Below are 121,896 nucleotides of genomic sequence, written 5' to 3' on the forward strand. Positions count from 1 at the left end.
TATCATCGTCTATGCACCAAGCTAAAGGGTCTACAACACAAACAATGCATCTCACAACATACAATATGAACGAAAAGCAGTCCAGTCAAGAGAGCGCCTGGAATTCCAATCAACACAACGAAGCCTCTAAAATTAAAAATAGAGAATTAAAATTAACATTCACATCTTGAAATTAAGATGGAGCAAACTCAGGGACTCGAAAACAAGATACTTAATTTAAATTTCCACTTATTCCCAAAATTGCGGTGGCAATGTTTGAGTAGTGCCAGCCAGGAAGATTAATAGTACTTGAATAGAACCAATAAACCTTCATTAAGTAAACTTGTTCAGCTGGCTACCTTCTGTGCAAACCAATATACGAAAAGGGAAACTTTACTTATGGAAGGTAAACACAAAAGGCCAAAATAACGAATCACTTGTCTACCGAATGGACGCTAGTGATGAAGAGGTTACACACAGACACCGGTGTAAAAGAATCGCCAATGCCCAAAATAGAATAACTTAACTCGTGGTTGTAAACTGAAAAAGATACTACTATTGGTTTCCCGATCTTATCTCGCAAAAGGGTAATTTTTATTACTATATTCTGTCCCATACACGGAATTCGGTATATGCTGGACATAAGTATTTCTAGGTTGAGATAATCTCTACTTTTACAACGCTTTACCATGTGATGCGCGCATTTCTCTGATATTTCTCATCCTTTAATTAGCGCGGGTGATTTCGGCTTCTCTTTTCAACCCGTGAATTGCGTAAGCAAGTAAGGCGCTATAGTGGTGGATCATGTTATGCAAATTAGGGGTTGGTAAAGATAAGGTTGTTGATCATCTGTTACTTTCCTATCGCGATTCCACGTATTGTTGTACGACCATATATCGTTTGACATCTTTAGGACAACTTATAATGCAACTGCATAACGGAAATTTGGACAATTTAGTTGCAAATTCAATCTATTACAACACTGAATTGCTTTAAACAAATATCATTCATTATATATTGTGTTGGTTTTAAATAGAGTGGGGCGTGCGTGGTGGGGTAAGATAGGTCATTGCAAAATTGTAAGTTAATAATCCAATCCAAAAAGCTAAACCCCAACGAAGATTTGGGGTTAATGAAAGCAGATGACTTGCAGTTTACGCACGAAACACATTTCTTCAAATTCTCTCGCACGAGCCGTTAATTTGCTAACTACAAGTCAACGCTGAAACCTTCAGTTTTTTCCGGGAACTGTGGTTAATAAAAGTTGCGTTGTTGATAAAGATTGAAGATTTTAGACTAATTTAGAGTTGTCAAAAAGGAATCTTTTCCTTTTCATATTTTGTCCTGTTTTTAACGAGGATTATAGGGCTAAAGGAGGGTTTCCGGGTAATTGACTTCTGGGTGGAGATTTCCGGGGGGAGATTTTTGAGTAGGGCTTATTGACAGATTGCGATCAAGATTCTAGATTTTAGATCGTCTAGTGATTTTTTTGTTTGTTTTTTTTTTTTGGAGAACTTTAATGTAACTTTAAGAAGATTAAGAATAACTTTACATTGTATTTTTAATAAACGGTATAGGATCCTGAACGTGTAATGTTCTTTTAATCTGGCGCTTTTAATCTTGAAATCTCTACACGCTTCCATTTAATTGTTTTTAATTTAATTTGTTTTGTTTGTCGCTGCGCTCCTCCTGTCTCTGGTTGCTTTACACTTAAAATTGTCTTGTTTTACTTTAGACAACTGGTAAGCTTGTGAAAGTTACCAAACACTCAAAGAGGGTGTCACACAATTTAAAACTGAGATTGCAATTAACGTGTTCAAAATTTAATGATGTCGATCTTGCTTTAAATTACATTTTATGTTACAACTAGCGACGTTAACTGACAATTTGACTGTCAGAAATTGTTAGATCTGTACTCCATTCGTCCCGACTTACGCTTGTACATACATGATTCCAATTTACATACAGTTAATTTTGTCATACATTAAGTTGATCTTTTATTTCTAGTCCTAGGTCATATCGGCCGGTATGTTTTGTATTTTTGACTGAGTTTTCCCCATGATCAGATAATTCTCACAAAATAGTTTTTAATCAAGATTTTTGAAACGTCTATACTAACGGCCTGACGTACGCTGTGAAGAAAGAAAGACTTTACTAACCCGTTTCTTCATATTTTTCTTTCAACTGTTCCCCTGAACGCAGTTGCTAGCATTCAATGTCTCCTTCTTTCTCGTTCAGGGTTTTTAAAAGTTAAGAGTCTACTTTACTGCTCCATTTCTTCACATGTCTCCATCAATTCCCATTATCGGTGCAATGTCTCATTTCCTTGTTCCACTTCACCCTCTCGGCAAACCCTGTTTTCTCCCTGTTCAGTAGTGGCTACAGCTTGAATTTGTCTTGGTCCAAAAATATTCCTTTCAAGCTGCTCGGCTTGTACAAAAGTTTTCTTCGACAACAACTGAATGAAAGCCACGCGGAAAGATCTTATTCTAACGGCGTAAATCAGTGGATTAAACAACGAGTTCAGTACGGGAAATAAAGAAAGAAGATGAAACATGATTTGTTTTACATTAATAGTGATGCTGTTTTTCATAAAGGATATCAAAATGACAATAATGATAATTGCCGGGAAATAACACAGGAAAATTGTGAGCAGTGCAGTAATTGTACGGTGAAAAGCTTTTTTATTCTTAAGTAATTTCTGCTTTACCTCTAAGGAAACTTGATTAGCAATAATTTGCTTTTCGTTGCGGCGGATCTCCCTGTATACAGAAACGTTCAAATAAACGACTAACGCAAGAAAAATAAACTGCATAACAATAACTACAAATTTTGTGACATTTCTTATGTTTGCCGGCCAGAAGTCTTCCACCGGAGGGATGATCACGGCAGCCCACACCACACCAGAGGCTGCGATGAGACGACCTTCAGTAACAAGGTTTTCGTATGCAAAAGGGTGTTTTATAGCGAGATAACGCTCTGAGCTCAATACAACGAAATGATCAAGCGACGCTATGAGACACCTTAAGTTAATAGCCACCGTTATCTTGGCTAGCGTGCTGCAAAGTATGCCAGTCTCACCTTTGAGCATAAAGCTATGCCGAACGATTTGCAAAGGTTGAACAACAAGTCCAACAATGAGGTCAGTTGTGGCTAAACAAGCGAGTGATACGTTGGATTTGGTGCGAAGTCGACGATTGGTTTTCACTGCCACCATTACCAAGATGTTCAGCAAAATGACGAAAGGACAGCTTACAGCGTTAGCGGCGATTCTGAAGATGAGTACAGCGCGAAGCTCAGGAGAAAGTCTCTCGGCAATCGCCAGAGGAAGATATGGGACTGAACCACAACTGGCTGATGTGGTGTTGATTGTGGTGTTATTCATGTTTTCTGGATTAATTCAAAACGTTTTTCGCTTCCTCGAGTTGCTCCAACAATGGGGAGAAGCTGTTCGTGTATGTGGACAGTTTGAGAGCTCATTTGTTTGTGTTTCAAATAAATTCAATTTACGATTATTTTATCGACTAGAATTTACATCTGGATGGCAGTAAGTAAGCTGTGGTATCATATTTTGAAGTTGGTTGTTAAGTATTAACATTAACTTGAGGTATTGTTGGTCCCCAAAAACCGGAATCCCACTTGAATATACAGCTGAGACCAAGCAATTAACAAAGATGCTTTTCACAAGTTGATCGTATATTGAGAATTCTGCCGTAAGCGCTGAGGCCCAGCGGAAATTTGGATTTAGCTATTGTTTAGAAACAAAAAGCATTTTTCCAGATTTTGTCGGACGAGAGTTTACTAACTAACCACAAGTGAATGCTGAAGCTTTTACATTTTGATGACGAAAGTTATTTTGGTCGCTAAATTCAGTTTCCTTTGTTTGAAGAAAATTAGGCGGTTAGCTGTGGACCAGTTGTGTTCCACGTTAATGAGTTTGTGATTAATTTATCGACCAAAATTAACACTTACTCAAAGCAAATAAGCTTTTGTATCATATTTAGCCAAAAAAATAAATTTTCACTTCTACATTTCGCCTCCATAAACGGAAGTTTGGTAACTTAAGTTGAACATGTATATATCACTGTTTTTTTCAACGGCTTACCATGTGATGTGCGTATTTCACTGTGATATTTCTCATCCTTTTATAAGGGGTGTGATTTCGGCTTCCATTTTTAACCCGTACTTGCGCAAGCAAATTACGGGTTGAAGTGGTGGATCAGGTTATGTAAATTAGGGGTTGGTCTATAATCTGTCAACTTCCCATCGCAATTTTACTGTTTTTCGGGGACATATATTGTTTGACATCTCTAGGACAACGTGTTACGTGAATCTAAGTGTTACATGCTAAAAAATGAAACTGTTAGTTCAAATGATTAACTCAGATTAAATGGTTGTTAAAACTTCTGGTTAATTTGTTGATCAGGGCAAGTGTTAATGGCAGCTTGTAAATGTCGGTTCATTTATTGGTCGGAGAAAGTATGGATCTCAATCTTTCGGACGTACTTCCTTGAGTTCAAGTTAAGGAAAGGTCGGCTTATATCTGTCAAGATTGTCTTACAGCGTTGGTAAACAGTTTCATTTCTGCTCTAAGTATGAAGTCTAGAGAAAAGATCTTTGTGAAAGTTTACTGTCAATTAGAGTATATTTGTGCAAGAAATTTGTCCAAAAAGCTAACGCAGAACGGAAATTTGGAAAATGTAGCTGCAAACTTGAATCTCTAACAACACGGAATGAATTTAAATATCTATTATTTAAGAAACAGAAAACACGTACCGTGTTTCTATGGAGTTTTAGAAACACGAGTGGAAGTTTGGGAGAACGAGAAATGCTGTGGGAACACGAGCCGTAGGCGAGTGTTTCCACAGCATCATCAAGTTGGCCTCTTTAATGAGGAATTCCTCTTGAACATACAACTGAAATCCTTTTAATGAGTAAATTAACATTGTATATTAATAACCCTGTGCAAAAATCCAAACCCCAACGAGACACTTTACGCAGAAACACAATAAGTCACACTTGAAAAAATGAATCACACGTGGAAAAACGGGTCACACTTAGAAAGGTGGGTGACATTTGGAAAAATGCGTCACACTTCGAGAAACGGGTCACACTGGTAGATAAAAGTAGTCACTATGTTAGTCATATATGGCCGCCATCTTGAAACGAACTGTAAGTTTACTGGTCTATTAACTTTTTATGCAATAACTTGGCGGTTTTTGTGTGAAGACCAAGATATAACACTGTTACTTAAAACTTCATCTCTCGATGTTAAAATTCCATATCTTCAAAGGGTGGAAAAGAGGATGATGTCAAACAACAGCCATATCAGTCAAATATGGAAGTCCATCATCTCAGATCTAATGACGTTTTTCTTAGCAGCCTGCCACTCTCTCACTCTATATCAAGACAGTCTACTCTCACCTGGAACTTCATCTCTCGATATTAAAATCCAATCACTTTAAGGGAGGATGACGTCAAACAACAGCCATGTTAGTCCATGTCCATCTTGAAAGAAAGTCCAACTTTTCTGGTCTAATAACTTTTTATGTAGTGGCATGGTAGTTTCTGTGTGGATATCAAGATATAAAACTGTCACCTAAAACTTCGTCTCTCGATGGTAGAATCCCATCTCTTCAGTGGGTGAAAAAAAGAATGATGTCAAACATCGGCTATATTAGTGTAAAATGGCCGCTATCTTGAACCAAAGGAACAGTTTTGAGGTCTCATAACTTTTTATCTAGCAGCCTAGTAGTTTTTGTGTGGATATCAAGATATGAAACTGTCACCTAAAACTTCATCTCTCGATGGGAGAATCCGATTTATTCAGTGGGTAAAAAGGGGAATGATCTCAAACATCGGCCATGTTAGTGTAATATAGCCGCCATTTTGCAACGAAGTCCGTCATCAGAGGTCTAATGACGTTTTTCTTAACAGCCTGCTACTCTTTCTCTCTATATCAAAGCAGTCTACCCTCACCTGGAACTTCATCTCTCGGTAGAAGAATCCCATTTTTTTCAGGGGTTAAAAAGAGGATGATGTCAAAGAACAGTCATGTTAGTGTAATATGGCCGCCATCTTGAAACGGGATGCAACTTTTCTGGTCAAATAACTTTTTAAATAATAGCTTGGTAGTTTTTGTGTGGATATCAAGATATAAACTGTCACCGAAAACTTCATCGCTCGACGGCAGAATCCCATCTCTTCAACGGGTGAAAAAGAGAATGATGTCAAACATCGGCCATCTTAGTGGAATATGGCCACCATCTTGAAACGAAGTGCAACTTTTCTGGTCGCATAACTTTTTATGTAGTAGCGTGGTAGTTTTTGTGTGGAAATCAAGATATAAAACTGTGACCTAAAACTTTATCTCTCGATGGTAGAATCCCATCTCTTCAACTGATGAAAAAAAAAAATGTTGTCAAACATCGGCCATCTTAGTGGAATATGGCCGCCATCTTTAAACGAAGTTTAAATCTTTTGGGCCAATAACCTTTTATGTAATAGCTTGGTAGTTTTTGTTTGAATATTAAGATATAAAATTTTCACCTAAATTTTTATCTCTCGATGTTGGAATCCCATTTTCTTAACGGGTAGAAAAGAGGGTGATGTTAAACATTGGCCATGTCAGTCTAATATAACCGTCATCATGGAACGATTTCCAACATCTCAGGTTTAATAACGTTTTTTCTTAGTACCTTGCTAGTTTTTGTCTTTACATCAAAATAGTCTACTGTCGCCTGGAACTTTATCTCTCAATATTAGAATCCTATCTCTTTCACCTGTCGAAAAGAGGATAAAGTCCAAAAAACGACCATGTTAGTCTACATTACGAGATTTATAGGAGTCTGAAATACACAGCAGTACATGGGGTTCTAATTTCCGGTGGCGTCATGGTGCTTGTGCTAATCTGAATGAATGAATGAATGAATGACAACTTTATTTAAGTCTCAGTCTCAATAGCTGAGCGCAAGTGCTCTACTAATTGGGGAGACTAAAATATAAAATAAAATGTATTCACCTAAGATTTAGTAAAATTAAGAAAATATTAAAATATAAAAATTGAATTTAAAAAAATAATAATTTGTTGATTTGTTTAAAGATGGCGGCCATATTCCACTAAGATGGCCGATGTTTAACACCATTTTCTTTTTCACCAGTTGAAGAGATGGGATTCTACCATTGTTGATAAATCAGATTACAAATCTGTAATTGCTGCACAATTTGTGGGTGTTTGTGGTGTATTAGCCGTTTAGCATTTGACAGAATAATTTAATGCGGTTAACCTGATCACCAACCATATATTGCCTGGTTAAAAAAGTTTAAATAGTTAATATTACAACCAGAGGCTTCGCTGTATATGCATTGCGCGAAATTGGATGAAAGAACGAGTGGCGCGCTGTGGAGCATGGCAACAAATCCTTTGTCTGTTCGCCTCTATTAATCAAATTCGCTCGAACTCGATCCGAGCCAAATTTGATTCGCCGTGTCGAGCGAATGGTTTCATTAATCACGAGAGTTCATGTCGAGTTTCGGTTTCGATGGTCATCGACAAACTGGTTTTCCACTAACCTCAAAAAGATTCAGCGCTATAAAGCTTCATTTGAAGGTTTCCAGGATCTAGCCAATTGCAGCCATACAGCTGTGAGAAGCTCTAAAGGTCGAATGGTGATAGTAATATTCTTCATGTCATCATGATTCTGGATTACTTTCTATCTTTGCGGGTGCCTTTCGCGAAGAATTCTTACCCGCGTAAGTTTCAATAAAAGGAGTCGTTGAGCATGTTTCCAGAAACAGTCACAGAGCGTGCATGTTTCCCCAACGTCTCTCATTTTTGCCATACGGGAAAAAAATTGTTTCCAGCGTCAATTTTTGTTCCCAAGATGCAAATTATGCTTCCTCTATACGACAGAAAATTTTAACGATAATCCAAGCATGCGAGCAGTTGTAAAAATTTTGCGAGCACATGCAAGTGAGCACTTATCTAATTTTTGCGAGCAATTCGAGCAAAGGCCAAATTTTGCGAGCACTTTTAATTTCAATGGCATCATTAGATACCCTTTCTAGTCGATAGAAAAAATTCATAAATTGTATTAAGTTAAAACATAAATAAATTAGCTGTCAAACTGTCCACACGAAATGCTTCTTATTCGCGGTGTAACAAGACCAAGCGAAAAAAAAAAAGTTGAGTTGATCCACAAAAACATGAATTACACCACAATCAATCAATCAATCGGGATTCTTAACTTACGATTTATTCCTAAATTGATGGGTGTAGCTGTAAGAACATCACATCAAAATAATCAGGAATTCTCGAAATTTTTCTTTTCATGGACAAACTCACAGCAATAACAAAATATAATTTCATCTTGAATTTCATTTTCCATGACTGCTTCGTCTTCGTTGCCCGACAAAAAATTTGCAAACAATTGACCTCTGCAGTTATACATTTAAATGGAATTGCGGTTTTTTAAGCAAATAATATTGGAAGTTAACTTTAATGTACGGTATTTCTTACCATAAACTTCAAAATGTGTAACAATAGGCACGCTTAAATATCGTTATACAGGTGCAGATTCTAATACATAAAGTAATCATTAATTTTGTTAAGTTGAAACACTAGCAAACTAGCTGTCAAACTGTACAAGAACAGCTTTTTATTTCGTGGAGCAACACGAGGAACGAAAAACGTTTGAGTTAATCCAGAAAACATGAATTACAATTAAACAATTTCGGAACTGTACGCAGTAAAATGAATCACTCTTCAGGAGTTTGGCTCGGCAAACCCAGCAATAAAACTTAACCGTCCAAGAAAGCCTTCAATAGGTAAGCACCGTGTTAGATCTGAGGACGTTGGAGATCAAGCTGCCATTAATACTGTCCCAGTTCAAAAAATTAGCCAGAAGTTTTAACAACATTTAATAATTTCAATTATTTGAACTAAAAGTTCCACTTTTAACACAACACTCGCAAATGTGTTACACGTTGTCCTAAAGACATGCCAAAAAATATGTGTCCCTGCAAAACAGTGGAACCGCGATAGGAAGTTAACAGATGATCGACCAATCCTAATTTCATAATCTGATCCACCGCCACAACTCGTAACGTGCTTGCGCAATTCACGGGTTAAAAAGAGAAGGGGAAATCACAGGCGTTAAAAGATGAGAACTATCAGATAAATATACCAACGTCAAAAAGTTAGGCATGGCGAAAACAGTGATATATACATGCTCGACATACCACTTTTCCGTTTATGGAGACAAAATATAGAAATGAAAATTACCTTATTTATTTTCAAAATATGATACTAAAGCTTATTTGCTTTGATATAAATGTTAATTTTAGTCGATAAATTAATCACAAACACATTAACGTGATACCCAGCTGGTCCGCCGCTAACCGCCATATTTTCTTCAAACAAAGGAAGTTGAATTAAGCGACCAAATTAACTTTCGTCATCAAAATCTAAATTGTGATTAGTTAATAAACTCTCGTCCGATAAAATCTGGAGAAATGATTTTTGTGCCTAAACTGTAGCTAAATCCAAATTTCCGTTGGGCCTTAGCGTTTACGACAGAATTCTCAACATACGATTTACTTGTGAAAAGCATCTTTGATAAAATGCTGGGCTTCAACTGTATATTCAAATGGAATTCCGGTTTTTGGAGACCAATAATACTTAAAGTTAACGTTAATACTTACAAACAACTTCAAAATGTGATACAATAGCATGCAGGTGCAAATGCTAGTCGATAAAATAATCATAAATTGAATTTATTTGAAACACAAACAAATGAGCTCTCAAACTGTCCAAACGAACAGCTTCTCATTTTTGGAGCAACTAGAGCAAGCGAAAAACGTTTTGAATTAATCCAGAAAACATGAATTACACCACAATCAACACCACATCAGCCAGTTGTGGTTCAGTCCCATATCTTTCTCTGCCGATTGCCGAGAGACTTTCTCCCGAGCTTCGCGCTGTGTTCATCTTCAGAATCGCCATTAACGCTGTAAGCTGTCCTTTTGTCATTTTGCTGAACATCTTGGTGATGGTGGCAGTGAAAACCAATCGTCGACTTCGCACCAAATCTAACGTATCACTTGCCTGTTTAGCCACAACTGACCTTGTTGTGGGACTTGTTGTTCAACCTTTGCAAATCATTTACCATAGCTTTATGCTCAAAGGTGAGACTGACATAATTTGCAGCAGGGTGGACAAAATAACAGTTGCTATTACCTTAAGGTGTGTCATAGCGTCGCTTAATCATTTCGTTGTATTGAGTGCAGAACGTTATCTGGCTATAAAACACTCTTTCGCATACGAAAACCTTGTTACTGGAGGTCGTATCATCGTAGCCTCTGGTCTGGTGTGGGTTGCCGCGATCACCCCTCCGATGGAAGACTTCTGGCCAGCGAACATAAGAAATGTCTCAAAATTTGCAGTTCTTGTTACGCAGTTTATCTTTCTTGCGTTACTCGTTTATTTTAACATTTCTGTATACAGGGAGATCCGCCGCAACGAAAAACAAATTATTGCTAATCAAGTTTCTGTAGAAGTGAAGGAGAAGTTACTCAAGAATAAGAAAGCTTTTTACTGCACAATTATTGTTCTGCTCACAATTTTCCTGTGTTATTTCCCGGCAAATATCATTATTGTGATTTTGATATCCATTACGAAAGACCGTGACAGCATCACTATTAATGTAAAACATATCATGTTTCATTTTATTACTTTATTGCCCGTACTGAACTCGTTGTTTAATCCACTGATTTACGCTGTTAGAATAAGATCTTTCCGCGTGGCTTTCATTCAGTTGTTGTCGAAGAAAACTTTTGCACAAGCCGAGCAGCTGGAAAGGAATGCTTTTGGACCCAAACAAATTCAAGCTGTAGCCACTATTGAACAAGGAGAAAACCGGGTTAGCTGAGAGGGTGAAGTGGAACAAGGAAATGAGACATTGAACCGATAATGGAAACTTATGGAGACACAGTCAGAAGTGAAATATGAAGAAACTGTTCAGTAAAGCCGACTTCACAGTCATTCTCAGTTATCGGCGTATTTCATGTCGTAGACGTTACAAAAATTTTGGGTAAAAACTCTTTTTTGAAGATTATCTGACCATGTGAAAACTCAGACAAAAAAATACAAAAATCATATACCAGTTACTATGACCTTGTCAGAATGAGATACGACTAGAAATCAAAGATCGACTTGATGAATGACGTAATTAGCTGTAAGTAAATTGAAATCATGTGCACAAGAGTAAAGCGGAAAGAATGGGGAACAGATCTAACAATTTCTGAAAGTTCTAAGTCAAATTGTCAGTTAACGTCGCGAGTTGTAACGTAAAAGAAGATCGAAGGCATCATTAAATTCTAAACACGTTAATTTTCATCATAATCTGGAAATAAGCCCCACTCAGAAGTGTCCCCCCTGGATATCCCCATCCAGAATGGCTATTAACACGGAAGCCTTCCTTTAATTGCTGTTTAACCCTCGTTAAAAACAGGGCAAAACAACAAAAGGAAAATGATTCTTTATTTGGTAATTGTAAATCCGTCCAAACTCTACAACCTTTATCGCCAACTTTGATTAATTCCTTTTCCGGGAAAAAAAAGGAAAGGCTTCAGCATTGACTTGTAGTTAGTAAACTAACCCTCGTGCGAGAGAATATGAAGAAATGTGTTTCGTGCGTAAACTGTAAGTCATCTGTTTTTACTCGGTCCAAATCCCGTCGTTGCGGTTTAGCTTTTTGGATAGGATTAGTAACGTACAATTTACTCGATAAAAGCATCTTTGTTAAATTGCTGGATTTCAGCGGTATATTCGAGAGCAATTCCTGATTTTTAAAAGAGGTAAAGATCTTTTTTTTCTTTTTTGGCAAGTTTATGGACCGAATCGCAGGCGCGCTCGATAAAATTGACAAAAATAAAAAGGAGACAAATAGATCTCCACAAGCGAGTTCAATAAACGTTTCTCGGGTCGCTCTTGTGAACATTTACCTAAAATTGTCCTCAAAACGTACATGAAGGTAAACCGATTTCTGGTTAATCAAAAACTGTCTATTTTGCGAAATGAATTTAAAAAGCAATTCGCCGAAATTGATTCGTGAGCGGTCCATCTTAGCGGTCCGTATTGCAAAATTCAGACCGTTAAGGAAGCTAATCAGAATTGTCCTTTTCCTCCTCGCCGACCAGTTCAGTCATACAACAAAAAAGTTTATTTGCTTTTAATTAAACGTTAATTTTAGTCGATAAATTAATTAATCACAAACTCATTAACGTGAAACACAACTGGTCCGCTGCTAACCGCCTAATTTTATTCAAACAAATGATGCTGAAGCGACCAAATTAACTTTCGTCAACAAAATATGAAGGCTGCAGCATTTACTTGTTACTCGTTAATATACTCTCGTCTGAAAGAATCTGAATGCTTTTCGAGCCTAAACTAGAGCTTAATCCAAATTTCCCTTGGACCTAAGCGCTTGCGACAGAAATCTCAATATACGATTTACTCGTAGCATCTTCTTAAATTGCTTTGCTGCAGCTGTATATTCAAGTGGAATTCATCTTTATGGAAACCAATAATACTTGAAGTTACGTTAATACTAACAACTAACTATAAAATATGATACAATAGCTTACTTACAATACTGTCATGCAGATGCAAATGCTAGTCGATAAGATAATCATAAATTGAATTTATTTGAAACACAAATCAATTAGCTGTCAAATTGTCTAGACGAACAGCTTTTCATTTTTGAGCAACATGAGGAACGGAAATCGTTTGAGTTAATCCAGGAAGCATGAATTACACCACAATCAATACCAGATCAGACAGTTGTGGTTCAGTCCCATATTTTCCTTTATCGGTTCCCGAGAGACTTTCTCCCGAGCTTCGCGCTGTATTCATCATTTTTCAGAATCGCCGTGAACGCTATAAGCAGTCCTTTCGTCATTTTGCTGAACATCTTGGTGATGGTGGCAATGAAAACCAACCGTCAACTTTGTACCAAATCTAACGTATCACTCGCCTGTTTAGCCACAACTGACCTTGTTGTGGGACTTGTTGATCAACCTTTGCAAATCAATTTGCACCTATATTTTACGAGTAAATTGTCTGTTAACAATTCTATCCAATAAGCTAATTCACATTTTCTCGGACGAGAGTTAATTTAGTAACTATAAGTCAATGCTGAAGCCTTCAGCTTTTTTTTCCCGGGAAGGGCGGTTAATGCGAGTTGGCGATAAAGACTGTATATTTTAGACTGACTTACAGTTATCGACAAGAATAATTTTCCTTTACATGGTTTGTTCGTTTTTTTTTTTTTTAACAAGGGTTCAACAGCGACTTAACAGTGAAGAACATCCGGGAAGGTCGCTTCTGGGTGGTGATTTACCGAGGAATGAAAGACTTCTGAGTGAGGCTTACTGACAGATTGCGATTAAGATTCTAGGCTTTAGATCGTATTGTGATTTTTGTTTTTCTGAGAACTTTGATGCAATATGAAAAAGGTTAAGAGTAACTTTATATTGCATTCTTAATGTACGGTATAGAACCCTGAACGTGAAATATCTTTTAATCTCGTGCTTTCATTTAACTGTCTTGTTTTACTTTAGATAATTTGGTAAGCTTGTGAAATTACTTAATATTCAGGCTTGAACGGGATTCGAACCCATGACCTCCGCGATACCGGTGCAGTGTTCTACCTGCACCAGTTTTTATTTCACAACTGCTTAAGTTGTTTTTATCGACTGCGATGATCAATCATGTCTTCATATCTTTCTCCGCAGTTCAAATATATGACATTTCAAATATTCACTTGCAGTTACCAAACACTCAAATAGGGTGTCACACAATTTAAAGGTCAGATTAAAACAGTAACTTGTTTAATATTTAATAGCGTCCTCTTCGATCTTGGTCTAAATTACATTTTATGTTACAACTTGCGACGTCAACTGACACTTCGACTTAACTATAGATCTGTTTTCTATACGATACGATTTACGCCACAAGGCGGCTTGTGTACATGATGTCAATTGCATACAGTTAATTTTTTCATACGTCACAATGATCTTTGATTTCTAGTCCAATTTCTTTCTTACTAAGTCATTTCTGCTGGTAGGTTTTTTTTATGTTTTGTGTTTTTTCACGAGTTTTCCACTTGACCAGACAATCTTCAGTTTTTACTCAAGATTTTTGAAACATCTACGACCTGATCCACGTCGTAAAGTAAGCATGGCTGAGAGAATCGACTGTGTCTCCATAAGTTGCCATTATCGGTTCAATGTTTCATTTCCTTGTTCCACTTCACCTTCTCAGCGGCTAACCCTGTTTTCCTCCTGTCCAGCGGCAGCTACAACTCTAACTTGTTTTGGTCCAAAAATATTCCTTTCAAGCTGCTCGGCTTGTGCGATAGTTTTCCTAAACAACAACTGAATGAAAGCTACGCGGAAATATCTTATTCTAACAGCGTAAATCAGTGGATTAAACAACGAATTCAGTACGGGCGATAAAGTAAGAAGATGATACATTGTATTTTTTACATTAAGAGCGATGCTGTCTTTCAAAAACGATATCATAATGACAACAATGATATTTGCCGGGAAATAACATAAGAAAATTGCGAGTAGTACCATAATTGTGCAGTAAAAAGCTTTCTTATTCTTGAGTAACTTCTCCTTCGCTTCTAAGGAAACTTGATTAGCAATAATTTGTTTCTCGTTGCGGCGGACCTCCCTGAATATAGAAACGTTCAAATAACCGACTAACGCAATAGAGATTAACTGCATAGTAACCATTAATAATATTCCCACATATTGAATATTAGGTGGCCAGAAGTCTTCAGTCGGAATGGCGATCGCTACAGCCCACGCCAGACCAGTGGCTACGATGATACGAACTTCACTAACAAGGTTTTCATATGCGAAAGGGTGTTTTATAGCCAGATAACGCTCTGCACTCAATAAAACGAAAATATTAAGCGAAGTTATGATACACCTTGTGGTAATGGCTACTCTTATTGCGGCAAGCGTGCTGCAAAATATGCCAGTCTCACCTTTGAGCATAAAGCTATGGTGAACGATTTGCAAAGGTTGAACAACAAGTCCGACAACAAGGTCAGTTGTGGCTAAACAGGCAAGTGATACGTTAGATTTGGTGCGAAGTTGACGTTTGGTTTTCACTGCCACCATCACCAAGATGTTCAGCAAAATGACGAAAGGACAGCTTACAGCGTTAGCGGCGATTCTGAAGATGAGTACAGCGCGAAGCTCAGGAGAAAGTCTCTCGGCAATCGGTAAAGGAAAATATGGGACTGAACCACAACTGGCTGATGTGGTGTTGATTGTGGTGTAATTCATGTTTTCTGGATCAACTCAAACGTTTTTGGTGTTGCTCCAAAAATGGGAAACCGTTGGTGTGGACAGTTTGGCGGCTAATTTGTTGTGTTTTAAATAAATTCAATTTATGATTTATCTACTAGAATTTACATCTGCATGACGATAAGTAAACTATTGTAGCGTATTTTGAAGTTGCTTGTAAGTATTAACATTAACTTCAAGTATTACTGGTCTCCAAAAACCGGAATAATTCCAATTGAATATACAAGTGAAGCCAGGCAATTTAACAAAGATATTCTTTTCACGTGTAAATCTTATGTTGGTGAGATCCTGTCATAAGCATTATGGCTCAACGGAAATTCGGCTCAAACGGAAATTTCCATGGGTTTTCATAGGACCAGTCATATAGTAAGGATGATATTTGTATGTAATTTCGTGCCGAGAGATTTAATTTGCACCTACATTTTCCAATTTCTCTTATCTTTTTGAACAAATGTCTGGCAAACAATTATTCTTTGTTGTATGTTATTGGTTCCCACGGTGTGTCCATGCCCAACATATGCAATTCCGTTAACCAAGGCTTCTTTAACTGAAAATCAATTATTTATACAGTAAAATTTCACAAGGATCTTTTCTTTAGACCCACAGTAATTACCAACGCTGTAACACCGAAATTTGATTTAAATGTAACCTTGCGCGGCATTTACGTCACTGTTTCATGACGGACGCCTGAACTATTGAGATGAACACTTTCCCCGACAAACAAATGAACCGTCAGTTACAAGCAGCCATTAACTCTAGTCTTTCGCTGATCGACAAATTAACCAGAAGTTTTAACCACCATTTGTTTGAAATAATAGTTTTATTTTTGAACTAACAGTTTCATTTTAGTACAACACTGACATTTGTATGACACTTTTTCCTATAGGGATGTCAAACAATATATGTCCCTGCAAAACAGTGGAATTGCGATGGGAAGTTAACATATGATCAACCAACTCCTAATCTGCATAATCTGGTCCACCACTATAACGCGTAACTTGCTTACGCAATTCACGGGTTAAAAAAGGAAGCCGAAATGACACGCTTTAAAGGATGAGAAACATCAGATGAATAAACGAACTTCAAAAGGTAACGTGTTGCAAAAACTGTGATATATACATGTTCAACATACAAAATTCTCTTTTATAGAGAAAGAATATAGAAGTGAAAATTACCTTTTTCCAAATATGTTACAAAAGCTTATTTGCTTTTATATAAATGTTAATTCTAGTCGATTAATTAATCACAAACTCATTAACGTGAAATACAGCTATTCCGCTGCTAACCGCTCAATTAATGCTTTTCAAACAAAGGAAGCTGAAGCGAGCAAATTTATTTTCGTCATCAAAAACTGAAAGCTTCGGCATTCACTTGTAGTTAGTTGATAGAGTCTGGTCCGAGAGAATCTGGAGAAATGCTTTTCGTGCCTAAACCATAGCTAACTCCAAATTAACATTTAACCTCGAAAATGCTCTAAATAACCATCTTGATTGAATTCATGGGATCGAGACAGATAAAAAATATAAAATAAAAAATAAACCAACTAGTTGAATGTAGCTGAAAATACTGCTTCCAGTGTTCGATCGATGATTGATATTTTTAAAGCTTTTGTGTAATCCTCTCTGTTGCTTTTTGACTGAATTTCCGGTGACCTCTGTTCACCTGCATCAGAGTTCTTCAAGCAGTATCAAAGTTGAATATATTTGCCCAATATTTCGGTTAGCGAAACAACAACAACAACAACTTTTATTACTACTATGACTCACATGTTTACAATTTTTACAGAAATAGATAAACAGATTAAGTTAAAAATGCTTGATAATAGCAACAGCGCGAACCCGCAGGTAGCCTGGGCTAATCTAGGCCAAAGACCTTTTATTTCGATCCTGTCACTAAATAGAAATAAAATTACAACTCTAATTAGACTAAGTAAGAAACAATATTTTCATAACTATTTTCAATGGAATATTTTCAGCATGAAGAAGACCTGGGCAGGTATGAATGAACTCATTAATCGCGGAAGGAAAAAATATGAAAAAAATCCCTGCCTTAAAGGATGAAAGCAGCGGTCGTTTAATCTACGATCAGCAGGAAACATATCCTCTAAAAGAGCTAATATAAAAGGAAATGCCGACCCCAAATGACCGGTTACTTTTAAAAGTTTTTGAATTATAACAAAATAGGAAACGATAGCCTCCCCTTTGTTGCCACGCTCGAAACAAAGCTTCAAATTTTTCAATATAAAATTATCCACAACATACTTCCAACTAGGTGTTCCCTTTTCCGTATGAAGTTATGTGATTCTCAAATCTGTCAGCTATGCAAAATGCAACCGCAAACATTGCCTCACTTATTTTACCTTTGTTCTGTAATTTCCAATTTCTGGTCTGCATTTCAAAATTGGTGGTTTGAAAACATAAAAACATAATAACTCTCATCGAACGTAATATCCTTTTGGTTGGCATGATAACACCACAGAATCAAAAGACATTTTAAACTATGTCACCTTGGTGGCCAAGTATTATATCTTTTGCACTATCCAAGACAGCGATGATGTACCCTTTGACGGCTTTCCTTCTTTACTTAAGAACAAATTAAACACTTCACAACAAATAGCAGTTAAAAATGAAACCTCTGACAATTTCAACAAAAAGTGGAAAGACTTTATTTGAGTTTTTCTCATTTTACTTTCTTCGTTAAGTTATTAATTTATTTAATTAATTCTTAATTTAGTAATTGTTTCTTTTTTTTTTTTGCAACGTACCCACTCAAAATGCTGTACTTTGTAAAAGTTTGTAATTCTTTTTTTGTTTGTATTTTTGTAACACACACTATTGCCTTCTGTATTATCTTTTGTATCTCCTTTTATTGTCCTATTGTAGTTCATGTTGTAATAATAATAATAATAATGACTTTAAGGACTTATAATAATAATAGTAATAATAATAATAATAATAATAATAATAATAATAATAGTAATAATAATAATAAAATCAGGAAACCATAGACGAGAATAAAGCTAAATATCAGTAACAACGTTCATAGGTTCGACCGTGAGCCTATCACCCTTGAAATCCTGATGTCGATCGATATCTTCGGACAACAAGAACCAAAAGCTGGTTCCTTTGGATTTGTTTCGCTTTAATTATTACCCCGATATTTCGATCTCGCGATATTTTGAAGCTATTTTCGTTTTCCACGAACGTTTTACCCCGTCTGTACCTGAAAAACCGATTTGGAGCTACCAGAGCCCGCAAAATTATGGAAGGTGAGCAGCGGTTGTTTCGGTGCCATAGTCGCAAAGCACCACGGTATCTTCCTCTCTCTTTCTCCTCGATTCAAAGATGGTGGGTTTCTGATTTCATGACAACAATCCGGTGCCATCGTCACTAAAGTTACCTCTTTTCCACGTATCTTCTGAATTTCACGAAGATCAATGATCTATCTATTTTATGACAGAATGTCGCTGTACCATAATTTCGCAGTGTGGTCAAAATATCGTTTTTGAGTTTTCGTATAATTTCATGTCAAGATAGCTCTTTCTGGGATCCCTAGTTTCTGTTGTATTGTTGCAGACATATTAAATCAGACTAGTTTTGGGCTGTAGATAATGAAAGTATTATCGTGATGTCGTTTTAATGTAGCTCTGTAGATGATGTGTTTCGAGAATTTTCGTCTTGCACGGCTTTCGAATGTTCAAAACTTCGCTAATACTGGCCATGGTAGTTCATATGCGATGAAGACACTAGAACTATAATTTGGCACATAATTTTACTCACTGGCTTTATGTTTATAGCTTATCCAAACTTTTTTCCGTAGTGCCTTGAGTCAAACTGTATTTTAAGACTAGTTTGTCGAAGAACCTGAAGTTGAAAGACTTGGTATTTGGGGTTTTCTACACTTACATGTAGTAAAACGAACTGTTTACATTGTAACCGATATCACAGACATTTTAAGGCATTTGTATACAATAATAATTATTTTGTGAATATTTTTGTTTTTTACTACTTGAAAATGTTGTGGTTAGCAGTTAAGCTGGAGAAACTTTTACAATTAACGATTTGATTTCTGAAATATAGCAAAATAATGGCTTCAACAGTCTATTTATTGTGACTATTGTCTTGCCTGCAGGGTCGTGTTAGGACCAAGACTGTGAAAAAGGCCTCAAGAGTCATTATCGAGAAATATTATCCACGTCTGACCCTTGACTTCCATACCAACAAGCGTGTCTGTGATGACATTGCCATCATCCCAAGCAAGAAACTAAGAAACAAAATTGCTGGGTAAGAGCTTACCAAATACTTATAATTTCTCACTTCTGATTTTTGTTTAAGAAATAGAAAACATGTTCTGTGGTTCTATCGAGTTTTAGTATAAATCTACTAGCATTCTATCACAAATGCCATTCTCTGATTGGCTACGATACTCACTATCTATCCTGTTGTAGTTAGTGAGTAGCAAAACAGTGAGCGCTTATTAACAAAATGATGGCCACTTCTTTGCATTTTCAAGGTGACTGTGAAAAGGTTTTAGATGAAGTTTTGAACGACTAGTAGATATACACTAAGACAATTAGGTTACTCGCTCTCGATTTCTATGCATGATAGTTGACTATGGCTGTGCCCTCATCGTCTATCATGCGATAGAAATTGAGAGCGAGTAATCTAATAATTAGTTCAAAAGTGAGCGTTCAAAAAGTTTGGCTGTGTCCATTTCACTGCAAACCAAGGCCCTCAGGAGTTAGTTTAGAGTCCCCGGGACTGGAAAATATCCCCCAAGTTCCAGAAAATCGAGCCAAAGTTGGTGAAAATCACGACGCGCAAGGTGGTCTCGGCTACTCTGTGAGTCTTAAAGTGAAGTGGGGCTATATTTCGGCCCAGAAGCTCAAAAGTGAGCATTCAAAAAGTTTTGCTGTGTCCATTTCACTGCAAACCAAGGCCATCAGAAGTTAGTTTAGAGTCCCCGGGACTGGAAAATATCCCCCAAGTTCCGGAAAATCGAGCCAATGTTGGTCAAAATCACGATGCGCGTAAGGCGGTCTCGGCTAGTCTTTCAGTCTTAAAGTGAAGGGGGGCTATATTTCGGCCTAGAAGCTGGAAAGTGAGTGTTCAAAAAGTTTTGCTGTGACCATTTCACTGCAAACTAAGACCATCAGGATGGGATGGGATGGGAGAATGCAAAAAAGCTGTGGAAACACTTGCTTCTCAGCTCGTGTTCCCACAGCATTTCTGAGGGAACACGAGCATAGCATTTGTTTAATAGAAACACAAGTGGAAGTTTTGGAGAACAAGAAATGCTGTGGGAACACGAGCTGAGAGGTGAGTTTTTCCACAGCTTTTTCGAGTTCCCCCCAAACTCTCATGAGTGTTTCTAGAACTCAATAGAAACTCTGAGAACTTGTTTTTGTTTTCTTTTAGAAAATACCAAGACAAAACAAGAAAACAACTTGTTTGCTCCAGGCCTAGTCAATTAATAGAAATTGATATCAATCAGTGTCAATCACTGATTGCTATCGCTTGATATCTGCAATCAATAACAATCAAACTCACAGAGAAAATTATTCATCTACTGCTGTTGATTGGCAATAATCGACAACAATCGATAATTCCTGTCTTCAGAAATATCATCTGTTACTGATTGAAAAAAAAGAAAACAAAAACGATAATAACTACAAAGAGCAACAAAATCAGCACTAGCTCTATGTAATACTAGAAGAAGAAGAAGTTGTGTGCATCGTATCAGGCTTTAAATGCCTGCAGGCTAAATCCCAAATTTCTTTAACACCTTCCAAACTCCAAATACATTTGAAAACAGGAATGTCATATGTTGCATTTGTAATCTAACAGTATTCACAAGAATATTTTCAGCTTAAAATTGGCAGAAAAATAAGAATATTCAGCCTCGTCCAGAAAAGCAATATTCTTGTAAAAAAGAGTGTATGTTACTAGATTATATTTTTCTTTTGGTCTACTCTGAGATCTATTCTTACATTTTTATCCTAATGCTAATAACGGAAATCACTAGAACACTGACATCTGTTGTATATTTTGCTTTATCTTAATGCCAATGCTACAATAAGACTGGAATGTTTTACACTGCTACTCTGGCCTTAACTTGCTGTGGTGTCTTAAACTAGCAAACAAAGATGTAAATTTATCCCAAAATGTTTCTGTTAGTTTTTGCTGTTCTTGTTATTTTGTTGATGATTGTACATGTAAAAGATTCCCAGGCTATGATAAAATGACTCAATAAAACCATTGCAGACAAATTTTGTCAAACATTTTATCAGTGTAACTTGTAAAAGGACAAAATTAATTTCTGATATCAATCAATAACAATCGATGAATCAGTCATTATTGATTACTATCAGCAATCAATATCAATCTTTGAATGTTATCTATGATATAGATTATTGGTTTATCAATTGACCAAGCCTGGTTTACTTTGATCATAAAAATGTAAATTCCCTTTTCTCGCATCATCATTACATGTACGTCAACAGCTCCTGCTAGTTCTGTGTTTCACAATTTTAAACCAATAAGCACACATTTTCTTTGGGCTATTTTCTTATTTGTATTAGCGCTGAAAACAGCACTATTATTCTTACATTAGAATGATGCCCAGATTCTGGATATTTCACGAGCAATCTATAGTGATTTTATGTTAAAAATTCAGTTTCACTTTGCATTCTGTCCATTTTACTTTCTAGATAAAATATTGAATTCTAGCTTGCCCTTCGGACTCGCAGCTCTCAAATTTTGCTTGCCTTTGGCAAGGCTTAGTTATTTTTTTTGATTATTTAGTTGGCAGACAACTAGCTTGGGCTCTTGTTCATTGGGCAAGTGACAATGAAAAGTTACTTGCCCAGCAGGAAAATCTCCTTGTCTTACATGTAGACTACTAAATGGCACTTTTTTTGAGCCCTATTTTTTGTGTGTAACTGAGCTCCTTTAACACTAGGGCAGCGGGACAAAGACAGTAATGTTTTTACATGTTATAGGTAGCTTGGTCTGTATGATTGTTTAAAAAAATCAACAGCTCACTTGATTGTTGTATTATTTTATTCTTTTACATAGGTTTGTCACCCATCTGATGAAGCGTATCCAGAAGGGTGCTGTGCGTGGAATTTCCATCAAATTGCAGGAGGAGGAACGTGAACGAAGGGACAACTATGTACCAGAGGTGAGCAGGATTAGATTGTAGGGTGAGACTGATATTGAATGGGACATAATTATAGCCAAATCTCATTTTTGCACTTGTAAACAAAATTATCTATTCGCCTGCCCAACAATACCCCTGCATGAAAGATACCTATGATTTGACTCAAAAAATAGCCTTTTGTATATTTCATGAGTCATGGTTTTAAATAGTGACCTTACACAAAATGCAATGGCAACTACAGAAAGCTTAATAAGCAGAACAATGGGTCTCTGTGTGTATTATTTACATTGGTACTTTTCAAGTTTGTTACCAAGACCAAGGTCTCCGGTGACTCAAAACTTAACGAGAGTCCTGGCTACCAGAAGCACTCTTGATGTTGTTTTACTGGTTTTGTTCATGCTCATGGGTGCTTTCCTCATGCAGGTGTCTGCCATTGAGCAAGATATCATTGAGGTTGACCCAGACACCAAAGAAATGTTGAAAGTCTTGGTAAGTGACTGTTCTGATATTATGTATGTACATTGTCTTCCTTCAAAGACCGCTTGTAAGGGTTATCATCCATAATTTCCAGGGATATCTGTAGTGTCTCCATTGTCTTCATCTATTCCTGGGACAACTTTGATATCTGCATTTTCTATGCATATTTCCCACCATATCGTAAACAATATTTTATTTTCTGATGTTGAAAATAGCAGGGGTCCCCCGGTCAAGGAAAGCAATATTTGTGACATGTACATGTATATTTCAAGGATTGGGGAATTCTAAATTCAGGCAGCAATTTACATTTTTCAGTTTTCAGGGAATTCTAACTTCAGTCAAGAAAGTCTTTTTGAGATTAACATAATGTTCCCAACAACCCCTTTCTTGTTCTCCCAAAATAAGATAGTGGAATGGACAATAAATACAAGCAAACCAAAGACATTCCAAAAATGTTATGCTGGAACATTTGATCACAGTCTTCATCACTAAAAATTGTAAATCTGGTTGTGAAGTCATAATTCCAGACACTTTCTGTCTGAAGACTCATTCTCAACCTTGAGTATACTTTCACTCAATTTTTGGACTTTTTGTTTGAAGATTTTTGTTGTGTTTTTTTTTTTTCACATAGTCTTGAAAGTAAATGAAATTTGCACTTAAGGTTACTGTACATGTATGCCTCTAGAGGTGTCTCATGTCCAAGTGAGAGGTGCATTCAGTTTTTAAAAACTGTAGATACCTACACCCCTATATTATATTAAAGATCATTGAATTTTGAAAGAAAATGAATTGTTGAATTTTTGACAACCTCTACATGTACATGTAAATTTGAGCGTGCAAATCACCCTTTGGAAACTACAAGTCAAAGAGAATTTCTTCATTTGCCCTCAAATTTGGGTGGTAGCTACAATTGTAGTTTAACATATAAACTACAAAAAGTTGTCTGTGAATTTTTTATTTCAAAATATTTTTTTCTCTGAGAGCAATTTTTGTATGATAACTCCTTACTTTTTTAAAATCCTTTTTCAAAAATGTTCACTGCAATTAAATGTAGCAAAACACAGACACATTTCTTAAGCGCTTTGGGTCCAGAAGCTGAGGAACAAATTACATTGGCAAAAAACAAAATTTCCCTTGACTTGCAGCTTTCAAAAGGTGATTTGGATGCTGGCATTTAGAGGTCATGGAAAATTCAACAATTACTTTTATTTCAAAATTCTTGGTATACTTTAAAAGCCAGCTCTATAAACTTTAATATGATATGAGGATTTAGTACTGGATGCATTACATTGCTTGGACACGAGACAGCTCTAAAGGTATACAGAAACCTTAACAACAAGCAGCAAAAGTAACCTGCTAGTTCCTTACTTTCATTATTTCAGGATTTTGGAAACATTTCTAACCTGCAAGTGACTCAGCCAATCAACGCTACTCAGAGTTTCCGCCCTGGTGGAGGCAGTGGTGGCATGAGATCTTAAAGGGCCACTTTGTTGTGCAAAAAATAATAAACATGTACAAATAGAGAACTGTGCCTTGTGCTTTGTGGCTGGAAATTCTGTCCCTTCGAAAAATAGCTCCAGAATCTTCTTGCAGATTTGTGTTTCTTTTTGCAAGATGGCAGGAATGTATAATTGGAGCCTTTTTCTAAATCCTGAAATTTTTGGGGTAGGGTCCTTCAGGTGGTCCTTGTGAAAACATCTTAAAAACTACTAGTGCCTAGTCCTCCCTGAAAAACGTTCAACGGACCAGACTTATAACATCATCGACTGACGAACACTATTCACTTGACTCTGAAGATGACTTCCGCTCAGATTTTGGCTCTCTGCTTGTTCAAGTGTGGCTTTAATTAGAGAAAAAAAACTATGGGCACTTACTTGTTCAAGTGTGACATCAATTAGAGAAAGGAAAAACAAAAACATCTTGGAACAGATTGCTAGCTATGTAGCGCTTGTCTTGATTAAGAGAACTTTCCTAGAAGGAAGTCTGTCCCAGAAGCAGTGCTGTCATTGGCAGTTGAGGGGTTGGGGTAGTGTGCATAAAGTTTCCCAATTCTGCCTTATTAGTATGCCGCAGTCTCCTCACTTGTGATCGCGAAACATTGCGCAATTCTACTTTCCATTTCTCCCCTCCCTTGTGTGACTCAATCCCCGTTTAATACAGGGTCGCCACCTCCTGTCCTCCCCCCCCCCCCTCTCCCCCGAACCATTGTGCCGACGGCATGATGTAACACAATTAAGTCCAATTATCACTGAATAGATAGAACTTATCTCTAGCCACGCTACATACCGCTGGTTATATTTACAGGATTAAATTTCCGTCTGCAACGAAGGCGACTATAGTTACACGTGTTATAAAACAAATCTTATTCATGATTGACAGAAACGTTTTTTTTTTGTTTTGTTTTGTGTTTTTTTGTGAATCGGTTGAATAAGCTCTGTTCAGCATACCTTCGCATCCAAGTTTACGTTAACAAAACATGCGATTCGGTAAGTTCTTTTCCGGTTTCAGCCGCCAGCGAAACGTCATTCAAGAATAGTGTTCTGGTCTAGTGATCGAATTTCTTTGTAATTTGAAACGTGCGTTTTACGGGTCAGAAATCGACACATGATTCAGATGTGACTGTTGCCATGCATAAGGCATTTGTTGTCTGCTTGATCGAGTGGAAAAACTAACGTCCTCAAACGATTTCAAACAGCAGGATCAAAGACAGTGTTAAAATATTTACTGAGGGCTCAGTGATACCGAGGCGACAGTCCTTAGATGTGTCGCAAGTGTTGAAGAAAGTCAGGAAGTGGAAGGGACACAGTGATGGTAACTTTAAGACGACCTCGCTACGAGGAACACAGACCATTTATGCGACGAACGCACGTTCCAAATACATCTAGTTCAACTGAATTTCAAGTGATAACTCTACACGATCCAGTCGTGGATCCTGAGTGGATGTTTCATCATCCTCGCTTTCGACGCGACACAAAAACATCAGGGACCTTACCTCAAAATGAAAGAGGGTTTTATGCCAAGAAAATTTACAGCCGCGTCCCTAGTGCGACCGGAAACTCACGTAGTAAGCTTCTCTGTGAACGAAGGGAGCGAAGTGGTCAAGGAAATACGGCGTGTCGACATTTTTGCGAATTGCTAGGCCCTAACTTGTGTAAGGAATGCTGGAAACTTCTTCAAAGGGCAGACGCGTTGAAAGAGCATCGTGCAAGTGACGCACGCGAATTGAAGAGCGGCAAGGACTCATTTAGCGCGATGATTGCCGCGCGTGAAAAAAGAATCGAAGATAACGACAGCGAGGAAGACATTCTCGATGAAACAGAAGATGAAGAGTTTATTTTTCAGTCGATCAGTTCAAGAAAAACAAGCTCGATGACACCGCCTCAAGATAGTGGCTATTCAAGTCGGATGAGTTACATCCGAAGCCTCAGTACGACTCCCTCGGGTGATTTTTGTCCTCGCGTGACTTCACGTTCCAAGTTCACGCGTGGTAACGTAAGAAACTCCGGTGATGAAAGACGAGTTTCCGCGAAGGAAGCAACTCCACCGATCTGGAAGAACGCGTACTTAGCAAAACTCCGTGAAAAAGAACCTTTCAGAGACATTTTGACAAACAGTCTTCATTATCCAAGGAAGTTGAGGCACGCTTGGCGAGATTTGCCAGTAGAACCGGTCGTAATGGATTTGAAATTTATTAATTTTACTATTTATGACGACACAAGACTCAACGAAAGAGCAGTTAACAAGAATGCTAAGGCATAAAAGATAATATAAAATCTGGATGAAAAGTAATTATTATAAATTAATCTATAGCGCGAATTTCAATGTTAAAAAATTTGAACTGATTCGAGTAAAAATGGATTGAAAGATATCTTTTTCTTTAGCCAATTAAAGGTAAAAAGAAAACCAATCACAATCGGCCGCGGGCAACGCGTGGATTTTCCCGCGCTTGGCGTCGCGATCGGTTGCACGCTTCTTGCTTCCAGTTGATTGGTCGATTTATTGCGTGATTTGCGTTTGCCGTGACTGGCCAAATTTCGTTCCTGATGGCAGTCAAGAAAGGCTCCAATAGTCTTGTAAAGTACAGAAAAAAGTAGCAAGTAACGCGATAAAATAAGAGGACTTTTTCTTGCCATTTTGTTTTTGTGGCTTACTCTCGCAGCCTAGATTCCAACGGCATCCAAATAACGTCCAATATAGATTTACAGTTTGATTTTCTGGAAAGAATCTGGTATAAAAATAATTTCTAGTTCGTTTCGGATCTAACTGGTAATCCTCTTTTAATTGGATACTGCATGTTAACTGCCGTGTAGGGCATTTGTTTGATAGAACTTGACATGTGCCTAAGTAAGTGAGTAAAAGTGGACACACCCCTCTTATTACATCCCTCTTATTACATCCAACCCAAACAAGCATAGCTCATAGGAGGTCCTCATAAGAACGGCAGTAAAAGAGGACTGAATTGACGGATAAGTTAATATTGCTACTTCGAAAAATTGGATAAGAACAGCACGAAATGAAAGGTCTTTTCGATAGTTTTTGCGAAGCTCTAGAGTTTCATCCAGAGTTTTTAAAACTTTCAACCCCCTTGTGCAGCAAAATTACCTTGATTACAGTGAAGGCCCCGTTTACACTACGCCGAAGAAATTTGAAAACCGTGTACACTAGTCCGTCACGAAAAGGGAGCTTTTCGAAAGCGCTCTTCAAACCGGCGAAATTTGAAAACGCTGGCTTTGCGTTTTAGTGCGGACGGAAAACATTTTGATTCATTTTGAAAACAGAGCTTTTGAAAATGATGACGTCACGCTAATCACGTGATTTCCCTGCCCGAGTCTTCCTCAAACACAAATCCAAAATGACCGGTGATTGTTGCGTTTTCAAATTCCTCCGGCATAGTGTGGACGGAAAACATTTGATGCGTTTGGAGAGTGAAACCTCCGTTTTCAAATTGCTGCGGCGTAGTGTGGAAGAGACCCTACCTTAATGAGCATACTACTCAATCATTATTAGAGGTTCCACCATTATTGTGGCCACACACTAAGAGCGTTGAACGAACTCTAGATCACACTTACAAAACCAAGCTTTTTTCATTTTTGTTGCTTTTATTTGTATAAGTGTACATATACACAATCCTTCATTATCGACGCAGTTATAAAAATATTGACACAGGATCGATGCATTCAGTATATATTAAAAAACACCATGGTGTTTGAACAAATTAACAAAGTAAAAGTGAAGGAACCTTTCATATTAAAAACGTACAGTCTTGAAACAATATTTTCATCGCGGTTACAAGTAATATTTTTCTTTTTTTTTTTTTTTCTTTTTTGAATTTCCTATCTTTGCTAACATACTACACGATACACTAGCTATCGAAGCACAGTAAATGGTGGGCAATTCAAACAAAGTCAACTCCGGCATTGCAGAATCGTTCCTTCTACAGACAAACTGAATTCAAGAAGAGTTGCAGAAACAAAAATATCTGCACGCTATTGAAGACTCTCTCTTCTTGTTACGGATACCAATCGCGGCTCCTGTTAGTTAAAATGGGAGCTGACTGTGTTTACGAATCCCACTTGGACTGTACCATTACTTCATCAACACTATGTAGGGGAAACGAGCCTAACTCTATGAAGGAAAAAATTGGATTACGTAGCTTCCTCTAGAGCACCTTAAAACCTAAGATTACAATTACATGGGTTGACCATGATAATATGACGACAATCTAAGTTCATTTGTTAATCTAGGCACGCAACGCGTGCAAATTTCTTTTAACTGAATGTGAACCAGAGACTACCTTGTTATGTGTACTCAATATAGCGTATCTTTTAGATTCGTACTGAAGACAGTCGTGTGAGTAGTTCAGGGGCATTCCATTTCATTCTTAGGAGAAGGCGGGGGGGGGGGTATTTGACGAAAAACAACCTACGTAGGGAAAGTGATGCAAATTTCTTTTAACTGAATGTTAACCAGGGACTACCTTGTTATGTGTACTCAAATATAGCGTATCTTTTAGATTCGTACTGAAGACAGTCATGTGAGTAGTTCAGGGGCATTCCATTTCGTTCTTGGGAGGAGGCGGGGGGGGCGGTGGGGCGGATTTGACGAAAAACCACCTACGTAGGGAAAGTGGTGTAAAAGATCCTAAACAACCCGACGATTAAAGAAAATCAGAGCTTCTTTTGGGATCTTTTGCTGGTCTAAAACGTTTTAACAGCACGTTAAGTGGAAAAAAAGTATTGCCAAACATTAATGTGAACAAAAAATGGTATTAGTGAGAATAACTGCACAACCTTCCCTCACCCCTAAGGACATAAAATGGTCCGCCACCGATTCTATGGATAAATTACTACACAGTCGAGGGTGCTAAGACTGTAATTAAAAAGATAAATACATATCAAAGAGCTTAACATGAAAAAAAAATAGTGAAATACAAGAAGCAATTTTTCGATATAACCCAATCACGCAGCAGGACAAAATGCTAGGGTAGAGCTGATGACATAGCAACCGCACTGACTGAAAATAAACGCGGGCTCGATCTCTTGTAGAAATAATTATTTATCTGAAGAAAATGTCGCGGCAAACAATACAGATGTCATAACACCCTCAACGCAACAGTTATGGAGATTATCCTCTTAAAAGAAAGGCATTTAAATAAGAATGTTTGATTACCTTCGTTAAAAAAGTTTCACAATACGTTCCCGAAACGATTTGACCAGGTTTAAAAAACGCTTTTTAAGGGCATCGTTTAAGTAATCAAGGAAAATATTATCATCGTAATTCAGATTTCTTTACTTATTTACAATGGTGAATGGATTGTTTTTTTATAATAGAAACAACGAGTTGGCCTTCTTAGCAACCCTGATTAGAAGATTCAACAACAGTACGAAGTATAATATTTTCATTGACGAGGAATTTTCCTCGACTTTTAACAGTACAAAAAAGTCAAAATATGACGAACTTTTCTGATTTATGTGAAATCAAATTCTGAGCTTCCGTAATCAACTGGACAGGAAAAATAATCTGAAACCAGATACCACAATCACACGTTTTGTCTCAAAACACTCGAACATTCTTGTCCTTGCATCGTACTTGCAAGGCTAGGATACAAAAACGCTACAGTGACACTACACTATAAAGTTAAATCTTACATAAATTCTTGCTTTGTCGTGAATATAAGGAACAGTGAAAATTTTCTTCGAAATTAGGAGTATGAAGATCGATAAATAGTATATTGAATAAAAGATATCACGAAAGAACTTAATTATGTGATTTAAAACGTGTTACTTCAGCAACGAATCATGTTCAACTTGTTTCTAAATAGAGCTTGGCTTGAAAACACCAGCAACAAGTTTGGACCTCTCCCAGTAATTTTCTCTTGACCAACTAAGGGGAGGTTGACCAGGAAAATCAAATTCCGGAGGGGGCGAGGGTATGTAACTAAAATATAAGTTAATTTGACAAAGCAAATGGTAGCTCAAATTTAACGAACGAATATGCTAAAATAATTCTGATTAAACTGTCAATGAAGCAACTTACATGGTCATGTGGTCTTGCAGAAATAAAATTGCAGTACTTTACGAAATATTACTTTTCTAAACTCTACTTTCTAACAGGATTTAAAAGCGGTTTTCAACTGGCTCTCGAGAATGAAGCTCTGTGATTGGTTCAGTAGAAGAGCTGTTCTAATTGGTTCATAATTTATCAAACCAATCAAAGCCAACATACGGGATGTTTGATATTCGACCATAATTGAAACCGACCTCGGTTTTGTCCGCCTTATCTTCATTTTACGAGAGCCACCAGAAAAACACTTCGTAAGCCTATACGCTGTATTATAATCGACGAATAAAAATAACATAGTTAAGTTAGTAATCTTCGTTACTTTTTGGAGAATCCGGTCGATTTTGCCGCGCAAACAAAACTCCTTGATACACGACGCCATTAAGTTCTACAGACACCAATAACGAGTTGTCGCTCACTTGGTCTAGCAAGGTCAGCGGCAACCGCCGCGGCTCCCGGCCGCGTGATCTTTCTGGATCGGGAAACTGGAACTGACCGCTCTGAGCCATACCTGGTTGACACAAAGAAAATTCGAATATTAGTCCACAGCCAAAGGCCATTTACGAGATAGAGTTTTTCTCTGTATGAAAATTAGTCTTCGAGCGAAAGAATTCATCTGAAAATGTGTATCACTTTCCATATACATAAACTCCGTTTTTTTTTTAAAGTTAAATATTACATACCTTTAGGCTGAGTTTGTATTTTAATATGTGTCCAAGGCAGCTGAGTCGGTGTTGGTTTATTGTTTCGCTCATTCACAGCAGCAAATTTCTTGACTGGTGAACCACAAGGAGATGTATCGGACGGGGAGGAGGACACGCCCCGTGACGTCACTTCCGTCACGCTAGAGGAACGTTTTGGGCTGTACTGAACTACGCCTGGAGAATGCAGCATAGCAACGCCGTTGTTGCCATGGACTGACGGAGGCACGTGCACCTTTAAAAGGAATGATTAACATGATTTAAAATTGAGGTTCTACATTATTTAATTTTTACCATGATTTCATCACTATCATCGCTCAGAGCGCTGGACTTACAAGTCTACGACTGGGAAATGAAAGTAAAGTGCATTGTTGTCCTCTCTGAAACAAACTTACATCATGGTTTGATGCAGAGGGGCCTGGACTCGACCGGTGAGAGATTCCAGGAGAGCTGCTATTTCCTGTAAAAGCAGGCGGCGTTGTTGTAGGACTGGGGCTGTTATAGACATGTGTACCATCTGAAGGCACAGCTTGAGACAGGAATGAACCAAACGATCTGCGACTGTCTCGCCGGTTTCCGTCAATTGCGGCTTGAAGTTCGGCTGGAGAGGACAGTTTCTTCTTTGAGCATTCATAAGGATAAAGATATTTCATGTATCTGTGGTTGAAAACGGAAAAGTGTAAAGATTTTTAGTTAACTTTACACACAGTGTTCGTTTTGAACTTAACGGTAATGGTACAAATCCGGACTATTACATCAAGCTATTGTATTTGAGTGGACTGGGCTTTCAATTCGAAATCACAAGTCGTAATCAAAAGAATACTGGCGTGACCTCAACATATCACGCAAGCATCAGCATCAGATATTCTGTTGTTTACTTTGGTTGAAAGAAGTAAATGTGCAAAGTATTTACAGCAAGCCTCCAAAATATATTACCACTCTTTGCAATGATTACGCTCCCCACAGATCTTGTTGTACATCTCCCAACTCGTGCACTTCGGGAGAGCGTGGCGACCCGAAGATATTTGAAATTCAGTACGGAATTCAGCAATCGGCATTTTTAAACAACCTTTTTCTACTCACTGAGTTCGAAGAGTAAACGCCGCACTTGTTACTGATGCCGGCAGACTAAGGCCTTTAATAATCTCTCGCCATATTTTCTTGTTTATAACCTGAGAGAAAAAATTAAAAACACCATGACGTATTTCGTACCCCAATGGGCCGGAGAACACAAAAAATTCTGAAACTAATTTTCCACCTCTCACCTCAACAAGTCCTCCTTTTTCAACGACCAGCTTGAACAGTTTGAATAAATCTAATGTTTGTTTTGCCATTATAGGAACTCTGTTAACTGGAGTGCCTGAAAACAAAACAGAAAAAACATCATAAGGAATTTACAAACCGCTGAAACCACCAGAAGACATTCTCAACACGGGTTGCACAAAAAGGCGCGAAATTCTGCAAGCGCAGTTGCGACACGTGATTTTACAATAAGAAATCAACCAATCGTAAGAGGTGCTTCTCGACGCGGGCTGCCGGAAAAGGCGGGAAGTTGACTGTATAAAATCTAAACTTGCGACTACTTTTTTGTCGGCGGATTGAAAATCAGAAAAATATGCGTTCACAACACTCTTTCGCTTTGAAAACTGCTGCAATTTAGTACGAAGGAAAAATATGGAAAACCTTGTGGCCTTAAGACGCGTCTTAGTGGCAAGTAAGTACAGGTTTTAACCATTTGACTTCACGATGTCTTACGACGTGACCTCTGAGCACATTCAACCGCATGGGAACTTGATAGTACAAAATCTTAGTGTTTGACAGACTAAAGCTTATATACTTAAGCAGGGTTTGTGTTTTAATCCCGGGTTTTAGTCCTGATGCTTGAAAAACCGTCACTTGTAAAGAGAAACTAAACTAATTTTGTAAACCCGGCAGGTCTTGTTTACAGCTGGGAATTCATCGCTCGCGGGGAAATTCGATAATTGGAAATGGAAAAATCGCTGCTCACGTTTTCAAAATGATTGATTTTTATATCCATGTTAATCTTTGTCATTTTGAGATATCCTTTCTCTCTCACAAGTTCCTGTTATGTTTCAGTGCTTTTCTGTCATACCAAACAATTGTTGTCTGATATCCTTCGCTGTTCTGGACTTAATGCCATAAAAATGGTAAATTATTACTAAAATTTTACAGAATAACTCACCTCTTTTCTGCATAAAGGAAAATAAATCATCCAGGAATTCTTTCCTCTCTGGTTCAGTACCCAATTCATACAACTGACAACAAAAAGCAGTAAAAAGAACACGATTATATGAGACATAATCAGGAAATCCATTTCTCTCTGAGTGTTTACTTATTTGCTTCACTCAGAAAGTTCACATGAATTGAAATTAAGCAAAACACAATTGTAAAGGCATTTGATACCACTAAAAGAGATGCTTATTATTCGGTTTATAATAATACACATAGTTTGATTTAAGTAAATGGGTTTTCAGTGGTAAGAATTACATGTACATGTAAGTAAATTACATGTACATGTAAGTAAATGGCATTCAGTCTTAAATGGCATTCAGTCTTCTTCCAAACCAGTGCTCTCCGGGGTCCCGCAAGGCTCAATTTTGGGCCCTGTATTATTTTTACTGTGTATAAATGACATCTCTTCTTCTGTAAAGTCACGTCTACGCCTCTTTGCAGATGATTGCATCCTCTATAGTGAAATCCGTGAAGTACAGGACTGTTGGGCTCTGCAGGATGATCTTGAACAATTGTCACTCTGGTCAAACACCTGGCAACTTAACTTTAACGTCAAGAAGTGTTATCAACTTGGTATAACGCGTAAGAAAATTCCAACTATGTTCCAATATTCATTGACTGGCCAGCCCATTTCTAGAGTTTCCTCAGCCCAGTACCTTGGAGTCACCGTGACAGACAATCTGTCCTGGAACGAGCACATCAATCAGATCTGTAAAAAGGCAAATTCTACTCTTGGGCTACTGCGTCGTATTCTAAGTGGTTGTGATACTAAAGTCAAAGGTACGGCGTATCGCACGCTAGTCCGCCCAAAACTCGAATATGCGTGTTGCGCTTGGAACCCTTTCACCAAACAGAACATCACTCAAATAGAGATGGTTCAACGCCGAGCAGCAAGATTTGTATTAAATGACTATTCAAGATTTAGTCATGTTACTCCAATGATCGAACATCTTGGTTGGGACTACCTGGAAGATCGACGACTCCTCTTTCAAACTACTATGTTCTACAAGATCTTGATGGGACATGTTGGTATTAGCTTTCCTCCTGAAGTCCGCGAAATAACAAGGGCCACCAGATTACTGAACAGTCGTCCTTTCCAACAAATCCGTGTATCAAATGATGTCTATAAGTTTTCCTTTTATCCAAGGACAATAGTAGCATGGAACAATTTACCTATTTATGAAGATGTTGATATAAATAATTTTAAGACTATTGCTCTTGCAGCCATTAAATCTTTTGTATAATGTATATCCAGACGTCCCAACTTGTCTCGACGAGATTATACTTAATCTATTTTATCTTATCTTTTACTAACTTATAATTTTTATTGTATATATACATATTGTAATTATTTATTACGTGCTTTTATTATGTTATTTTAAACTCCTAGTATAGTTCCACTGTTTAAGGAGTATACTTATTAAAGTTTTTTAAAAAGTTTAAAGTCAAACAAAGCTATTTTCTTTAACATCTACATATAGACCTGTCTAGGTAAAACTGCTACTAATACCTTGGACCTATTTTGGCAAATTTTCCCCCAAGGAGGTGAGTAAGTAAAGATAACTTCAACACAAATTAACCTCCTCTAGGCTTACAAAAAAAGATTTAACACAGAGATGGAAGAGAATGAGTACGCAAGGAAATGATGGCAGCGCTGATATTGTTTCACATATCAGCCATCGCTTTTGTATTTACCTTTTCTTAATCTATATTATCTGGCATAGATTTGTCAGAGATGCAAAGCAACAAATGACACTTAAGGTTCATCCTTTTCAAATTTTTTAAGGTCTGCCAGTAAAGTTAAACTCAAGGTAATTAAAAATACCAAAAAGAGTTTAATATAAAAGCACTGTAGTAGCTAGATAGCATTTAAATTCATTTCCATTTTAAAAAAATCTACTAATAAAATTTAAAATTCACACAGTAAACTGGAAGATAAACACAATCAAGTTGAGAAACTCAGCAATATCACATACCAAGAACTGTAAAATAATGTTTCCCAAAATGCTGTTTTTATCAAATTCATTAACAAGTGTGGGAAAATAACAAGTCTTTAATATTTTTGTTACCTATTAACCCTAAGTTGTAATAAAAATTTATTATTATCTTGTTGTGTTTGTTGTTTATTTTCACTTCAAATGTAATTAACCATGAAATCTGAATAAAAATGTCACTTTATTGATTTGGAAGTTTTCAAGCACTTTATTATTTTAGGGCATACTCGGTTATATTTAAATAGAGTGGCACCTTGAAGCCGAAATGATAATATTGTGCAGCAATATTTTAATCGTTCTTCCAACAAGCTTTATTATTATCACACAATGAGATACTTGTAAACATACACTGTACATGTGTAGTTCAAAGCTCAAGTTCCATGAGCAAGTTAAAAATAGAAGCTGTTATATTGAAATATACAAGGAGCAATTAATCCTTATACAAGATTCACAATTTGGACTTTGTAAAACAAGGGTATCAGCACCTTTTATACTTGTAGAAAACAGACTGGTTTAAAATTCAGTTAAAGTTGAGATCAGTTTAGCATGATTCTGTAAGTTGGGAAACACTGCTTTCCTTTTCAATTCTTGCCACTTGAGGGTCAGTCATAACTATGGGAAAGTTTCAAACAACTTTGCAAATAGTGAAACATATAATTTTTGAATGTCTGACAAATCTACAGTGTGCATACGCCGTATCTGTACAGGATGCATGGTTTTGTATCATCAGTACTTTGGGTACCTACTCTGTAACAAAATCTCCTTCCCTGCTGTGAAATGCATTTTTTTTCTTTCTCTCACATACACTACATAGTGATATTGACAGTTCGGCATTATAATGAAAATAAACTAATGTTATGGTTGGTTTTTGGTTCACTGTAAGTCAACTTGGCCTGTGTTGAAATCCAAGCCGAGTTATTAATGACATCCACTAAGGCACTCAGGGGTGATAAGTATGTTAGCAATATTTTTGCTGATGACATAAAATTAGATCAAATTTCAAAGATCTTTGCAAACAGATACATGAACTTTAAGTCTGTCAGTGAATAAAACAAGTTGCTGGTGAGCAAGGAATATTTAACAAAAATAAATTCAGACCAGCCAAATCACACACTTTTTAAGTGACTCAGGATTTTTAATCTTTTCTCATAAATCTCACGAGGAAGGCTCTTTATCTCATGCTTTTTAGCAAAGACTTAGTATGAAATTTGTATTTTTAGTGATGTCAAGTCATATTTCCTATGCTCAGGGGTTGGCAGGTCTGTAAACATTTGGAAGAAAATTGGAAAACTGTGCACTATTTTGATTGCACCCTTTAATTTATCGTCTCGAGTGATTCAGTCTGATTGTGATAAAACTTGAAAACATGCATGGTTAACTCAAGCATGTACATGTTTTAATATCCAAACAGGTTATCTCTACAATTCAAGTTAGACTAATTTGATTTGAAATATTGTGTTTTCTTAAGTTCTGACTTAATCCTCTACGGTAAATTAATCTCATTATTCATTTTATCTGTTTGGTTCCTTAGCTTTGAAGGTTATCATAGTTTGAAGGGGACTCAAGGTTTTCCTTTGATCGGCATCTATGAAAACACGACTATTTTGCCTAGATGGAACATTGACTGGTAACTTGACTACAGGTATGTTATTTGTGATCACACCATTAATTTAAAGAATGGGTCTTCCAAGGCAAGTAATTACAGTCTACCACAGAAAGACTTCCTTTGATGTTCAGTTAATCACAACATTGGTCAGATTCAAAACATAGTTATTCAGAGAATCCCTCTAATGACCCAAATGTCTTGGACGTATCACTAAACAGACAAGTGTAGTCAAATGGCTAATAAGACAAACATACATATAAATGTACTTGTAATGTATATACTTGCATGCATGTTCTTAATTCTTTAAATACACTGTACAGAAAAACAGTCACTCTTTCTCAGAGTTAAAACTTTTTGACTTCCACAACAGAAACTGAAAGCCAAATATGATGATATTGGATTTAAAAATATATGTGATGCCCTTCACTCAAATCACAGCTTTTTATAAGCCGTAAATAAGATGGCAAAAATATTCTAACACGTATGTGGGTGATACAATTAATTTCCTACGAGATTGTTATCAGTTCCAAAGGAAGTATGCAGCAAACTCTAGTGAAGTAGCATGAAATAACTTGAAGTAGGCTGTAAATTTGTCTTGCCAAAAATCCTAATGAACTGGCGGATATTTTTAACTGCTCCTTATAAAGATATGCATGTCTGCTAATTTGAGTGCTAATTTGTTCAATTTGTCTGGCTGTCAGCACAAAAATGAACAAAATTTTGTATCAAGTGATCTTTCATAAGACACAAATATTTTTCCAACTAAATTTATATAAGCAATTTGTGATTGAAGAGATGAACATCACAACACATAATCATTTTGAAAGTTGATGAAATTGTTTGACTTACACCACTTAAAGAATTGTTTTCAAGTATGCCAAAAATTATTAATAATCTTTTTAACGCATTGAAAACCTTACCTAGTTTCTTTCTGCTGTGAAACAAACTGAGATTTTTTTTTATCATCGGTAGTTTCTTACAATATTAAACTTATATCATCCTCATTTGCTGCAATTTATGATATTGAGTTAAACAGTTCAAAATAGAAATCCATATATTATATACTTGTGGTTTGCAAGCACAGATATATTACTGGGTATTCTTTGTTATCACACCAATCTCTGTGAAAGTATAAAAGACCACATACAACAGAAACATGACTTCAATGAATGAACGTGTTCCATTGAGTCCAATCCTTGATGTTCTTGGCCTAAAGGACTTGGAACAAGGACTACCAGAAAAATCATACAAAAATTACTCAAGTTAAAATTAGGACAGAACTGAATGTCAATGACAAACCAACATTTTCTTGACATAAGTATCATTATCTTAATCAAGATTCTGGAGTTCTTAGCATTCCTAACATGATATTGATTGTTAAATTGGGTTTGGTATAAATTGATTGTATTTTTAGCCAGCTTACCGCCATTTTTTTTTTTCTAGAAGAACAACAGTTTAATATAACTATGCCTCAAGGGATTAATGCATAGCTAAACCTAAGGATAAAAACATGAAGTTAAAATAATATATCGGTTCAATAAACTGATATCAAAGTAATCTGCACTGGAATTTTAGCATTTTGTATGTGGATTAAAAGACATATTCAATTTAGGCACCACTTGTTTTGTTTTTATTAGTAACAGATTCCTCAGTGAAAACCTTATAACACCATTTTCTGATCTTGTCGAAGATGAACTGTGATATTGTTTACATGTAGTTATTGCGTGTTTAGATCATTTGCCTTTTTCTAACACATATTAGCAAACATTCACACATAAAAGCTACCTATCAAATTCTGCTTTTGTATGTCAAATAATTTGGGAGCAACTCTGCTGTACTTGACATATGCCATACTGAATAGGCTGTAATTAAAAGCTGATTTTTTTTTTGTAGTCTCAACTAAATTAAATATGCAAGATGGATGAAAAATATATGAATGATTTCCAGCTACATGTAGAAATATATCTTTACAAAGACAACATACGCTATAGTAATAATAACAACTCATAGCTAGATTTAATAGATTTAAAGTACATTTGATAAACAAGAGTGGAAAACGCAAGAATAAGTTTAACCCAAACAAAAAGCTGCATTAAAAAAACTGAGCACATCCTACTCAAACTTCAGCCTTCAATAACACCTTAATAAGTTTTGAGAACTCTACACTCATCCAGTTTTTTTTTCCCACAAGAATCATTAATTCATATGGATGAAGGATACAGGATTCAAAAATAAATTTCTAGAACTTTTGGGTAATGTCAATAAATTTCCAAAAAAATTAACTATGTTAATAATTGGAATATAACCATCTTTTCTTCTGACTTTGTTTTTTTCACAAAGCATGGTTGCCTTAAGTTTCTTACATATGTAACAACAGAAAAAAAGTAACAATTTTACTCAGATTTGAAGACAATGCTTTTATTAAAAGGGAAGCTACGACGAATATGTTACAAATATGTAAGAAGATTAAAGGCTTAATTAAATGGAGCCAAGGATTATGTTGAAATAAAAAAATATAATGTGAGCATACGTGTGTATCTCAAATATCACTGGATGCTAAATTACAATCATTTAACAAAAAAGGAAAAACAGCGGGGGTATCACCTCCAGTAAATCCAACAGAAGACTTCTTCCTCTCTATGCAACTTTAGACTTTTAATTACAAAGTAGAATTGAATGTGGGGCTTGTTTGTCCATGAAAAGACACAGGATGTTGCATCTGGCAACACTTAACAATTATCTACCAAAGTGGGGTAAATATCCTGGGCTGTTCATAGAAACCAAGTTTAATAACTGGCAATATAATTTATGCCATGCTGGTCAGTGAATAGCCAGCTTGCTAGACTTCTGTCTCCAAATAGAATGTTTAAAGGAGTCAGCAAAGGTCATATGTGGTTTTTCAAACCTGGTAAATACTGCACAATATCTCAAGTCTACTAGCCAATCACAATGCGCCAAAAACTACATTAGAGCTTAAAATGACAGGCTGTATGAGTGACAGGTGGCAGGTCAACCTGCCACCCAAAAAGAGCTGTAATCTTACTTCCCAATTGCCAAAGGCCTATATTAACTCTGGGTTGTTATTAAATATTAATTGAAGGCAGTATTGTTGAGTAGCTCATATGTATCTTCGTAGGTTACAGATAATAACAAGTCATTGCATAACCCTTGGCCAGAAGTCAAGCAAAAAATTCACTTATGTCACCGTTTACTCTTCGTTATAACTAAACTTCTCATTTAATAATTGACTTTTCCATCTTTGACTGAATTTCCCCCTGGTCTCGATTTCTTATGACAAATACGATATTTCATTTGGCCCAGGTGATAAGCCCGGTATGCAAATTTGTATCATAGGTTAATTAAAACTACACATTCTATGACCCACTAATTCAATAAAGCCGATATTCGCGCGGCAAACTCCCAAATCACCGTTTTATCAAGGCCAGTATCATAACTTCTACACACCCTTATAATCCTACAATCGCAATTTACAATTTATTCAAAGTTCCCAGATTATTTTCTTCACCAAGAACGGCAAAGATCGCGCTTGGGAGCGGCCTCCGAAATGAAGAAAATTAAAAACGATCGTTGTCAAAATGTCACAAAGAAACAAAATAGTCGTGTCAAATACGCCGGCAAAATATGCACCGCTACTCATAACTCAGTTTCTATTAAAGAGCGATTTAGAAAGAGAGATTAGCGTCGAACGACAAAGACGCTAAAAATATAAGCTTTATTGGAACTCGGAGCGCCATTGAACGAAGGAATTCAGTTCAATACAGCACGGGAATGAATAAATCGATTAAAGCCGCGAAAGCTGAATTTGTTTGGAACAATAATTATTAATATTCGCTTGAGATGTGTCACTTTTTTACGAAGCAAAGTTGATTAATGACGGTCCTCAAGATGTAAAAAATGCTTTGGGCTTAGCATTTCTGCTTGAAAAATCAAACACTTGAAGGGTTTAGAAAGGTAAATGCAGCACTTACTTGCTTGAATTGCTCCTCGAACGTCCATTCGTGAGTAGGAATTCTGTCTATCCCGCTGACACTGTTGTTGATGTAAGTTTCCACCGGGGAAGGGGGCTGTTGATTCTGCACGCGAGCTCCTTGTTGATACGGTGCGGCCTCACGTCCACTAGAAACACTATCAGAGTCCGTATCGTAATGTTCTCTCGACTTGAACCTGTCCTCTTCAAAGCTTTCCTCCTCCGTTTCCTCTACTTCCATCGACCGTTGAATATCATCAAGTTCCGCCATCCGGCTCTCCACGGAACCGCTCGACAGCGACGAGCGATGCTGCTTGAATGTGTGCGGCGATGATGGTTCCCGCCTGCTCTCACGGTCCGTCCGCAGTCCATCTCGATCGGCGGCCGACTGCAAGAGCATTTTACAACTTTACAAACACAGGAAGAGATGAATGAGAGAAACGCGACCTCGGGCTACGACATCATAAACACTTTCCATTTTAATTAATCAATAGATTAGCTATCAAATGAAAATGCAAATCAGCCGACGACAAAACACGGACTTACAACGCTACGCTGCTGCTGTTGTGGTTGAGATGACCCCTTTTCCATTGCTCCACCGTTCCGCTCTACAGAAATTTAATTTTAATAATCACGGGGGTTTCATAAAAAGCCTATTTCCTGGAAGTGATACGTATTGGCCGACAAAATTTGCGAAGACATAACTCGACCAGTTGGAGTTCAAACATCGAATGACACATCTTTGATGGGGCATTCCATTGAAATCAACAATTACGACATGCGCACTACCCGCCAAAGAGATTCGATTTCTTATTGTAATTAATTATCACCAATTAAGTAAGACCACGTGACTCGAACTCGACGCGCCAGTGGAATTAATCATCGCATTTATTAATGTTTTTCTGGAGATTACAATTAATTCTTTCCCAAACTAATAAAGGAACGTCTTTCAATCAGCCATCCCCGAGCATTTTTATTTGTTATGCATTCAAAAATTGTCAACAAAAGAAATTGAAAAGGTTTGTCTCGCTTGGATCTCGTTTTATTTTTACCTGAAATCAAGAAATTGTTGTTGTTCTTACCGTATTATTATTCTTCAGCTTTTTACCCTTAATAAAAGAAACAGAAAAATTAATCATCTCTGTTTTCATGTTTTGAGCAGCTTTGATATTTAAAAAGTCGAATTTGTCTCTCCAATTTTCGCGTTCTTCGAAACATTGATTTTTTTCAATGAAAACATATTTTACTTCTCCATTCTTCACAAGCTCAAAGGTTCGATTAATTCAAAAAGCGTAACTGTGTGATATTTTTTTTCGATCGTCAAACAAGAATAGAATTATTGAACGCAGCTGCGAATTTTAAATGCAAGAGCTTGGCGATAATTAATCAAGTAATATCTCTCTTTCCTTATCTGTGACTGTTTTCACGCGCTAATAATAATGAAAGCTTCCACCCGTGCGATAAGAAAACTTCTTTCCTATTAATACTTGTTACGCCAGAATGCTCCAATTAGAATACAAAGCTAGACCTTGTATCTATTTTGGTGAAACGATCTTTTATTTGTCTTGTTTTTTCCTGTCAGATAAACAGCAACAAAAATGTTAATCTCTCGGCTATGAAGATTAGTCAAGATCTTTTCAATGCTCGAATCTATATAACCCTTTATATTTGTCAATACGCTAACAAAAGAGTCGGATTTGTAAAGGTTTTGACATTTTCGGCGTTACATTGCGATCAGCGAATTTATTGTTACCAGGGAAATGTACATATTAAATGCAACAATTTTGAAAAATAAAAAAGTATGATTTTCGTTTGTAAACATCGGAAGCACTTATGTTTGTCAGCCTAAAACTGATATTAAAAAAGCCACAGGGAAAGGAAATGCCAAATATTAGGGTGTATTTTACCTCAACTTGCGTCCAATCAGATTGATAACTTTCCATGGCATGCTCCGCGGCGTAAAATCCATATAAGATACATTTCAATTTGCGCCGTCAAAACAATTTAGTTTGATGAGCTCCTTACTGACGCAACTTGGATAAGCAAACTTAATAGCGATGGCCAACATTTTCCTAATGATCGCAGCTTTTTATTAATCACAGGCAGTTTGCCTTAATTCTCCCCACTTTTTTTTTTAAAAAAATATCGGATGCAGCTCAGAAATCGGCTTTGAGAAATACTTTAGCAGCAGAGCAACTTCCTTCGATGATCTCAGTGGAGGCCATTTAATATGATAACAGTTGAACCTGCTTACACCAGTTAAAAACTTTCAAAAATAAAAGTTACAATGAACCGACAAATGGAATCGGTCTGAACTCTTCCACGGTCCACCACCACGCTAGCTCCGGTCGGGCCGTGCGCGAGTAGCACATGACAAAGAGGAACTTGGAGGTATAAAATGGCACAATTTGACATCTCTAATCGCCATACAATACCAACACCGTGTGTGCATTCAATAGTGTTTACATAGGCGCAGTGAAATAAAATTGCGGCTCTCTCCCTCGGTAAACTCACCGTTGACTCCGGGCCGTTGCGTGAAGGCTTCGTGTGATGAATCCGTCCGCGATAGGCTGACAGAATTCCAATGTAACTATCGGCGGCTGAATATTTCGGGCCACCGAAGTCATCTTTCGAGCCGAACATCTCGGTCATAATTCGATGACTAAAAAGAAAGATCAAAATTAATTTGTCAAGCGGTACATGCGCGCGGCTTTATATATATAAATTTTTTTATATCAATTCTCGCCGCAAATTAAAAACAGGCCAGGTGTGGCATTATTTACAAAAGGACTGAGAATATATCTTTAAATCAAATCGGGCCATTACCTGTTACGATATTTGGGCTTCAAAAAAAACCGGGCCGGAGAAGATCGGTTGTATTGTATTAAACACTGCGCCAATGGCGAATCGCCATGTGCACAAAGCATGGTCTTTGAAAGGTGTTAAATACGTTGATTGTAGCCTGTGGGTTTCAGGATCAAATGCCCTATCTATTTAGCATTGTAATTTATAAAATAATGAATTTATTTTATTCGCAAAATGGAAGGTTTCGTAAATATGTCCCCCGTCTCGATAGCAAATATGCGCGCGGAGAAGAGATTAAAAAAGTAATAATCATCAGAGAAGAAAGATGTTCATACGAGAGGAAACGAATACAAGACCTTTAACATTTACAAAAGCTACGATATTGGTAAATGTAGATAATGCGATTTTCCAAGGGAAAAATAACGTGGTGACGTCATTTAAGCGGCGCGAAAATTAATATAGCTTATATTCCTTTAAGATTCTCGCTATTTGCTGATGAATTCGTAATAAGTTGACCTGCTTGAAAGAGTTATTTAATTCGACAAATGAGAATATGCGGGTAAACGTACCGGATAAATGGCGAAATTAAACGTGAGTTTTTTGACATGCTCTTCTCTCTGATTTCGAACCTGTGCACAGGTTCTGTTTTTTTTTTGGTTTTTTTTAACAGTTTATTGTGTAAAATAAACGGTAAGAGGCTATTAACTGCTTTTTTTAGACCATGGATTCATAGCCAGGTTTGCTATCAATCTTAGCCATCTCCACATTTATATACGCTACTGGAGTTTATAATCCTATCTGTGTTGCTGCCGCTACTCAGTCAAAACTCGGATTAAACCGCAGCCGCTCGGCTTAATTGGCTTTGTGAGTACCAGGATAGGGCCGCGTAGAGGACATTACCGACCGACGCGACTTCTACCTGGGGGCATGACGCGTGCGGACTAATGTAAAGGAGGTCAAGTCTACTGGGTCAAGTTATCTAAAAAAAACCATGTGACTTAAACTTACCGCCTAAAGCGAGAGAGGTCAACTGTTCTGCGCCAGAATAAGAAGTGTGTCCTACTTGGAACAATGTCAGTTTACTTTATGTCTCTGAGTAAAGTTATTAATTAATTCTCCACTGTTCAGTAGCCATGAATAACCTATACAATTAAGCCTTATCGACAGATGCTGTTGCTAACATCCCTAAAGAACGCGCTCTCGCTACGAATTACCGTAACAAACTTACACTGTACTGATTTAACTGTTGTCATCGATTTATCGCGTTACCTCAATACAATCAGTGTGTCAGAAGAGCCGTTAACTGCATCAGTGCAAACCAGGCCAAAAGATAAACTGGTGAACGTGCCCCGCTAGCTGGCGCGCGCCTCGAGCAGAGCAGATTGATTGCAAAGTGTGGCACGGGCAAGTGGCTCTTTTGTGGCACGTGGACGTAGGAGAATAGCCAAAATAATGTCGCTGGACAGGTAGCCGCCGAGGTCCCGTATCAATATCGTTTTTTTCAAAAAGGCACCAGCCGTAATAGATATCTACACCTGTTATTGCCATTAGATAACTTTCATTATTAATCAAGACGTAGACAAAATAGCAGAATATAATACCAGAGGCAAGTTTATTTCAACATTATCCAATAGGAGCTCTTTCTCCCGTGCTTTGTCTTAATTCAATTTATTATTTTTGTACAAGACTGACACAGTATATTTTCTTTCAGACCAAACCTATAATTTTTTTTCCTTTCTAACAGGATTAGGACTCTGTCCATCCATTTTCATGCGTACGGTCAACGAGAAATGTGACGTTCTTGGTTGCATGTTTTATGAAAAACTAAAAAAAAATATCCATTTACCGTAACCTAATTTTGATATGAAGAATTCTTTGTCGGTAACAGGTTGTTAAAAGCGGTTAAAATAAGGTCAGGATGCACCTGAAAAAAAAAATTGGTTTGAAAGTAAGGGGCTCAGTCGAAAGAGCCTTGAATAAGGATCGGATAATATAGAAGAGTCTTATAAACAAACAGCTGATGTTTTTAATTTTATGAAGAAAACTGATCATGACATAATGCATTGAGGTTATTGAGAATCAATATTGAGTGCCAATTTTCCTTGTTACCTGTTCATTTTTCTTGCTTTTACGCCAGTTTTGTACTTTATTAAGCCTGTGAATTTAGCATTTGAACTGCTGTTTGTATCAAGCAGCTTTTCTTTGAATAAAAGTTGGAAAATCTAAAAAGAACCGAGCTTACATTCTTCCACGCGCTATTTACGGGTGGCGTGAACATAATTTTGCATGGAGAGTTCTCATATTTCTTTAATTCCGATATAGGCCCTGAGGGGAATTGGAGACCACTGCAAGAACACCAACTTGAGCACTGTTGAGCGTAATTTGCCAAGATTTCTACGAATTTCAATCATAAAGATACGAATGATACTTTGCGACCGCAACTTATTAACCGTATCCTGCATTTTGAATTTTCGAAGATGCCTCTTTGCTCTAAGCAAATTCGACGATGATGTCGCAGCCGGTCAGTTTACCTATTTTGAAGTCAGTGTTTTGGCTGCACTTGTGCTGGGCTCATGGAGCACTTGCAATAGCTGACAATGGAACAATCACGAATAAATGCATGAGGTATGACTGAACGCATTTGCCAACCTAAAGCAAAATATATAACGGATTGTCCTAACATTTCACTGGATATCTTTCAGTAGTAATGAGTAAACTAACTTAAAACAGGTTCTATTCTCGTTGATTTTCGAAGGTCCCGGGACCGGTAGCGCGATAAATTAGGCGTACGCGTCCGATAACTAGGTGTTACTCGTCTAATGTTGGTAGGAAAGTTACCTGAAATTGCTTTGTTAAGTTGGCACCTAAACATCTACAATATCGGGGCTTAATGATGGTGCACTAAAAGAAATAACGGGCAGGTTTTTTGAGTGGTGAAGTAGCACATTGAAAATGTTTCACTACACTGACTTCAAGCTGACGCCGGGGGTGAATTCAGATAGCATTTGCTATTGGCTATGTAAGTGGGAGTGATTGCATGAACGTGATTGCATGGGTGAATATGGTGAAGAGAGCGGTCCTTTGCGTTCCAGCTATCAGCTCTGCAATTTTCCCTTAAGGGCCACCTGTTCGCCATTTTAGAGGCTTTTAGCGCTCACAATAATGCTTATTACATGTAACTTTCAACGAACGAGATATGAAGGAAAATAAAGATTTTGAACACAGACAACCACACAATACAAAATTTAGAGAAACCGTTGACCCATACATTTTTCAATTCAGAAACCTCGCTCAAGAGAAATGTACGTACCACACGTCACTTGAAGTCAGCTAAACCAAATGAGCTAGTCCTCCTCAGGGCCAGGGCTGATATAGCTAGGGCCCTGAAGTGAGTCGTCTGTGAGTAGTTGACATTGGCAAGGTCTGGCAAAAATTTCCACTGTGCCGTTTTGCCATATTATAACCTTTCAGTTGGTCTAGGTTATCTTTACATAGTGTGGCAAACTTAACAGGAAAATCTTGTTGTTCATTGGTCGTGGAATCGGGACAGAAACTTCTGAGAGGATACACTTAATACTTTGATGTAAACTGAGAAGAATGGCCGTTTTATTTTTTACAAGTCTTCTTTCAAAAATTGCATCTTTACAAGGCTAGTGTCGTACAAGACGTCTCAACCTTTTTGGGTAATACTTTGTCTTTAGGTCAGTTTAAAACGGTCAATATAAATTAGTATGTAATTTAGCAAAACAGTACACGCATTGGCATTCGATTAGACGTCTTATATTATCTGTCTTTCAGCTGGATTAAGGACCCGTTTTGAACCTCCGCAAGAAAAGCATTCACTGAATGAGATTTGCGCGGCTTTCAAACAGAGGACAACGGTTCCAGCCCTCAATCTTCTTTTCGTCCACCTTCAACGTTCTAAACCACCTGATTGCTTAAATTAGAACATCTTTTTGCCTCTGATTATTTCATATTGGTAACACTTTGGCAACTTCTAAAAGCGTTGGCAACTTTTGCTCGGCAACATTATAATAAAGGACAACTTTTGGTGTTTGTTTTGGGCAAGTTTAGTCAGACGACCTTGACGCAATGGGTCTGCCGGGACGACACATAAAACAGCGCAGTGTAGTACATCTACTGTAGTAAGACAGGCGAACCAAGCTTAACTTTGTAAAATTCGTGGCTCTGCACGTGGCCTATAAGGTCCTATAAGCACTCGTACATTTGTTAGCCTAAACAACGAAAAATGACTAAACTCGTCAATCACATATATACCTAGGCGCGACTGGACGTATTACACCTGTTCAAGGTAAATATGACCCTATTTGATCTGTCAACGTACCTGACAAGCCCAGACAAAACTGAACATGTGTCAGTCTTAAGGGTCTTACTCCTTCCCAGTCGTCTGAGAGGTCCATTGAATGGGCGACAGTAAAGGAGTCACGAAGACACGAAATAGCTCATGGGAAGGAAGAAGAGGAGGGAAGGAGACCTCCCATCACCCCTCGTGCTCACACTCTCTCTTCCATCGATTTAATATTCAACGGAACTTTGAAACGACCAGAGACGAGTCAGTTTTAGGATATAGAAATTATTATTATTATTATCATTATCATCCTGTGTGTGCTGTACCTAGCAAGGTTATCTTTTGTAGTTCACTGATGCTTATTTGGCCGGGAATTTATTATTATTATTATTATTATTATTATTATTATTATTATTATTGTTATTGCCAATGAATATATGAAAGATAACTGTGATGATCATGTCTTTGTATTATTAATATTATTATTAATATTATTATTAATATTAATATTATTATTATTATACTTTAATATTAATGTTACAGGCTTCTTAATGTATATGCGAACTCCAGCGTGACTATTCTGTTAAAAACACAAATATTTACCGAAAGGTTATATAAATGGATTTTAAAAGAATATTAAGGTCCCATGCCCTCATCAGTTGTTAGTAAGCCGGACTACAAAATGTCGTTAGTTAGATTAAGGTCGATTTGTCAGTTGCCAGTTAAAATTTTCGTCTTTTGTCAGTTGTCAGTTAACCACATTCAGACCCTCTTTAACCTTCCCACTGGATGGAAAGCTAGTCCTCAGCATTGATCATTTACCTTTGCCGATTATTTATAATCCTGGGTGGGGTGAAGCACTGTAGTCTTACTGTAAGCCTGAAATTCTTGTACATTCAGTCGGCGACGGCTTTCGTCAACTCTGGTGCACTCTCGAGAGTTTCCAAGAGTTTTCTCTCGTTTGCCCGCTGGCTATCGTTCGCTAACAGTTGATAAACTCTCGCTTAATTTTCATCTCTCGTTTAATGCCTATCGAAAACTGCTCATACGAGCTCACGTTCATTATCGTAGACGGGGTCTAGTCTGGTCGCCATTCTACGAACATCATTCGAAAAACGTAAACTGAATTTAGAGATCAAATATATGTCAACTGAATAGTTTCAGTGAAAGGTTGTTTCCACCTTCAACTATTAAGGAAACGAGAGTATTTCAATAGGCTATAGCACCAGGGGTCTAGATCGTCAATGCATTAACTTTTTTTTAAAAAAATGCCAAAATAATTATTATAAAAAATAATTCATTTCGACAGTCTAAGTCACCCACGCTCGCTCTAAAAACATTATTAATCTAAGTTAGTCTGTGAAAATGCTCGATTCCTCTCATCCAGCGACACTTACCTAACCCTTCTCTTCTGTAGAGGGAGCATCTTCTCCCAGTGACCAGGCTGGCGACAAGTTGCGCGTATAATCTTTGAGTTCAGTGAAAACAATCAGGGCAAACAATGTTTCCTCGTGTGCGGGGGCTTTGGTCACTTTGGTCACCGGCGAGGTTGCAGCTGTTTCAATGTATGCTAAATAAAGCAGGTTATCACAATAAATTGGCAAATTGTCGCTCTTTTGAATGATACTTGGAGCTGAACGGTTTCTTCGGTACCACATTTTTAACAATAGCCCCCTAAGTATGACACAAAGTACTTTGAGAGGGACCTTCTCCCAGCATTACGATGGGGATAAAATTACTTGAGTGTCCTAATAATTTTTAAGACTCATTTGAATACTTGCGCTGTCAACTGTGCTCAGCCTAATTCATATTCAATAGGGGTTTTAGTGACAAAGAGAGTTTTCCTTTAAACTGTGTTCATCCGGAACTGTTGAAAAAAATGATTATTCTAACGAAAAAAATTGTTGAAGACGGTGACCAAGATCTATGAAAATGCGACCAAACATGGAAGATTGTCGATAAACATATACAAAGTGCACCTGTTGTCCTTAATTTGTAAAATTTGTACATTAATTAGCATTTTTTTTTCAGCCTTATGAGTGTTTGTAATTTTATTATTTAGAGTCGTATACCGATAATTTTGAATGAGAGCGTAAAAAGAGACCTTTCTCTGACTAAGTTTCTTGATCTTACTGGATATAAATCGTCTCTTCTGCATGACTGAAGACGACAGATATTTTACGTATACCAACAGAACTAAATATGTGTGAAGTAAACATTGAATTTTTTTTCGGCTTAGTCACAGAGCCAGTCTTTTGTTTGCGGATTGATTAACCCGAAAGCTGCTCTGTAACGGTATAACGTTTCCGCAGCAATGCCAATCGCTATTTATTCGCAAGGATGTGAACTTGTAGCTGTTTGTATGACAGATATGATAGAGTGTGCGCAAAATTTTTAAAATTGAAATTGTTCTATTACTTGGGCCTCTAAAAAGGCTTGACTTGTGGCACATTCATAACATCTTTTCAGGTCACCCATGGTTACAGATTCAAGTAAATTTCTCTATCATTTTTTTAAGAAAGGTAATTTATCTCTGAAAACTGGGTATTCATGGAATTTTTATAGTAAAAATATTGTTAAATTTCAAAACGTATATTTTCAGATTATTTCATCTGACCGATATCATATATTCTCGTCACTGTAGCTGGGCATAAAAAATGTTATTTATGTCGTCGAGTAAAAGAGCTGAGTTGATTGTAAACCTGAACTTCCTCTAATGCCGTGAACAAAGATATTCTGAACACTGGGTGTTTATGGAACTTTTACGGTAAAAATAAAGTGAAATTTAAAATGTGTATTTAGCCTTTTCAGATTATTTCACTTTCCGATATCATATGTTAATGTTATGTATTCTCTTTACAGTAGCTATGCAATAGAGTTATATTTATGCCATCGAATAAAGCCCGTAAACCTTGAACTTCCGCTAAAAGGAAACGAAGAGAAAATAAAAGATAAAATATCTCCAAACCTCGCTATCATCTACATTTTTATAAATATCAATTTGTTATCATAAATAATTCATCTTTAATCGTACCTAATACCTATCGATGTTGGTTTGAACTGAAATTAACCATGCAGTGCGCATTATCACTGAGAATTTTTTTACAATGGTATTTTATTTTTTGCTGGTGTCCAAATTAAATAGGTGACTTGCTCTGGATCTCTCTGTAATTCAAACCTTCAGCATCAAAGTTCACAGGTTAAACCAGCTACTAATATAAACATTTTTTAAGCGACTTCATGGCACGTTTTCAGTCATGTTTCTTGAGTATTCTTTGCGTTGTTACAGCGTGAAATGACAAGCTATATCTCTGCTGTCCTCAACTCGCAACTGAGATTGAATTAATTTTAAACAACGAAATATACTCACCCAGTCATAGAACCTGAAAGCAGAGTTTACAGCTACGACTGGCTGTAGGGCTTGAGGAAGCTCTGTAAAAAAACCCTATTAGGTGTATCAAGCCGCTATAAATTTATGCTCGCGCAATAACTAATCAATCCTGCGCTTCTCCTTAAATTATTAATTAGCCTTCTGGGGAACAACACGACAGTACAACTGCATAATTAAATTTGCATTCGTGATTCTTGACTTCTTTCGCTTGCTGTTATTCTTCTAATGACTTAGTTTATACGAGAGAGCTGTTGTACACGATTAGTTAGCAGGCGTTACAAGTTACACAGCTGGAGACTAGCGATTATATCAAACAAAAGGAAACTTTTTAACAATGGAAAACAACTGTACGATACGTGGGGTTGACAACAACAATAAAAAAGACGATCGAACAGAACGGAGGAATAATAAATCATTTTGTTTACCCATATCATGCAACTTCTGGATATCGGGTAACTTTTTGCAGACAGGGTTGTTAAAAGTACTTCCAACTTACTACTTTCCATTGGTAATTTCGAGTTACTTAATGCAAATTAAATAGCGTACTGTTTTCGAATTTCAAATAGCGGTTAGCTAACATTTTCGTCAGTAATTGCACACAAGGCAATTTGCCGTCATGCAGAACCAACCCAAAAAACAGTGCTTGAGACGTTTTCGAATGAAGACGTCCTTAGAGCGATCGAGAGTGAGCTTGAAATAAAAATTGTTAAATTGTGAATGGCCACACCATAGATACCTATTGTTCTTACATCGTTTTAAACGACCTCACATTGTGCTCATTAGTGATGGCTGCGGGATATTTTTTATTTTGAGATGAAATTTGGCGCGATCACGGGCTCCTGGTGGGATTCTCGATCCTTGTGTGTCCGTGTTCACGCCAAATTCCATCTGTACACAACGCCACTTTAGTTTCACAATTCACGTATCCTGAATTGCGTTTGTTGTCCCCTTGCAGAAATTCCATTCAATCCGTTAAAACTAACGACATGGATACGAGCACAGTCCTCTGTTGGCAGCGCCCCGGGTTGTTAATCTATCGAGCAATCGAAGGACTTAAAAGAGGGCTTTTTGCAGCCTGGAACAACTGTTTGTAATATCTTTTTTATCTATATCATGAAAGCCATGTGGTATAATATAAATCATGATTTTATTTCGCTCCCATGACTTTTCGGCCATTATGATTGAATCTGGGAGGAAATTGGGTGATAAAACCCGCTGTCAAATTAGGCAACCCCAATATTTGGCTCTGATACAGTATGTTTCTAAGCCTAGTAATTTTAAACAATGAAGTACTTCTATCACCACATGTGCATTGAGCCATAGTAGTCGGAAAGGAAACGCGTGAAATGAAGCCCGGCGAGCCCGGCAAACTTCTAAAGAGCAAGGTTTATATTGGAATAAGCACGATCAAGCGCAATCTTTTGCTTTGAGCTCTCACGTGAATTATTGAACAAAACCACAACTAGTGAAAGACACAAACAAAGAAATTTCAAATGAGTGACAGAAAAAAAAAATGTGTTTTTGGTTCCATGAAATGTCAAGATTTTTTTATTGTACCCGTCAGAAATCTGGCTCAGAGAAATTCAAAATTTCTTTACGGAACTGTGTTTAAAGACTGCTGTAGGTTTTGTGAGAGCTACTGATACAAACTGTTTTATTATCACGATATATAGAATTTTGCAAAAAAACTTTAAACAAATTTAACTGATGTTAATGTTTCACTAGTCTTTTTCATGGGTGTCGTCATATGTAGACATTACCCATCGACTTTGATGAAACTAGCATGCTCGTCCACTTACGGAAAACTAGGTGGTGAGTTTCTAAAAATGCGTTCATGTTGACGTTATCAATGATTTTTAAAAGCGCATAGCCTTTGCCATTTTTTACACAACGAGGAAACAAGCGGGTTTTTCAGTTTCAGTTCCAGAAAATCTTGGTCAGTCTTTCGATAAACGGAGATGAGACGACTGTATTGAGGGCAAAAGAATCTGGTTAACAAACCCGCTGGGTTCTTTAGGTGTCTTATGATTCCTGACCACCTTTCTTTTAGCGAATTATTTCTAAAGGCCAAGGTTACCACAAGTTCCTTCCTATGCGTCATGACGCAAAGAATCTTGCTGGGTTCTTGTGATATATGGGAGGAAAATTGTTGGCAACACCATTTAGTGTCCACATTTTGTTGAGACATGTTTCTTTTTGCGATTTTTGTCTGTTGTGTGAGTTAAATAACTTTATAAGGGCTGTATAGTCGTTTGTAAGAGGCAGAGTAATGAAACGGAGAAGAACAAAGAAACAAAGAAATTCATTTTTGCCTGTCATCATGTTTTTCTTTTTGACCGAGTAAGGTCACCTTGATTCAGTAAAAAGAACCTTTTTATTTCCATTTCGAAGCTTATAATCACTGCATGTGAGCCTGAGACCTCCTTCTCTGTAGGAAATCAGCAAAAAAAAAGTACGCTGCAGTCTTTGAGACACTGGGCGCGTGTTTGGGGGCAGGGAGACGGGAGCTGAGAAAGTGGGCCGTGCTGTAATCCTTTCAGGCTGTTTTAACAATCTCCGCTAAATCAGTGACTGAGTACATGTAAATACCTTAGAATTTTTGAGAATACTCTGTTATCAGAAGAATAACGTTGCTTGCTTTCTAACACATAGGCTGTTCTTTCATGATGGACCCAGGAGTTTACTATCCGACATTGTTAAACATCGAGGTGGGAATCACAGGTGTAAAAAGGTTTGTGCTCCGTTGTTTGCTCTCCATGACATGCGCATTTGTAACGCACGCACACTGAGTTCTACCAGGAATGTATCTATAAGAGTGCTAATTCATGAATACCAGACCCCTTGTAAATCGACATGTAACATTCGTTTTGCTGATGATAGCTAATAGTGAAAAACGAAATTTTAACTGGTAACGTTGCTCACAAATTAAGACATGCGAATTGATGTTCATTTTCAGAGTTATGGCAATTAGAAAGATCTGTCGTTAGCATGCGAGCAGAGGTGTCTATTCGGGGAGCAGATGGGAGGCGCATACCACATATATTCCCTATACCCGTGCGGAGAGCCACGTGCCGGCTTATCTGTCTAAAGAGTTGCTTTTTAACCGGTTAGTGACGATGGTCTCAGTACCTGCGGCATGCAGTCCTCAAATATTGACTAAAGGAAAAGAACTGAGCCAGCCCGAATCAAAACTGAGTGCTTAGTGAAAAGATCTTCAAAATAATTGCAAATGATTTGATTTTATAGAATATCAAATTAAGGAAACTCGAAGAAGACAGATCTTTCCGCCGGGGCACGCGTCAACGTATAGTGCTAGACACTTCTGTGGCGCATCATGCCTCCGATTTCCTGAAATGTGTTTGGACTATTTCGGGAAAAAGACAAAAGGAAAAAGACGTACAAATGGTAAGGAAATGTGCTAACTCATTATTCAAACGCCCACGGTAGTTTTCAAGGAACTTTATATCACTTGTATTGTACCCGATATATACGTGTCTCGACAAGTCGTTCGCAGGTGAAACTGTAGAAAGATGCACTACTAAAAACTATTGCTGTTTTCATTTTTTCTGGAGATAAGGAATAGAAGTGCTTGCCAACGACAAGCTGATTAGTCTCTAACAGTACCAGGTGCTGTTTTTTATCACTTTTGACTGGTTGCCTTGATTTAAAGCGATTTTCCTTCTGTAAGAATAGGATGAGTCTATTATCGTGTCTTCTCTCATCAGTGTACGATAAATCTTTCACCAAGTTTATCCAGTGTCTTATATTAGGAATATTCTCACAGCTTCTTCAGGAGACGATCACCGACCCCGTTGAAACTTTTAACACGTACGAACGGGGAAAGTTAATAGAGGCGTTGCTATGAATGTGGTGGTTGGTCGAGCTAGAGGAAGGTAGTTTGTATCGTTGAGTGAAACGTTACGGTATGTACGTCCAAACGTAAAGAAAAAAACATTCAGGTGTCGACCTTCACATGACGGCCTATACCTTGGCAAAAACACGTGTTACATTCACAAAGGAAAAGTTAACAGCGTACTTTCAGTTGCTGAGTTGCTGGAAAATCATTTCTGTACTCACGTTAAGTTTTTAATTTCTAACCAATCAGTATTTTCAGAACAGAATTGGACTCTATCCAGTAAGAAGGAATGTCTTGTATTAAACACTGGCAGATGACTTTAGTAAAGGGCCTTTGCTCTCAGTACATGCCCTTTGCGATATAACGAAGTCATAATCTCTATATCATTCAACCGTCCATAAAACTGGTGACGGATATTTTAATAAAAGGCATCCTTGTTAACAAGAGAGACGACTGACCAGTAATGCCTATGTCACTCCAGTTTAATCGAGAAATGGTGGAAAATTTGTTTCCATGGCTCAACTTGTTTCAGTGCGCCCAAACTGAATAATTAACTCAAGAAAGTAATTTTCCGCATGTGCTACTATACTTGCGTGCTTTTTTCCGGACCGGGCTCCGGCTCCACATGGAACTCGTTATGCACTGTCTTCTTGACGCCAGAATTTGGCGATCATAATGTTTGGCGTACACAACCAAGCCTTGGCTTGGCAAAGTTTGATATGACTAAAATGAAGACTGAGAATTTCAACAGTTAGGGTGTAGAATGCATCTGATATGATCCAAAATTCATTGATAATCCGAAGACTCCTATTTTAATTGCAATGTGAAACTATCAGCAAAACATCTTAATGCCTACAGCTTTTACTGATTTCTAGTTCTAAAGTCTTGTTGACATTAGCGAGACCTAAGGTATAGTTTTGGGTCACTCCGATACTAGTTACTGAAAACTTATTGTTTTGACCGCCCTCAGACAATTGAAGGATTATAACTGAATCAGATAAGAAGAGATCTATTTTCCCTTTCTGTGAGCGGCTGTGTTGTCATCGTTGTTGTTTGTTTTGTTTTCCATTTTTCATCAGTTTCTCTTTCATTCAGACTAAGTCACTGCATCTTTATTCCCCAGGGCCCCTATGGATACCAGCCTCGTTGCTGAATGGGCTACCCTGGTTAAATAAAGGTACTTACTTACTTACTTACTTACTTACTTACTTACTTACTTACTTACTTACTTACTTACTTACTTACTTACTTACTTACTTACTTACTTACTTACTTACTTACTTACTGCAATATTGATCATTTTTACCAAATGGCTTTGTGGGGTATCCAAACCTGAAAAAAATCTTGATTTAAATAGTTTTGATTTTAAAAACATATTTTAACCTTCTTCTGACAATGTGGTTTTTATATTCTTTGCTGTCTGCCAACGTTCTAGAGTTGGTTTCCTGTTTTCTTTTTTCTCCACTTCAGCCAGCTTATTTCATTAAAAATAGCAGTCTACGGGTTTATGCTTCAAATGATGACTATAATTTTTTATCACTAATCAGCGGAAGCTTGCTATATTATATGGATCAAAAAAATTATTTGGATTTGCACGCAAACGTAGTATACTTTAAACCGAATGGCACATCATTTTCCAATTTAATTGTTAAGAATTAAGAAAAGATGCATTTAATTTAGTTTAAATATTTCCTTTCTCACGCAGAAAGACTGATAAAATCAAGGAAATAAACGATAGCGTTTTTTTCTGTCTGATCTTACTTAAATGGAATTATACGGTTTATTTTTGGTATTGTTGTTTATATCATTTTAAATTAGACTTGAGTATTTTTCTTACTGTCCAGGGTGCTCCCACTAATTAAATATGCCCGATTACATACTCCCGCACGTGACTTTGTACTTACTATTTGACTGCTCCCTCGTATATAAAAGTAGTTATCCCATAAAATACCTTTGTATTGAATATATTACTTTCTAAAGTATTTATTCCTCGCTCTTTTCTTATAATTTGCTGCGTGAGTAGCCCTGGTGAGCGCGGAATATCGAGCTTTGTTATTTTTCAATTTCCGGTTCCGGCTGCGGATAGTTGATGATTGGCTTGTCAATCTCACACATCCATGATTAAGAGGCAGAGATCAAATATCGCACTGGTTTACAAATATGTAGCGCGGCCGAACGTGCTCATTATTGCTGAAATATCCACAGAGTGTGAGGTTTCCATATTTTGGTTCGTTCACAGCTGATCTGGAGTTAAAATGGTAAAGGCAGTCGCAAAATCCACTGTGGAGAAACCACCGAACGGGGAAACGACGCAACTCTGTCCAGACAACATGGAGGACGAAACGACGGTCGAAAATACAGAAGAAGTTGTGGTGGAATGCAAAGGCGAAAGACGAAGAAGATCTCCTCGTACGTGTGTTTTCATTTGCCTTCTGATTCTGGTGTTGTTAGTGGGATTTCTAGTCGTCTACGCAATCGAAAAATCAAATAGGTGAGTGTTCATTCTTTAGTAAGCGGTTCTGTAAACATGTCGTACGACGTAAATGGCATGAGAGCCTAGTTTTACGCTGAAGTCAGTGAGTGTTTTAATGAAGTATCCTTGGACTATTCTACCATCTATGTTTGCTTTATTTCGATCCATGTAATGAACTTATTCGGACTGGTTTTAAAGTTACCACAGCTTTCGTTTGTTCGTTGGCTTTCTTGTGTGTGTCATTGGAGGCGACCAACACAAAGACACCGCTTAGGCATTCCAAGCTCATAATTGCACGGTAAAACCCCATGCTTTATTTTCCGGAAGAAATCGTCGTAAAGATAAAAGGTAAATTTAATTTGTCGGCGCTGCGGAGATCGCTGTTTGCGTCTTCGCCACTTCACGGTATCTGATGGAACCCTGCAATTTTCATCGACACTGAACCAATGAATGGTCGCTTTGATGCTTGCCTAATTACTCTTATTGACTACGAAATTAACCTACAAATTGCTCAAGCCCTTTCACTGTTGACGGTGACAATAGACCTGTTGTTATTGTAATGAACATTGTGAGTGCACAAGTAAAAGCCGTGCAAATTTCGAAACAACCCGGCTGAGTACAATTCTTAGTTAGAAGGTTTCTTAATTGACCTCGACACTTACAACCTGGATTGACTTAAACCACTTTAATCACTCGGCGCCAAAATTTGTTCTGGGTGTTCAACTCTGTCATTAACATCGGAAGAAGCTTCCTAATGAACTTTTTTGTGCGTTGTCTTGAACGGCTTTTCAGTCTCAATAAGAAACGCATTTTTTTGTTGTAAATTTTTGTCTTTAAAAGCCCATGCCACCAAAGAAGTGGAATTAGAAGCGGTGATTTACACGTGCATATAAAGCTTTCGGCCTCCTAAAAGAGCTTTAATCTTAATTATATAAGTGGATTTCACTTTGCGGGTTTTTACGGATATTGGGTTAGAATTCCAGAAGTTGGTCAAATGGCTTCAATGCACCTTACATGCACAACCTAGTCAGATTAAGGTTTTAGTATAATCAAACCCATCCCACAAGTTTTTCAGTTCAATAATAACCGTAAAATCCAATGAGATTTTGTAACTGGATTTTCCATGAAGCCCGTTTCTTTGATTGAAATCTTTTTAAGCCAGATTACAGTTTGGCATTTTTAAAGTGCACTCTGAAAGATTTTTTCCCTCTATCAAAAACTATAAGTCAAACTATGGGAAATACTCAGCATACCTTTTTAAGTATGTTATTTACGTTTCCAATTAAGCCCAAACAGGATAAAAACATAAACTTAAGCAATTTTCCTTTGAAGATTAAGTTTCATGTATTGTAAGATGAGTTGGGTTTTGATTTCCCACAAAATGAAATCAACACTCTGTCTTGAGGAAGAGCCATGAGAACCTGTCAAGAATGGTTTGACTGAGTTTTATTAGGGATTAATATTATCTATAAATTGATCAACCCCTTGACCTGAGTTAATCTTGTGGGATCTCTGAATGGTCAGACACATCTAGATCTATATCCCCTGTCTTTTGATATGAAAAAGCTGGGAGATCAAAGGATTCAATGAAAGAGATCTGAAAGAATTAAAGCAGGTCTATTTAGATGATAAACAATAGTGCTGAAAGAAATTATAGGGGAACCTTGTGTGGCTGGCTCATTCACTTTATTTTTGCCCAAACAAATGTTCAGTCTAACTCACAAAGGTCACTTAAAGAGACCAACATGTTTAAGAAAATTTAAATATGCATCAAACCTATGCCTGATCATGACCAAAGCATTTCTAAAAGTTCAGTCCTTTTAATTTTTTTGCAGCCCGGTTTAATAGTTTTAACTGTATAGGATTAAATTGAACTTGTTGCTGATAAAATTCTATTTCTGGACAGCTACCCTGCCACATGTAGCCTACAATGAGCATTTTTCTGTTTTGTCTGTCACTGCTGACTACCTTTGTAACAACAGTGGTTATAACAACAAAAGGCATAGGGGACCCAAACACTATATCAGCAGTAAAAATAAATGTGCTGTTTACCTGTGTTATGGTGTCTTTTTGAGTCGTTCAAAAGGGATTTAAATGAAGCGAAAGCGGTTTATATTTCCGAATATTATCTCGCCTGCCACTTTGTAATTATGACACTCCGATTACGTCTCAAGTTTCTATTATCGTCGTTAACTATTAACTCTCATCGAGGGGAAAGATTCTCAGGTTTCATAACGGCTGCGCATTGAAAGAGAAAAGAGACAAGGGGTGAAACTTATCAATAGCTTTCATCTAGTCTGTGACTACAGCTGAGTGGACCAGCCTGCATGGTTCCTGGCGTGGATATGTGCGAGGAAACACGAGATGATGGACGGAGGCCTTTGACTGCAATTTCCCCGGGCAATTTTTGTGCCGAGCGCAAATCTTTCATCAACAATACCAGGCAATTTCAACGTTGGTTACTGGTGAGCCGACTGATATTCTGTATTTTTTCTATTTTCGTTTTTTGGCTCGGTATTACAACATAAATTATATATTTTAGCCAGAGAATACATATGTTTTCATGGCTCCAGGCTGCGCTTCGATGGAGTGCATGCTCACAAATTTAAAAGCACTTCCGGTCCAGTCAAGTGTAGTCACAGATCTGGCAAAAAGCCACGTCTAAATAGAACTCAGAAATGAGATGAAATACAAATATAAAAGATAATGGATAACAACATATGTACCGGTAAAGGCTGTTTAACATACCATGGCTTCTAAATCATTATGAACTGCGGAATCTAAATTTCCGGAGCTTTCAAATGGTGCATTTAACTTAGAAATCTGTGGAGAGGTAGTGGAGGTAAAGTTGTTTACATTAGTTGTTTAACACTGGTGAATTTGAAAGTGAAGAATGATCATCGTAGTAAATTTTCCAATTTAAGCAATTGGAAAGAAGAAGCCTGAAAAAAATCAAGGCTTCAACGGGATTCGAACCCCTGACCTCTGCGATACCGGTGCGATGCTCTACCAACTGAGCTATGAAGCCACACATTGGGAGCGAGGTCAATTAATTGAGTTAATATCTTCCCGTGAGGAGTGAAATGATATGAAGTATATATGAAATAATTCATATATGAACTGCGGTTGTAGATGAAAGTGAAGAATGATCATCGCAGTAAAATTTCCAATTTAAACAATTGGAAAGAAGAAGCCTGAAAAAAAATCAAGGCTTCAACGGGATTCGAACCCATGACCTCTGTGATACCGGTGCGATGCTCTACCAACTGAGCTATGAAGCCACACATTGGGAGCAAGGTCAATTAATTGGGTTCATATCTTCCCGTGAGGAGTGAAATGATGTGAAGTATATATGAAATAATTCATATATGAACTGCAGTTGTAGATGAAAGTGAAGAATGATCATCGCAGTAACAGAACAGCTATTAGAGAAGAAGCAATGTTTTGGGCACCATGTCAGATGACAATGCATTTTGAGTGTTCCTAAATACTGTTTTGAAAGTATGAAAGTTGTCATTGCAAAAAGGTGTATTTGTTGACATTTATAAAACAGCAACTTTTGAAGAATTACTTGAGTTGTTACAAATAGAGTGTTTTAAAATGATTTCATAAGTACACAAATTTTGTAAATTTTTTTGTAATGTTTAAGCCAGATGCAAATTACCTATAATCAAAAGTCAGGTTGCACAAAGGTCAGTAGTCAAGAATAGCTTACTGATGGTCAGTTAGTTAGTTAATACACCTGTGTGGAGGCTACAATATACCCTCCAGAACATGTGTCATAAGTTCATCAAAAAACAAACATGGATGAACTTACAGCAGTGACTAAATAGCCAGAAAGTAACATCTGAATGAAGGGTACATTCCATATTTCCATACTCCACATTGCATGTTCTTTTGTGGTGGGACTGTTTCGATTAAGGGATTCCCTTCCCCAAACTTCTTCATGCTCAGTTTTTGATGTTGGCAATAGCATAAAATAACACAGGTCCTATTTATAGTACTTATTGTCCTTTATACTTGTATAATCTGGCAAGAATTGTTTACCCGAAAAATCCTGTTTTCCTAAAATTATGAGTGGTATGTAACTGGTGCATCTTAAACATTAATTTTGTAGATTGTTAAGTGCACAAAGTCATAAAATTTGTCTCACTCACACATTTTAACCTAACAATTGCCTCCTTGTTTCATAACGACAACTCACATTTTCCACCTTTCAGTAACAAAAACAGAAACAAGGGCTGGAACTATGGTGATGATTATATCTTGGTTACTCATCCTCCAACTTTATCTAATACATCATGGCACAATAACAATGTATCATGGGAGGCACAGGAGGAAATTTACACCCTATCAGACGCTATAAGTCAGGATGACATAATGGGTTTGAGGCCTATCTTTAGAAAGGATCTACCAGACAAGTATGTTGCTTATTGGGAAGCTAAACTGAATGGCAAAAGTGGTGAAAAATATGTTATCATTTCAGCTGGTAAGTACATGTACAGTGTATATGGTTGATTTAGGTCTGGTTACTATGTATGTATAACCTGTGAACGCACCTGTACAGGATATGGTGACATAATTATTGGCTCACTGGACTCTTCTGGTGGAGGTCTCTTATGTTGTGTTCTCCACCATCAGAGGCTTTCCCAAACAAATCATCTTTGTAATCTGAGTGTAGAAATTGTCCTACTGGAGATGTGCATGGAAATCTTTTTTGCATTCAGACAGGAGTGTTGATTTGCCTAAGTTTATTTCAGATACATTTCAGATAATTTTGGCAGAAAATTACACTTAGATACACTAATGAAGCCAGGTGTTCAAAATCTGATATTTTTGACCTCCAATTTAGATATATGGGTGGTACACAGCCCAAGGCAAGGGTTGGCTATGTTGTGGTTCAGCAGGTACCAGGGCTGTCATTAAGTTTTGAGTCACAAGTAGCCTTGTTCTCCACACCCATAGCAAACTTGTTACTCGGTGGGTGAATTGTATCAACAACAAGCAATTTCTCCCATAGCATCAAGGAAAAATCAAGCATAAGTACAGATGTTACATGTTAGGACCCTTAATGACAGCCCTTAGCACCATTGGCACAATTTTGTATCTTCCTTTGTTTCATATAAATTTGGGTTATTGACCAAGCTTGTTCAGTCAGCTGAAGATGGCTGGATTTTTGCATGTTTATGGACCAAGAAGTAGTTGAGGTCCATAAGCACCCAATATCCAGCCATCTTGATTAAACAAGCTTGGTCAGTAAAGGATTTATTATATGGAAAAGAACAAAATTTTATTGCAGCCCACAGCAGGTACACACACGTGTGATTGAGTGGGCAAGAAAGTGCCATCTTACCTACTCAGGTAGCCATCACAGTGCAGCATATGGGTCATCTTGCCAGCTCATGGAGTTAGCCATATAGTAAATAATTACGTGTTACCATTACACAAAAACAAGGGAAAATACCAATTTGCACCAAGGGTAAAGTTAACCTGCAACAGCTACACTTGAATTTGGACCAACTTCACAAAATTTACTGTGCAGCAAATTTTACTAGTGTGATATCTGTTTGGATTTCTTATCACATGCACATGTATTACCCTGTGTTTGTTGAGATCACATGAAAGCATTAACCGCAGGGAATTTTTAAAAGCCTGAATACAAGGGGGTGTCAATCTCGTGCCCTTGCATCCCTCACGTGCTCAAAATTAAACTTCTGTGCACAGACTATGAAAATCATGATTGATGTGCAAAAAACATACCCAAAAGCTGTTTCTGATCCTGGCAGATGTACCTTTCAAAATAGATAGATTAAAAAAAAATGATCCCAGAAGTGAATATCTTACAATGTACATGAACAGTGGACATGTGCGTTTTGTAGATTAGTAATTGCATGCTTTCACTGAGAAATCTTTCCAATGCAACTTGGGTTCCTGCATTGTAAAATTAAATACCAGTGAAGTAAGGAGAGAGCAAACGACTGGACATGTAACTGTATGTTCGTTGTACTAAAAGTTCTGTTTTCATACAGCGAGGCAAACTGGTGACCACCGTCTTGTTGAAGAAGGAGCTTTACCAAGCCCCTCAGATGTGCTTACTGCACAAGCCAATCAGAATGGCTATGGCTGTCACAAAGTGTATCGACTGCGACCTGATGGGCTTATGGCATGTGAAGACACTGATGTGAACAGAATAGTTGCAGCGACAAGGAGTGTTGATACTGATTCTTGGGTGTGTATCTCTATTAAGGCTGTTTTTAATAATTAAACATGGCAGTTTCAAAAAAAAATCGTGTTTGAAAAGCTTAAATCGGAAACCTTCTACTGACTGCCATAAGTTTAGTGAGTTTCTAGTTACGAGAATTTGTCAGTTCATCCGGACAACATCTTACATGTACATGATCATGTATGTTGTTTGATAGCTTTCATGAAAGTTGACATGAAATTGTCATTGTTAAGAGAACTGATAAATTCAACCAAAACTATATAACCCTCATTCGGGCCTGCAAGATTTCCCAGGTAGACTTAAATGGTAATTTGTTTACTGGTTTATACTAACCATGCCAACTAAACTTACTGAGAGATCAAAGCAATGAGGTGAGACACGCGTGGGCGGATTAATTAGAATAATGGCAGTTAAGCCATACTTGGCGGATTATCCAGTGGATTAGTGAACAAGACAGCACAGGTCAGAACCGATCAACTAAGATCTACAAGCATAATATAAAAGATCAACATATAAACATATGGACTCTGAAGAAGCACGATCCAAAAATAACCTGATAAGCTGCTGCTTATAACGACATCGTCTCTTTAGAATAAAGGATCGCTGTACTGCGGATTAGGACTAACTTAATCATAAAATCCGCTATGAAAAGGGTTGAATTTTCGTGCTGAATTTCACGTAGAAGTCTCGGCATGAGCTGTCCCTTTTCGTAGTTTGAGAAGCGAAGCCTCTTATTGTCACGCCAATTTTATCCCCCAATCCTGTTCTAATAGCAGACGGGACAGCGCTCTTTTCGTTATTCCGTTTGACCTTCCTGTATTGTCACTGTTAATGCTATGTCGCCCTTAGCTACTTCCTGAATTTCTTGTGAGAAGAAGGGAATAACAACAAATTTGTCCAGATTCAAATCTATTTGAAAGGCATACAATACTATTTCACTCTATTCTATTTCACTCTATTCTATTCAACCCAAAGTCGGACTGTGATGACTACTAGCCAACTAATCAGTGGCAAGTCTCGTCTTCAGCGTGAAATATTAATTCTCACTGCTTTTGTTGTTAATTCTGAAAATTTGGTAATACATAATCAAGACCATATCTCTTGGTTAATTATTTTCTGTGTTTACGTCACCCGTCTGCTTGCCAATGACAAGATAAAAAGGTGTTAGGGGTGACTATATATTAATCTTACCATGTAATAAAGATTGTTGGTAACTAGTGTGATGATCTATCACACAGAATATTAACTGGAGGAATTTGGACAAACAAGTTACCCGTGCTTTACCGGGCTTGAAAAAAGAATGGGACGAGTTGGCTGAACGAGTTCAAAAGATGCCAGAGTGGAATAGGTTCCAGTGGCTGTCGATGAAGACAGGTAAATGACGTGTATAAGGGTCCCTAATGGGTTTTAGGACTCCGGGAACAATATTAAACGTGCTTGCAGGCTATATAACATGAGAGCTAAGACTTGGGTTTCGTTATCAAAAGGCTTCTTTCTGACTGTGATGAACGCAACTTGAGTGTTTACTTGATTGTTAAAACGTTTATTGCAGTAACAGACATTGTATTGGTGAATTCATCGTCATCTTCTAATAGTGCGTTTTGAGTCGTATGCGAGGGTGTTTTTCTTTTTGTTTCGCTCGTGCATGCTTCGGACCCTATTGTAATCTAAATACTTGTCACAATTTGTTTAAGGTGTAAGACCGCAACTCACAACACCAGCTAAGCCGTTAGCAACTGAGCCAACGGCAAAACCAACCAGCCTGGAAACGGAATTTAATTTCCAAGTGGAAGAGACTGAAGATGGGTTCAAGGCGGAATTGGGACTCCGTCCGGGCGACTCGGTCCGGATTCCACTCGGACAAGGGTTCCGTGAAGTCCGTATCAAGTTTGTTGGACTTCGGGACGGTGACATGAAGAAGACAAAGAACTGGAAGAAACATTGGCAGAAACGACTTTGCCGGGTGTTGTGTGGCGTTTGTGAAGGAGAAGGTTACCTGGACATGACAATGGTTAGCAAACGTTTCTTCAAACTGACAAAGATGGGTGATCGCTTCATCAAAGTGAAAGTCGATGCAGATGAGAGTTTCGTGCGAAGACATCTTGAAGGAAGAGAAATACGCTTCAAAGTAGAGCTGCGAACCCGCGGGGCTCGAGATATGATCATTAACTACGGCATTATCCTCAGAAGTAGCAGAAATCGGCGCGCTTTGTCTGACGAATATTTCAGGATTCCTCACGAAGAGTTGTTTCCAAGGTACCGCCAGCCCCAAAACGGCCAATGCATGTCGGGCTCGGGTCCAGTGGCCTGGACAAAAATACTCGGTTACTATGACAACATGGCGGCGAGGACTTCCAAATCAAGATACCCGTAAGTATTTGTCGTAATTTAGGGTGGATTTCGAGTGGTGGTCGTTAAACTAAAACTAAAGTTATCTCGGTGTTGTCTCAGAGGTAAGTCATCAAGAACATTAGAACTCCTTGTAAAGCAATAGGCCAATGGCTAGCTCGGGAGAAGTACAATTCACAGTTGATATTGCAGCTGAATGACCCTTTGGCGTGATTGGTAGAAAACAGGTTACAAACGAGTCATTGGTCAATTACACCGCCATCTTTGCTTTAAATCAAGTTTTGATGTGTCAATTTTGGCGAAACTGCGTTATGTTCTGTCTTGTTATGGATTTTCTTACGTGCTGTGACTTATTCTGTGAGCTACTCAGTAAAAATTTTCATTATTTTATTTAACTGAGAATCTTGTGTTGGAAAAGTACTACAATTTAATCGAATTTGAATGTAAATCTTCTCTTTCTTAGATCAATAAGTCATATTGTAGGTTTGCCCACACATCTGCCTTTAACAATGGACACATCGGTGGAGAACGTGACACGCCGAATCTTTCACAAGCTTGGATCACATTGTTCGCCCTACGGTAGAGGAGTAACCTCTCCTGCTCAAATGACGCGAATCAAGACATTCCTGGGGCGAGAGCTCAAGGTTATTCACCGAGGAGATCATAAAGGGAAGAATGGCCCTTGGACAGACTTGATAATTAACCTTCTTCAGAGGGGCTCCCCAGTCATTGTCAGTAAAGAGACAAGTTATCTCGGTGAACACCATTATATGGTTGTGACAAGAATCCGACAGAGCTCTAAGTACTACAGTTTTTGTCATGGCAAAACCGGTGTATGCTCACCCTGGACTTTAAAGGAAGAATCACTCATGTTTGTTCATGAAGAAGACAGCCCTGGAAAATGGGTTAGCGCTGACACTCATTTTCTGGCTGCGATCATTGAGGTATAAAACAATCCCAAGACAGTTCAAGCACTGGTGTCGCTGTCAGACTGAGATCGATCAACTCGGCTGATCGCTGATCATGTCCATAACTTTGTGGAAGTAATGCTCCATTGTACATGGAAATGAAACTGTAGTCTGGAGAAAATCCGTGAAAAATGGATGAGCAATCATGAATGAACCATAAACTCGAGGCCCTGTCTGTGACAGAGATTTACCGAGTCCAGCGACTTTGTAAATATTGTAATGTAGCAAGCTAAGGCTTGATTCTTGAATAAGTTATATTTGTGAAGTCACAATTTATTTTTTAGGTGCAGATTTTGTATTGTACGAACATGATCTTTTTATTCTATATTGTAACCATTTTGTCAACTGTATTGCTTTTCATATTCATGTAGCTTTTCCACGTAGAGGTCTCGCCATTTAATAAACCTTAAGTTTCGTTCGTAGCATTTTCACGGCACGCTTCACCTTACTGCGCGTTGTGTGGTGAACCACAGTGATCAACGTCTTATTTCTCCTTGCAGTTACAACACAATACAGTAGATCAGTAACTAGAGTAAAAAATATTGTCAAGTATTTGGAGACATCATGATGTGCCACTGAATTCTCCGAACTACACCTATAACATTTAAAAGAATGAGTCGGTTTGGAGAATTTTTCATGCTATCATTTTTTGTATGAAACATTATGACAATATTATTTCAGGTACGATTGGTTTGAGTAAGGTTTCATAGACTTACTAACGACGTGGCTTGCGAAAGGACCCAGTTCTTTTTGCCTACTGATTCACTTCAAACAAGTGAAAATAACCGGTTGCTTTCACCTGCTAACAACGACGCTATAAAGAAATATTTTTCTTTTCCAAAAAGATCTTATGTTTACTTTGTGAGCAGTTAAAGCTGTAGACCGTTTGGTCCTTTCTGTAATTGCCTCAAGAAGAGACCACTTAATAAAAATATATTAAAACCAAGCGAATTGTTTTTGTTTCTAAGTGGTTGGTCGCTTTGGTAATACAGCCGGGAAACGTATTTTTGAAACACTGTTGCTTAGTAAGATAAGGTGTGTCTTAGACGCCAACGCCTGGTGTTCTGCAAGTGTTGACCATTTTACAGTCAAAATGACCGAATCACTTCTACAGTATTTTGTATATGGCTTGCGAGGGTCGCAAGTGACAAAACGCTCGATATTCTTCGGTCCAAAGCACAGTATTGCTTTTATATTAGTTAAATAACCACAACATGATTTCCGAGGTCGCTCATAAAACACCTGCATGGCAAATTGGGGCATGTTCCATCTTCTCGAAATAAACGGTATATTTAGTTATGCAAAAAATCGCAAGTGAAGGATTGCCAAAACAGGCCTCTTTGGGTCGTTCCTAGCGGTTAATTTTTTAGGAACCGCAGTGAAGTGTTCCAAAATTTCAACGAGTTTTTCGATAAACCCCTGGCTCTCGTCCAAGACGCTGATAGGGAATACTGGCTTAGTTTAGTGTACATGTTTCAATTTAAATAATACAAAGCAATCCTCCATGACCGTGTCTTTTTCACAGCCCTCGGGTTATCCTCTCTGGGTTACTCTGCTTGCTAATGTAAAGTGCGTGTAGCAGTCTTGTTCCGTCATGGAGATCGAGGAAAATTGGGTTTGAATTAACAAGCATCCTTGTGGCAACTGATTGGGTCAGTGGTTTGGTCCGCCTTAAAATATCGAGAAAAGCTTAATTTTATTTCAACGATTTTTGACTGCATTTTTAGTGGCGATGACTTGGTGAAACGTTTTGTATCCCTGCCAAAACCACTTCCATCTAAATGCAAAACTTTCGAGTCGGAGTGTCAATGCTGAATAGGGCCACCTGTGTCGCGAAGGGGAACCATACGAAACAAATTGACAATCTTAAATAATTGATGCGCGTTCACCCTTGGACAGTACTGCAAGCCTTCGATGCTCAATTAAGCACCACTAAGGTAACTTCCCTGCTCAAACGTGTTTCTTCCCTGACCTAGAAAAAAAGACTTTGCAGTTCAAAGCCCACCATGAAGCAGGTGATAATGATACTGCTGGTATTAGTTATTCCTGTGGCTTTTTCAAGTAAGTATTACTTCATTATATCTGTGTTGTATTTTACGGTTTGATATGCCTAGTTTCATTTACGCGTTGGAAGCCGCATAGAGCTTAGTGTCTTGTTGATCCGCACCGGGGTTCAATAAAAATATCACGCGACACTGCAAGGCCTTCCTTGTAATCTGGCAATGTGTTTATGAGATTTCGAGACAGTTCATGCACAGAAAAGACCAAGGATGCCGTGAGATAGCGAATAAAAATCCTTGAGACGATTGGTCCGGCTGCTAAATTGTATGTCAAGAACGTGTTTTTCATCCTGAGCTGCAATACCTGAACTTTTTTGAAAAAAAAGACGATCTGAACTAAATTTGTGATGGTTTTTGTTTTAATTCAGTAATTTTTTGACTGAAATGGAACTTTTTGTAACATTTTTCTTTTCAATTTCACGTTGGACTTACAAGCTTCAAAAATTTCAGGAGAAGTTGCAGCGGCGAGTCCATTGTTTTTCCAACGCGCATCTATGCTGCCATTCCTGCCCGAAGAAAATTACAATGAATGTTAAACATGCTTCTATCTTGCCAAAGCATTCCGTTTTCTCGCCTGTTATATCACGCCACCAAAAGATCTCTTCTCAGTGTGGTTTGCTATTTTATGGCCACAGGCAACAACAGCTTTAACAAATTGAGACGCTCCACAATGGCGTTGGCGTCTGCCTCTAGATGTAAGCAGATGTACGGATTTCCTTCTTAAAATCGTAAAAAGATTGGACGTCTCCATACAGGCTACGCCAGCGGCACCCGATCGATTTGAAGCGCCAGTCGAGCATGGAATGGATTTTCTCTGTCGTGTTATTTTATGCGTTTTTCCCTGATTGAAGGTTTCTTTACGCTTTCCTTTTTTTACAGGCATAAAATCATGCGACAGTGCAAATCCATCTTGAACAAAATCGAACCCGGTTTGAGAGATATTTAGCATCAGCATCAAAATTCGAACCTGTGTTTCCAGATATTGCTCTTTTTTTTATCAGTTTTTCATTTTTGTTGGCACAAAGTTGGGCCGGATTCCAAGTCATAGGGATTAGGGACTTGAGAACGGGAGGAGAAGTTAAAAGTTGGAAGTGGGAGCTACATTTTCCGAAGGCGGTCATCATATATTTTCAGACTATCTATGGAAACGGAAAATGTCCGAATAACCAAGTGTTTTCTTATTGACGATGAATTGCGTCACAGCATTGGGTTTCCAGAATTTTCTGAATTAAGCAAGTTTTGCTGATTTGTTTATTTCCATGATTCCGTGGTTTAACTCATTAATAAGTCTGTGAACAGTTCTTACTGGGCGATATGTCCCCCAAAAAAGTGGTTCCTAACCAGTTCACCCGTTTGACAACAACTAGCACTCTTTTAACCTTTGTGCAAACCCTTTCCACAGAAATGTTGCCACAGTTCTCAGTTCTTAAAGAGATGTATCTTGGTAACATCGATTATGGCGGACTTTATAGCGACCAGGACGTGAAGCAGTACCTTTTTAAAGACCTTAACAAGCGTAAGTTACCGGACAATGCCACATGCATACTGCGCATGAGTGCCGTGTTAAATGTCACAACCGAGGAGCCTGGGAGCCAGCAAGGCTTGAAAAACTACTTTTACTTTCATGAACGAGATGAACTTTTAAACTATCTGAAGAAAATGTATGGAGAACCCGACCAGTCTAACAAGACGAAAGATTTCAGTGGCAAAGTTGGAATAATGTCCTTCAAAGTCAGTGGCAGCGAGGCAAGTGAAGATTGCGGTGTTCTGCTGTGGAATGGGAACGGGGTTCATCAGGGGAAAGGTCCTAAGTATTTCCAGTCCGCTCATTTGTGGGCCGCTCCTACAGGTATGAATTGCTGAATGAATAATGAGTTATTGTAAGAATTATTGGAGAGAAAAAATTGGAAAGAAAGGAGAATCGAGAGCGAGTAACAGGGTGACGCAAAACAGAGCAGAGAGCTCTCTAAACATCTCTAATCTTCCTGCGCAGATTTGGTGCTATCAGTCATTTTATTTCGTTATTATGACGTCTTACGTTTCTCTTATATGATCCTTGAAGGTTCATATAAAGATCAGTCTTATTAAAGGGTCCGTCAAGATTGAATGAAAAAGTAATATATAGATTTAGGCCAGCCTAAAAGCGTAGCTCCTGGACCACGTTGTTCAGAGCCAAATAACCCAGGAGAAGGTAGAATTTTGATTTCAGTTTTGTAGCTTTGCGGCGCGGTTTTCTGTATATTGTTTGGCCTTCTGTTTTGAGTTTTAATAATCACTATATACACAAACCAAAGCAGCCAAAAAACATTTGTATAGAAAAAAAAGTTATAATTCGGTTAACTTTTAATCCTTGGTTAGCGTTAACCGACTTCCGAACAGTCCTGCCCTGTTTTCAACAAGTTAACCTCAGATGAGCCCGCGATCCAATCGAAAACCAGCACTTGGTCAGCGGTCAACTTTAAAAAAACACGCGACCTCGATAAGCTGTAAACTTGAGCCCGCGATATGGTCACGTGATACTGGTCAGCGGATACCTTTGTTTGACAGGTGTCAATTGATCATAACATGGATGTCCAATATCAAAGAAGTACACGGTAAACCAAGACTGCATGTCTCTGTCAACCTATTATTTGGAGTATGGCGGCCATGTTGCGCGACTCCGTCGTCGTCGTCGTCGTCGTCGTCGCCGTCGTGCGTACGCGCCCACGAGCAATACCGCTAGCCATGATGACCATGAGAAAATCAACTCATGGGTTTCCTTTTCTCTCCTATATGAGTATGGGGCTCCGCTTGGCGGCCCTTCGGGCCGCCGGAGCTCCGCTAAAATTCCAGCACAGTTCGTTCACTGGCTGAATTTGTAGAACGCATGCAAATTTTAGCAAAAAGAATACCGAATTCTTGGTAACACCACCTCGCACCACCATTTAACAGTAACAGTACTTTATTATTACAAAACTTCCTTTACAAGCCTTAGTAGCTCGCAGCTAGCCACGCTATTCTGGGCGAGCTACTATTACTTTAACAGTATCATAAAAAAGAGGTAAAGTCTTCATACAAGCCAAGTGGCCCTTCAGTATTATAACCGTATTATCTAGTTTAGTTAAAAGAGAGAATAAGAGGGAAATATTATACACAACACAGAGTATAGAGATTGGAAATTTCTCGTAACACCACCTACCAACTGATTTTCCGAAGGTACACCAAAAACTTGGACCTCTAACAATAAAATTTCTTTCAAGACCCCTGATGATCAAAGTTATAACTACTTATACAAACATCTGTGTTTTTTCTAACACTTCAGCTGGATGTGTAACCAATGTAAATGTACAGCAGTCTGGTGGATCGACCTGCTTCCCGTCCAAGTCACAAGTTGAACTCAGATCTGGAAAGAAGATTCCCATCAGCGACCTGGCCATCGGTGACACGGTAAAGACAGTCACTAAGAAAGGTCAGATTGTGTTCAGTCCTGTCATTACGTTCCTGGAGCAAGAACCTGACTACAAAGGTAAGATGTTACTGACTTGAATAGACTTCGTTCATTTAGTCCGTAATTGCACCCCAAAATACCTGTCTGAGAAATGTAAACGCCCCCCACCCACCCCCCCCCCCTCCAAAAAGCTAGCTTGATTTTTCCAGGCCCAAGAAGGCGCCAGCTGAGAGGCCTTGTTAAGTATCAACATTGTTCTCTCTCGATGTCAGACACCAGTGCTGTATATAATTCGTTAATTTTAACCCACAAGATAGCCGGTATCTTTTGTAGGAGGAAGGAGAAGGGAACTAGGGAGGAGCTAGTCTTCCTATGCTGACAGTGGAAAAGATGTCAGCCCTAAATTCCGCGATCGCTATTTTGATGTTCAAAAGAAATCCTCCACGCCTCTCTCGCTTTAACCTGAGTACACTTATTTCCCTTCTTATGATTTTACTTTGTCTAATTCTTTTCTTCCTCTAATAATCTCCAGGCCAATTTATTAACATCACGACTGAAAGCAAAACCCAACTCACCATCAGCGAAGCTCATCTCATTTTCAAAATTGAATTTTTGCGAGGTCCCCGTGGAGAACATACCTCCCGCTCAGTGCATGCGTCCCAAATCAAACCCGGGGACCGCATTGTCGTCCAGGCTCCACAGTGCCGGGGGCCCATTCCTGAGATGGTGGTAGCGGTCTCGACAGTTGAAAGGCAGGGGGCCTTTGCGCCAGTTACCCAGGAAGGGACCATGATAGTGGATGGAGTCTTGGTGTCGTGTTATGCTGACATTGCGGACCATGATTTGGCTGACTCTCTTATGGCCCCTCTAAAGAGCTTTTATAACTGGGCCCCTCAGATACTAGGAGCCAGGGGAAAATACGCACATAGTTACCTAAAACGGGTCCTGCGTCCCATTGGTACAAGGGTCTTTGGAGAGGAAATGTTCTATCAGGGGCCAGACAGCGAAGTCATGGGAGGGAAGGAAACGATCACCTCAGTCTTTGACTGGCATGACGAATGATTTCTTTATCATAACAAAGCGCGGAAGAAAGCCAAGCCAAAACGCTGGTATAAATGAAGAATTTCTAATAGTGCCTTCGAAGAGCTACAGAGAAGCTACGCATTTTTTAAATAGGTAGTTAAAGGTGGTCTTATAATCAGACAATAGGTGTAATGCAGTAATGATTATTAACATTGCCCTGGATCACTAAAACGTTGACAAGGTTGTAAGTTGTTTTTTTTTCCCCGAGTACCTTTTTGCAGGTCTTTTTTTAAATATGCAGATGTGAGCTGATGCAAGTAAACATTCGTGAAGCGTCTTAAGTTGGTCAGAAGGAGATAAGAAGCCACTCATCTCAATAGACCGCTTAAAACAGATAATAAAAAAGACCGATGGATTTTTAACTGTATAAGTAACGTGACAGAAAACCGTCATTTCTTCGTTTGATACAAAACAACCAGGGCTTATATACAGCTCTTTAATTTCTAAATAGCACTGTAAATCTTCTCTGAAATTACTAACTATTAAATATGTATTGCCGAAGTCGACTATTTGTTCTTGACAAAACGAGAAAACACTACATCTTTCTTCATATTTTATCTTCAGTAGCTCATAAATAACGCTAACCACTGTTTTGTATAAACTGCTCAGCGAAGGCATAAGCCGCCAAATTCTTACCTTTAAATAACTAACTAGGGTAAATGGTATTTCCACACAAAACTTTACCTTTTAAACCCCGGCCCGGGAAAGTATGATACACAATGCAGCTCACTGGCCTCTACAAATCTCTCATTGTGTAACCTGTGACTACTTGTTCTAATTGTTTTGAAAGAAGCAAGTTCGCTGATATATTTAACATAGAACACCATTCTTTTTGGCAATGATACATAAAAAACCCCCGCGCTCCGGCTCCGAATACCGACTGTCAGTCAGTGCTAGGTGCCTGCGAAGCCAATCAGATTGCAAATTTGCCGGGTTTTGCGCTAACATCACTATTTACAACTTTAAAGCACGAAACGTAAAGAAAACAATTCATTCGACAAAATAATCCTGAATTGGATGCCACTGTTCTATTTCAAGGTGTGGCTTTTCCATTACTTGTTCCCAGTGCTTGTACTCGCTCTCGACATTCACGCAATACCCAAGATGCACCGTGCCTATCGATACGTCACGCATTCTTCCTCGATGCTTAACTTTGAACATGAGCGTGACCTGCGGCAGTTTGTCCGAGTGCATGTCGAACACAAACACTTCGCTGAAGTTTGGTGTCAAAGTGTTATGCGCGGTCTTTGTTGTTCGACTGCTCAGCTTTCTTCCACAGAAGGTAACCTCGAGTTTAACAAAAGGATCTGAAAAAGCGGGTAAATCGATTAATGAACTGCCGCTTATAAGCCCTCCCGCTTATAAGCCCTTGGCCCCCACCCACCCTCCCACCCTCCAAAAGAAAATAGTGACCACAAGAGTAAAACTTTCACCATAATGGCTGTTTTCATTTCTCGACATCCTTTCGCAAAATCAAACTTGATCCCCTGAATTATACTTCATTTCCAGCCTTGTAATCCTCTCCTTTCCTCCAAATACTTGTTCTATTTTGCTTGGTAGAATCATGCATGTTATCCAATTCATTTGTATCTTTGGTGGTATTTCGCAACATAATATGGAATTACGAACTTTCTTTAATCTATAATTTGTGAGAAGTAGGCTACTGATTTTAATGCTTCAGTTGACTCAGCAATGAGATGTCTTTCTCCGAACGCTGGCTGGGGCAAATTGTTGACATTTTACTCTAACGTCTCTCTGCTCGGGAGTAGTGGACTTGTCCTGACAACAGAACAAAATACTGAGGGACAACACGTACAAGACAAATTGGGACTATTCAAAAGATATTTTAGTCTCGAGACCGTGGAAGAACAAAAATAACCCTGAAATGGGTTTATTCGCTTCTCGTAGATCATGTTCTGTTCAAAATGTCTTATTTTAGTTAGAAAGAAAATGACGTTATTGTTTTCCCAGAAAAGTCAAAACATAACTACTCCGGCCTAATTGTCTTACTCTTATGCATTTCCTTTCTCAGATCTGTGGACTCCTTCTTGGTGTAGAAGACACAGAACACGTCACAAAAAAGCACCGCCTCACCAACCTATTGTTTTCATTGTTTCCTTGTTCTTTTGTACTTTTGCTCTCTATTGGTTTACGTCCGCTGTGTCTTTTACACCAAGTAAGAGCCGATCTCATTCAAAGTATACGTTGCATAAAAAATACTTACTTAGTCTCCCATCCTTCGTAATTGGTTGTAAAGCTCTAGCGCAGTTTAGTTTGACTGTAAGTTTTTGATCCGTTGGGTTGTGACACAATGATATCGACAGTTCACCAAGTTCTGAGGGTGAAACTGGAATTGCCTCCTGCAAAACAAGTCGTGTTGAAAATATCATTAGTTACTTTATAGCCCTGTTACACTCTTGTGCCATAAGAATATCGACGCTGAAATTTGCGAAATTTTAAGAATGAGGCTGAGATACAATACAATTATATGTTTTTAACAAACAATATAAAATTCCTCCTTTCTCTAAACGGCAAAACTAGCCCAAAAACAGCCCTGGTGGTCTCTTGCGATGTGTCATAACAGGCTTTTTTGCCTGCAGTCTGGCTGCAAAATTTAACACCATCTAGACACCAAACACTTGTAAATGATACCAAGATACATTCTAAAACGGAAATCTCATAGGCTATAACTAAAGTGAGAGTATTTTCAGCCTAGAATCGGCAGAAAAACAAGAAAATTCACCCTGGTCTGGAAAAACAATGTTCTTATATATATGTATAAAGAAGGAGTGTTTACTAAACTAGCAGCAGATTGTACACGCATGGCACGAAAGGAAGACTCCAGTAAGAAGTTAGCTCAAGGAATCAATTCTCCAAACAGCTGTGTTATGTTTCTATGGCAATCTGTTCTGAGAATTTACAGTGTGTATCAAGCAGAAGCCATTTCCGTCGCGTTTGCTTATGTCTGATTGGCTGATGCCTGGTAACGAATTCTTGCGTTCAAGTATCTACCAATCAGAGATATTATTACATCGATTATACTGAAGACTCTCAGGAGAAGGACGCTATTAGTGTGCAAGTTTTTGGGCTGAATTGTCAAATAATTCTCTTTCGGGATGGGGTTCTTTTTCGTATTAGGTTACTATAGAATTTCGACGTCAAGAGAGTTGTGGACTCCAAACGGTCTGCAAAAAGAAATATTGATTCACTCTATGGTTTAAGTTGGTTAAAGTGTTGCTTTAAAAACGAGTGACACGTGGAAGTCTTTGAGTTTTGAAGTGTCAGTTACAAAGAACAAGTACATTAAACGGCAAAACCCATTTCAGACTGCCAATATTTTCAGTTGTCTAGAAGCCACGATGCAAACCTTGGAACTCTACAGTGACGTAAAACGAAAAAGAGCCCCATCACATGTAATTACACCTAGCCCTTTTGTCTTTAAATAGAGATCATTAGTAATCATTGTGGCTGGAATACTGCTACTTTGACTTCTTTGCTCTTCTGTGCATTAAAAAACGTGTTGGAATTCTGTCTATCAGCAAATGGCTTTCACTTGAACTTTTTGAGTAACCTTACCTCGTCAAAACAATCGAAAATCTCTTTGTTTTTCTTTGTTTGTTTTTTTTTAGTCACTTGGGAACGTGCAGTAACCATGACCATGTCAAACAGTGCAGAATGATGAAACAAAAACCACAAAAAGTGTAAAAATGTAGATAATTAATTACAAACTTACTTACAATGAAACCGAATACCAAATCATAGAATGTTTCTTTGATACACAGGAATTTGCGAGTTACGCCTAGCTAAAAAGCTATGCCCTGAAATGTCAAAAATGATACCCTTCTATCTCAAAGCTCTTAAAGAGCAATAAACTGGCATTTTTATTTTTGTAAACTGAGCGTAAATGAAACATGTTACAGTGATGAGGGTTTTACCGTTTCAATTACACGACTCATGGCCTCATCATGCGTATTTTAGCTGCATGGACTTTGTGAATTGAAGTTAGCCAGTTTCATCGTTCACCACCTTTAGGGCGTTTACAAAAACGCCTTTAGTGCGGTAATCTGGTATTTGACGATGAGAGATCGAGTGCATTCTCGGATAGTTTACAAAAATAACAAATAAATAAAGACGTTTTCAGATTTAAAGTCCCCTCTAGCGGCTCGTTCTGGAATTGTTTGATTTAATTAGGCAAAACTAAGCTCCAAATGTTTCCTAACCCTTATACATGAGATATATGTACACTGATAAACAGATATAAACGAGACGCAAGGATGTGAAACTACGTGCTTGAAACTACGAGCTCTCATCATTTCAGGGTTTACCTAATTTGTCTAATTTTTCGAACTGTAGTGTATTTTTCCAGCAAGCAGGAAAAATAATGTATTTGCGTCACGTTTGTTGACTTTCTGACGTGTTTCATTGTCCTATAGGAACTCGAATTTCCGAATGTCTCTCTATTTTTACCCATGAAATATGTCTTCAGTGATTTTTTTTTCACTCGAAAAAAGTTAAAATTTTATGTTGGTGAAAATGCCTTTTAAAATGATGAATATGAAGTAAAAAAAGGGGCCTTTAAAAGATAAAAAGATAGATTTATATACGATTTATGATCAGGAAAAAAAACCTTTGTGACACTGAAAATATAAAGTGCGCACTGAAGCGAGAAACTTTTTGTGAAGTTTGAATAGATTGGAACGAGGAAAGTTTGACTGTTTTGCATTTGGGTCCGTTAAAACACTTTTACTTCAATTAATTAAGATTCCTCTGAGTTGTTTCTGATATCTGGTTTCCTAAAGCTCATATTCTCTACTTATAGAGATTTTGTAACTTTACCAATCATTTTGATTCGAAGCGACCATGAGAAAAGAAAAGAAATAAACAAAGTGACACGAAATAGTAACGCAATGAAAGAAAATAAGATGTTGTTATTAAGTGCACGTACCTCAATATTGCAGTAAGTTTCATCTATTTCCACTGGAACGAGAGGAAGTATTTGACTTGTTAACTTGTTCGCAGGAAGTTCCTTTAGTGAGTATTCAACTTCCCCAATTATTGTATTGGCGCCATCATTGAAGAGCTGAAAGCGTAACGTACTTTCATGAAGTTTTGCTGAGGTTATCCCGTGCGCTTCCAATTTTTCATTGAATTGCGGATCATTTGAATTCTTCACCATTCGAGTTTTCTGCTCCCAAATTTGATTCTTACTAAAACTCAACGATGCAATTACTAAGACATCGGGTGGGACATTGTCCTCGGAACTCGCGATTTTTATCCCGCGGATAACGTAAATCTGCAACAAACGAAACGATTGATCGTAGTAAAGGGAAAACTCCAATTTTCCCAAATTGCTGTCGGGAAATTTCTTGTAAACCGCGACCTTTCTATGCTGAGGGAGTGAGAGATTTTCTTTCTGGGGCAGTTGCTTTTTCGTCGGCGAAATTTTACGGGGAGGTTTTAGGGATCGTGGAGTGAGCGGCGGACTGAGAGGACCTGTGTTGATAGCGTTCAGTTGAATTCCCGTCCCGCGATCTTCCGCTTTGCCTTTTACATTGACGCTGTGAACTGTCGCCGACAGAAGTGAGTGTCCATTTCGATAGTCATCCTTTGAAATACTTCCCGATCTCTCACTCCTTATCGGTTGCTGGAGTTGTACGGGAACAGACTGTGGAATATAGAACGGTGGAATGTCCTGTTTGATAACTGCTCGAGACCCATAAGCCGGATCAGAAGTCAGCTTTTTATATTTATACTCGTTGTTCACAGAACGGTTGCGAATAAACTGTACCATGAAGTAGATAATTACGACGACAAATCCAGCGACCAGCCCCAAACCAACCGCCAAAACAACTTAAAAAAACAAAACGAAAACATAAGGATTAAAGTGCTGTTACAGCGGACTGTAAATATTGTCAACTGACGAGTAAAACAATACAAAAAGGACTGAAACACTTACCTTGGTTGACCATTTAGGAAACTTGACGGTTTGTCATCGGCCGATTATCAAAACAGAACCAAAAACCTTTTACATTCTTCTGCATGGTTAAAAGAAACAGAAAGATTTTACGATTTGGGCGAAGATAGGTGTCGAAAGTGCGAGGTCACATTTTCGTTGGATATTAGCACGCTCGTATGGCAAAGTGGTAGAGTCAAAAATAAATTATGTTCCCGTTTTTACGTGTTCTGTGGACAGACTGGCTTCCGGTTCACTTCAGTAACCAATCAGGTCTCTTAAAAAACGATTAAATTTGTCACGCTTAAAGCCACCGGAAGTGACTTTGACCGTCTGAAAACGTACCGCGTTCCAATCAGTTTGAACAAAGCCTTTAGTACATTCCTTATAAAGAAAACGAAAGGGAGAAGGTTAGTGGCTTTAAGTATTGAGAATGAGTTTTTAACCTCAATTAACTTTGCCAATCTTCTATAACGAATTACGAACTCTGATTTCGTTTGTTACGGAGGGATCGCGTGACCACCCACACAACGGCGGCTTCACGGGAAAAGAATATCAACTCATATTTCATAAGTAGACGTATATTTAATATTCAATTATTCAGGCGGGAAGTAATGTCAAATTAAAAGTCGACAGCTGCGGGATAAAGCGACAGTTCAATTTTCAAACCCATTGCATAACTGATTGGGGTCGTAGAATTTTGGTCCAGTTTGTTCACGAATCAATATTTTCGCCGTGAGATAAAGAGCTCTACACGTATAAATTGATAGGCTAGAAATGCTTTAAAAGTCAGAGGTCGAAATAACAGGCAATAAATTAAAAAGGTTAATGCGAAAAAATTAGCCCGTCAATCTTCGAGCGGAAGTCATGCTTTGTCCAACAGAGGAGAAACATTTCAATGAAAGTATCCCGGATAAATTTGCACATTCTTAGAGTTTTCTGGTAAATGTAAGCTTTCCTATGCGTTTTTTTTCCGCATAACAGGATGTGAAATTCAGCTCGCACATGATTGACAAGGTCTCTACAATGTAGGGGAGGCGCGGTGGCCTCATGGTTAGTGCGCTCGTCTCCGGATCGAGCGGTCTGGGTTCGAGCCCTGGCCGGGGACATTGTGTTGTGTTCTTGGGCAAGACACTTTACTCTCACAGTGCCTCTCTCCACCCAGGTGTATAAATGGGTACCGGCGAACTTAATGCTGGGGGTAACCCTGCGATGGACTAGCATCCCATCCAGGGGGGAGTAGAAATACTCCTAGTCGCTTCATGCTACAGAAACCGGGATAAGCTCGGCCTGATGGGCCACTTGGCTCGCATGCAGACTTTCCCTACAATGTAGCTGCTAGCGTTTGTGGCTTATTTTTTAATTTCATGGGTAGTAAGCGACGGACTGTTGGTCTCATAGGGGCATTAGGGAAACTGTGATAAAAATAGAAGAGAGTTGTAATACCGTTGCTACCCTAAAAAGCTTGTGATTATTAGTCTTACTAAAGACTTTTTTATAATGTTTTTTTTAACTCTTTGTCTTCTGTATGTAGTGATACCAAATCAAATCATATTTTATGTTGGAGGTCACCACAATCACTGCACTGATACTTCACGAAAGTTTTTGGAACAATCTTGTGGCTTATGTAAATGAAGAGTTGAAACAATCTAGCCGGTGAGGTCACACCAAAAGTGTCCTTACCGTATTCTGGTTTAAGAGTGTAGTGTAAACAAAGAGAGAAACTGGCTTTGACTTCTTTCGAGACGGGAATTTCTCAGTAATTTGTGCAGAATATTATAACCCGTTCGTAAACAAATTTCGGAAGAAGTGACACAATGACACTGGGATTGAAAACGTTAGTTTTGACCACTAAAAAGCCACGATAAAAATTTCAATTCTCGAGGACTGGCACTCAGGCTCATTACAAATTATTGAATAATTTATGACGATGTTTCCATCTCTGCCCACGTCTTTTCGTTACCGCAATAATGATTGTATCTGGAAGATTAAAAACGGGATTATAATTCCATAAAATCAAACAAGACAACTCGTTGCAATTACTTTTGTTTTATTTGACTTTTATTTGCTGTCAGCTAATTAACAAAACCCAAATTGTGAGCCACAATATATAACAATATATGCAAGTTAGAAAGATACAAATATTTCTTTGCAAAGGATTGTACCCGTGTATTGTGGAAAACAAAGTTTTCAAGAAATGTTAAGGCAAAATTCTCACTTTTTAACAGCAGATAGTTGGATGATGAAATGCGTGACAAAACTACAACATAGAAGTTTCGCTTGACTAAACCAGGTGAAGATCTAAATAATATTTACACAGCAAATTCTTATTCAGATATTATAAAAACCCCTTGAAAGAATGTAACACATGAAATAAAGAGAAACTTTGTCCAAATTGTAACTGTTACATTGCTAACATTAAATTTTTAAGTCTTGTTCCGTAAATAAATACAACGTTGAGATTATTTCAACGACTTTGATTTGCCTCGCACGCATTTTAAATTGCTAATGAGCTATGAAATTTAAAGGAATTTTTTCCTGTTTGCCTTATGTGTGTTTATTTAGCATATTGGCCTTGTTCTGAAAACTCCACTCTGTTGCGGAATTAGGACAGAGTTGTTATTAAACATTTTTAGAAGGAAAGTGGGTTCACCCTTTTGATAATTTTCTCCAGCCTGTTCGCTCTTAGTTCAGATAACGGCATGAAAACTTCTCCAATCACATAAACATTGTCTTGTACATGATCAAAATCCAACACCACAAAGTGCACGGTACATTCTCGCAGCTTATTGTGAACAAAACCAGGCACAATAAAGGTTTCGTTGAAAGCGGGGCTTGTTGTTCGAGAAATTTTCCTCGTCCACTGCCAGGACAACATCTCGGGCAAGATGCGCATTTTCACACTGCAGTTTGGCGGGCGGAGGAAACTCTCGTCTGGTGTAGAAATCCCAACAACTTGAATTACAGTGATGTGTAGTTCACGACTTGCCGTGTCGTAAAAACACGAGAACTCAAGCCGACATTCCTCCTCGCCGGTCGAACTTTTCTTTCGAAAGAATTCCTCTGGGTTTGGGTGAACTAATCCATCTGATTTTAAGGTAGTAGGCAAACTCATTCGCTTTGTTAGCTTGGGTTTGTGGCCACCGGTCATGGCCTCGCTCTCAAGACTTTGCGGCCTTTCGCTCCCGTCTTGGACATCCTCGCCGTCTTCGTCGATTGTGGTAATAGCGCCAGTTTGATACGGCCTGGTTATTCGAATTCTCTGTTGTTCACCATCATCTAGCTCGGTAATTTCAGGGTATGATTCCGCCGAGGACTTGGCCAACGTGTACACATTTGGCTGTACTTGAACTGGTCGTGTTTGCGCGACGAGAAAAGCACCTTCAGGACTACTCGCCGAGTAATAATCAATTTTCGCGCGCACATCGCGCGACTGTGGATTGTATGTCTTGGATCGTCTGGCGTAAACGAAATATCCAACACACACCACTATTGCGCCGGCCAGAAAACCAAGCACTGAGCCAAGAATCACGCCAAGAACACTCGAGTCCTGAAAACACAATGACGAATAGTGATTAGTTTAAAACTTTGAACAAGAGTAACTCAAGACTTTAAAAAACGCGAAAGTTTAAAAAGCCATTGTTTTAGAGTGCCTACCGTCATTTAAACTTTCTAAGTCATGTTTCGTTTTTCGCGCTGAAAAACGTTGATCTGTCGCGGAAGATTGAGCCGCCAAACGGGAACTTGAGAAATGAAGACGTGTCGACAACTCTTCTGACCTGGACTTTTCGCGGGGTCGAGGATTTTGATATGCTGAAGGAGTTTTGAATTTAAATAAAGCTAATTATAAAGCCTTTTGTGTCTGTCTGTCATTCACATCGTACATTCATCCGTGCGTAAAGCTCTGCTTGTTTGCTTCAACAGTGACAGTACAGTGGTTGTTATGCAAAACAAGCCCACTCGATTCGTGACACTTTGCGTCACAGAGCAATGGATATTTCATCCCGGAATAAATCGTATTTCTCTTTACGTAAATTAAACTATCATTCAATCAATGTCAAATTATGTTTTGGTCCCAATCTGTCTTTTCAACACCCTTTCCTTCTGTATTCTCATCATAAAATTTTGATCGAGTTTTAAAAGGTCGATGTCGTGTAAATAAAACTTCACTCCCGCTCATTTTAAAGTTGGTTTGTAATCCTTGAGTTTGCTTTTTCATCGAGTTTCGACGTCTTGCAGTGAATTGCTTTGTTAATTTATTTTCGGGTTTAGAAAACATTCCAAGCGAAATAGCAATTATCGTCGCAAAGCACCTGCCGGTAAAGTGCCTCTTTTAAAGTAAGAAACAGATAATAGGCGGTTATGTCATTGTTGTTGTCGTGGGAATGATGTATTCTTCTAAGCAACAAAGAAATTCAGGCCAAAAGTAAATGAACGAACATTTCTCGCGGGTCAATTGATCAAACGAATACACCTTTCTCGCAGTTCATTCAAAACAACAAACGCATCGCTCAATCTTATTTTTTCCGCGATGGCGTAAAGAGAACGCTCGGTAAAAGCATACAGAAGGCAGTGTTCGTTACTTACGTTCAAAATTTCTGATTTGTAGTAAATAAATTCAAGTTTCAATTTAGCAAACTCAATTAGTCCTGTCTTAATTAATTCCTTATTGAAAGGTATACAACTTTTTGCTGATGTGGTGTGAAAATTCTGTAAGTGCACAATACAAAGAACGTCTACACTAATTCCATTTGACGCAAACTGAAGATATTAAATGAATTCTTTTAAAAGGCACACTAAGTACGTAATATTGTTTGTCATATCAAGTTTTATTACTTTGCTATAAAGGTGAAAATCATGCTTAATTTAACGTACAGCTCGAACGGTTTACTGTTTTTGAAGCCCTTTTAGAGTTTTTCGGGATACGGGTTAATAGGTAAAAAATTAACAGGATACAGGATATTTGGGGGAAATTATTAACGAGAGATCTAGACCAGATAAAACAGGATATCGAGTAGCGAATCCTTAGTTTTTGCTACTTGAACTCATGGTACGGGATATTTAAGTCAAAAATTAACCGAATGTGGGATACTCAGACCACCCCACCCTCACCCCCTAATGGAGCCTCTTTTTCAAAGTTACTCATTCATTATTCAAGTTCAGTAATCCCATCATTCCTTGCGCAATAAGGTACATGAAGCGCGCAAGTCCTTTTAAACTTGTCACGCGACTTGAGCTCATCAAGAGGCACGTCAAGTTGACCAATGACTTTTTCATCTTCTCCGACACAAACAACGACAAATCGAAGGATAGCTCCCTCCAAGTCAACTGGCTTCACCCCTGATATAATAAAATGGTCTTTAAAATCCAGCTTCTCTGAAACATTCAGAGCTCTTGTTCGTCTCCATGTTGTGAATTTAGGAGATAAACAAACTTTTATATAAACCGTACTGTCTGTCGTAACTGTTTCAGTTGTCACACCTTCGAGACCTAGAACAGTGACGTAAAGCAAAGGCGTCCCAGAATCAGCTCCCTTATACAAAACTGAAAATTTAAGACTCCCGACTGAAGTTTCCTTGCCATTCGTAACGTTTTCTTCGTCAATACGATGAATAACATTGTGCTTGGAAGTTTCAGTGTCTTTTCGTTGTTGTTTTCCATTTCGCCGAAGTGCATTTAACAGTGTACACATCATTGTTGTGTCTTTACCCACTTTAAGAATGCGCTCGTCAAACCGTTTGAAGTGTTGCTTTTGTTCATCGCTAAAATCCATCTTTTCTGCACGAGCAATTGTTCCAATTTTACAACCTTTGTCGCGACTAATGAACAAGTTGTTTTTTGGTTCAACAAGGTTTTCCATGTCTTCAGTTTTCCACGTGGTCGTTTGATAGTTCTGTTTCTCTGTGGGGCTCACAGGTGCTTTGGCTGTGTTTTTGGAGCCACGCTTTCGATCAGGGGCTCTGCCGCTTTCAACAGATGTCTCTACACTTATAGCCCTTTTTCTCTCCATCAAAGACTTATCAGTGCTCAAACCTTCGACGTCAGATTCCACTGCAAAACTTAACGTTACACTCGATGTGCCCGCAATACTTTCATCCAGCGATGCGAAACCACTGGCGCCCCTAATTTCGCCCAAAGATGATTGGATACTGTTCATTTCAAGACTGTAGTTAGCATGCAACTGTTTCAGAGGCTGTTCTGCAAAACTGCTAGCACCTCTAGTGTTTAGATCATTGATCTCTTGAGTTTTTGATGAGCGTGAATTTCCAAAGGAGCTCGCTCCACGCTGTTCATTTTCACTGCACTCCGTTATCATAGAGACGCTTTCTTCTTGTGCGCAATCGCCAATTCCTTGATTATTCAATGTGTTGTAAGTGAGTGAAACTTGCGATTCACCAAACACGCTGGCTCCTCTCAATTCTTTTAATTCGGAATGTGTATCTTGCTTTTGAGTAAGCACTTGACTTCTCCTACTCTCAATCCCAGATTCTGGTATCGATGACTCAGCATTTCCCATTTTGTGGCAATGAACCGTGCATGTAGGGCCATGAATACACATTCCACTTGACGCGCGAAGAAGATTCAAAGTACTCTGTCTTCCGCCTTTTGTGATACGTTCTGTTCTTGTTGAATTAAGCTGATGGCTGCCTTTCGCAACTTCAGTACTCTCATCAGTTTCAGTGTCATCTTCAATTACATTCACTGGCGCACTACACTGGTCAGAGGTTATCTCATTCTGACCATACACGCTGCATTGGCCTCCACAAAGGCATAGTGAGCTTGGTGCTCTCACAGTGTCCAAGCAGCTTGCGCGGCCGCCGAGGTGGACTGGATTCTGCGCTGGAGCCAAATCATTGTCTGCAACAAGCTGCAACTTTTTCAACAGCTGTAAACTTTCTTGAAGTGGTGCTCGCATTTTCCTTCGACTAGGCACAAACTCTTTCCTTTGTGTGATTAAGTAATCTCTGCGACGCTTTTCTGTTTTCGCATCTGGGAATTCTAACGTTTGATCGTAAGCTTCCTCGCCCGTTTTGCGGGACTTCTCCACATCATGAAGCCACTTCTCCAAATCCATTCGCCGCAACGGACTTTGATTCATCTCTCGCATGTTCTCTGCAGTCAGCGGACCTGATATTTCTGCTGATGGAGTAGCGAGCCTTAACATATCACCACACGCTTTGCTAACGTCACTTTCGTTCTCCAAGGTCAAATTACCATTTACATTTAGTGCAATATCACCCCAAGTGAGTCGCTCATCGCTAATTCGAGCACCCTTCAGTTTGGTGTTCATTCTCCCACCCTCTGTTCTATGCATGGGACAGCTACAACCCCTTAAACACATGGAGCTAGGCGCTCTCTCCATCTCCAGCACACTTAATCGCCCCCCACCGTACACCCCACGGTCATAAGCATGTACAGACAGGCGGGTGCCGTCATTTAAAGGAGCTCCGCCTCGTAACCCAGGAAACTCTGCTTCAGCAAGGTCGAGAGAATCGTTGTTACTAGCAGGAAATTCTTCTAAGCTATCAATTTCGTAACTGTCTGGTGAGTTTGTACCAATGCCACTAGATGCAGCGCTATTTCGTTGCGTAAAATCATCTTCAACGACAATATCCTTGTTTTGAAGCGTAATAGTAAGCGAGCTTTTCTTGTTTACATCATCTTCATGTTCCGCCTCACTGTCCTTATCTTTATACGACGGATTGTCGTAATCTGAAGTGTATTCTCTTGCCGTCAAATGGATCGGACTTACTCCTCTCTCTGTCACTTCTGGTCGAATAAGATTTACTGCGCAAGTTTGCCCGCGTAATCCAGCCATATTGCCAGCTAATCCGCTGAGCGGTTGGTGCTGCGGTAAATCTTGATATTCTTTCATCACAGCATCAACAACGTCATTATTTTCTTGTTGTAGAACAGACGACGGCTCTGTCGCAATCTTGTCTGGTATGTTATGAAAACGTATTGTCCTTCGTCCATACTGCTGTTCAAATTTTCGTTTGAACCTGTTGTCGGACATTGTTTTAGATTTACTGAAGGATGTTCCGCTTGAAAACAATAATCCACCAAACATGAGCATAAGCACAGCGCCAATGGCAGGAAAAAGAAATGCTGTGACGTCAGTCGAGTTTTCCTGTGCTATGACGTCAGCTTCGTCAGGGGACTGGTCCGAGAGATCTGTAAAAAAAAGTTCGGTGAAATACTTTATTAGAGGAAACATTCAATTTCAAAATAAATCACTCCAATAATCGCATTCCATTTTGTCTTTGTTTTGCCTATATTTAGATGATATTATTAAGTATAGAATAACGTTTTTAATATCATGTTACAAACTACAGCTGATTGAATACAACATAACGGGATTGTACGGAAGCACAATGGACCGAGTTTGAAAATACATGTTTCCTCAAGTCTAATATTTCAACTTTATATTTAAAAGCATTAAAATGGTTCTGTAATAATATTTAAACTCTATGTTTCACAGAGCAGCAGCAATCATGTAACAATTACATATTAGAGGGTTCAAAATAAATATTAGTTCCCGGGTATATTTACCCTGAGCTTAAAATCAATTCATTTCAGGCTATATAATGTTTTAAATATTTTTGATCAGCAATTAGCAATTATCTAAAAGTGTTTTCCTGATCATATTGAAATTTGCTAATTAGATGATAGTTTAAAATAAAAGCCATCTGATTGTTATACCCGAAACATAACTCGGCTGATTGCCACCTGTCACTCCACCTGCCGTATCAGAACGGCACAAAAATTGTCAGGACGAAATCTTTTATTTCGTAAATCAAGTCATTGCAAATTGTTTGAACTACAGCATGAAAGAGGTGAATAAAAATGGTCAAAAGTCACATATAACCGAATGCTTATAGTTGTAAATAAAGCCTAAGAAATCTAAGGTAAACCAATTCAGTTCTGCACGTAATGCCGCCCTTTTGGGAAACCCCATCCCATGCAGGGCGTAGCTGCAAAAGCTCAAATGTACAAAGAAAATAATAGTATTTCTGTTGTTCTGTTTCTAACATGCTTTTCACATTAAACATCTGCAAGCAAATCTGTCGCTTAGCACCATATCTCCAAATTGTTTAGTCTCAGAAAATAGTTACTCGAAAGGTAAACATATGTATTGCTGTAACCGTACAACTCTAGTACTCTGAAGAAAATGTGAAATTTTCCATTGCAGGTTATTCTGTTTTGTAGCAGAAAGCTTGCAGAACCTTTCATGCAAAGCTAAGTTAGAAATGATTAAACTTACATAAAGGAACTTAACTGTCCAACCAAGGTGGAACAAAAGTTCAAGCAGCATTTGCACAAACAAATTCTTTCAGTATGGGATGCAAATTTTACAACGAATATAACGTTGTTCTAGGTCGAACTATGTACCCCTATAGCTTTCATAACATTTTACGAAGTAAAAGATTTAAGCAATACTTACTCAAAGCGTATTGTTTAGTTCCATTTGACAGTATTTCCATAATCCAAAGGGAACACCCCGTTAAAATTTCCGCCGTCCTCCTCCAGCATCTTCCACTTGAACTTCACCCCAGCAGTCACGTGTCGCGCGTGGCGTGAGAAAGGCACTTCAGAGTAGTTATGGCAACAGTGACGTCATAAACTTTGCTTTCATTTCCATCGTTTCCGCGCCAAAGGAGCACCAAAAAGTATCTTGCTCGCTCAGTCTTCTCTGGTACAGAGACGCTTGTCCCCGATTTTGCTAGTAGTGTCTCTTCCGAAGATAATTGAAATTCAAGAGACAGAAATCGTGTGATCTTTCATCACAAGCAAGTGTAAATGAAATAAATAGATCCACCTGTCTCTGTTCAATTGTTTAAGTGGTGATTTGAAGTTTGTTTTTTTTTCGGTAGCACGCTTCATGCGTTTTTAAATATGAGAGCCAAAGAAGATCATGTTTAACACCTCGAGGAAATTGGACCCTAGGCGCAGAGTTTTCCGTACGTTTTATGATAGTGACTAACTTAGACTGTATATTAAGTCTAAAGGCATTTGTATGTGTCTCAGTGCGGTTGCTCTCAACTCTCTCAGCGTGTAATATGTAAAGTCTGTGTTATTAAAGCTTTTTAGGTTAGTTCATGTAGCACCGGTTTCTATTCGCTTTGTAAATCTTGGAAATACCCTCCACATCGTATTGGCGCATTTCAGTGCACTTTTATAACATATTTGTAACATGCTACGTTCCTGCGCTTGAGATGAAAGCGACAGGACCCGCAGATCACTGCCGGTGGCCATGATGACGTCACTTCTTGTGGAAGAGGATCGATTCCTTTGTTTGGACGCCATGATGAAATGGCGGCAATCTCTAGATTCCCCAAGCATGACGCTACCTACTTTTAAGGGTAAGAAACGCTTGATTTAGCAAGCTAAAGCTAATTCTAGAACGCTTGATTTAGTTAGCGATAATTGTTTTGCAGAGAGTTTTGCAGAACCATTGCAGCGGCGACCAATTTAGTTCTAAACAAAGAAATATGGCGTTAAACCATAAAACCAATTTTAATTCTTTACTTTCCTCTCTTGATACGCTGAAAACCAGCTTTTAGGAGATGGTTTGTGATAGTTCCGAAGTCATAAACAGATATTTACTTGAGACTTTGAGTAACAATTCAAATAGACACTAAAGTAATGTATTACTGATCTCTAATCGTTTTGTTGCTTGGCCTTTGTTCGTTTTGTGCGGGAATTATTAATTATACTATATGAAGTGCTGCATTTAAGTTTATAGAGGAAAGTTTCCTTAATTTATGAAGTCGACGCCAATCTTTGACTCTCAACAAACAGTTATTGAAAATACTCTAAGACCTTTTTTTCATACAAGCGTTGTCATAGTTTTGATGGTTGAAGTAAGGAATGAATGCTTTCCAAATGAACTTGAGCCCAAATGCGGCATAGTTCAAAGATGAAATATTAAGCGGAGAAAATAATTTTGTCTCACTGAGCTCTCGAAATCAGCTGTAGCAGTCTCGATTTGAAGCAGTGTAGCAAGTCTGTCTGCCACTGCCAAAACATTTCACTACATACTGACCAATCATAGTGAGTTACTCGATTTTGGCGCCAAAGTGGATTTTATGAAGTTAGCGAATGGTAGATGGCGCTAATAGAAATAACGCTTTAGTGGCAGAAAGAGTTAAGAATAATATTTTGTTATCGAAAGAACGGTTAAAAATACACGTTGAGGAAATATGACTTACGAAGCCATCCTGGCACACACTTAATTTCTATCATTCTTTCCAATACTAGTCGGAGGACATGGGAGGAGAGTGTTTTTAAAGGTCTTCCCAGAAGGTGAAATTAAAAGTTGAGACAGAAATTTGTGTTAGTTCGGGCTGTTTTTTTTCCTTTATATCTGACAGCTTCCGAAGCTAATGTATGTTGTTAACTTGGCAACAGCAATTGAACTCTCCTGCATGCATGCTCAAAGCATTAATTTTAACAATTTACTTTCGAATATATTTTCCAATGAAAAGGGTAGAAAATTTCATTTGACATGTATCTCCTGGTCTGATATGAACATATTTATACAGTTTCACAAGTGTTTGTATTGGCTATCGTGTTATTGTAGCAATGAGTGACCGCATTCCACCTGTGCAAACTGTAAAACAATTGCCTCGGCCGAAAAAACTAACAAAAATAGACACGTTGATCTTTTCATATGCAAATGTAAATGATTATTCACAATGCGACAACGTAAATTTTGTAAAATTGTGAAGCATCCCGCTGAAAATTGGTCTTATGAAAATGCGAGTGAGATTCGATCATGAATTGATAAGAGAGAAGTGAATTTATACGCAAAGGCTAAAATTATATGCGATATACTGGCAATGTGCGAGGCTAAACTGCGTGTTGATCTCGACTGGTCTTGTGTGTACTCCAGAAAATATCATGGCACCTCTTCTGTCGAGCTCACAGCGATATTATAAATCGGCCAGAGCAGAAAACAATAACAGAAAAACACGCGGTAAGATATTTCATTACTGAATTAAGTTAACCGTTTCAATGTCATCTTTTCATCCGTCATTTTAGGTCCTTTGAATTTTCTCTCAGTCGCTTTGATTTTTTTTTTACAAGCCCTCTTCAAATAATTAGTCCGGGAATTGCAAATTCGGTTGCGTCGGTTGGTAAATGTGGGTATAAACTATATTTTGATTTATAATCTCAGTAGGAATGAAATAGCCATTTTATTGTGCGATTATATCGCTTATTTTCGTGTTGAACTGACCGATCACGATATATATAGCAGCTTGCAAAAACCGTAAAAACTTCAAAAACCTCTTTACACTTTGTAAATATGAAATATAATATAGGTTACCGACATTTAAATATTGTTGAGGGAATCCCAATATTCATTGTATATTTAACGCACAAACTTTTCTGCTCTCTCTTTTTTTTTTTAGATTTTGATCCTCGCAGTAAGCCACAATCAGGTAATTTTATGACGCGTTTTGCTTCTAACAACACGGGTTTGTTATGTCTCTTTGGCATCCTGGTTTTGCCAATTCTCATTGGCCTCGCTCTCGGCTACCTGTTTATAATTCTGGGAGTCAGCGCGTACAAGAATTTAACGGGTAAACGTTCACGAGAAAAGGCGGTGAAGGAAGCATCGGAAAAGATTCAAGTTGTTATGGGAGACAAAGTCGTGGATTCGTCCTTCCCTAAAACCGTTTCTTTGAACGTTCAAGAGACGAAGAATCGTAGTTATGGTTGTCCTCCGCCGACAAAATACTACTATCATCGTTTATGTAACTATTCTAACGATGTTGTGAATGGTGATGCAAAAACCTACATTGACGAAAGCTCCCTATCCGGGGAAGAGACAGATAGCAGGTCACGTGAGAAATCTCCAGTGAGTGCCCCGGATGTTGAAGACTCTAACTCTAGTACGCATGCGTCACTTGAGGATAATTTGGATAAGACTGAAGAGGAGGTCGACAGAGAAGAGAAAAGTTTTACACAAGACAAGGATTCTGGCGTTTCTGGGGATGAAAACAGCCCTGCGAAAAGAAAGAAAGCAAATTCTGGCGCTAATAGTCCAGCGACGCCTGAAAAGAAGAGATTAGATTTACCAGAAAGCAATTCAAGGGAGATAAACTTAAATGAAGTTGGCTTCATAGGTGAAGACAGAACACCTTCGCCTGACAATACAGATGGCAAAATTGGAAAGATTCGTTTCGCGCTTCACTACAATGTCGCTAAGACAGAACTGCAAGTGAACATCATAAAAGCGGTCGATCTTCCCATAGCTGACAATAAGGAAGGTATCAACCCTTTGGTGAAGATATCCCTGCTCCCGCAGCAATACTGTTGGCAACGCACCAAGATCATCGAAGGAACACCAGACCCTGTTTTTAACGAGACATTTGTCATCTCAGGTTTCTCAAAAGACAGAATCAAAGAATACGAGCTTAAGTTCAGGGTGGTGAATTTTCACGACAAATTGAAAGACCGTTATGGTGATGACGTCATAGGAGAGATCCTTTTCCCCTTGTCAGAGTTGAAGTTGATGGAAAACAGAGCCTCGTTCTCAATCACCAAATGGCTGTATCTTGCACCTCCGCATCCCTACGGGGTAAGTTGACTAGATCACACTGCAGCAAGGGTCTGAGAATGCAAGGCTCAAAATGTTGAGAAAGGACGGTCGAGGGAAGGGCAGAGGCTTACCTCTCAATGCTTCTCTATCCTTTTGGGTATGCGAACTATTAGGAAGAAACTGTCTTGTGGCCATTTCAGTTACGCTTTGTTTATCAAATTATTGTCAAAACTTATCTTCGTCCGTTTCAATTTAAGTTTTGTTCAATAAAGGGATGATTTATCGGTGACATTCACACTAAGACTGCCAGCCGAAGAAATTCGGCCGTGCAAAAACTGGGGACGAGTCGGTTTCCTTGTGTTCCGTCTTGTTTTACCGTAGTCAGCTTTTTCTGTTAATTGCCTGTTGCCTCTCGTTCGTAGATCTTTACAGAAAAACAGAGATTGCTCTTAAAGTAAGTTAAAACCACTTTGTAAAATACGAAAATTATTGAATTTCGCGCCTGCGACCTTTGACAAACCCGGTAAATTGTCCTTCAGATTCTTTACGTGTTTTTTTTTTTTTTTTCTCAAAATTTTTCGTCGGAAATCATTTCTTAAATTTGATATTAATCTCACAAACTCACATCTTTATTCTCTTAAATTTCAAGATGGAGGCAGACGACCTTGGAGAGCTTTGTGTTTCTTTATGCTTTCGACCAATCAGCGGCCGACTCATTGTAACAGTCACGAAGATTCGCGGCTTACCAAAGGCAACGGCTGACCGCACAGGTAAGTTACTGCGGGCACCTACGAAGGCATTGATTTCAAAAAGCAAAAACAGAATAAAAATAAAAGTAAAACTACATGTAGAATAAGATAACTTATAACTCCCCAGTCAATAAATGGTGAAAAATACAAGTCACATAACGATCGATAACGAATTGCAGACTTTCTCCATTTTACAATCCAGTGTCAATGTTCATAGGAAAAGTTGGTATGGTTGTGCAATAAGTGAGAGCCAACTTAATTTTGAATGCTTTTCCTTCTGCAGACCCTTACGTTAAGCTCGCCCTGTACTGTGATGGCGTCCGCTTATCCAAAGCCAACACACGTGTCAAAAGACGCAGCCTCAATCCGGTGTTCAATGAAAAGTTCAACTTCAATGTGTCCGCTGACCAGATATCTCTTACTACCGTAGTGCTCAAGATTGTCAATCATTCCGAGATCAATGTTGGCGGTGGGGGATTGGGAACGGTTATTCTTGGATTTGATTCGTTTGATTCTGGGCAGGAGCAGTGGAAGTCAATGATTGAATCACCGAGCAGACACATTGAAAAATGGCACAAACTGCACAAAGATCTGTACTGAAAATTCATGTTTGAAAAGGGCAATTCAATTGTTCTTACGAGAATTGTCTTATAACTGATTAGTTAGGCTGTAGTTTTTTTCCTTACGAAAAAGGTGATTAACTTCGACAGGTGTGCCTCTATTTCGCTCGTTTATAGCAATTTAATTCTGTATCAACTGTCGCAAACTGATCAATACCTGCAGCCACAAGTAAGGAGATAAACTGATCACAACTTGTAACCAATGGCAAGCACAGGAAGACGTCTAACTGGTGCAAAAGTGGGAAGTATGGGCCAGGAACAAGCGCAGGCAAACGAAGAAGTGGTGGCACGTAATGGCGGGAAGACTCACAAACTGGTGGCGTACGCTGGAAATATGGAATCCGTGTTAAGCGCGGGAAAAACGCGTTTACAAAGTAACGATTGATTATGGTTGGCTGAAGAGGAATCTTTGTTTTAAGCGGGTACATAACATACTGCAAGCACTGATTTTTCTTTCTTTCTCGTCTCTAAAACATCATTTGAAAACTGCTCTAATGATTCATAGTCTATAGAATATCTCTCAATCGACAGTACTGAGCACGAGCCGATAGAGAACTTTCAGTGTGGAATTGAAAAACCCTCTCAGAGAACTGTAATTATTGATGAGATACGGGGATTTATTGAGAACTGTTTATAACAGTGTAGGACTGGTACCAAGAAGAGGTTGCCAGCAACAAGGACTGATACCAATACAAGGCTTTCAGCTAGGCGTGGCAGCCCAGGATGTTAAAAAAAATTACCAAGCGTCATTCGTCCTTCGCGCTAACAGCAATTATAAGAGTTATTTCTTGATGTGTGATAGCTGTAGATAGGGTAAACGTTTTCAGCGCCATGTCACTTTGTCAGTTGTGCTGAAAATAGGTCACTTAATTTTGTAGAAAGAGTACAAAAGAATGGGACCAAAGATGACTTGCTGGATTATGTGTCTTTAATTCCTGAGAGTCAATTAACTGACATAGATTGTATAAATTGTGGCAAGCAACATACACTTCATTTACATTATATTTGACATTTACTGTATGAGGCACACTCCGGAATTATTTTAAATCGCAGCTTTATTTATGCGGTTAGTTCTACCGTCCACCCTAATCTAGACTACGAGTAGTCCCTCTTTCGCTTAGTCCGTCGAGCGAGACGTAAATAAACCGCGAAAAAAAGTGGCCGCGTGAAATCCTGGGGGTGGGACGCGCGCGAAAGGAGTTCGCAGGGAGTTCGCGCGGCTATTTTTTTCTCACGATTTTCTTTCACGTCACACACGACGAACTAAGTGAAAGAGGGACTACTCGTATTCTACACTAATACGTCACGAAAACGGAGCTTTTTGAAAACGCTCTTCAAACGGGAGAAATTTGAAACCGCCAGCTTTTCGTATTCGTGTAGACGGAAAACATTTTGAAAACGGAGCTTTTCGAAAACGATAGTGTCGCGATAATCATGTGATTTCCCTGTCTAAGTTTTCCTCCAACACAAATCCAAAATGACCGATAATTGCTGGTGTCCGGTGTAGTGTGGACAAAAAACGTGATGCGGGGTGAGGGGGGAAGGAAAGCAGAAAACCTAACAACATCCCTGTCAAAAAAAAATGCGGACCCAAACCTTACCCAAAGTTCTCATTACCGATAGTTTAGTTGAGCCTCAAACATCGATATTATAGGAAAACGGAGACGCTAAAGCACCAATGTTTCCAGAAACAATTATCAGGCAAAGCATGTTTAATTGGGTATTTTAATCCAGACCCTTTGACCAGGAGCATGGATGTCATGTGAAAAGATCCTATTAAAAGAGGTGCGTTGCATGCTTCGCATAACTTAATCTGTTTAATAAGGGAAACTTTACCACAATGAATAAATGGATGAACGAACGAACTAATGAATGAGCTAGCACAGTCCACACTACGGCGGAGAAATTTGAAGACGTAGCTTTATTTCTACGATTAGGCGTGTCGTCAATACCAATCCGTCACGAAAATGGAGCTTTTCAAAAACGCTCTTCAAACTGACGGAATTTTTCAACGTCGACGTTTCGTTTTCGTGTGGATGGAAAACATTTTGAAAACGCAGAGTTTCGAAAATAATGGTGTCACGATAACCATGTGATTCCCCTGACCGAGTTTTTCTCAAACAGAAATCAAAATGACCGGTGATTATGGCGTTTTTAAATTTCTCCGGCGTAGTGTGGACGGAAAGCATGTGATGTGTTTTCAGAGTTAAACCTCCGTTTTCAAATTCCTCTGGCGTAGTGTGGGCAGGCCTAATTTATTTGGTGCCAGATATGATTATTCACTGTAGCTGAAAGCTAATCAAGTTAAGTAAAACAGGCAATATTTACGCACATGACAGGGTGGGGATTGTTGCCTTCAAGGCTAATTTACCAAGACATTTGTTTCGGAATCAATTCTTCTTAATATTTTGTATCCCTAGAAGCAGCTGCAGGGTGAATGTACTCTTGATTATTCTTCTCAAAATGTTAATTCTCCTAACCAACTGTTATACTTTCTTTGTTAATGTCAGTTAGGAGAATTTGTTACAAAACAAAACAATTTGCTTTAATTAATATTCGCAAAGGCGACTTGCGACAATTTATTTAGTTTATAAAGAGAATTATATGTTGAATTGAAGTTGTTACCTGCGGAATGTAAGGTAACTGCTGGCATGGAAATTGTCGACTTTTCTCTCATTTGTCCGTGGTGAGAATTTTGTCTACTTCAATGCCTTGTTTCGGCTCTTCACCTGTTTGCGAGAGAAATATATTTTTCTTTATTACTCTCATGAGAGACTTAAAAGCCCTTTGGTGCTAAGATTGCTTGAGAATGTTTTAGAGCAAGGAGCCCAGAAGTGTGAACATTTTTTTTACATGATTAATTCACATTCTTTAATGTATTAAGACTATCCAATCAGAGGCCGAAGATGGCTTTTCTTGGTTTCTGATTGGATAGTACGAGAATGTGAATAAATTAATAGCGGTCACACTTTTAGCCTCCTTGCTGAAAAGGGCCTTTTACACTCTTCAGCGCATGGTGGTGATTTGATTTTTGGACTGATAGTCTATTTTTCAATGTTAGCTTTGTTGAGGAAAACCCTTTTCTGTCGATCTTGTGGGTAGTGCGAAAGTTACTGTAACCATGGTCACAATGTTTAAGAATTTAGTGGCGCGGTGGCCCATTTGAGTTGGACTACAGGTTTGGGCCATTGTGTCGTGTTCTTGGGCAAGACACTTTACTCTCACAGTGCTCCGCCGACTCGACCCAAGTATTTAAGTGGGTACCGGTAGATTTAATGCGGGGAGCGGGGAAGGTCACCCTATGATAGACTGCCACTCTATCCAGAGGGAAGGGGTAGAAATGCTCCTAGTCACCTAATGATGCGGAACCGGCAATGCCCTGACGCAGATGTTTTTATTCAAGAGGTTATTTGTCTTTTGTGGGTTTTCACAAGATATGTTGTATATTTTGTTCGAAATTTGATGTCTTCAGGAAGAGGGGGATGGGTGTTATACAAAGCAACTCGTTTACATAGGGCCATGATCAAAGGCGGGACAACGAAGTTTCCAAAGATTATTGGAAAGCCGCAAGAAAGATAAACTCCAGTTAATCCCAGGCGGTGCGGGGCACTTGAACTATTTCGATTGGTTACCCAAGCTTCCAGTTTCAATCTAAGTGTATTATCGTGTCGTAAATGCCAGGAAAAAAAAAACAAGATTTCCGTAAATAAATGTCCACGTGCAATTGCGCTGGAAAACGGCATCTCGTAGATAAAACGCCGCGACAGGAAACTCAAAAATGGGACAGGGAGATGGTCTTTATTTTCACTTCTTTTATTAGGACTATATTCTGATTTTATTTGTTTTGATGTGGTTAAGATTTAAAATCCTTAAGATGCCGCACAAATTAAGAAATTTTCTCAGTTACTAAAGCGCTTGTTCATAATTCGAGGTAATGCCCAGGACATGGAAGATCGAAACGCAGATTCTGAGAGAAATGAAAGTTTGAAACTTTTAGCCATTTTGTCATCACAGTTTTCAAAACCTAACCCTTAGAAAATTCAGTGCTTGAATCTTTCATTGTCTCTTCTCTATTCCAAAGATTGTTCTGCTGAATTGAGTAGTTCGTATTTCGCCTACCGTATGTTTATTTCTTTCCTGTTTAAAACAATCTTGTAGCTTGGTAAACAAATTGCACCCTCGAACTCTAGAAATTTTCCTCTCCCTAATTTTCGTGGCTAATTTTAGACCCTTCCCGCTGTAAACGTAGTCTAAAAGAGGAAATGCGCGGCTCAATCTTCACAAACTATTCTTTGTTTTCCGGCCTACCGATAAGGTAAAAATAGTTCCATTGACGTGAATGAAATAGTATTTACGTATTTCATGATAAAAGGTTTTGTACTGTAACACCCGCTGTCAAGTGTTCTTAATCAAAAGAAAAGATTTATAATTCAAACTTCCGTTTCGTGAAAATCTTATTGGATTTAGACGAACCGTAATGGTTTTATAAGCGTTTCACATTAACAATGATTTCCTTGCACTCATTTACTCAGTTTTAAGAGAGCAAGCATTTCTTCTTCAAAATCTCAAAATTGCAGGGTGGCATTGAAAGAAAACCTTACACAAATGCGCTCGCACGCAATAAATGGGTGTTGTAAGGTGTTTCTCAATCAACTTGTTTTGATAAGAATATGTCAATATTTTAAAAACAAGAAAGCACGCCGGACCGATCAGTGATGATCTTTCCTGATATAAACTTACACACCCTTCAAAATGAAAATGTTATCTTTCTAGAAATAGAAATAATTGATTTATTGACTGGTATATACAGACTCCCGTATGAGTAGATTGTCTTTGTACGAATCTTGTTTGCTGTTGATCCCTTTTGAAACAAAGAGAAACAATTGTAGCCGACTTTATTTTCATCTGGTAAACCACGCCAGTGTGGAAAGCGAAAATACCACCAACCGAAAACAGCTGAAAATATCTCTGGCATTTTGGGGCGATTGTTTGATAGACCCTTAACACGGGGCGGTGAAATGTACTAAAGGATAGGTTCTTATAAGATTGGGAAGATATCGACGGTATAAAACCTCTAAGATAAAAATAATCGAGGGACAAGCCCTTTATTCACTCGCGAAATACCTCAGCAGGTCGACAAGGTGAGATACCGGTGTACAATCCATGAATAAGCAATTATCTCCGGCAGATGAAGCAAAATTAGGAAGGAAGCGTATGGGAAGGAAGGTATTATAATGCAAACGAATTCATACACTGGGGTCCCAGGTCCGAGGTCTGACATTGATCGAACTAGCAAATTCAATCCTTAATGAAAACAGCTTTTGATCTGAGACACGATGATGTCTGTTCAAAATCGGTGTAAAATATTTAATTTCCAGATTTTTTCTCAAGAGTACTTTACCCCCAAGAGCGCAAATCACAATGAATTAATCGACGGATGTGGAGACATTTGTTTGTGCCCCTGAAAACTGTTACAACCAATGTACCAGATGTCGTTTTCAATTTCAAAAGTTGAAATGAAAAATAGCAAAAAAACAACGGTATTTACTATAGATAAAGTGTAGTGGGAACACCACGTATAACAGTGCCAAACAGGCTGAAAATGAAAATGGAAAATATTGGGCCATTGAATAGGATGTGAAAGTTGAAGATCGTTTTTCTAAGTATGTTCTTGGTGAATCCATTTTAATCTTTGATATGGAGAAAAGACCCCATCTTGAAATTGAGTGGAAGACAGTAAGGTCATTAAGCCACTTGTATAGAGTGGAATGAAAAATGAGAACACAGAAAAATGAAAAAAAGTTTTAGATGACTAGAGTAAGGTTTTTGTTTCAAGATTCCCCATTGTTTAATTTCTCAGTAGTATGTTACAAAGTCAAAATGCCCTACCAAATCCTGTGATCAAAACAACTTCATCTATTCTTTTCCGTTAAAAGATACTCAGCCAGCGGTGAAAGACTAGTTTCTGTATCACTATCCAACGGCTCCTGCTCTGTTTAAATCCAGATTGAGATCGGTTCAGTTACTTTATTTAAAAGAATGTTAACTGTACCTAGCACTGTACTGATAGAAAAATACTGGTTCAACGTAACTTCTTGGGTTCAGATCACTTCAGTTTTGCGAGTATATCGTTGGTTTTGGTCATTTTGTTGGAATCTACATACTCGTTTTGTAGGGACTTGTCTTTCCGCGATGTGAAGTTGTATTTTGTCCCTTTGTTGTGTTCTGTTGCTTTGTTCCGACTTCTAACGCTTTGCTAGGTTTGGCCGCTTTGTTGGGTTCTCTTTCTTTAATGAGAGTGCGTTCCTTTGGGGTGATCCGGATCCGGATCAGTGATCCAAGATCACTCGGATCATGGTACATCAAAGGAACCGCCGAATCCACTCTGGTCACGGATTCATCGGTTCCTTTGATGCACCATGATCCGAATGATCTTGGATCATTGATCCTGATCCAGATCATCCCAAAGGAACGCACCCTGAGTTCAGTCGCTTTGTTGGGTTTTCTCAGCGTTTGTTGGGTTCTGTCGATTTGTTGGGCGGTCTCGGCGCTTTACTACGTTCCTTCGGCGTTTTGTTGGGTTCTCTTTCTTTACTGGGTTCTGTCGCTTTGTTGGGTTCTGTCGATTTGTTGGGTTGTCTCGGCGCTTTACTACGTTCCTTCGGCGCTTTGTTAGGTTCTCTTTCTTTGCTGAGTTCTGTCTCTTTGTCGCAATCCTCAAACCTGACCGAAGAAATGCTTCCTCGCTCCAAACTAGAAATGGTAAACGCAACCGGGGGGAGTTCAATTCTTGAATAAGCTACTTACATCGTGTCTATCGTCCGGTATGTCCGAAATCTGTGACCGAGAAAACAAGAACGTTGAAACTTGTTGTGAAACATAAAATGTCAGTGAGTTATAATGTCTGAAAGATATCCTTTCCCATTCGCTATAATCTTTGAAAAGATGAGTATCACGAACAAAGCAGACTAACAAGAAAAAGACGGAAACAACAAGGGACCAACTGGAGCTATGGTTTAAAATTAGCAAGAATAGTGGAAAAGGTTAAGCGAAAAGTCAGCATTGAAAAGGATCATAAAATTCACAATTTAATTAGTGTCTAGTCAACAGAAACCCTGACACATTTTTGTTAACAATCAATCCTGGAGAACAGAGGCACGGGTTAAAAGGCACAGATGGATTTTATCATACACAACTCCTCCCAGAAAAACTTGAGTTTTCAACACGCTTCTCTCTCATGTCTGTCGGGTAAGATATCAATACGTATTGCACAACAGTTAAATATGGCTTCTTCTGCTTCGAAAAAGTTACTTATAAATCTAAACTGCCATCTAATTGATATACACAACAGAATGCAATTTATATGTTATCACCAAGGAAAGCAAACGTGGGATCAAAACATATTCCTGCAGCTAAAGAAACATCCAACTACCATAAAGTCATCTGCCTAATGAAAGAAGTTATTTTATCTTTCATTACTTCAGATACCACAATCTGGCTGTCTTGAACGGCTGTTCTCACAGCTATACAATTTTGAGCGTTTGTGTCAAGACTTCGGGTGGTTAAAACGAGATTTAAAATGGGCACGTGACAGTGTTTCTTCACAAAGCAACAACTTTTATGCAAATAATATAATAATGGTAATTTTTTCTTCTTTTCTTCATGGCTTATTCACATTGGTTAATCAGTGCCTTTTTCACATATGATTTCAATCGACCTCTCGTTTCCTTTTCATCGCAAGATTCTTGTATTGACAGAGTTCAGAGCTAGTGCCCCATTTTGACGCCAGCCACTCGATCTTTGCGTGGGACATTTTTGCCACTTCATCAATTCGTTTTCTTTTAATCTTTCTAACTGATAAGGCCATTGCTCCAATTTTCTCTCGTAGAAAAATGCTTTTTATAAAAGATTGCGGTTTTGGTCTTGGCTTCTGTCCTGGCAAGCCTCTCGTCGACTCGATTATCTCTTGAAATGTACCTAAGTAGCCCGTGCCTAAGCAGCTTGCTGGTGCTCCATCTAACGACGAGTTCATGTGCATTGAGATGGGTTCCTCAGTTGAGTCTCATTTACAAAGCTATGTATAGCTCTGAGTTTGTGGTTGCGACTTAATGATACATATTGGTTAAAAGGTAAGTGTATGTGGCTTAGAAATGTCTTAGTATTTAGTGTATAGAAACTATACTGGAGCACAATCTTTCCTGCTTGTTGAGGGAGAGATGCAACTGGATACAATGAGCTACAATTAAATGCAAACCAATCACTGAACCACAAACCCATTTAAAACGCCGAACACAACGTGGAAGCCTCACCTTGTGACTGAAGTCTATCTCTTTCGATTCAGTGCTTCAATGCTCCATTTAAGCAAATTTAAGTTTTAAGTGAATTTCCCAATCTTTCATTGCGATTCTATAATATTATCAAAGACCCTATTGTAAGAATACTCGCCCTCAAAGCTAAAGGCCAACCCTTTGTTATTGTTATAGAAAATCTCGCCATTAATATAATTATAAACGAAATGTTGTAAGGATGGTTTGCTAAGTGTGATTGAAACAAGTCACGGTTTTTTTCTTAACTCAACTGATCAAATGCTCAAATTAGAAGAAATTTACGCAGTTGTGAGCCGATGTGAGTTAAAATGCCTGATAAAATCAGGAGATGACTAAAACGTCGTTAGTGGTTGGAACGCAATATTTTAACGTGGTTGCTTTAATAGGCTTTAGGCCCATTCTTGAATATAATCTTCTTTAAAGGTGAAATTCTGACATCGTATGACTTATTCTTTTTGCAGACGATGTTACATGTGTTTACTCTCACAAAGATGTCAAAACTACCTGAATGAGACATTTTGTATACTCGCGATTAGAGCCAAAACGAATTTAAAACGAAAACGAAGAAGTAGAAAAACCGAAGAATTAAGGATAAAAGCAAACAATAAAGAGATTAGGGAAGTTGAATCAACAAGATTTATAGGGATTACTGCAGCAAATCAACGATCAAATTATCAATAAGTGTATAGTTGCGACCATAGTTAATAGAGGAGAATGCTTACGAAGCCAGGCAAACATCAAAGGAGCAAGCAAAGATGCCAAGACTTATGTTGGAAGGTCCACGACCGTGCACAATCTTTTGTTTTGCGTTCATACATTATGCATAAGTTACGTAATCAAAACGTTTCTGTTGGTTAGTTCCTCGGTCAGTAGTAAACAACTATTGTATTTTGTGCACGGTCAAGGCCAAAAAAGAGAACAAAAACGTACAACAAAGAACTTTGTCGAGTTTCATAACCATTCCCCTATATTAAAAATGGTTACGACACACTTTATATCTAAAACACTGAAAAATTCTTGGTTTACCCCGACAGGAACCTTTCTATGCAGTCTAAATGTTGAACAATACTTATCCATGTTACAGTAATAAAAAAATTGATGTACGAAAAGAGATTGTTCACCGATACTCTCCCCTTAAAACCCAGAAAGATCAATGGAAAGCTGTGTTATTCCACCAGAATAATAATGTCTTTGTATTTATAAAAAGATATTATTCCTGAGGCAGGCTGATTCCTGACTTTAAGAAAGCATATGTTTCTAATGGTCGCTAGGTTAATTAATTACATATCAAAATCAGTTATAATTTGTTATTAGACTGTTCGCGTGCCTGTTTGCGCTGGTTTGCCCCGGCTCGCGTCAAAGTCTTTTGAACAAATAATTCATAGAATATAAATTGTCATTTAAGAGTTTGTTTTTGCAATTAGATGAATCGAAATGGAGTTACACAGTTGCCGCAGGGTTGAGGGTGATATCAAGAAACCACAGACTGAATTTTTGCACGAACAATACAAGGTCATACGATCGATATTTAATTTAAACAAATTCACGATGTACTTATGAGGTTTACTTTACTATTAGACGTTTGGTGCATTTTTGAGAAGTTTCTCCATACAACAGACTTAAGACTGTAATATACTTGGCACTATTGAAAAAGCCTAAATGATCATTTACAAGCCTCATATCAACAAGAAGTGAAAAGAGTAAATGAATTAATCTCAAGATTATAGTCACGATGTCTGTAAATTAATCATTTAGACAAGCCTTGTTAATCTTCATCAAATTCCTCTCCTGTAAAAATAAATGTCTATATGGAAACATGACGAACGCTTTCTTAAAGCTGTAATGTGGTGTACAAACCACATATTTGACTGGTATAAAATGCAGCATTCCCCATTAATTCGAGCGATCCATTGAAAATGCAACATAGTGCCCTTTTAATACAATTTGGAACTAAAGAAATAAAGGATTTAAGAGTTATTGACACTTAAACTGGGGGATTGAAGGAAACTTAATATTGTATGATCCACAAATGTTAACCCTTGAGGAAAGACAAGTCTGGGCAACAAGGAGCTTTTTGTACTTTTTCACGCAAAAAGTAAAAAAAACTCATTTTCATGCAACTTGTTTGTTAACACCGTCTGTTTTCTGTCCTCTTAGCTCAATATTCAAAACATTTCAAGCTAACAATATCAAGGGTCCCTTCTTAGTAATCTCTATTCAAATTGCTACATACGGTTTTAACTAATTGACATGCTTTTTTTGCAAATAAACACCCCCGCCCTTCCGATCAAGCCGTCGACGAAATCACGAAATATCCGTTTCGGACAATCGGTATTCCCTTCGCGCGTGCACATGTCAGTTGATATGAGAAATATTCCCCGGATCTGTTCCCCTTGATATGGATCGCTTTGTTGTTTCAATTTTCCGGAAGCGAGACCTCTGCAAGAAACCAAGGTAAGATTTTGAACTAAATGTTTTCGAGACTGAACAACCGATTGATTGCGTAAGAAAAAATTCAGATCTGCCTGCTTCCAAAACATGTCTTGTCAACACATTGCTGCCAAACTGACCACATGGTCACGTAGGCCAAAAATCCTGAACTTTTTATATTTCTGAGATTAAAACACATTATACTATTTGAAGAACAGTTTACTTATATATATTGTAATGAGACTGGCTCGAATTCGATGAATGTTTAAAGGAATTGAAGTAGCAATCTTTTGCATCGGGGTAGATTAATCCCTTAATTTGTTGACTTGTTGCTGTGTAACCTTGCCAATCCTTCTCTATTCATCCCTAAGCAAGTTGGTTTTCAGCCCCGGTTTTTAGCCGAATTTAGTGGGGAGTCGAGATTTTTGTACCAATTCATACAATAGTACTTCACTCGAAAAATCCCGGTTTTAGAGAAGTTCTCTTATTCTGCTTGGAAATTATAAACTTAAATCAAAACAAAGCCTTCCCGAAAGCGGAAACGTAATCTGTTAAAGCAATTTTGGAGTGTCGGAGGCTGCGAATTGAATTTTCTTCGACGTTTTTCAAATATAAAAGACGGACATTTTAATTCACTAGTTATTCAGCGTGTCAGCTCAACGTTTTGACGTTCTTTGACCAAATGATACCCTTTTAAATAGAGTGATAAACTTGTGATCAAGCGAATTGAATTAGCAGGCAGAATTTTGGGGGAAAAACTCATTCCAAGTCAGTTCGGAATAGCATTGAATGCTTACCACCTCACTGATTTTCCAAGACATGCAGCATGACAGAAATGAAATAGGTGTACTCAATTGTACGTACTAATATATCAAGACTTACCAGCTAAATGTAAGGGCAGAGAGATTTGCCTGAAGATTTCAAAGACGTCGAGGGCCACAAACAACGAAACAAAGTTTGTACATGGCCGTTCATAATTTCTCTACAGCTGTTCTCTAACGCTCGCATTAATTCGGCGGTCGCGAATTCTTCAGTTTCAACTCACACCATTTCCAATTGCCAACCTAAATTCAGTTTTGCTAAACATAACAGTCGGTTATAAGCAGAGCTTGATAGTGGGCAATATAGACTTAAACATTCTACTTCTTGGAATAAAATTGTTCTTATACTAGTAGTAGTTCTTCACATTTTTAATCAAGTAATGTTTGTTTCAGTCCACATTATGTGTGACAGTTACGTAATCACATGAAGTCGGTTACTGCCAGGACAAACTTTATTGATAAGGAAGGTTGGTCGACGTAAACACAAGAGTGATTTCAATACTTCTCCCAGAGACTCACTTCAACCAGCAACGAATGGAACTGGCTAACTGCTTATGGCTAGTTTAGTTATATAAATCTGGCCTGCATAAGCCAATTGACCTCTAGGTTAAACATCACTCTAGCTAAAGCTCCATCGAATACAGTTTTGCGCCAGTCATAGCCTTTCGAATTGATCGAGCTTCATCCATCCATTCATTCTGTTAACTCACCACTCGGTTATTTCCTCAGGTGAAGAAAGGAAATCCTCAATCAAGAATCTAGTGCCCGGCGACCAAACCATTTGTCCGTGCATGGATTATTCCTGTCTCCTGACTAACATACAGCGAACTCAACTGAGGAAGTTTGTTTTCAGGCAGGCGAAACCACAAGCCTGGAAGTGGTTCCGAAAGTCCTCCGCTCTAAACAGTGAACTGCAATTCTTCGAGGAGGTGTCTTGAAAACCAAAACCTTTTAAACACGGACACAAAGTTATTGTTGTGGTTAAATTCCTCAGCCTGAATAGCTTTATGAAAAGGCTTTCTATCTTAATAGACTTTACAAACATGACCTCACTTTAACATTTCTCAGAATGAAGACAGAGCGATCGATTTTCTCCGGCAAATCTTGTATTCACGAGAGACTCAGCCGGTTTCAAAGGGTCTAACAATCTTAAAGTAAGGTAAACTTTACGGTTGTTTCGTTAACATTAGGCAGTTTGTAATTAGACTAGTTAGGATTTGGGATCAGAAACAGGGGCCACGATTCACAAGGGCCCTTTAGATTAAGTTGTCTCGTAAGTATTCTTCGACTACAAAAGCTTATTCCTACGAAACAATGCTTAGGATGTATTTTAACTTAGAGGAGAGCTTCGTGAAAACTGGCCCCAAATTTCATAAGTTTAGTAATGACACTGAGTGCATTTGTACTGCAATACAATAAATTGGCCTTTATGTCTTTCAACTTCTGAGAAAGGCGAAGTGCATGTTTCTATGCTTTAGCAAACAAGATCAACGAAATTATTTAAAATTAACTCTCGGTTTTCTACAATAGCATTTGAATGTGTAATTCAATCTTATAAGCACTCAGGTTTCTTGAATAAAACCCAGGAATTTCTTGCCTATTTTTTATTTTGAATGATCGAAGTGAATACATTGGGCACTGCGTATATTAAGCATCATTCTGTTATTGAATTTTGTTCGCTAACTGAATAACTGCGACTACACTCTTACAAGTCTTTAAATTCTAAATCAGAGTTAACTTTGTCCAGTCTTGCTAACAAGCCATGCTGGCTAACCAGATAAATAGTTGCATTTGAGGCACTTTGACAAATAGCGAAGATATGAAAGCATGCATGGATCGATCTGGTTTGCTTTCAACTTATGCAGCTATGTTGTCTTCTTAAAATTTCATTTGCTGTTTTAATTAATGATACTGAACTTACATTAATTGTAATTGTTTGCTTCACCTGCTGAAATTGCTATGTTAACGATTAAGACAATGAGAAATTTAAGTTCATAAATTAAGTAACTTTTGATTTCATTTGAATGTCAGGTTGATGGAACAAGCGTTTTCATCACAGGCGACTGCAGATAGAAACTTATCATAAGCGAAAGGAAAGGTGAATCTGTAGCACTTGATTAAATAAATTAATAGACTTAATTTGCCTTACTTACTAGCTAGTCCTGAATCTTTCAGAGGCAGTTTTGAGGGAAAAGGTAGCTTAATGCAGATATCATAACTTTTCAGTTCAATAGTGACCAACAGTGAACAACAGTGAATAGAATCATCTTTTGAAGAGTCCACATATAAATGAAGTCCGGACAAATTGATGAGCTCATTTCTCTAAGTGCAACATTGAAGGAAACAAAATCGCCCTACATGCACTACAGAGGGGCTAGTGAAATTCACGACTGAGTAATTGTACAGTAGAAGAAAAAACAATAAAAACACGAAATTTAAATCAATTTGTGTTTGTTGCTTGTCACAGTTTTTGTTTGCCTGTTTTCTTCAGTGTAGTTTTTATTATCCTTCCTCTTTAAGGGTTTTTTAGCAAAGTGCTTCAGGAAAAACACGTGTAGTTAAATAAAAAATTAAAATATTCTGTTAAAAGCTTTCGTATAAATATTCCTGATAGACTACAGCCTAGCTAACTAGCGGTATCATTTGGTATGTCTAACTACAACTTCTCCGTTCCCATTTAATTTAAAACAATAAGCCTTATACATTAATGGGCTGATGAACAATCATAGAAAATGACACCAATGTAAAAATTCGTAAATTTACAAAATAACAGACTATAGTTTGATTGCAGATTATAAAAATAATTCTTATCAACCCGATGTTTCAGAATTAAGGCTGAGGAATCCTGACAATAGTTTTAATACTAATCGGTTTTTTACCATTGCCGAAGCTAGTTGTTCAACTGAAGCATTTCTGACCGAGCGGCATGGGTAAAGAATTCTTCCGGCGCCAAACATCAAGGGTAATTTTCGATGTGTCTGTTAATCAATTTAAATTCTTTCCTATCTTTGTTCTTTCATAGTGCCCACTTGAAACTTTAAGCTAAATCATACTTCACATCAAATTTCTGTGTATCGTTGATGAAAATATTACATGGTTAGTGAGAAAGGTTCTCAAATTGCAAAATGTGACCAAATTGTTGGCAACACAGAACAAACGGGAAGTTATGAAAAATGTTAGTTTTAATAATATACTAAAGAGATTTCCAAAACCGTGGAAGGTTCTTTGCGTTTCGATTATCATTCGAAATCAGCATAATTTTATCTCGCAATCTTCTTTTAACCTAATACGACATCAAAATAACCTTAAGCTTGGTTTTCTTATCTAGAGCGACCCGATTTTTGGTATCGCATACAAATCCTCGGATTTTTCGAGGTCGCATTGTTTTCAGACCAGAGCTTATAACGTAATTTCAATTCTTTCACTCAAATCAACTTAGAAGTTTGGCCGGCAATCGATTGCAGATTCCGAAAGCCTTTTAGCGATACGACAATTGGAGACTTTGAGGCACCAAATGGGCCAGAATTTAGTCAAAGCTGATTAAATATGGTATCTGTAATCAGTTAAAGACATTGTAAGGAGTATCTATCCTCTTATTGTGGAATTCTCCGCCACAATCTTTTCTGCTATTCCTTGTGAAAAAGCGAGAGCTCTCCTGGATTGTAGAGTCGCAGTTACACTGTCCAAACGCAATTAAACTTTCACTTTCAATTTTGATATACATCCGATAACAAGCGATTAAAGGTGAACGTGTGTTAAATGTATAACAAATGAGGTTACCTTGATTTAGTTGCTCTTGTGCCGCTTCGATTCAGAAAACCACAAACTCTAACATTTCATCTTAGAGTCACGTACCAAGTCTTACTAAAACGCCAATCGAAAAAGCTATTGTTACCCGTTTAAGTGTACTTCAAATAAGCTTGGAACCCCTCGGCGTTTGAATTTAAAGCTTAATTTCTGACAAGGGTGTAACAACAAGGTTTCCTCTTCGCCCCCACGGTACAATTGATAATTCGTTCATCCCCCATGTTGATGGTTTTGAGGGTACGAATAAACAACAAATCATTCACTCAGTTCTTGTGGCGATTACACCACTTCAAAGTAATCTACCCCAGTAGGGATATGACGACAAATGAAAGAAATCTAATGTATATTTGCCTTCAGAAACCGAAACTTACTTCAGTTGTCAGCTGTTAGGACACCTTTCACGCGAGGTCACGCGCGATGGAACCACGAAGCAAAGGTAACGCGTGGATGGCCATAATCTTTTTCAGAGCAACGATGTTACGGGTCACAAGGTAGATTCGGCTTGGTTACAAGTGAAAACATTTACAGGAAAACTCTGCAGTTGCCGGAAACTGCCCAAAACAAAGGAAGCGTCCATTTTCAGGAAGAAAAAGGGCCTGGAATTCGATTTTCAGGAAGTAGAAGTATGCAACATCTTGTCGCATGTGGTAACACAATTATTGGACCGCAGGTCGCGCGCGCGTTCATGTAATTTCACTCGTGCGTCAATAGGCAGTGATAATGGCTCTCTTGGAGGGTATTTACTTAACTTAACTTCAAAAGAAATTATGCGATGGAAGCTGTGCTTGAACGCTAAAAAGCACGCGCTAGTGCAGTCTTGGACCAATTTCACTGCTCCAGTAGACGACAATTAAAGGGATCGGCCTTGATAAAAAAAAAAAGTGTTGAAATTGCTTACTGAGGTGCATGGCTCGTGTCTGGTTTAGAATAAGCTGGTATAACTTTATTGCAAATCCACATTGCAGATTATTTATACAACGCATTCCGCTTTTCCAAACGACGGGATGCAACGAAAATCCATTAGAAGCCGTTTATAAACACAACCCTGCCGCAAAAATACCTAAAAACAATGCGCTAAAATTGGTATGGAAATTGCCAGATTATTTTAAGCAAACTTGTTTAGTTACTCCACGCCTTTTTACAAAGGTATTCGCTCATTTCCTTTGCCAGCTGTCTATAGCACGCGTCAGACTGGGCACTTTTTTCCATAAACGGCTCGTGTTACACTCATTAATTCAAATAAACACGCTACATGAAAACAACTATAAACAATTCTCGAGACACTAACTGGTTTCTGTTGACTTAAACCCGCCTGGGAATCCAAACACGCTTCTTCGAACAATAATGCTAGGTAAAGAACCTTGTGAGAAAAATCCACAAAGCTAAAAAGAATCACTTTTAATCCATTTAAATTCGGACTTGTGATAGCCGATCTGTTATCGCGTCTCGGCTAGCTTTAATCGCCCGCTTAATTGCTAATTTGTTTTTAGATCTAATCTGTTGTTTACTTTGTTAAAGGCTACGTGCATTTCCTGAAATACGTCCTTTTTGTGGATTAAAATAGAAATCAATACACGGAATTACGTACAAATTCCTAGTTTTCAAAGTTTCTGAGTCTCAACAGTCGCATTTAAAGCTAACGACCGCAGTTCAAGAGGACTTTGAACGCGCATGTTATAAAATTAGATAAAATAACAAAGCGAAAAACAACCCTAAACAACTTGAGAACTCTTTTGTTTTTGTAAGGAATGTGCACAGAACGGAGTTGATGTTGAGTTGACAGATAGTTTTAATTTACACCAGATGCCGTAGCATTCCTCATGTGTGCCGCAGTAATCAAAGGCTGACCGACCGCCTTCAAATGATGAGTAGAAAGATATAAATGAGCCGAGCTGACAAGTCAAAGCACACCCCTTTCGACCGCATTACATGATTCTGAGGACTTTCTGGTCTGCTCGAAGACAGCGTACAAAATTTAGCGCCGCAAAAGGTTTGCTGTGAAAACATAGGTTGCACATCAATTTGTGGGTGGTCTGAAGTCTTGCTGGCAGGTTCAAAATAAAAGAGTTTAGAAGCTTTTACGCTGAAGAAGTGCGAGACCTCAGCTCTCGGATCAGTTGCAGTGTTGACTGTTGCAAGGTAGACTGACTCGCACGGGCCTGAGTGGATTTCACTGCTGGAAACGGCTTAGGAAGTAACAAAACCGCTAGATAAGTGCAAGAGGTCTTTGATTGAATTTTTCATGGAGCTGCCGGTCGTGAGAGGTGCTTCAGTCGGGAAGGATCGCGTTGAAGAACAGACAGGAATAGACACAGGAAGCCCGTCGAGTGCTGACACTATGCTGGTTCCGATGAGCGGACACAAGGAAATAACTTCTGATATTCCACTGGTGTACCATACAGGAAACTTTCATCAGCCGTCTATCCAATCCTCGCTCTTTGCAGCCGATATAAAAAGCCCCGAGCCGAAGCGAAACAACATAGCAACTAAACCTACCATGCAGTCAAGAAGCAAGCCTTACCTCTCCGAAGAAGTGAAGCCGCCATTTTCCTACATCGCATTGATAGCAATGGCCATCGACAGCTCTCCATATCGCATGAGAACACTGAATGAAATCTACGAATACATCATGACGCGATTTCCATATTTTCGCAGCAACCAGCAGAAATGGCAGAATTCTATTCGACACAATCTGTCCCTGAACGACTGCTTTATAAAAGTTCCTCGAAGCTATTTTGGCAAACCAGGCAAGGGGAATTACTGGACTTTGCATCCAGCCTCTGGGGACATGTTTGGAAGTGGCAGCTTTTTACGCCGAGCCAAGAGGTTTAAGTGTCGTCCTCCGCAAAAACCGAACGAGCCTGCCTTCGTGCGCAAAGTGAACTCGAATCATCACTTCAGTTTGTTCGTCGAAGGATTTAGCCATCAGTTTTGTAGCTTGCAATTCCCGCCCCACTGTGAATTTAGCGCCTTTCCGCAGAGAATCACTGCAAATGAACCTTGTGTAGCGGCTCCAATTCATCTCCAATTGTCCCCGACACCACAGAGTGTTATTCGTCCAACCGCACGCTATGGGTCTTTGGAGATCCCGCACGTGCATGTTGGTGCATTTCAACCCGTCCCGAAGGCTCGACGAAGCTTCATGATCAGAGAGTTGATCGAGTCGAAGCCACTGGAAAGCGCTGCCGAAGAACCAAAAGATGTGAGATCCGCCTTGTGAGTTTCACCGAGAGACTGTTTATACCACTCAAGAGGGTCATCTTAAGTCTTGTGCAAGCCTCTAGAGAAAGACTTTGAAAAACACCGAACGCGTTTCGCGATCGATCCAGCGAAAGAACATTTGAAGTACATTTCAAAATTGTTGTTCACAAGTCATTACTTCAGGAGAACGTTAGCAATATTTGCTAATCACTCCCCATAAACTGTTTGAAAATTTTATTTAAATCGTTACAAACGCGTATATGGACAATCTGGTAGGCTGTAAATTTTGTTAAGTGTACAGAAATGGGCTCGAAGTGCTAAGAGAATCGATTACGTTAGGTGTTAAAATAATTATCTCCAGTGTTGCATGCATTTTTCTCATCATTAGACCATGCAGAGAAAAAAATATATATATCTGTAGTACTTGAACGATTAGTGGGGATAATGACATGGCTAGGTTTAGCTTTCGGTCTAAATGTTTTTCCAAATTGGAATTCAATAGATGTGAAGTCATTGATTAGGAGAGCAATCATTTAACTCACATTTATTTCGAGCCGGCCGCAAAAAGCAAACAAAATCAGTGTTTGAGGTTACGTTTGCTTTTCGATGGGATTTTTTATACGAATCGGTTTGCGTGAGAATATTATACATGTGTCGATGGCTGAATTACGCTGAGGAATTTTGCCATGTTACAGGTCAAGCGATTTTACATTCTCCGTTAAAATTCTTCATTTAATGATTTACAATTTAGTGTCCCAGTTTCTCCGGACCTCCGAGCTGTTATACTCAGAGCATTGATATAAATCGATACAATTGCAATCGAGGCATAATTTCTGCAACCCAAAACTATCTTGGATATGTCTGCCCCGAAAAAATTTAATTTGCAACTGAGCAGGAAGGAAGTCTGGACATCACAGTTTATTCAAGTTTTTGTTCGCTCACCGCAATCTTCGCGTTATACAAAACGCACCTACCACTTTAACCTCAGGAATTTTTATGACGTTACTCAATCCACCCTCCCTCTTAATGTTAATGGCTTGAAATAATATAATTTAAAAGTTGAGTTCGCCAAGCAAGTCTCCATTAACTTTTGAAACTAAACTAAACCTGCCCTTAGTGAATCTTCGACAACAACAAGTGTAATTACAAATGGAAACATTGCGAATTAATAAAGTTCAACTTTAAATCAAGTAAAGGACTCTTTGCCTTAGAATCTATTTTTAGGACGATCTTGCTTTTCATTTGTCAAAGATGATCTGTGCCCGCGTTGATTGTACGGAAGGGTGTAGCAAGCTAACTAACCATAAACAGGAAGCGAACAAACAGTGTTCTCTCCAGCAATAATTTTTACATGTTTACAAGCAAAATTCCTTAATTCTTGGGCAAAAAAAAAAAACAAAAAAAAAAAAAAACAGTTGCACTTGTAACATCGGAGAGCGCTACATTCCTTGCAAAAATTTGTTTTCATTTCGCATTAATTAAATCAAGAATAACCGCATTTTAAAAGGTTAGATAATCCACTGCAAATCTAGAGCTTGATTAAGCTGGGCGAGTTTATCCCCGTTTTTAATTCTCAGATGTTTGTTAAAGATAAGGAATCGGGATTTCCCTGTACCGGACAGAACAAAACGAGAAACTCCTATTTTTACAGGCGATTAACTAAACTCTGGATTAATATTCCGAAAAAAAGGCCGATGACTGAGGCAATTTCTGGAAGCATTTTTCGGCGGAAAAGCCTTTGTTTAAAACGAGAGGTTAGGAAATTCTTTTCTAGGGTATTAGAAAATCGATGCCTCAAAGTCTCCTTTCCTTTTGTTGATAATGTTCTAATTTCTAATCTTTCTAAAGCTTTCATAACTTTTCCATTGCTTGCTAATCTACTTATAATATTCTGTTTTTATATTGTGAATGCTGCGGGTGAAATGCGCGTATTCACCCCGTATAGCATTCCCTGTTTTTCCACACCCAGTAGAACATGATAACACTTTGAAGATGCAGGTTGCAGTTTTCTTTTATACCTAATTATGGCTCACAGGACTGTAAACCAGATGCACTCACAATTTCACCAATATTACAATTTCATGCTGAGAGATTAAAGTTCTTGTGATACTATTATAAAACACGATTTAACACCAACAGTCATGGTATGTTTTCTTCAAGTCACGTGAAACTTTCAGATGTTGTTGATAAGTCACGAAGGAGAGACTCGGCTTTGGGAGATAAATCGGTTTAAATGTCTGAAAAAACAACGGTATGGAATAAGCCCTTTTTATGCTCGCGACCGCGAGATTTCGATCGAAAGGTTCCACTGAGGTTTTATTTAAGATACTTTAAGTCCTATTGTGTCGGTTCCAGTTTCGCAAAAAAGGCTAATTACTGTTTCCATTCGGATGTCAGTGTTCCAGTCGGACAGTGCTTGTGCTTCAGTTTTATCAGTAACTACCGTCTTAGATACAGCAAGCATTTACAATAAGCGGGAATTTTCATTAATACATGAATGGGTATTAAGACAAAGAACACAGATGCAATGAAATCTACAGTATTGGAAGGTGAATATGCAGGTCTGGCAACGACCGAGGTCGACACGGAAATTATTTTCTGTGCACATTTCATTTCGTGCTAATATGTACAGTACCTCCATGCTGAAATATCATGTTTGAAGTAAAATACAAGGGAAAAAATATACCTTGCTTTGCCGCAAGTGCATATTGAATCGATGTTTCCCCAAGAATGACGTAATAAAAAAGCCTTTTCAAGTTAATATGCCGATACGCTAGCACTGTAATGAGCAGTTAAAAACCGTATTTTCCTAACTTACTTCACACCGGAATATATCGGAACTTTACTCTATTCATAATCAAGAGTGGCTTGCGCTGTTGTTTACTTGTGCAGAATTATATTTAGATCAATTCAAACCACAGGCACTTTTTCCGCTTAGAAATGTGCGTCAGACATTTTTAAGGTTTGAGTCATCGGAAAAAATAGACTTGGCTCTTTATGGGGTCTTATGAGGAAGTCCTGTCGAGTGAAGCATTTTGTCGTTTTAGAAGAGGCATGCAACTTAATTTTACTACATATGTATAAAATTAAAACGAGGACTGCCATATCACCGGTCTTTCTGAGTGTGCTTTAATTCTGTATCATCTCTTTGACTGTCTCCAATCTCTGAATGATTTCATAAATATCCTGGTTCTTGTTCACCTTAAAGCACGCAGGAAAATGGAAGCAATCACTTAAATGGTAAGGACATATTTTACTCTTGAGCTTTCCTTAGCCCATGTTAGAAAACTGTTTGCTTTTTGATTTGCTTTTGGCATTCAACACTAATCTTTCGAATCATGATACTGTATTTTGCTCTGACACCCTGTTTGCTTCCAAACATGTAACAGGGCAAAACCTGATTACAATAAGCGAAGACATGTTTATATCGATATGATATGAGTTAGGTCAGTTAGACTTCAGCATTCTCTCTAAACAACCCACCGGAAGTTAATAAAAAAGGCAGAGTCAGCGACTGGTCGTTTTTTGGGTTTCGCCAGCAAAAGTGACACCCAGTCTGGTTTGATCAAAAAGATACATGTCTGTCAGTCGATATCTGTAAAGAAAATTGTCTCACATGCAGTGATACGAAGAATTTTTACATGGTGGTCAGTTATTCGGGTTTGGTCTGGGCGTGAATAAAAATCTGTCCTTTTGTTTGACTTCATTAAATGTCCTCCTCACCGCAACATTGAATATCAGTTTCCAAAATTGGCATTCTATTGTGAAGGCACCGTTCACCTATCTAAAACAAAGAAAAGATGTCATAAAACCCATGTTACTCGAGCTTTGCAGGGGTTAAAGCAAAATCGCCGTGTGTTAAAGTAAATACATTTCTTTGGTGGAGTTTAATGGTTTACTTTAGATATACTGTTTCCAATTTGTCGAGAAAACAGATTGTTTTCTTATCATTTTTGTCGGTTTGTTTTGACGACAGCAAACAGACGAACAAGTTTTCTTGAAAATTGTTCAAAGAAAACTTTAGAAAACATCTGGTGTTTAACGAGGCAGTTTTGGTTGTTTGTTTAGCTGTTCACTCCAGCAAAGGAAACAAGCTAAACGAATTTTCCATGCAATGGTCTGGCAGAAATGCAACACTGAAAACGTTTGTTTTTATAAAATTAGCTAAAACTGCTTTTGACTGCTCGTTTTACGACAGGCACCATTTTGACCCCATGCAAGATTAATGATTATCACAGATGAGTGGGAATTTGAATTAAGCTGAGTAACAGTGAATCTTTGTAAATATTTAAAGAATTACTTAACTATGAGAATTTTGAAAACATTGAATCACATGAAGAAAATTTAGTTAACAACTGTAAAATTAGATTTTTTTGTTCAATTATTCACCCGATTTGCGTAAGCAAGGTGACCCATTTCAATCTGGTTTTAACAGCGTAATATTTTTACAAACAAAACGAGATGATAAGTTCAAAAGGTCCTTAAACAATGCTGAAACACGGCCTATAATCTAACGCTAAACGTATCAGGTTCAACCCATTTAAGCTCAGAAATATTTTCATCCTAATTCCAAGATATGTTTCTTTGACCATCAGCTTCAGCGCTTCTCCTGATCCCAAATAAAATTGATCTTAAAATAACAAAGAAAATAAGATCTACAATTTTACTCTTCGAGCAATAAGGAAACGCTTACAACGCTATTGATGTCGAGCGTGCTGATATGATAATTATTTCAATCACATCACGAGATATTGCATGAGATAACAGTGTATTTTGCTTTCTTGTTAGTTAGATATGCAGGGTTATCTGAGGTTCAGATCAAAAATATGTGTACATAAATAAACTCATGACTAAGATATATCAAACCTACTTATCAGTCAAATACTAATGCCATAAGTTATGGTAATAGACTGCAACATCGCATATTTTTCGCCCATAGGAACACCAGTCGCAAAATATCACAGTAATATGTTGAATTTAGAACAGACCTACATCTCAGTGATAAGAACTTATCAACTGCTTTAGTTATGAATAATAACAGTGCGATATTTCACTCGCGAATGTTTGCTTCCCGCGCGCAGGTTTGCAATAACGCTTTTTTTTTTTAAAGAAAATGTTACCATTATAGGCTAAGAATACCAGGATTTATGGGGAAAAACACCACACCCAGCTTCTAGAATGTGTTCTTTTCCTCTTCATACCATTTGGCTGTCACTTATAATTTGCTTGCATTTTATTGAGCCTTGTTTTGCATGCTGGTTTTTCCCGCGTGATTAGACTGATACGCGAGTTTCATCGCGTGTCGAGTCTCCTCCCACGCGTGTCTAGTGTAAGTATGTTCCTCATTCGCATTCGACTAAGAGAAAACAACAAGGTTGTCTGTAAAATGGCATTCTAGAGACTTGAGTATAATCAAAGTTATGACTGCCTCCAAACAATGTCATTCCTCTTAGTTTTGGAAAATAGATCGGAATTATTTTCTGACGGAAAAATTTTCTATTGTTTCGAAGTACCAATTCTCAATATGGTGGCCGTGAAAGCTCTCCATGTGTGTTTCTATCAGTAAACGAAGAACTATGAATGGCCATGCCTGTAGCAGTGCCAACAGCGTTGATTTTTACGGTGCTTAACGAATTTTCTACATCGTAAGCAAAATCTTAGTTGCATCTGTAATTTTCCAGGACATGTGATAATTTAATCCATGGAAGACACTTTCGGAAATAGAACTAAAAAAACAACAAACTTGTTATGTACATGTCTGGAGTCATCTTTATAAGATCATATGTACCTCTCATCTGGTTTTCAGTGTTTGTTGTATTATTTTCAGTTCTTGTAGACCTTAACATTGCTTAGTTATTCGCAGAGAATTTGTTATACGATATTTAAAGTCTAACCCATTTAGCCACAGTCTATATTCTCTATCACCAACAGTTCTGACCGACATTTTGAATTTCACGTAAGAAGAAATCTCCCACCGACGATTACCGCCCCTGAGGGACATATCAAGTTTTTGACCTCGCACATTTTATATTTCCATATTACCACGAGCTACAAAATTACCGAGAGATTATGAAATCGTGAAACATCCTGTGAATATTTCACGTATTCAAGTAACTCAGCTTCTGTGATATGCTTTGCCAGAAACACGCCAGTTGCGAGAGTACAGTCGAATTGAAGGGTGTACTCCGTTGCAAGAGTGCAAGGGGTTGAGATTTGGAACCTGTTCATCTCAAATAATATGTTTAAACTTATGGTCTGTCAACAAGGAAGGATTGTTAGCATTTTAACGTCTTATAAAGCCTTATTTGAAAGCGAGACTCAGAGTCCTGTCAATTTTGACTGTTTGTAGAAGGTTTGGCACATTAGCTATTAGGTCCGGTTGTCAAAAAGTTGGTGGATTGAAATACAACAAAATGCATCACCCATAGAGATGGCAAAGGGAAAGGAATAACCCAGGACAAACGCAGGTGTAACCAAGAATTCTGAGACAGATTAACAGGTTAGGTTTTCATTCAAGAAATCCTCAACTTGTTTATCAGAGCCAAGCATAAGGCGTTCATGGACTTCATGTTGTGCGGTCCTTGTTGTCACAGTAAATCCAATCATTTCGATGACGCGGTGTCTCACCACAATTAACAATGGCACTTACAACGACAGACAATCCTTTTCCGTTTGAATAAGGAGACCTACCGCATTCGTTCAACGTGCTCGTTGAAATGCTGAATTAGAAGCTATTAAAATTACCAAAATGCGTCTATGGCGCGAAAAAGAAACAAAAGATATACATTTCGTTGAGCAGAAGGCAAAGTGAAATACTACAACTTATCTTCCTCATGTACGTCACAAATTTCAGAATTCGCGGGTATTTTAGGGTGATAAAGTCACACCTTGGCCTTTCTATCGCTTAAAGCGAACTTAAGTCCCCAGCATGACATGGAGTGTTATTTGGTATGATTAAGTTGAAAATGTCGCATTTTTAAGCTGCATTGGAACGAAGGAAGGTTATAGTGGTCTAGTACTTTTTGGCCCTGTTCCAAACAACTATTATTGAAAGCTGAGTATACTGTTGAAATACGTACCAGAACACACAACGTTAAATTGTTTAGCATTTGAAAGTCAATCGATTCAGCCATTACCGGAATGCAACATAAAAGAACGAATGTTTGACAAGGAAACCTTTTTCAGTAAAGGTGCTGGTTTTATATATTCCGAAAGGGTTTCAAATAATGTATTTTTCTGTAGAAACTAATAAATTTGATTCTCTTTGAACGTCAGATGAACAAGTAGCACAAATTAATAATGCTCAATTCCTTAAGACATGTTCTTGAGTTGTGTTCTCTGAACATCCTGTTTTTTTTTTTTAAACAACCGCGTGTTGTCAATTCAAGGGAGAGATGTTGGGAACAAATTATAATTATACAGTCAAATGGTCACCTCTTTATACTACAACTTAGTAGTGTCACTGAATAGGGCCGAAAAGGTGACGTCATGGCTAAAAAATTTTTAAAAAAAAAAAATTTTTTTTACTTTTGCTTATCTCTTTGGAACCCATTTCGCTTTTTTTTCTATAGATTTCTTTGAATATGATTGCTGTTCCTTGATATTCCTTTTTTTAATCGTAATTTGTCGTTGAATTTCTTTGTTTATCTTCAATTATTTGTAAAGTGCGCGCGCGCCGCCGTTCGAAAGAAGCGCGTGCACTCTTTAACGAAGAATTAACTCAACTGTTACGTCACTGCAAACAATGTCACACTAAAAGACTGCAATTTTTACCAGCAAACAAGACTGCACAACTCTTCCCGGCCTTTCGGTTAATAGCAGATTGTGCGACTTAAAAACGAGGCAAAAATCAGACTTTTGGCTAAATCTGCTACTGTTAGAATTAAGACAATGGTAAGGTCATTGAGCTTCCTTGTAGCAAAATGATTCTCTTTTTACTTGATTGCAGCGTCAAGCTTGGAAATTCGACAAAGGTGTCGACAGGAATCTAGCTGAAAGTGAAAGAAGAAAGCAAAGTAGCAAAGAAGCAAGCTAGAATGCGAAACAAGATTAGCGTGTCTCAATTGTTGGAAACGCGAAACAAAAACATTGGAATCAAAGCGCGAAACACTCATTGCCCACCATTCCAGCTTGTGTAGTATGCCGCTCTTTGAAGTCCAGTTTTCATTCTACAGGGCCTCTTTTCCCTAGAAAGCTCCTGATAATTTTGCCCGGAACGTGTGTTGTATTTCATATAGTTTTTTGTGTAGCTTAAGTTGAGACGCTACACAAAACACTTTTTGAAATACAACTCATTTAAAAGGAGTCGACTTGGTTCTACTTAAACTGCAAATAACACACAAACCGCCTTCCTCTCCAGCATGTGTTGTATTTTTTAAAGCGTTTTGTGTCG

The 121,896-nt window shown here is 38.2% G+C and overlaps 13 protein-coding genes and 3 long non-coding RNA genes across 20 annotated transcripts; 9 read left to right on the forward strand and 7 right to left on the reverse strand.

Annotated features, from left to right (window-relative positions):
• Positions 1-1,786: 1,786 nt before the first annotated feature.
• Positions 1,787-3,419, reverse strand: LOC110068864 (beta-1 adrenergic receptor-like). The gene has a single exon (XM_020776276.2). It carries the CDS (start codon positions 3,362-3,364, stop codon positions 2,282-2,284), a length of 1,083 nt encoding a protein of 360 aa, XP_020631935.2. The 5' UTR covers positions 3,365-3,419; the 3' UTR covers positions 1,787-2,281.
• Positions 3,420-9,765: 6,346 nt separating this feature from the next.
• Positions 9,766-11,131, forward strand: LOC110068801 (beta-1 adrenergic receptor-like). Its single transcript, XM_020776210.2, has one exon. The coding sequence runs from the start codon at positions 9,861-9,863 to the stop codon at positions 10,905-10,907; it is 1,047 nt and encodes a 348-aa protein (XP_020631869.2). The 5' UTR covers positions 9,766-9,860; the 3' UTR covers positions 10,908-11,131.
• A 2,703-nt stretch (positions 11,132-13,834) lies between these two features.
• Positions 13,835-15,342, reverse strand: LOC149107535 (histamine H2 receptor-like). Its single transcript, XM_089295895.1, has one exon. The coding sequence runs from the start codon at positions 15,340-15,342 to the stop codon at positions 14,299-14,301; it is 1,044 nt and encodes a 347-aa protein (XP_089152021.1). The 3' UTR covers positions 13,835-14,298.
• A 3,320-nt stretch (positions 15,343-18,662) lies between these two features.
• LOC110068870 (small ribosomal subunit protein eS17-like) lies at positions 18,663-24,527 on the forward strand. The gene is made up of 5 exons (XM_020776283.2): positions 18,663-18,710; positions 19,495-19,646; positions 22,440-22,545; positions 22,948-23,013; positions 24,384-24,527. Exons 1-5 carry the CDS (start codon positions 18,708-18,710, stop codon positions 24,477-24,479), a joined length of 423 nt encoding a protein of 140 aa, XP_020631942.1. The 5' UTR covers positions 18,663-18,707; the 3' UTR covers positions 24,480-24,527.
• An 842-nt stretch (positions 24,528-25,369) lies between these two features.
• LOC149107536 (uncharacterized) lies at positions 25,370-27,133 on the forward strand. The gene has a single exon (XM_089295383.1). It carries the CDS (start codon positions 25,810-25,812, stop codon positions 26,758-26,760), a length of 951 nt encoding a protein of 316 aa, XP_089151509.1. The 5' UTR covers positions 25,370-25,809; the 3' UTR covers positions 26,761-27,133.
• A 947-nt stretch (positions 27,134-28,080) lies between these two features.
• LOC110068840 (AT-rich interactive domain-containing protein 3C-like) lies at positions 28,081-49,905 on the reverse strand. 3 transcript variants are annotated; one of them, XM_020776254.2, is made up of 9 exons: positions 49,615-49,905; positions 43,618-43,765; positions 41,105-41,491; positions 33,466-33,538; positions 32,528-32,622; positions 32,346-32,434; positions 31,658-31,919; positions 31,245-31,497; positions 28,081-31,072 (listed from the first exon to the last, which is right to left on the reverse strand). In XM_020776254.2, the coding sequence occupies exons 1-9, from the start codon at positions 49,641-49,643 to the stop codon at positions 30,867-30,869; spliced, it is 1,542 nt and encodes a 513-aa protein (XP_020631913.2). In that variant the 5' UTR covers positions 49,644-49,905; the 3' UTR covers positions 28,081-30,866. The 3 variants fall into 3 exon arrangements, with proteins under 3 accessions (XP_020631913.2, XP_020631914.2, XP_020631915.2); XM_020776255.2 differs by lacking the exon at positions 49,615-49,905 and adding an exon at positions 45,178-45,346; XM_020776256.2 differs by lacking the exons at positions 43,618-43,765; positions 49,615-49,905 and adding an exon at positions 41,650-42,236.
• A 7,649-nt stretch (positions 49,906-57,554) lies between these two features.
• Positions 57,555-68,423, forward strand: LOC110068887 (uncharacterized). Its single transcript, XM_020776305.2, has 6 exons — positions 57,555-57,955; positions 62,158-62,426; positions 63,967-64,166; positions 65,399-65,534; positions 65,855-66,530; positions 66,973-68,423. Exons 1-6 carry the CDS (start codon positions 57,720-57,722, stop codon positions 67,457-67,459), a joined length of 2,004 nt encoding a protein of 667 aa, XP_020631964.2. The 5' UTR covers positions 57,555-57,719; the 3' UTR covers positions 67,460-68,423.
• A 923-nt stretch (positions 68,424-69,346) lies between these two features.
• Positions 69,347-74,548, forward strand: LOC110068889 (sonic hedgehog protein-like). 2 transcript variants are annotated; one of them, XM_020776308.2, is made up of 4 exons: positions 69,347-69,538; positions 70,940-71,386; positions 72,839-73,042; positions 73,497-74,548. In XM_020776308.2, exons 1-4 carry the CDS (start codon positions 69,484-69,486, stop codon positions 74,024-74,026), a joined length of 1,236 nt encoding a protein of 411 aa, XP_020631967.1. In that variant the 5' UTR covers positions 69,347-69,483; the 3' UTR covers positions 74,027-74,548. The 2 variants fall into 2 exon arrangements, with proteins under 2 accessions (XP_020631967.1, XP_089151494.1); XM_089295368.1 differs by lacking the exon at positions 69,347-69,538 and having other exon boundaries at positions 70,837-71,386.
• LOC110068888 (synaptotagmin-7-like) lies at positions 74,470-80,204 on the reverse strand. Its single transcript, XM_020776307.2, has 4 exons — positions 80,004-80,204; positions 78,993-79,897; positions 76,272-76,407; positions 74,470-75,354 (listed from the first exon to the last, which is right to left on the reverse strand). The coding sequence occupies exons 1-4, from the start codon at positions 80,014-80,016 to the stop codon at positions 75,038-75,040; spliced, it is 1,371 nt and encodes a 456-aa protein (XP_020631966.1). The 5' UTR covers positions 80,017-80,204; the 3' UTR covers positions 74,470-75,037.
• A 1,829-nt stretch (positions 80,205-82,033) lies between these two features.
• LOC110068890 (synaptotagmin-7-like) lies at positions 82,034-83,914 on the reverse strand. The gene is made up of 2 exons (XM_020776309.2): positions 83,658-83,914; positions 82,034-83,550 (listed from the first exon to the last, which is right to left on the reverse strand). Exons 1-2 carry the CDS (start codon positions 83,661-83,663, stop codon positions 82,633-82,635), a joined length of 924 nt encoding a protein of 307 aa, XP_020631968.2. The 5' UTR covers positions 83,664-83,914; the 3' UTR covers positions 82,034-82,632.
• A 1,142-nt stretch (positions 83,915-85,056) lies between these two features.
• LOC110068886 (uncharacterized) lies at positions 85,057-89,485 on the reverse strand. Its single transcript, XM_020776304.2, has 2 exons — positions 89,446-89,485; positions 85,057-88,175 (listed from the first exon to the last, which is right to left on the reverse strand). The coding sequence occupies exons 1-2, from the start codon at positions 89,483-89,485 to the stop codon at positions 85,150-85,152; spliced, it is 3,066 nt and encodes a 1,021-aa protein (XP_020631963.2). The 3' UTR covers positions 85,057-85,149.
• A 373-nt stretch (positions 89,486-89,858) lies between these two features.
• LOC110068804 (synaptotagmin-1-like) lies at positions 89,859-95,827 on the forward strand. Of its 2 annotated transcripts, none has more exons than XM_089295906.1 (4): positions 89,859-90,364; positions 92,417-93,588; positions 94,199-94,319; positions 94,582-95,827. In XM_089295906.1, exons 1-4 carry the CDS (start codon positions 90,256-90,258, stop codon positions 94,896-94,898), a joined length of 1,719 nt encoding a protein of 572 aa, XP_089152032.1. In that variant the 5' UTR covers positions 89,859-90,255; the 3' UTR covers positions 94,899-95,827. The 2 variants fall into 2 exon arrangements, with proteins under 2 accessions (XP_089152032.1, XP_020631872.2); XM_020776213.2 differs by lacking the exon at positions 89,859-90,364 and adding an exon at positions 91,453-91,980.
• Positions 95,828-100,741: 4,914 nt separating this feature from the next.
• Positions 100,742-103,699, reverse strand: LOC149107537 (uncharacterized). Its single transcript, XR_016209037.1, has 2 exons — positions 103,228-103,699; positions 100,742-101,755 (listed from the first exon to the last, which is right to left on the reverse strand). It is a non-coding gene; the product is annotated as an uncharacterized LOC149107537 (long non-coding RNA).
• On the forward strand, positions 102,712-104,354 carry LOC149107538 (uncharacterized). The gene is made up of 2 exons (XR_016209038.1): positions 102,712-103,047; positions 103,707-104,354. It is a non-coding gene; the product is annotated as an uncharacterized LOC149107538 (long non-coding RNA).
• A 1,034-nt stretch (positions 104,355-105,388) lies between these two features.
• Positions 105,389-108,940, forward strand: LOC110068879 (uncharacterized). Its single transcript, XR_002298830.2, has 2 exons — positions 105,389-105,699; positions 107,226-108,940. It is a non-coding gene; the product is annotated as an uncharacterized LOC110068879 (long non-coding RNA).
• A 3,007-nt stretch (positions 108,941-111,947) lies between these two features.
• LOC110068878 (forkhead box protein A4-A-like) lies at positions 111,948-114,699 on the forward strand. The gene has a single exon (XM_020776290.2). It carries the CDS (start codon positions 112,546-112,548, stop codon positions 113,521-113,523), a length of 978 nt encoding a protein of 325 aa, XP_020631949.2. The 5' UTR covers positions 111,948-112,545; the 3' UTR covers positions 113,524-114,699.
• The last annotated feature ends 7,197 nt before the right edge of the window (positions 114,700-121,896 follow it).

This window comes from Orbicella faveolata, unplaced genomic scaffold (assembly GCF_042242905.1).
Source record: "Orbicella faveolata isolate gen_17 unplaced genomic scaffold, um_ofav_v1 contig_26, whole genome shotgun sequence".
Taxonomy (NCBI): Eukaryota; Metazoa; Cnidaria; class Anthozoa; order Scleractinia; family Merulinidae; genus Orbicella; species Orbicella faveolata.

What these genes read in the sequence shown, in the direction of transcription:
- LOC110068864 (XM_020776276.2), bottom strand. Translation starts at nt 3,364, where the DNA reads ATGAATAACACCACAATCAACACCACATCAGCCAGTTGTGGTTCAGTC.
- LOC110068801 (XM_020776210.2), top strand. Translation starts at nt 9,861, where the DNA reads ATGAATTACACCACAATCAACACCACATCAGCCAGTTGTGGTTCAGTC.
- LOC149107535 (XM_089295895.1), bottom strand. Translation starts at nt 15,342, where the DNA reads ATGAATTACACCACAATCAACACCACATCAGCCAGTTGTGGTTCAGTC.
- LOC110068870 (XM_020776283.2), top strand. An exon ending in GGGACAACTATGTACCAGAG is followed by an intron (nt 22,546 to 22,947) that starts GTGAGCAGGATT and finishes TTCCTCATGCAG; the next exon opens with GTGTCTGCCATTGAGCAAGA. An exon ending in AAGAAATGTTGAAAGTCTTG is followed by an intron (nt 23,014 to 24,383) that starts GTAAGTGACTGT and finishes TCATTATTTCAG; the next exon opens with GATTTTGGAAACATTTCTAA.
- LOC149107536 (XM_089295383.1), top strand. Translation starts at nt 25,810, where the DNA reads ATGGTAACTTTAAGACGACCTCGCTACGAGGAACACAGACCATTTATG.
- LOC110068840 (XM_020776254.2), bottom strand. Translation starts at nt 49,643, where the DNA reads ATGCTCCCTCTACAGAAGAGAAGGGTTAG. An exon ending in TTCCTTTATGCAGAAAAGAG is followed by an intron (nt 32,623 to 33,465) that starts GTGAGTTATTCT and finishes TTTTGTTTTCAG; the next exon opens with GCACTCCAGTTAACAGAGTT. An exon ending in CCTCTGCATCAAACCATGAT is followed by an intron (nt 31,498 to 31,657) that starts GTAAGTTTGTTT and finishes TTCCTTTTAAAG; the next exon opens with GTGCACGTGCCTCCGTCAGT.
- LOC110068887 (XM_020776305.2), top strand. Translation starts at nt 57,720, where the DNA reads ATGGTAAAGGCAGTCGCAAAATCCACTGTGGAGAAACCACCGAACGGG. An exon ending in GTGTTGATACTGATTCTTGG is followed by an intron (nt 64,167 to 65,398) that starts GTGTGTATCTCT and finishes TCTATCACACAG; the next exon opens with AATATTAACTGGAGGAATTT. An exon ending in GTGGCTGTCGATGAAGACAG is followed by an intron (nt 65,535 to 65,854) that starts GTAAATGACGTG and finishes AATTTGTTTAAG; the next exon opens with GTGTAAGACCGCAACTCACA.
- LOC110068889 (XM_089295368.1), top strand. Translation starts at nt 70,852, where the DNA reads ATGTCCCCCAAAAAAGTGGTTCCTAACCAGTTCACCCGTTTGACAACA. An exon ending in TTTGTGGGCCGCTCCTACAG is followed by an intron (nt 71,387 to 72,838) that starts GTATGAATTGCT and finishes CTAACACTTCAG; the next exon opens with CTGGATGTGTAACCAATGTA. An exon ending in GCAAGAACCTGACTACAAAG is followed by an intron (nt 73,043 to 73,496) that starts GTAAGATGTTAC and finishes AATAATCTCCAG; the next exon opens with GCCAATTTATTAACATCACG.
- LOC110068888 (XM_020776307.2), bottom strand. An exon ending in AAACTTACTGCAATATTGAG is followed by an intron (nt 76,408 to 78,992) that starts GTACGTGCACTT and finishes CTTGTTTTGCAG; the next exon opens with GAGGCAATTCCAGTTTCACC. An exon ending in TACGAAGGATGGGAGACTAA is followed by an intron (nt 75,355 to 76,271) that starts GTAAGTATTTTT and finishes CCGCTTTTTCAG; the next exon opens with ATCCTTTTGTTAAACTCGAG.
- LOC110068886 (XM_020776304.2), bottom strand. Translation starts at nt 89,485, where the DNA reads ATGGAAATACTGTCAAATGGAACTAAACAATACGCTTTGA. An exon ending in AACTAAACAATACGCTTTGA is followed by an intron (nt 88,176 to 89,445) that starts GTAAGTATTGCT and finishes TTTTTTTTACAG; the next exon opens with ATCTCTCGGACCAGTCCCCT.
- LOC110068804 (XM_089295906.1), top strand. Translation starts at nt 90,256, where the DNA reads ATGATGACGTCACTTCTTGTGGAAGAGGATCGATTCCTTTGTTTGGAC. An exon ending in GACGCTACCTACTTTTAAGG is followed by an intron (nt 90,365 to 92,416) that starts GTAAGAAACGCT and finishes TTTTTTTTTTAG; the next exon opens with ATTTTGATCCTCGCAGTAAG. An exon ending in GGCAACGGCTGACCGCACAG is followed by an intron (nt 94,320 to 94,581) that starts GTAAGTTACTGC and finishes TTCCTTCTGCAG; the next exon opens with ACCCTTACGTTAAGCTCGCC.
- LOC110068878 (XM_020776290.2), top strand. Translation starts at nt 112,546, where the DNA reads ATGGAGCTGCCGGTCGTGAGAGGTGCTTCAGTCGGGAAGGATCGCGTT.